This window comes from Sinohyriopsis cumingii, chromosome 6 (assembly GCF_028554795.1).
Source record: "Sinohyriopsis cumingii isolate HCF-2022 chromosome 6, ASM2855479v2, whole genome shotgun sequence".
Taxonomy (NCBI): Eukaryota; Metazoa; Mollusca; class Bivalvia; order Unionida; family Unionidae; genus Sinohyriopsis; species Sinohyriopsis cumingii.
In genome coordinates this window covers 92,482,094-92,593,752 of record NC_142966.1, presented here as the reverse complement: position 1 = coordinate 92,593,752, position 111,659 = coordinate 92,482,094, and the positions used below count along the sequence as shown (strand labels likewise).

Genomic DNA, 111,659 nt, shown 5'->3' with positions numbered 1-111,659 from the left:
TTTTTTACTTCGATAGTTTGTCTGTGTGTGTGTGTGTGTGTGTGTGATTTTTATATTTAAGATAGCTTTAACAATGGTTCAGTCATATCACTACGATGTCTGCGGTGAGGTAGTTTAGAGCGATGCCTAGCATTGGGGCATCATATCACCGACATGTAGAATGATACCCAACCAAATCACATTATCGTGACACCAGGCCGATCAGTACTAACACTAACCTTTTAATGATGTGCGCAAAGCGAGGCAGCTGTTCGTACCATTATTTGTAAGTCTTTGGTATGACTCGTCCGGGGATAGATCCCACGACCTCCCTCAACCGAGGTGGACCACTAAGCCACCCAAGCGGCCTCGATGGTTTGTAAACTATATATATTTATGGATTATGTTTTTACCAAGAATCCTGGATTTATTTCATATTGTAGAATTTCATAAAAATCACAATCACTACAGTAGCTACAAACTGTTCCAGAAATAATGGATGGCTGAGAAAATATACACGTCTGTGGAAAACTGATTACTGAAAAATGTAATTCTGCGTTTGGTTATTTTTTAGGAGGCGTGGATACCAGGGCAGATGGTAGAATGTCTATGGGATTCAGACAAATCTTACGGAGTATATACACAAGATTTACCATTTTCTAAAGGGGATATACTGACTATTGTTAGTGCAACACAGGTATGGTGTAGTAAAGCACGTCATGACCGGGTCGCACTAAATGAAAACATGTGTAGCACTCTAAAATAAATACATTTATATGAGTAACTGTGTATATCTTTAAGATGTATAAGTTTAAAGGAGCTGTAAGGGCCGCTTTTCAATTAGATATATTTTTATTTTCATGCTCTTGTACTGAGAAAGATGCCAATATATGAATGTTCTCCTTATTTTATTAAAGAAGCTGAAATCAACATAACGTTTGCTTTCCATTGCAAATCCATACAGAAGCGACTGAAACGAAATTGAAGTTAACATTTATTTATAAATGAAACATATTATTTATTAATGTGTAGTTAAACAAACTGATAAGGATTGGTTTTGTTTTCCTGGCATGAGTTCCTAATTTAAGTCGTAGATCATAACTATTTTTTCTTCCTAACAAAGCTAAATATTTGTAATGTCGTGCATTTGATACATTTGATTTGAATCTGCACGTGTCGCACATCCTCTGCAAAGCATTGCATGTGTTTCATCAGGAAACATTCGACTACTCTGTTGAAGTAACAATACTTTATAGCTATGCAACTCAAATCCGAAACCTAGTGCTTGTTTGTCAAAAGCATATTAATATTGGAGCATATGGTTTTCTCTTTCATTATTAGGATAAAAATGTGTATGTGGCCAAAAGTATCCTTGGAGAGGATGGTTTGATTAGAAAGAACTTTGTGAAAAAATATGCCAAACAGTAAGTATACTACTAATACTACAATGGATATTCCAAAATTGTAATTGGCATACGGACATAAGCACACACACACACGCACACACACACACACACACACACACACATATGACGATAATATAACTTTAGCTAATGCAATCTAAGTGAAGACATTTTATCCATATTTACAGTCATAAAGTGCAACAGTTGATCCGCAACCCTCAAAATGGATTAAATTATAGTCTGAAGTTGTACCGACTAAATGTTACATATCTGAAACAACAACACCAATAATAATAATAATAATAATAATAATAATAAATACAACTCTGTTGCTCTGTTTGACTACTGAATTTGTCTAATGTTATACAGGAGTCTAAACGCTGAACAATTCAAGCGCGTATTTTATTCGACAGTTGCTAGTGTTCTGTTAGCGTTATCCTTTGGCAAGTGGTTTACTCTCATTCAGCTAACGTCCTGCACATTGAACACAACTAATATTAGTATTGATGTTTTGTCCATCTGTTCATAAAGTTAACTGATATTGTCATTGCTAATCATTGTCTTGTTTAGTTATCCGAGTTGAAACCATCTGCGGATGACGTTTCTGCTTTGTTATGATTTGTCTATTACTAACTACCCATACATTGTAGTTTTGTTGTCCTGTGACTGTTTGCATGTTGCCTTTGATGGGGATTATTATTTTCTCATTCTCTTCGGAAAGGACCTTATCAAGAAGATGGGTAAAATTTCGTCATCAATCGCACTGATGTACATCCCTTAGTATTTGATAACAAGTTGTGGTGAATATCTGCAGATGATGTCAATATTGCTAAACATTATTATTATTATTAGTAGTAGTAGTAGTTAATTGCATATGCTTCATGGAGAAACAGTGTGTGTGTGTGTGTGTGTGTGTGTGTGTGTGATTTAGATTTTTAATGTAGCTTTAACAATTTTTCAGTCGTATCGTTACAGTGTGTTGTTGTTGTTCTGGGGTTTAACGCCATTTTTCAGCACACTTTAGGCTATACACGGCGGCCAGTATTAATGGTGGAGGAAAAACCAGGGAAAAACCCGTAAAGAACCACCGACACACGAGAAGCTACTGGTAAGCTTTCTCACATACCCACATTTGCCGAATCTGAGACTTGAACCCACGCAGACAGAGGTGAGATGGCAGTGATCTGTAACAGAGAACGCTGTAGACCACTCGGCCACTCGGGCCCCGTCTGCAGTGTGACAATTTAATGTGATGTTTAGCACTGAGGCATCATGCCGCAGACATGTAGCATGATGTCCCACCCAGTAACGTTTTCCTGACACCAGGCATACCAGTCCTAACACTAGCCTCTTAATTCTGAGCGCCAAGCGAGGCAGCTGTTAGTACCATTTTAAAAAGTCTTTGGTATGACTCGGCCGGGGTTCAAACCCGCGACCTCCCGTATCCGAGGCGGACGCTCTACCTCTAGGCCACCAAAGCGGTCATGAAGAAACATTTAATTTTGACGCTAACTCTTAGCTGATATATAATTATTCGAATTGTCATATGATATCTGATTGAGTTCCTGTTTATAAATTAATTACAGTTATGATTAAAATTAACTCAGCGACATTTGGTTAAAAACATTATGTAATGAATACACTCAGATAGTTGAGATATAACATGCTGGTCTACGTCAAAAACCTTAACTTTCTTTAATAGAATATACAATATTGTCGTTCTATTCCAGAAATGATCTATATGCAGATATGTATGATTCATATACAGAACAAAGTTTCAGGGAGGTAAGCAGCTATACTATGATTATAAATGTTTGCAATCCAATTAAATGTTAATTTTTTTCAATCAGACATTGACAAGCTCGATTAAAGAAAGTGGAACGTCTTGAGAGCACATCTTTTGTACATGATAATAGCTGATGCTTCAACATCTCTGCATGTGTGAACTTCTACCAAATTATTTTTGAATTATATGTCTATATTTACTAGCTTAAAACAGCTTCGATTGTGATCAGGATCCAGAAGACATGTATTGCTAACCAAATTTAAACATTCATATTTTAATTAAGGTGATCAGTGCAATACAGACAAAAGTGATATATCCATATGGTAGGTATATAAGGGTACATCATTTTGCAGCCGCAATTGCCACCTAGATTCCTGTGAAAGTTTTTGAAGAAAACCGCTGTCGGCGTATTATACATACCATTGCTACTGAGGCTGCCACAAAAGCACGGCAGCTCCAATCACCCGAGTTTAAGTTTCGGAAGCACAGTGGAGATTTATAAATTACGTAGCAAACATCTCACAAACGCAGACAAACCTGGCAGAAACGCTAGACAACTTTTATCACATATGATTCCTGAAATCATATTAGTGTTACAGAACTTAAGTACTTCATGAGTTAAAACATATATTATTATATTATCTACATCTGATTATGGCTCTTGAATATAAGTCATCTGAAACGGATTAGTTTAACATCTCGGAAGCTTGAATTTGCAGGGGCCATTTAAAAACTGAATCCAATTAATTCTTCAGTTACTGGAGTTCCGCTCGTGCAGAGTAACATGTTCTCTACAGACAAAGAAAACTTCGCAAAATCCATACAAGACTTTTTGAAAGTTGCAAACCATAAAACAAGTTGAAACATTTTCATCATCGTTGGGAAGTATATCCAAACTATAAATTTCAAACGTTTCTTTTCTTTTATCATGGATTACAAAGTTTCTGACTTGTCAGTGTTCTCACGTTTCCATCTTTACACTCAGTCTTAGGAGCCCTTGGTATATATCTGCACGGTGTTCCATCACATTGCTACAGCTGTATTTAGAAGTTGCAGATGTGTTGTGTAACATAGACAATTCGTACAATTTTGCTATATAATTTCCGCTACATTCGGATACTTCCAATAAGCTCTCTATATTACCAATTCGTGATGCTTTACCGATTTTACATGTACCGGTAGTATTGTCTTAAAATGTACATTGTAGAGTCCACTCCATTAAAATCAACAATGACGTTTCATTGCTTCTTTATCTGCCCTTATGTTGTGTATTACAGAAAAATAACTTACATTTACTGTATTGTTTCCGCCTTGATCGGATATGAACAATTACCATGAGCGACGCTTCGTTGATTATGCCTGCATAGGCAGTCAGTTTGCATTTCCTATAAGTAACGTTTTATTAGATTAATAGCGATGCTCTAAGTCTCTAGCTGTATAGGTGGTATCCTTCCTTTTACATGTAAATGTTATAGTGTAACTCTGCAAAGACACTACGAAGTTCACAAAGTAGGACATATGTCGTGCTACACCTGAATATTTTGGCACCTCTATTTTGTCTCACAGATTTACACCATGGGCGAACTCAGACTGACAACTACTCTACATGCGTAACTGGCTCCAGTTATAATTCTACAAATATATGTCAGATTTGCATATTATGGACAGACTGCAAAGGTCAGCAATTTTCTGGGTGCTAAAGAGAAAGGCGCAGAAGCACGCCTTGCTTCACTAAAAAGAGAAATCTTGGATCAACGACATGGAAATCTGGATATTCCGCACATGCTCAATCAACCGCGACAGCAGGTGTTTCATCTCAAATAGGAGATTGCTGAACCTGAATGTATGCATCGTATTAACATACACATTCAGGAACATAACCAGTGGTGGAGCAATTGCAAGACTGCCCTCCATCTTAGAGGCGTATATTATGAACAAATGTCGATAATACAATACAGATTAAGCATACATAAGATTGATATAGACTACTATGAAGAACTTTAAAGCACCTACAGCGATTACCCGCTGGTTCCAGTAGTGTTATCACCCCCACCACCACCACCATCACCACCACCACCCAATTGCTGTCTCCTTAACAGTGTTGAAATGTAGACGAATAAGGGCGCACGTTTACTTAATTCTCCAAGTTCGTCCCGTATATTCATACCCAAAACAACTATGCAGTACAAGAACAAAATCTAAATTTATATTTATTTGTGAAACAAAAAAGTCTAGCGGGTGCTTGGATTTCGCCAAAAAGTTTGGATGTCTCCTTGTATCCAAATGAATACAAGTCTAAGAATGGATGTTAAAAATGAGCTTGAGAAAGAATTTGTCAAACTCATACATAATTATGAATGCGTTAAAACGATGGAAAATTTGTGAAGTATAAATCGAGTCGACCTTGTTAGGAACAATGAACAAAACGTATCTCCGAAGGCTCATCGCGGATAATAGTAACTGAATCCAAGCGTTTGAATCAGGAACATCTTTGATGGTGGACGTATTGCCATCCATAGTAAAATATCAAAATTGAAGCTGAAAAGCATATCAACGTTGGGACGTTAGTGCTGGACTATCTAAACCGCTCATGTGCTAGTTTTATTTCCACCAAATATAACAAATATAATCTGCTTTATACACGGATTTGCTGATTCATAAAACCACCCACGACGTTTATTTGGATATTGAATCAGACGAACTCGCAAACAAATTCGACAACATCGAGTATCCAACATATGCGCCTGTTCTTACGTATTAGGACTGTCGGTAGGGCATTCTAACACGATTGGCACGGGTAAACATGTCGAGGAGTACGTGAGACGAGACAACGCGCCAAAACGTAATTGATTTAGGTTAGACCGCAGAGAAGTCCAACAGAGAATATCAAAAAGGCAAAAGGCGTTCTACACGTGGATGAGAAAAAATGATTTGTATAAAGCAATTTTACAATTATGAAAAACATATCATGATACAAGAGCAGTGGATGCTGCACCACTGATCCAGCCAAAAACAGAACCCACGGAACCTTTATCAGCAATGATGGGAACACAAAAAACTAGTTCGTAAGATATCCAAACAAACAAAAAGCATCAATCGGGCTCATGACAAACCGGGCAGGCCATTCAACGCTTCCAAGATTAAATCCTAGTAGGATTAGATGAAACCGTCCCTGAAATGAAAACAAACAAAGAAGGCGATGAAGAAGCAACACATGAGTTCAAGTCAGACTGGCATCTGTTTATTTACATATTTATCCAGCTACCTATGTATACACTCTATTCGGCTGTCTGTGTTTATGTCAGTAAAGGCTGGCACTGGTTATAGTTTTCAATGAATAATTCATATATTTAGACAGATAAGATAGTGTTGGCATGTAAAGTTCTCTTATTTGTACAAACATGTCTAATTTGGGAATTATAATAGACCATTATCTGAAGAATCAATATCAAACAAATTCCAGAATAGCAAATATTTGATGCGGAATGCTGTTGCTTACCTGTTGAGACAACTTGGTTTTATTTCCATTTATTTTGTCTATTCATGAAAAATTAATAAGATTAAAGCTAGTGTATTCCTTATTCATTACGAACTGGCTCCATACTATAGCATTAAGCCAGACATCCGAACCACTGAACAAGAAATAATGTATAGCAGACATTATATATATATATATATGTGTGTGTGTGTGTGTGTGTGTGTGTGTGTCTGTCTGTGTGTGTGTCTGTCTGTGTGTGTGGAAACATGTTTACTATGAAATTAAATTTGGTTTTATTTGCTCCGTTTCAGGAGATCTGGACACCGGGACAGCTGGTAGAAAGTATTTCTGATACTGGCGGACTCCATGAGAAATACTTCTCAATTTCCAAAGGGGAGATACTGACGATTGTCGAAGCAACAGCGGTAAGAGTTCGGAATGTAATTCATGACCTGCGTGTTACCGATCGAAAATGCAATTATGCATATAAAAGTAAATGGAAAACAAACAACAACACATATTAGTATGAAGAATGTATATATCCTAAAACTGATATATGGATCACTCTTGATCAAGATTTCGTTTGACAACTGTATCGTTTTTGATTTTCTTTTTCTTCTGACGTTCCTATAAATACATTATATGGTTCATTGTTTGATTTTTTTTTACGTAATATAATAAAGAATATACCTAAATGAAATTGAAAATTACATTATCCAATAATAGCTACATAATCCGATTAGGAATGATTTGTTTTGATTGCTTCACGAGAAGGCGATTTAGAATTAATATTTGTTACTTAAAGAATAATATTTAAAATACATTTATTATGATCGTGCATTTTTGCTACGTCGCATATCTGCGGTGTTACAAGTTTTCCATCAGCAGACGAAATTCCTCTAATTTAAAGTCAAAACAATTTTCTTGCATTCCATGGTTGAGTTTAGCTGTACAAATTCTGAAACCACTTGAAAGCACTTGTATTGAAACGTATCCAGATCATAGGACATGTGGTTTTATTTTTTTATATTGATAGGACAAAAACTGGTATTTGGCAAAGAATGCCCAGGGAAGGGAAGGTTGTATTCGAAAGAGCTCTGTACGAAAACATCTAGATTTGTTGGCCAATCAGTAAGTATAATACGGTAACAAATAGAAATATACCCAAATATATTCATACGTGCTCGACTGTTACAAATAACGCATTTCAGTGAAAGTACAATGCTACTATAACATCACCTAAAGCAAGCAAATCTAAAAGAAAGGAACTTAGTTATTAATTATAGACATGAGTGAAAGAGTTCTCACACAGCCTTCGAAAACTGGCAATAAAATGTGCATGCTACAACTAATAATAAAAATAATAATAATAATGATAATAATGTATGTTCATCAATAAATGAAGTCTAGAAAATGTATGAATGGCTGGATGCCGAAATACCAAAATATTTTCCTGTTGCTTTCCATCAATCTAAATGTTCAATAATAGAATTATATTTGCATGCATTCATGCCCCTTGATTCTTCATCAGTTGCTAAGTTTCCTTTATAGAAAGCTTGTGCCAAGATTTATACTCTAACCTTGCTAGAAGCATGCACATTCTGCACAATTGTTGCAACATTGATTTTTTAGTGTCACATTGTTCACCTTTAAAGTCTGAACCTTTGTTACCTTTGTTAATTCGTGTCTCCTTTATTTCTGACAATTATAGCAATATACAAATGGACAGTTCATTAACGACATCTCTAATTGTCCGTACATTGCTCATTATATGCCGATCGTCCCTCTGTTTTTCTGTATGTCCATGTCACAGGGTTTGCTTTTTCTTTGCGTGTGACGGAATCTTTTTTCACTCTCTTTGATATGGTTGTCTTCCAGAAACAAATTTACAAATACTTCATCAAAGTACCTGATGTAGATTTGGATAACATGGGATCACTGATGACAGTGAATTATCAAGGAAGACCCAGTTCATAACTTTAAATTAATACTAGAGTAGTAGTACTAGTTATATTAGTAGTAATTATCGTTGTAGAAATGTACTGGTTATACATTATGAACGCAATATACAGTTCACAAAATATTAAAATTATTTTCTGTGCTTTCAAATAATAAATTGACATAGGATGGAATTTATATTTGTCTGAAGTATGAATGCTCAAAGTTAGTTTTACCACATTTTATAAGCGGAAACTTATGTTAGTAATATAAGGAGACATCGCTGATGACATATACATTTTTATTCTAGAGCCACCGTATACGCACTGGATGGCTATGCATCTATCAGGAAGCCGTTCATGGATATAAAAAGTCTTGATAAGACAACACAGGTCTGAATTATAATTGAAATATACGTTTCTTGAAATCACGAAATATTCATAATTCAATTAAATGAAAGGGACGTTGTGTAAGTTCAGGGGGATCATCTTTATTTCTCTTTGTAATATTTCATTAGTGAACATGCATTCAGCTATTTGTAATTGGATTAATGTGTCAGAATTTTATGTGCAATTTCATTAATAATAATTACTTACTAGACTATTATTTACCAGATTAAGAGATAAGGGTCGTGTAAAGATATTAGGTTTCTTTATGTTTCTCGACAAATTTAAACAGACTCAAACTATTATTTAACGAATGCGTTGGTAGAAGACTAATATTCCAGTGTAATGTAATGACGTTTATATTTATAATATACTGTGAGATCAGTTTGGTTTTCAATTGAATACATTATATTTCCCTCAACACTTCAGCTGAGAAAACTGGGGAAATAAGAATATTTAAAACGCATACATATATGATTGTGTAGGTGTGAATACATGAATTAAATTATCAATACACGTACATAATGCGGAACAATCCATAAATTTGGAGCAAGATAAAAGATGCGATAAGACGACAAGCGTGCAACGTTTCCTAATCGAACTTCGTGGAGACGTGGTGTAGGTGGTATGCAATGAGTATTGATGATTTATTTCCATCAATATACATTATTGGTTTAATAATAAGTCGAAATTAATTAGTTTGAACGTGTCTATTCATGAAGGAATTAAGTGAAATAGTTAAGTTCGTACTAAGAAGCTTTGTACATAATATCCACATCTGTTGAATGATAATGACATATGCAGTCTATCAAAATTTTGATCTTTTTGAGATGAAAGGCAGCAAAGATTTTTTTCTTTATTTTAGCAGAAAAACGTGTACAAAAACAAAACAAAATACGTAGGCATGCATTTTATAATTTGGTCTGACGCATGATCTCTACTCAAAATACATGTAAGATACATGTATTGTAATAATCAACGCTGTTAATCCCTCTCACACCTAATACTGGATGGATAAATTTCTATATAAAGAGGTGTGTAGTTACAAAGCGTTCACCGTTACGGATCACTGCCATCTTACCTCTGCGTTGGCTACAGTCTCAGATTCGGCCAGTTTGGGTGTGTGAGAAAGCTTGCCTGTTGCTTCCATTAAATCGGTCGCTCTTAGCTTGGTTTGTCCCGGGTTCTTCCTCCACTAGTTATAATTGCCTCTATTTATATCCTTTCGTGTGCTAACAATGGTGTAAATTCCACAACAATAACGTAGATACTGAAGTACTCACGGATGGACGCATCACATTAAGTTTTTAAAAGCATGAAATATAGTAACGATATTCATGAAGCTATCTGCGATAGCTCCTATGGAACTTCTTTCTTACAATCCAATAGGTTCGACATATAAAAAAGATTCAGTGGAACTCTGTGTATATGCTTTATTCAGTTTCAAACAATACGTCAAATGGGGAAGGAGGCTTCCATCTTATTTATTTTATTTATCAGGGTGACTTTTAGGATTTGCTCTAACATCGATTATTGTGTTTGAAATTTCCTTGATTAATTTAGAGACTACATGATTATTTGAATCATATCGCCACCTCCATTTTCGGATACTGTCTCATCTAAATTATATACTGCATTCTTTCGTATTATTTTCAGGGCGCTCAACTGCCTATAGAAGATAGTGTCTGTAGAAGAACAGAATCGGGTATGTTAAGAGATGTTCTGTATTGTTTTGTTTCGGAATCTGTCAAGTAGAAATTTCGATTATGAGTGCGTACTTGTATCTTAAATTGTTTTGTCTAGAGAAGTAAATCACAATTAATCGTCTCTAGTAATACAAAATGTTCATGATTTCAAAGACGTCATATATAAACCATTGATTCTTGTCACTATCTGGTTTGAAATGTAAACAAGTTTTAACGTTATGCAGCTCTGCTTTAAAACAAATTGAGTGACCCAATATTACTTGACTCAGCAACAATGATCAATGCACTTTACCCTTTGATGTCAGTTGTATCTCCCAAGTTAACGTCTTACTTATGTTGATGTCGCGAAGCAAAAGTGAATGTTATATACGGAAAGTCTAAATAGTTACCAGGTTATTAAAAAAAAGCAATGATCACTAGGAAATGCAGTTAAATGTTTGAAAAGTTGAAAAGGTTATACAAATCCTCTCTTTGAAGAAACGTACTTAGGTTTAAGGATATCATGGTTCTTATTTGAGATTCCTGACTCATACACTCAAATGAAAAAATTAAATCAAGATAAAATATGTTGAAATTTGAAATTCGTCTCTATGAACTTTCTTTATCTTCGAAAACACTCTCGGTTACATTTTGCCGTTCTAACTATAAACTCTAGTGACCTCTGACACAGCTGAAATTTGGTATATAGTCTGGTGTAATGCTTTCATATTCCTTACCTCGCACTCCGCTATCTGGTATACTGAATGGAAATGTACCTAGATTACGTTGTCTCTCATGTCCTGCATTTACCTTGAGAATAACATAACGGTAAATTAGATAGATTATCACGTTAGGATATATGCTTAAATAATCTACTGTTTCAGTTATTAGCTAACATTGTTAAATATGTTGTCTTAGTCTTAAAGCAAATAATGCATTGATTTATCTTTGCCCCATAAAAATCCAGCCTTATTAAACTAAGGCAGAAGTTTTGCTGCCTTCTGCATTGTAGTTTCTTATCTTGGTAAAGAAAGTTGTAAAACAGCGGAGACTATCTTGATCATCTTTGGTCATATGCACCTATGAGAGGACGTTTTAGTTAATTCTCAAGATCCATTTACCTTCAAGTACCTTCATGAGGCATACACATTTCAATATTTCATCTTCAAATACGTTACCCGATCATAATAGCTCAGACAAGTTAATTCTACCTCATAAACCAAGCCCTCCTAAGCTAAAAATCTTGAACTAAACGCTAATAGTTATTTGCTCACCTGCATGGATTTTTAGAAAGAATGTTCTCCCTTTAATATGCAAATTAGCGTAAAAACCTACGAATACTTCAGTTACCAATTCGGCTCGTTCAGATCAGCAACCTTTGTACAGATATAGTGACCTGGCCTTCCAATTAAAGCATTTTTGAAGTTTTCTTCCTTACAATAAGTCGTAGAAGTGTTTCCTTTGATGGACATTCTCCTCCGTCAATAAAAGTCTCACTTTTCTTTTGTTTTTTATTCTTCTACGAGAAGATGTGTGACTTTTAAGTGTCAACACTTTGCTGTCCTTACACACTTATCCCTCTCTGGTATATTACATGTAAGGGTTGCCGTTGTGTCCCCTCACATTGCTATAGCTGTAGTTAAGAAGTGTTGGTTTGGTGTGTGACATAGAAATTTCGGATAAAACTGCTGTTTAAGTTCCGCTGAGGTCGGATACATACACTACACTAATATAACAATATACTAATCTAGTCTTACCTTCCACTTCGTAGTTAGATACGTGACGCTCTATTAACTTACGTATGAGCTCTCATTTGGTAAAATTGATATATTTACTACAGAAACTCGCTTACATTTGTATAGATAGCTACTGGTAAAATTTGTCAGATAGCTACTGGTAAAATGTATATGCATAGATTTGTCATAGCGTTCATTTTATAGTAGAATAAATGCGACAGTGTGTTGATATTACTTATATAGGAAGTCAGTTGTTAATCCTACAGCAAACGTGTATTTTAATTTATGTTTTAGCATCCACTTCATAAGTATTAGTAGCGACTCTCAAACACTCGACCTGTAGAGATAATTGGCACAGTGTGTTGCTCTATACTTACACTATGAAGTTCATAAAGCTGGATGCACCTGTATACACTGTTTGCTCTATTTCGTCGTACAGATTTAGACCAGGGACCATACCACACTGGTCACTTTATATGTGTGGCTTACTCCTGTTGCCAATCTGAGAATACATGGCAGACTTGTATAGTATGGATAAAAGCCAATGGAGGCAGTGCGGGGGATGCTAGAGGGTATGCCCAAAAGCAAACCGTAATTGATGAGGTCATCGGTTTGTATACTAGGGTTTGACACAATATCATTTCTTATGAAGTGAGATGTGGTAGCAACAAAGAAAAAGACAGTTTCAGCAAACATATCGTAAATTACAGTTACAGAGGGGTTACGTGGATCAATATCCGGTACCACGTCCTAACCTCAAGAACTCGACAATATTATACCAAACAAGATGGTTCTGTTACATTACAACCATATTTAGGCATACGCCTATGAATGTATTGGGTGGTCACAAACACATTCGATCATATAGTGCCAGTCGCCAGAAGAACGAACCTAAATTTTCAGTGTCTTGAGATATCACTTCATTTTTTTCTAATGCCTTTGCCACTCAAAGGGAGCCTTATGTAGCAACAGCCTGGAAATCACCGCTTCTATCTTAGTACGTTCTGTGAGTTTAGCAACCACTATCGTCAACAATCTTCCCCAGCTACTTCCCAGGTAGCAAAAAAGACATCGATTCAACATATTTGTCGAAAAGATACTAAACCTGCTCGCACGTTCTGTGGTCCTTTTCATATAATACTTGCTGCGGTAGACTCAGCCTTACGGACTGCGACTAAAGAAGTCTTCCACCTACTGCCACCGAGGTTCTCTCCTCCACCTCGCCTCTCTCTACAACAACGGCCTGCTTTAACTTTCATGCGACAGTTCATTATTCACCTGAAAGGAAGAACGATAATTTCACATTTTGACAGATATCCTGTCATTCTGGGCTGCTTACATCATCAATTAAAAGACTCAAGCGTCCACCGATCTTTTTGCTCACAAAGATGCCTTCCTTCAAACTTCTATCGGCTGTTCTAGATGACCCACACTAAAGTTTTCTATTTGGATCTACAGGAAAGAAAGTATTTCCATTTCAAAGCCACTCACGAAGAAATGGAGCATATTTTCCCATAGGGATATATAATATATGCCACACATACCTTAGGGGACCTTAGATGGATTCTATGCGATAAGAGGATGTATCTCCCTCACCTTTTACTTACTCTCCTAATGCATTATGATCGTGTAATGTATATGAAAAAGAGCCATTGTTTCAAGTAAAATATGTTCTGAAATAATACTTGCCAATCGTGATATACATAAACCCTCCCGGTCCACAGGCAGTGTCATCTCTATAGAGAACTTTTCTTCTGCTCCAATAATAACTGAAACGTTCAAGGTACTTGGCGCCAACTCCTGTGTCAAGGGAAGGTTACTCTATCCAAATACCTTCTAGAAGGGTAGATACAGTTTAGCTTATAGTTAAAACGTTTCAGCCTGGGAAGGCAGGATTTGCGAAACAGTAATAGTTTTCCTAAGATGTTGTGATTGGGTAAGTATTATTACGGAAACATATTTACTTGAACAAAGTTGTTCCATTGTTATATGACAATACTTCTGTCATGCTAAAACGAATAGCTGATCCTGTGCAAATTTGCCAAATTTTATCAACCTTCTTTTGTCATAGGAAATATCGATAAATCAAGTATTATTCAAACTATTATTATCATTTCCTTCCTTTTGCAATGTGTCGATTGATGACATAAATTCCTTTAAACTTGTTGACCCTATCACCAATACCTGATATCGGCATGATGTCGGCGCGTATCATGGATCGTTCTCGGGCTGCTGTACTATATTCAGAATTGTTTGTTTATCAGTTCTGTCCAAAAGATTTTGACTTTAATATTCTGTCGACGTCTTGATAGTGATACTTATAAAACTCGAGTATGTTTCATTTGTATTGTGTGTTGGATTTTTGTCTATGATTATATGGTATATAAATTTAGTTTGTGTTCTGGACACAGCCTTGATTGTTTATCTTTGAAGTTTATGTTGACAGAAGGATATTCGTCACCTTTTCATCAGTTGTATCAACCTTAAGTGTGAAAAAAGCATGACACAGTCATGCCATAAAGTGGCCTATGGTTCTGGTATCAATGGTCATTTTTGCATTTGTACAATATGCAGCTAGTAGAGATTTTAATTTGCATAAATACGCATTTTCTCGCACTGACCTTGGCATTGTGACGCGTATTTTGTGGAGAGATGGAGTGTATGGTGTGCACAACCAATCATTGTTGGCAAAGTGCAGCCTTCCACTTGAACCTGGTCATTTTATCTTGACTCTCGTGCAGCTGGTCAGATAATTATCCAAGTGCAATGATTTTACATCAAATGAATAACAAGTTCTAATGATTTATTATCATTCAATTCAATTACGTTTCTGACCAGTAACATACATATTTTTAAAGTTATTAAATGTTTCACTTTTGTTGATTGTCTTTATATTTATTTGAATTTCATATGCTTATTAGGGCAAGATTCTGAAACCTGTGTCGTTGACCTTAAGGAGAGATTTCTGACAGTCCTAAAGAAAGCTAGAGGTGAAATACATCGTAGGTATCGTTCTGAATGGTGTCAATCAACATTTGCTGTTGATTGCAGCAAACGGTTTTATAGTTATATCAAAGGGAACATGTAGTTTTAAATAGAGAGTGCTTGTTTGTTTTTAAAAAAAGGCAGTAATAATGGTTAGGAAATCAAGTTTAATCGATATTTAAACAACGGAAATCAAATGAAAATTTGATAGAAAAGTTTGATCCGGTAGACGTTAAATGCTGTGTTAAGGTTTGCAACTGTATGTCAATCCGTCGTTATGCACAGATCATCAAAGTGCAAGCCGAAAGAAACAAAAATGCCGCATTTACGCCGATACGGGTTAACTGCTATTTTGTGATTCCAATAATATCAGTAATTAAGAATTGTTAAATGCAGTAATCGTTCAGACTAACATATCAACTGCTTGTGATTTTATTTATCATTATTATTAGTAGTAGTATTAGTAGTAGTAGTAGTAGTAATAGTAGTAGTAGTAGTATTCAATCGACAGTGAGATACATAGATATCCTGGGTCATTATTTTTCCATATATGTGTGTGATTAGGAAATCAAGTTTAATCGATATTTAAACAACGGAAATCAAATGAAAATTTGATACTAAAGTTTGATCCGGTAGACGTTAAATTCTGTGTTAAGGTTTGCAACTGTATGTCAATCCGTCGTTATGCACAGATCATCAAAGTGCAAGCCGAAAGAAACAAAAATGCCGCATTTACGCCGATACGGGTTAACTGCTATTTTGTGATTCCAATAATATCAGTAATTAAGAATTGTTAAATGCAGTAATCGTTCAGACTAACATATCAACTGCTTGTGATTTTATTTATCATTATTATTATTATTAGTAGTAGTAGTAGTAGTAGTAGTAGTATTCAATCGACAGTGAGATACATAGACATCCTGGGTCATTATTTTTCCATATATGTGTGTGTGTGTGTGTGTGTGTGTGTGTGTGTGTGTGTGCTTAGCCCATTATGTAAATATGTCAAGGCGCGACATTGTTGATTGTTCACATTTGTTGATTGTTCACATTGCATGGGAAACGTGTCGTCTGATTTGGAGATCTTTCTTCACGCTCATTTTAAACAATTATTTTAAAAAAAGTGCCAATTTAGTAAGTTAAAAATTACATTTTTAGTCTATCGGATAGAGTATCTTTTCAAACATAACCAGGTCAAGTAAACTGGCAAAATGGATAATATTTTGTTGTTATTCCTGGGATCGTTAACATTTTTAATGAAATTTTATGAATTTAACCCTTGTTCAAAGTATATATTAAATAAGAAATAATGTGGTTATATTTTGTATATTAGCATTCTTGCATGCCAATGCAAATAATGAACAACATATCTGGAACATACATAAACTATAATTATATGTTAAATACTGCATTTCTTTTTAGAATGAATGCAAACAATTTTAAATTGTCATCATCAAGCGTTATCTCCATGTGCATGTTTGCTTTATGTTATTACACAATATGCTTACAGTTTGCTCACAGTTCAATGTAGGACCTGTGGATATGTTTCATTTTCTCGGTTGTCATCGTATTACTAAACCTGATGTGCTGTATTTAAAATTAAACAGTCGTCTCTTTCCACAGTTTAAATGACTTTCAAGCAGTCTGTCTTAATATAGAGGCTTATATAGTATATGTATTGGACTGATCACATACATGTTTCTTAAATGTAAATATATTTAAGAACTAAAATAACACATAAATAAATGCGCTAAGATTATTTAACACACGATAAGTTAAGACATATCGTGGATCGGCAAATATATATTTATGGCAAGATTCATGTATTTATTGGTTCCATCCGTAGGTGGGCATGTTGTAGAAAACGCAGTAGCATGTTTCCGGTACGCAGCTAGTAACGTTGATGAGTTGAGCATGAGAGAAGGAGATGTCATCAATATCTATAACAAAGAGTTAGAAGAATATGGTTGGTGGATTGGGCAAAACTTGGGTCGTATTGGTGCGTTTCCTTGCACTCATGTTAAAATCATGAAAGAGGTATGTGTATTTAATTTTTAAGTTAGATAAGAAACACAATGAGAATGCATGTCAAAAGCAAATATAATAATTTGACATCAGATGAAACACGACGCCGGAAGAAAATAACGTGTCGGCATAAAACAAGGTTGTCATAAAGGTACTATGAACACCATATACAGAAACACACAAACACACAAAGCTTTATCGCAGCCACCCCCAACCGCCGCTGTCCCATGCCCCACCTGCAACCGCCTGTGTGCATCAGAATTTGGGACTCCTGAGCACATGCATGTCCACCGTCGATGAGATCGCACAACTTGTCTTCCTCGGCTCGAGAGACTACCAAGAAAGGGAAGAGAGTAATGTATATATACCTCCATGTAATACATCTGAAGCTGGGTTTTATTACTTTTTAATTATTCATCATTCATAAATGATTTAGGAGTCCAAATTCTGATGCACACAGGCGGTTGCAGGTGGGGCATGGGACAGCGGCGGTTGGGGGTGGCTGCGATAAAGCTTTGTGACGTTTCTCATGAGCTGCAGCATGACGCTGGCGTGGAACAGGCTTTTATGATCAGGGCTCGCCAGTGGCTTCTGTCTGAGGCAGCGAGCTCGAGCTGGTGAGGTTGAAGATCTGTCCATTTCATGTGCGTCTTGAGATTGTCTTTGTAGAGCTTGCGAGGGCGGCCTTGGTTTCGGTTGCCGTGGGCTAGCTCGCCAAAGAACTGCTGCTTTTAGATTCTGTTTTGAAATGTGTGGATGACATGGCCAATCCAGTGAAGGTGGGCCTGATTAGTTTGGCTTCGATGATGGTTGTGTGGACTCTATCAAAGACTTCCTGGTTGGTGACTGGGTCCTGCCACTTGATAAGTATGAAGGATCTCAGACAGCATTGGTAGAATTATTCCTACTGACTGATTTGACTTCGGTAGACATTCCACGTTTCACAGCCATAGAAGAGAGATGTGAGGACACCTGCATTGTAAACTTTCATATTTGTTGACATGCGTATGCCCTTGTGCTGCAAGACCTTGGTTCGGAGTCGTTCGAATGTTTGGCTTTTTGGATCCTCGCAGTGATCTCTTTGTCCAGGGAGCCATCACTGGATATTGTGCTGCCTAGGTATTTGAAACTGTTCACATTCTTCAGCTGCGTGTTGCCAGTGGTGATGCAGGGTTGTGAAGGGACATTGTTTGGGGCGGTCTTGAAGAAAACTTCTGTCTTTCAAAGGCTATCTGTGAGTCCAAATAGGTTAGGTTGAAGGCTTCAGAGAACATATCCACGATTGCCTGCAGGTGAGTCTCTTCATGGGCCATGAGGGCACAGTCATCTGCAAAGAGTGTTTCAGAGATGAGTCTTTCTAGCGTCATGGTATTAGCAGCTAGGCGACGAAGATGACACACTGATCCATCCAGGCGATATCTAATGTAAATACAAAGGTCATGGTCAATGTAAATAACCCAGCTCAGATGTATTACTTGGAGGCATATATATATATATGTGTGTGTGTGTGTGTGTGTGTGTGTGTGTGTGTGTTTGATTCGCTCACTAGAGAGACTCATACGTGAAACAAGATAGATATATATATTGTTTCACCCAATAATCTCTCCAGCGACGAATCAAACACTTGCGTGGGCTGGTCTGGAAATCCCTTGTTCTCTCTTATTTCCAAGGACATCAAGTAAACTACATGCTTCCATACCGCGCAAAGGCTAAAAGTAATCAACCCTTATCAACCACTGGTGACAAATCACGAAACTATATCTTCACATTTGCATGGTTTATCCTTGTAAGCATGCCGTAGCGTAACGCTAGTTTTTCATACAATCAGATAAAAAGGACAACTGAGACACTCATGGTCAGTCAAAGCACAGCTTCGAACCGCATTTCACACTCCCCATACATATGTACTTTCATGACACTGCATTCACAACTATTTAAAGGACATCTCAAGATAAAAAAGTAACTCCTTCCCAATTAAAATATTCGTCACCGGCACAAATATTTCACGCTGACAAGCACAGCATGTCAACACCTTTAACTTAAGATTTTATGCTACTCTGACTCAATTTCTAACAGCGAAACTAACCCATGGTGTTATTATGTCTCGTGAATAATGTGCATTATAACGTATCTTCCTAAGAAACTGGCTAATTACTCGATCCAGATATATTTGCCCATCACCGACTTCCCATAATCTAACAACAAAATCGCTGAAATCTAGCACATATAGAAAAATTATAATCTGATAAGTACAAATGGGACACATCCTAGATTAATGACTATTATATATATATATATATATATATATATATATATATATATATATATATATATATATATGTGTGTGTGTGTGTGTGTGTGTGAGTACGTGAGTATGGAGAATTCAAGGTTATGTGTCTCTATATAGTTAAGATAAGCGAGACTGTATGGTCTCAAAATGTTAACGGGTCTTACAATCCTGCTTACAATCAATCATACCATCGGAGCATTGGAAGTGCCCCTTGACATCAAAACGGCAGGGTTTGATACCTTGTTGTGAACGGCCCATTCGGCCCGCAATAAACGCAGCATGTTAAAGACCGGAGATCTGGTTTGTATTTAAAAAACGAAGGATAATTGTCCAAATGGACATCAAATTGATTCGTTTCACTGGATGCAATCCTACCTTGTTATAACTCCCTATCATTCTGCGCCATGGTCTCACTAAGATCAAAATGGAAAGGATGCTTCCTTCAAGACCGCGTCTTAGACATGCAAGGGGAATATTTGACGGTCTGACAATTCATTATTGCTGCATCTTGATTTGATATAACGACTTAACACACACACACACACACACACACAAATTCACACCATTGATTTATGGGTTAAAGGGAGTTTGGAGTATCGATTTTGGATTACTTGTTTATTTTCAAACATTTCCCGCTTGGCCTAATAGTTGATGTGTGACGATTTCACAAGGCGTTTTGAATTGTCTGTGTGGTGTTGGTTTATTCTGCCAACTGAAGTTTAAAATCCTTTACCGTTGTTCTTTCCCTTTGATCACAGAAATATTTTTGACCAAATAAACCCATTTGACCCCATTAATATTTTGAGACCATAAAGTCCCCAAATGTTAACTCTATAGACAAAGTTCACATACAATTCCACATACTTATGTAGAGCGGTGCATAATGTGGTCAACTCTAACACTATTAGTAGTATATAGCCCAATGTTTGAGGCTATAGACCCTTTTGACCCACACATGTCTCTACGTGTTACTTCTTGTTTGAGCCTCAAGTGCCATTCCAATATTAATTTCTAGTTTGCCCCGAGTTGCCATTCCGATGTTAATTTCTAGTTTCGCCCACACCTCCAGTACAATTTTTACCCCCAATCGCTACATATTACTACATTGGTAAATGTTCAGGACAGTACCCATTCCGTATGACCCACGGGATACCTAGCCAAAATAACATTTACTTTGGTTGAACTATTTATTTCTCAACATTCAAAATTGAAGATCGTCTCCTTAGAACAGGTCTGAAAGAGAAAATATTTTAATTTAATATGCACATTTTAAGTTGAATTTCAATTCCTTAGTTCACATAAACTTTGGTTTTATATATCATTTCTTGCTTTCGTATTCTGAATTTTATCGCCGTTGTATATTACTGAACAAATATTATTCGCATAAAAACCTAAAATATATGATATTTACCAGTCAGTTGGAGATTTAGAGGACTTGCACAATATTTTAATTTCACCGAAAAGATTTACTGTGATATAATTTTGGACTTCCTGCTTAACCATGTGCGCATCTCTTACGGTTTCTGAATACTTCAAACATTTTAATGTTACTCCAGACCTTGTATCACTGATTATCTCAGCGCATTCAAGAAGATATAGTCATCTCGTCTGTACATCCTTGTATACGTACGAATGTACGTAGGACATGCGTACTTGTGTATTGTTATGTAACTCATCATGCGCCATTATAATTAGTCACATGCAGTGTGGACAAATGATACTCCTTGAATGTGTAAAGTATGGTAACAATTTGTGATTTTAATTTCTCCCTATGGAAAGTGATCTTGGATTAAGAGATGATTTTGCATAAATGTTAAATTACTCAACCACTGTTTGCCTCTCATTCATAGCACATATTTATGTGATTACTGATTTGAGTCCCAACACAGGAAATACTGAGACCTTTCGGTCATTCCCCTATCTTTATTTCTACACTTGAGTCATAACATAATTCTGATAATATTGTTACCCAATAACCATGTTATTATCCCTTGGGCCATAATTTTTTTAAAACTGTTGACATGACAACACTCTAACTATATATATATATATATATATATATATATATATATATATATATATATATATATATATATATATATATATATATATATATATATATATACTGCTAGGCATGAAAAGACGTTTTATTTATACAACTACTACAACTTGTCGTGACTATACTCTAGAATTATATCTTGTAAGTGTTGCAATCATAGCCGTATAAACTGGTCATTGAAAGACAGATGTATACCCTTCATTCATTCCACTGACATTGGCCTAGTCCTAGCCCCTAACGAGCGAACCCCATGCTTATAACTTGGAAACTATTGAGATTCCTCCCATTTACATGGAAACATACATTAATGACATTGACGAACAATTGCGCACACCCAGTTGACATTTGCTATTAGGAACGTTTTCACCCTAGATCAACCTGCAGGGAGAAAGTCGGATTAAGAACGTGCGGACAAGTGCTCGTCAATATATTATAGGTGTATTCTAAGACTATATTAGAAACAAATTGAATTCAAATCGCATACATCAAAAAAATAAGTTTTTGTTGCAGGTTGTTTATACACCAAACGAAAAAGTAAAGTGCCTAGTCAACTTCAACGGTATTACCGACCAACACCTCTCCTTTTCCAGACAGGAAATACTTACCATTATCTCCAGACAGAAGGTAAGATTTAATAATCAAGTACATAATAAGGTCCATCAGCAACTTTACGAGTTGCTTTGACGAAAGCTATCAAGTCGGAGGTCCTAAGAGTGGAAGCACAGAAAGATTTCATAACAGTAGGCTTTCAATACATTTTGTATCAATAACCAGAATACGACCTTTATCACTCCGGATTTATTTCGTGTTATCACGTTAGAAAGTTACTGAAAATTCATATTTTATTTCTGGTTTCACTTAGCTCATACTTGATGGTTAGAATTTGTAAAGACATATAAGGAATTAAATTGTACAAAACTTAACAACGAAATGGTTTCCAAGCAAATAGTTGTACTTATTCTTTCATAAATAGTGGAACCTGCTGTGTGGAGACAGTTTTATCGAGAACAATTTACTAAATAGTCTTAATGTGCATTGAAATTGAGAGTCTTGTTTCCATAATTCTTTTATCTTTAATATCCGGCATAAAATTGTATACGAATTATCAAAATAAAGAAATTAATGTTCGAACTACATGTTTTTTTCACATCGTTAATAAATATTTATATTACTCGCTTATGAACTAGATACACTTTGTCATCGTTCTGCATATAACTTGTACATAAGTAGATACAGGAATGATATATGCCACGTGGATAATTAGCAATATGTGACATAAAGCAATACAACTGCAATACAACTGTACTTCTCTTTTTGACAAATGGATCATGCGGAACGTTTGTTTATCTACAGAATTATGTCAACTTTTCTTGCTCGATTTTACTCCCCATTGTAAGTGGATGCTGTCAAATATTTTATAACGTATCTAACAAAATAGTGAATTGAGGACAACTAAAACACTCTTTTATTAAGCTTTAAAACTTCAAGAAAGGAACACGATATGTAAATAAAATTATCTTTCTCTAAATTAACACCTAATATAATTCATTGTTTGGTAGATTTAAGATATTATATTCATTACTTGCTACGCTACTCGTGTTATGAAGACAATATCGAAACTCGCGAAAAAATATATCCAAGTTAAGTTGGTAAGTGTATGTATTCACTGACTTTCTTTGTTTTCTTGTTGGCTTTTTAAAAATTTGTTATCAAAATAGCAACATAATAGCCAGTTGAGATTTATGTTACTAATCTAGATCAAAGCCTTTAACGCCACATAACTTTGCGAGTGCGCGATTGTAACATGCGTGAGTTTACCCCTCCGTCCCAATACAGCTTTGCCTATATCAGTAAGCAAACAAAGCACTATTATCAAGCTAGTACTTTGCTCTCGATTGTAACCATAGTGAGATCCGTAAGTGAATTTTGCATGTAGTGCCACAATGCACACCAACTGCACTACTGCTATTAATCTAGACAATATTATATGCAACAGAGATTAACCTTTGTGAGAGTATATTACACCAAAAAGCACTTCAACAATACGATTATCGACGTGGCTATATTATATTCTGCCGATATTTCACTTATGTTAAGATATTCTTTGCTGATCTCGGCTATAATGACAACTTGCACCGATTGATAAGGACAGGATTTTGAAAGGATTCATGAGCATAGCCAATGCAAAAATCACAGAACTCAAATACTAGTATGTCTATAACGTCACAGAAAACATTCCAGCATTATTTCGTCTCAATTAACCATACCGATTTGTTAAAAAAGGCTCAAAATATATTGCAAACTAGGTATAATTGTTCACATACGTATCCAGCATATCAGCAAATTTTAATTGGTCTCAAGTTATTGATGATGCTGTAACTAGAAATAGAAAAACTCAGTCAATCAAGCAATACAACTTGAAAGCATTCGCATGATATTTGTGCAAGAAATGTTTGAGGCGCTGACGTTATTTGAAGATTGCAACATGTCGGGGTATACATGGAAGACATCAAATATATTGAAACAGTCTAGGTCATCGACAATGGCAGTGAATGAAGAAATTAGAAAATCAATTAAATACTCTTCAAAATACTAGTACAATGGTATCCACACCTGAACTTGAGGAATGTAATGAACCGATGAATAACGCTTCAGAAGCGGAGCAGCGCAAATAGTGGGAGAAATTATCCGAAGCCATTTCAAAATCTAATAAAATGATAAAAATAGATCAGATACACAAACAGTACATTTAACATTGTTGGACATGAATGGATGAACCTTCGTCTTATTCAAGTTGATTTAGTAATAGGTCATTTGAGCTCATATTGGCCGAGAACGACTTGGATACTGTACCCTGGCTTGTAAGATAACTTTATGATCACATAAAGAATAAACCTGTTTAATTGCAAAGGACTGATTTACACGTTTTTATTATTACAACACAGAACCTTGACGGACTCCGTCAAATTCTAATAAATGATCTTGACAATATCAGACTGATTAATTAATCATCCCATGCCTATGAGGTAATCAAACGGCAGTGACTGGTAAAATCAAACTATAAAATAAAATAAAATACGCACATATATATTTTTTTCTTGGCATCCGTCCGTCTACGGGAGACGATGGTGTAGCTTCAGAGTAATTTGTTGTTTCGCCTTCTTCTTGGCTCTCTTTACAGTACGCTTTATGTTCCTGTCTTCCTTGGCTCTCTCAGTCATTAACGTTGATGTTGGCCGTCTTCATGTCCTTATTGCAGACATCTTTGTAACGCAGACATGGCCACCCAGTCGGTCGTGTACCTTCGGTTAGCTCCCGGTATATCAGATCCTTGGAAATGCGGCCTATGTCCATTCTTTTGACGTGGCCGAGACATCAATGGAACCTCTCGCTGAGAAAGGAGAACATGCTGTTCATATAGACGCATCCCAGAACCTCTGTGTTGGGTACTTTGTCCTGAAACTGGATGTGCAGAGTTTCCTGTCGTGTCTCGCATAGGTGGTCCATGTCTCCCTGCTGTAGAGGTGTGTGATGAGCACGCAGACCTGCCAGACCCGTAGTTTAGTCTTCTCAGTGAGATTGGGGTGTCTCCAGACACTCTGTTTCAGTCTGGCCATCAGTGCTGCTGCCTTGGCACTCCTGCCGTTTACCTCAGAATCAATGGAGAGCGAGCTGGAGATGGTGCTCGAGGTATGTGAAGTTCTCAACAACTTCCAAGTTGAACCCATCGATGGTGACGGAGGAAAGGGAGTCAGCATCCTGCGCCATGATGTTCGTTTTCTTCAAAATTATGGTCAGTCCAAACCCCTTACAGGCATGAGAAAGGCGGCATGCTAGCTACTGGGGTCCAGGCTGTGACTTTAGTCTTAGCATGGAGACGGGCGATGTTAAACAGCTTGTCGTCAGCCCTGGTATGGATGTGCACTCCGTCACTGAAGTCCTTGAAGGGGTACTGGATAAGCATGGAGAAGAAGATGGCAAAGAGCGTTGGCGCAACGAAGCAGCCTTTCTTCACTCCGCTGATAACTGGCAATGCCTCCGATGTTGCGCCATTGAAGTACACTGTGCTATTCATGTTTTCGTGGAACAACGTGACGACAGCGAGCAATCGTAGGGGTCAGCCGATCTTTTTCAAGAGCCTGAAGAGTCCGCTCTGAATGTCTGGGTCAAACACCTTCGTCAGGATTACGAAGGCGATGTAGAGGGGTATCTGCTGATTGCGACACTTCTCCTGCAACTGGCGTAGTGAGAAGATCATGTCTACAGTTGACCGGCCTGAAGCCATACATGGACTCTGAGTTGACGCGGGAGGGAAGGGTCTTCAAGCACGCCAAGGCGACATGGGCGTAAGCCTTTCCGAAGATACTTAGGAGGGATATGCCCCGGTAGTGATTTCAGTCTCTACGGTCTCCTTTGTTATTGTACAAATTGACGATGTTAGCGTCACTCATGTCCTGGGGGATGTGTCCCTGTTCCCCGCAGAGGCCGAGGAGTACGTACAGGGTCTGAAGCAGTGCTGATATCCCGCTCTTGAGGATTTCAACCCGAATGCCGTCGCTTCTAGGAGCCTTCCCACATGCGAAGCAGTCGATGACTTTCCGAGCTCTTCCAGGGTGGGTGGTGTGTCTAGTTCTAACATGACGTCCAGGGCGATGTCGGAGACGACGTTTTGGGTTGCATACAGCCCGATATAGTGCTCAACCCATTGCTTCTGCTGTTTGCCCTCGTCTTTGTTGAATTAACCCGTCTCGGACTTGTGGGGAGCGCTCTTGGAGGTTGTGGGTCTGTCGCCTTCTTGGTACCCTCGTACATGCCTCTTGCATCACCGGTGTCGGCAGCTGTCTGTATACTGGTGCAGAGGTTTAGCCAGTAGCTGTTGACGCAGCTCCGTACGTTCTGATGGGCGTTGTTCCTTGCAGTAGTGATGGCTTGTAGTAAATTAAGGCCTTTGATGCCAGAAGGGCTTTCCTCTTCGCCTCAATCACGGGCTCCATATCCTCCCAATTGGGCTCAAGTGGTATTTTCGCGCTCCTGCGTACCGTAGGCAGTGATGGCTGAATTGTACACAGCGTCAAGGAGGTGAGCCCACTTGGACTCGATGGTGTTATCAGGTGTCGTTTCTTCAGAGCTTCCTGCATGTTGCTGATGAACTGCTGTGTTTTCTATGTGTTGCATCACAGCAGGTGTTGATGCGTGGGCGACATTTCTTCATGTTGTTGTTCAGCTTCTTGGGTAATATTCGCACAGTGCTGGCCACGAGGGAATGGTCCGTGCCTCAGTCCGCACTGTGTTAGCTGCGGGTGAGGAGGACACTGGCCAGATCCGCACGATTGGTGATGACGAGGTCTATAATGTGCCAGTGGCGGAAATGTGGGTGTCTCCATGACGCCTAGTAGAACTCTTTGTATTTGAAGGTGTTGGTCACACATAGGCTGTGGGAGCATCACATCTCAGCAGTTTCTGCCCATTCTCGTTGATCTTGCCCCTTCCGTGAGAACCGAGACATGTGGATGAGGCCTCGCGGTCAGCTCCCACTCTATCATTGAGGTCTCCTAGTAGACAGAGGCCTTCAGTCTTGATGATACTGGATATCGCTTGATCCAATGAAAGCTACTAGCGTGTTCTTTACAGCGAAGCCAACACCATGCTGCCTAGATTAATCCGAAGGTTTAGTTGGCATCCCTGATGGTACCGCTGTCGGCCAGTTGGGTCTCATGGAAGCAGTCAATGTCGACGTTCAGGCGGGACAGTTCTCTGTCAATGACGGAAGTCTTTCGTGTGTCGACAATCTGCTGAAGGTCAGCGGTGAATCCAGGACACATGGTCCTGATATTCCAGCTTGAGAAACACAGAACTGGAGTCCTCTTATTTCTTCTTTGAGTCTTGCCTCGTGCAGAGATTGTATCCAACTTGAAGAGACGGTTCTCTAAGCTTCATGCACCCACTGAAGCAGGCAGGCCATAGCCGTCAGCACCTTGGTGACTGGGGGCTGCCCAGCTTGAGGCGGATGGTAGCTGTCCAGTGAAACATGGTGATCTCTTTCACCGTAGGAAGCAACCTCTGGCGTCAAACTCTACACCAATCAAGCATTGACGTAGAACCGGAAAACTGCTACTTCCCGTGTTGTGCTGACACCTTACGATGACGCTGGAATGTCCTCTCCACGAATCATACAAGGTGGTATAGAAAATTATCTGTTGAGCATTCAGCAGATACCTCCTCTCCATGAATCTGGTCGACCCAAGGGAACGATGAATGCCGATACAGCTTGGCACCAACGGCGTCGCAGGAGTTGCCAAAATGACGCTGAAGTCAATGTCAGACCGCCTTAGAGACAACGTCTCCGGATTGTATGTCGGGGTTTACTCCCAACCTTTCTCATGAGTGGGTATATCCGCAAGGCAGCGGAGGTTTGGAATCGGAGATTTCCTTCTCTTAGATGAGCTACCATCCAATGTTTACGAGTCTCATCTAGCCAAAGCGACTATTTTTAAGGCGTCAAGGGTCCGCCCTCACCCCTTGTCCTGCTAGTAGAAACATTGTCCGTCGGACTTCGAAGCTAAGCCACTCGTGAAGACCAAGAGCTGGATTTTAGATGACATAGCGGATCACAGACGAAAGCCCTACAGGGTATTTCTGGAGGAGCGGGCGCTTGTCTCCCACTCCCAGACTCCCAGCCCGGCAATGTCAATTTTGGACCATATATGCATGTCATAGAGGCGCAATGGATACTCACTTTAATAATGCACATTACTACGCATGACGTTTGCCGCGAAATAGGTAATCTATGTGCAAAAAAGGAATTTAATATTAGTGAATGTTCAGCGGATCATTCATTGTCTAGTAATCAAATTAAAGAGGATTAGTGTATTGGCATGAGTGGCGTAAACTCATTCAATATCAAACACAACAAAATCTAAACTGTAGAAAAACATCCTAGAAGTGCGTATCATTGAACCAAGGTGAGTGTATCCCCAATGGATATCAAGCAATAGATTTTTTCTGATGATGAAACTAACGCGCACGGGCACACGCATTTGTAATTCCTCTCGCACGAATAATCTACTAGGAAGCTATTCATCCTGTGATCTAATAGGACGCTATGCCTTCTGTGGACGCGCCTTGCATGGCTAGACCACAGGCCTCAAATGTTGCCATTTTGTTTGTGTTGGCAACTCAATCCGATCTGAGTACGTACATGGTAAGAAACCTGACATTGTCCAGCCGCTAACTCCCCAGGCGCATGCCAATACCTAACAAAATTGTTTCCCTAAATAAGGCTAACAAGGGTGGCAGTGACACTCTTTGTAAGTAACAGTGATGGTCTTATGATACACTGCCTCAATGGGTTTCAACTCAATAGCTCGTCTGGCTTATTAATCAACGCTTCTAGGACCAATCGGTGCCGAGTCACCAACTCCTCAGATCGTTCTTTACGATTCATTAATAGTTGGTGTGATTTCAATGTAATCCGACATGTCCAACACGAAACATCCCCTATTGTTTTATCTACAGTGCAGCAAATGGGATATTCTTTGCCCCGGTCCACCTGGATCAGCAACGAATGTACTGCCTGAGAACGTTTATATATACGTTTCAATGTAATTGCCACATTCTCAAAATCTTTAGACATCAGCATCTCTGCTTTTTTATTGCATCTGCTGATACCATCTATGAAAGTTAACGCGTACTTGTACACGTGTCTGCATACCTCATTGGGTGGAAAAAGATAATGATCCGCCTCATGAAACACGTCTTTGGGGGTCGTCATATCAAGCTATCCACGGGAAATCCTCAGCGTGTGTAGGTACATCTCCGACACGTCTTGTTTGGCAATTGAGAAATCTGATGGGCTATCTTTGCTGTACTTGTTAACCTTCAGTGGATTCCACGGTTATCCAATAAAAGTGACGTCTTTGGTATGTAGCGGACGACGTTGGCTAAGTGACCAGTTTTCTGTGTTTATTTGTTATGTTGCAGTGATACATCCACTGACGGTCTTAAGAACCATAGGAGGTTTTGCATCCCAGTGCAGTCTTGACCTTCATACATCCTTTGATGATTTATCTGGGGATTCATTCTCCTACACATGTCTCCACAATCACCTTCAGGTGATTGATGAGATCCACTTCAGCAATTATCGCGCACGGATATCACCTGATGCTTAATACACAGATCATGATAACTTGCAACATCGACTGTACCAAAATAGATTTATCAGGACCATTGTCAATTTGTCCGATATTATATGCAACCATGTCCAAGCCCCACAATAATTTTATCCAGGGAGATACGTTTCGTCATTGTTTTTACTCCACAAAAACTCTAGTAGCTTTCTTAATTCAGCGGCTATATCATCGCCGACAGCTTTTAGACCAGAGTTTTTGTCATCTGGTGGAGTTGGAAGGTGCGGTTCTCACCAATGCAAACTTCCAGTCGCAAGTTCACGAGATTACGAGTTACAAGTCGAGTTTTGCTTGCAGTATGTGCTTTGTGCTGCACCGTAATCAGTATTAAGGCGTGATTTCAGTTATGCAACAGTTGACATTTAAAATGGGACCACAAAAATGTAAAGTATTGTGTGATGTTTCCAAACTCAGTTCGTTCGTGATCATTGGCCAAGGTGAATCTTGAAAAATTCAGCTATTGTTGAATCGTATGTGATTGTAAATGTGGGATCGGCCGTATATGAGTGCTCTATCCTCTGGCGTACTCGAATATTTCAACAAAGAGATTTTTCCATCAAAGACGTTCTCGTTGTCCGCCAATGAGATTGTTTTAATCAACGAAAGCTTCGCGATTGATGATCTTGACCTGGGAAAGAATAGCTCTTGCTTCGAACCCCTCGTGGAATGAGTTATGAATATATTTACGGAGGTCTCCCAGCACTCAAGCCGATTTTCAAAATTAATTATAGTCGTGGAATGCGGCGGTATCATCGGATCTTGACGCAAGCTCTCTGACAAAAGAATTGAAATGATCATCATAAATGTAACGTGTATGCGATTTGGATTTTTAACAGACCTTTAACAATGTTTTGGTCATATGGCTATGATGTCAACCGTGTTCCAGTTTATAGTTATGTCTAGCACTGGAACGTCATGCCGCAGACATGTAGCACTATGTCCCACCCAGTCACATTATCCTGACACCAGGCCGACCAGTTCTAACACTAACCCATTAATGCTGAGCGCCAAGCGAGGCCGTTGATAGCAATATATATTATATCAAACCCTGCCTGTGATATCAAATCAGAATATGCTGACTAACCCACAATGTTACCCACGAACAGATGCAACTGATCTTTAATATAATAGCCGTGTTAAATATATTTTTCATTTGCCACAGACTGCTAGGGAATACCTCACATAATCGTTCGAACAAACGTTTGCACATATGATCAAGCCCATGTGCGAATCCGCGGAACAGTTAAAGAATGAAGCTGTAACCACACCGGCTATGATAGTAACAGAAGATAAACTGGATCATATAGATAACAGTAACATTTGAACGCATGCCGATGGTGCTTCATAAACTGCAAGAGGATAATGGAGAGAAATTTAAATGTATTCAACAGAAATAACGACCATGGTACAAGTTGAATATGGAACCAAAGCCTCAATTATTTACGGAGGAACCTCCTGAGAGGATCTATGAAAATCCTATGTCTGTCGCTCGTGTCGATGGAAATAATGGATCTTGTAATAACCAAAACAACAATGTATCGACAAATTAATGTGAAAAAGGCCCAAGTCAGTATTTAAGGAGTTCAAAAAAAGAATTGCAAGCAAAATGTTATTTGTGGGACCAGCTTCTTAGCAGGCATGGCGAATTTGCATTTGGAGACAGCGAAGAAGCCAAAGGAATTAAATAAACGATTTAGGGAAAGATTTCATACGACTAAGAAATCCCGTTTCGTCTATCTCTACAGCGCAGTCGTGGACCATTTGCTTCCACAGTTCCTTACGATTACTTTATGAGCGCTTACATGAAACCGAATAAGAACCTAGGACCTTTGAACGAACCTGAACTATGATATGAACCTGAAACCGGACCAGACGCATTTTAGAACCTCTAATGGCAGAGAAAGCTCTTATGGTGCCAAAATAAATGGGCAGAAGCGAAAAGCAGACAGTAATAGCAAGAAAAACCCGTATTTACATTCTCTTGCGAGCCTGTAAAGGAATAAATAGTACGTATATTTCGAGAAGCAGGTAAATAATTTTCGCGACCATGACTATTAGTGGCTTGGATACCATCAGAGGCGGTTACACTGCCATCGCCCACAGCACAGGCAGGCTTGGTTAGTATAATCATCAATAAAGCTGCCCAAAAATATCTGATTAAAGGCTTACACAAACGAATATGCACATCATGTACCGTGTACAATACGACTACGGACTGTAGACCATTCATATCTAACTCCTGCCCCATTCCAGGTGTAAAATATGTATCATTTACTAATCACAGTCATAATTAAGGATTTGATCATCGTCGACGAACCTTCATGGAAGACCATTGATTGTTTCGTGCGCGTTTCCTCTCATTCTAACATTTTGGATTTGCAGAAATTTATTTTCTGAGCCACACATGGCACAGCCAACGTTGTAATTGGGCACAACAATGGTGTTGCTAGTGCTTGATAGAGGTGTCAACATAAACATTGTGCATGCCTGTGCTATCTCTTTTGCTGATCATAGAACGGTTGTTGTCGTTTATGGGGTATATCCTTCTCTCGATTACCACAAGCATGCACCCAAGAGACGCTCATGGCTAATTTAAATGGCAAATAAGTACCCACCATTACCTCAGAGTACCAAAACACACGATTGTGGCGTTTAATATGCAACGTATGCAAAGGATCAAGAGCGTGGTACATTGACGTTTGACAGGATACAATATTTTATGTTGTTAAAGGGCCATAGGGAATATATTGCATATTCTCTATAATTAGGTTTTTAAAAGGTTTGAAATTTTATCGTGATAATATTGGTTCTTTTGCGATGTGATGTATTGTGAAATGACATACAACTATTGCGTATGAATGGAGAGAACTATTATAACGGTTTTGATAACTAAATCTAAACTTTTGTATAGCATCTATCAGTTCTGAACACGTGTTTGTGTATATCAAATCATGACATAATAATCACTTATTTTTTTAATATTTCAGAACCAACAGTGGTATAGTGCCAAAAACGCCTGTGGAATACGAGGCTTGATTCCTGCTCACTACATAGAGAAAATTGAGGATTTGGAGGCATATACGTAAGTAAACTAGCTTAACTTTAATACTCCTAGCAGTGCTTAGAATTCTCGCCTGGACTATAGTGTGCATTTTCTTCTGAATGTAACGTAATGCAACGAAGCACATGACAACGTAATACTGATGTTACAGAAGAGAACAATTTAATTCAAAAAATCTGTCATAAAGCTGTGGAATGTATTCCTTATTATATGTAGGAGAGTTGGTATCGATTGCGATGATTCTCCTGTAGACGATGAAAGCTATTCTGGTTGTTCTACCATGCTAAATAATGGTTGCATTTTTATTCTCATCGAAGTGAGAGGTTGTGGGTTCGAACCCCGGCCGAGTCATACCAATGACTTACAAAACTGGCACTAACAGTTGCCTCGCAAGGCGCTCAGCATTACGAAATTAGAGTTAGGACTGGTCGGCCTGGTGTCAGGATAATGTGACTGGGTGGGACTTCATGCTACATGTCTGCGGCATGATGCCCCAGATATATATACTTGTAAACAATCGCCAAGTCAAACTTTGCTTAAATCAAGAGCAAACTACTACTTATTGCTTTGCAAATGTCCTTGATCATGTTAAGGCATGTAATACCTATCGATGATCTGTTGTTCACCATCTAGTTCGAAATAGCAGGGATTTATATTGTGTATCGTCCTACCGTGATACTATTGTCCACGTCACATTGACAACAATGTATCGATTTTTATTATCACTACCATATCATGTTAGAAACATTTTTCAGCCGAATCATTAAATGGTCTGTAAACTGAAATACTCATATTATTTATGATTTATTTATTCTTTATATTAATATTTAGTCATGCTTCTTTGTAGTTTTTAATTCCGCAGTTTCGTCAGAATCAATGTCATTGTAAAATTAGTCTTTATTGTTCTTTCTATATTGGCTTCCTAAAGGATGCAATTTTTGCTGCGCATGCTGTCTTATATTCTTTGTACGCTTGAATATATATATATAGTTGTTGGTAAAGAATAAACATCTGTTTAAAGGAAGGCAAGTTCTGTTTATACTAAAATTATCAAGGTACATTAGAGCATATATTCATATTATTCACTAGTTGATGACATAAATATTACGGTTCATGTGGCATACTATTTTAGACTTAAAAAAAGTTAGCATCACAGCTCGCCATGTAGTTTATGTAGACCAACGACGATGAATAACATATACAAAATATTTTGTTGTTTTAAATATAAAATATGTTGTGTGAGTGTGATTCACACACCACATCGACAGCTACAAGTGTATCACTTTGTGGCAAACAGGTTGAGGACCACTGATTTAATATAAGAAAATATTATATATATATATATATATATATATATATATATATATATATATATATATATATATATATATATATATATATATATATATATATATATATATATATTCCAAGTATCACTTTACAACGATTGTTTAGTACAAGATCAATCGACAGTTTGTGTTTAAAAGAATAAATTGATGTAACGTAGATGAATTATAATATAGCTCATAACTGGTTCTAAGTGAAAAGGTTGAAATGAAAATATTTCAACATTGAAAAAAGCATCATTTGACTAGTTTTTACATTTAAGCACCTTCGTAAGAAATAAAATTGTATAACACATACATTATTATTTCCGACTGTGCTTCAGACAGCGCACCTATAACGCATATAAATCACTGAAGTAGTTTTCTTCGTCCGTTTCTAAAAGATACTTAATAAGTTTGAGCCACATTATGCTATATGCCTCATACGAAGATATTTGTTTCAGCAAACAATCCTATACTCTCACTTTAAATAGTGTATTTTGGCTACATTGGAGAAAGTCAATGTGTGGTATATTTACTATATCATCAATGTTTACTTTTGTGTTGTTCCCACATAATATATGGCAACATTGTACAAGGCTACAGAAGGACTCACGGTACTAATTCAGTCCCGATAGTAAACCTATGCAAACACAATGGTATTAAACATTCTATAGCTTAAAATGTATGAGTGCCCATGATCAAACCTATATTTATCAGTATAGATGAATCCTGGATGTCAGCGTCTGCTTACAGGAAAGGATATGAGCCGCGTATTTTCTGGACCGGCATGTGTTTGAAACATGTGCTTTCAATTCCGCACCAAAGAGTCTGATACTAATTTTAATAATGATTGTTCAAAACTCAAGAACGTTAAAGGAATGAAATTCCATCAATAAAACAATGTCTCTAATTTTTTCACTTACAACTAGGATAAGCTCTCTTTTTCCTACAACATCACTTACATTATTAACCAATCCTAGTCAGCCTAACCCATATATACTCTATTTTATATTCACCCATTTCCAGGCTGGTTCCCATTTTTTCATACCATTAATACCACGTGTCCAGAAATTATTATATAAATCTTTTAGTTTAAGTCCACAAAAAATGAGTGACTAATAAATTGTTGGTGGTCATTTTAGATTGAGTCACTCGGTAAAATCAAATGAATAGCTTGTATTTTAATGACTGAGTAAAGGGTCGTATCTGTGAACCTTGTATATGTGGTTTTGGATAAGTCATCAGTGTGCTGAGTAAATGTTGTTTGTCGCTGGTGAGGCTCCTGTATGGATGGTGTCTGTAGCAGTCGCATCGGGTTTATTCACAGTGGAGGTACGGTTGGTTGAGACAGGTACACCTTCCGTTAGTTCACAAGAAACGCATGCAAAAACGCAGAGTGACCATATTATAGGTTTAACGCTAACATGCATTTGGATAAATGCAGACCTTTGATCTTAAATTGTGTTAGGTCGGTATTATCATCCCTACAGTCCGTATTCTGACTGTTTGGACTGGGTAGCTGAGTTGCAGGGCAAATTTGAGCAGTGGTGGTCCAATTGTCTCGATTAGGCGTCTCTGAATTGCAGGCTGATAACGCTGTATAAAATCTGCCGTACTTTATTACGCCACTCTAGAGACATGACATTGAAGAAAGATCCTTCGGTCGAGAATAATGCAGTAATTATGCTGACGAAGTTTAATTTTGGATAATTTTCTTCAGGTTTTCATATCCGCTATCAGTAAAATACGTTCGCTGATGACTGCCTGCAGATCATTCCGGTTTACACCCACATATGTATATTTAAGCTTAAAACCATTGGAAGACATGAAATCCACAATCTAATAATTGCTGACTGCAGCAAGGAAAGTTGTGTGCGTTAGGGACCAACCATTTAATTTAAAAAGCATTGGGAGGGGGTTTATTTTCCACTGCGCCGGGATATAATTGTTTGCAGCTGAAATAATGGATTATAATATTGGTTATTGTGATACCATTCAGAGCACAACTACGTTTCCAGCTATTGAAGAGATGACATTTTTCCAAGCTATCCCATCCCCACCAACCCTTCAGCTTCCATCCGCCCTGTCCAATGGTATGATAATTTTTCCCTTATTTAATCTGTTGGAACTTGATCGATGGATTAATACTTTGATGTATGTTGACATGATCCGCTTGATTTATATGCTTGGCCCTCTGAAACAACTTCGAACTAATGAAACAATCATTTAAAAATCAAATAGTTGCAGCTAGTTTTGACTGATCTTAGTATAACATAAAATTATAAGCGTGTTACAGTTTTGTGAGTGTATATAATGTACATTGCTAAATAAACAAAATAATGATATATTTAATAGATGAACCCTGAGAAAAAAATATATGATAGTAATATATTTATAGTAATATATCTTTTAATGGTCTTCAAATTAGAAATGAACTTATACATATCGATAAACAACCTGTAAAATACTTGGTATATGACTTTGATAATCATTTAAGATAAATTTAAATGAATAGAGACTTTACAATATTAGCAGTGAACATTGAGCCACATTTTAAGAAAATCATCATTAAAATGTGAAAAAAGCAACTTATGATTTTGAAAAGATTTCTTGAAAGTAAAGAATAAGATGGAATTCTGAAAACGGTTGGAAAATAACAGCAAAAGGAGAACAGTTACAATTTGTACTGATAAAGTTAAAATTTCCCAAACGCTAGAATTGCTTTCAATTACAAGGAGAATATCTACTGGCGATGAAATAATTTTCGTCACCTTGAAAAATGAGAAATTTAGATGACTAAAACCACTTTACAGTGGATTTGCAATGTTATAATTATCCACATGTATGATTACGGCAACATTTTGATTTCCACATGAATAAGAAAATTCCATGACTGTTCAGCAAGAAGTTGAATTGTGGTCCATTATACAATGTGGTAGGTTAAGGCCAGCACTATTTATTTAGGACTAATACCTGATAAAATTAAGTTTGCAAAGGATCGAAACCTGCGCAAACGAAAGCATATAAAAACTCCAGCTGTACAAAGATATATTAATTCTTCACAATGATAATATATCAGAAAATGGTTTACCGGGGTAATGACATCATGAGAACTATAAAATCAGAATGAGCAATATATCATTGTATGCGCATCACAGCAAGCTTTGTCGGGTTGACACCGTAAGAGCATTACGTTAAAAGAAGAATGCAGGCGGGGACAATGTGTACCATCCATACAAATACGTTGTATTTAAAAGTTATTCTATTTAAGTCTTATTAATGTTTCTTTTCTATCTTGCTTTTATTTGTTTTGTTTCACTTTATATATAATCTCTCGATGCACATCACCTGTCGTGATATAGTTTTCACTTCTTTAAAATAAAACTTTATATTTCTAACAGGGTACATGTTGAATATCATAAAAAAATACATAGATATTTTAGTATGATTTTCTTCTCAGATTTTTTTTATATTATCAATTTCCATTGTTTATTTATCCATTCTAATACTTGAGGCGGTTAAACTTGTTAAATCCTTTGCTGCGTTTCATTCAGGAACAATTTCTCTTTCCTTTATTATCCTTGAAATTGTCAATGCCAGTGTACCGAAGGCGGAGTGTTCTACAGGAATAATGTTATCTTCAAATTCTGTATGTTTACACACTGAAATATTTACTGATTTTACTGCGTCCAAATGATGTCCGAGCACTACAGATCTTACGCGATGTGGTTCATCTTTGCAATTAATTGTTATAATAGTGGAGTCATGTAAATGTTGTGAAAATGTGTTATGCCTGTCGAGAACAATGCAGATGGTGTGGCGAGGTTAATAAGATTGTTGGTTCGCCTTGAGATACAATTTGTTTGCATTTATTATTAACTTCAGTGGGTTTGCAACTGTTAAATGATTCATAACATAATTCATAATAAAATTGCCATTTCACAAAGAAGGAAATGTTATCTTCCATCTTTACAATAGTGTCAACTTTATATATCTCATCTTGTTAAGAAATTTAAATCATTTCTACAGATGCCGTTTGTTTGTAAACATGTTTATGACATACAATTACTTGCCTGTTTTTAAAACTGTCCTTAGTAAAGTTAGTTAGTTAGCCCTTTTACACAATTATTAATTAATTTTAACTCAACATCTTCACCAAATTTTAATGTATGTGCTTATAATGTATCAGTTTTATGTAACTGCATAAACCGATCTATTTTTACGTGGTTTATTCCTAGCCAGCTTCAACTGATGTCATGTATATTCATCTGCGATTAGTGTTATTGTAGCCATCAATTATGTGTGGCAAAACGTTAGCCTATTCTCTAGTTTAATTTTGAACAAAATGCATCCCCATTTTATTGTTTACGGTTCTGTTAAACCTTTCCACTACGGATCATTTATTGTAGGAGTAATTTGCAAAATAAGTCACTAGTTTCCTTTTCAAACAATGCTTGATATTTAGTTGCAGAATTCTTTTATATCACTAAACCGTACCTTTCCGTGTTCACTGGATTTTGTTTTGAAGGCATCCTATATCTTTATTTGTCTATTTGACTTTATCATCATAACAGTACTTTTAAGAAAGATGTAATTCTTAAAATGTATTTGTGACCATAATTATATTTTTATGTGTATGTTGTCAGTTATGTCTGTCTGCCATTAGTTATCACTGTGAATAAGTTACATCCGTTCCTTAGTTACTTGTATAATATTTTAATGTCCCATTTGTGCCATTAAATTGTTGACAGATTCAATATATCCTCTACCCTGTTCACCCCTAAAGTTCCACACTCTACTACTAATGATGTTCACATTTTGAGATTCTAACGAAGTGATATCACACTTTTTCTATAAAAGTGGATACAAACTTTCATCAGATTATTTGATATTTGCAATACATAAATATTTCTAACGAAGAGTATTATACACTCATAAGTGCTCCATTGACTTTACATTGTTAGAACGATGCAAATTTTTTCCATATAGCACAGATTCATACTGCACGACATGTGTCTAAAAATAGTATCGCGTGTTATCAACTCTCTTTGAATGTAAACAAGCTATGTACGCTCATGTGGTAGACACGATAGATTGTGATTTATTAAATTTGTCAGAGGATGAACTAAACAAGTTGTTTGGTCCATTAGTTGGCAAAATTCACGATGTAGATGAGTTTATTGGGTACCAAAAGAAACGTTTAACCAAGCAAGTGAATGAACGTGATATCCGCAAAGTCAACAAGAAACGTTAGATGCGCAGTATTGACATGACCACTCTGATCATTTAAACGGCCATGGGAAATGTTCATAACTATTCGCTTAGAAAGACATGTTAAGGCCAAGGGCTATCCAGTGTCCCTCAGATACGTTTTACAAGCAGTCCAAAAACTAAATTCAAAAAAGAAATTCAACTGAAGAAGTGTGATTTTGGAGCCTTAGAGACAATAAAAGAAGGGTAAGAGGAGGTGTTTTTATTCCGCTGGCAAAACGCGATGTTCCACTGCAGCTGGTATATAATTTTCCCAGTTTTACTTTTCTGAGACAATGTTTTCATTTATTGTGTCAATAGAAATCATACAGGTCATGTAAATAGTTGGGGTCCCCCCAACAAAGAGCATGCAAGTGACCGGACATAAACATATGTCATCGTTAGCTAGTCATAACAATGAATATAAACATTCTTCTCTGTTTGCATCTTGCATTTTCTCAAAATGTATTTTCGTAGTTACTCCTGCTAATTAGAATTACATGCGTTCCAGAACTTGATCCCACAGTACAAATGCACTGTAATTTCAACTACATTTCCAAAAGAGATCACATTCTTCTTACTGCACTCAAAACGATGTGAATGTTACATTCCCTTGCAAACAATATTTAATCATGTGTCTTATAGAGAATTCATATGTTCCCACATTATGATTCAAAACAATCATTGATAGAACAAAACACATGCGCAGCTGCATCAAGAACAACCAGTCAAGTCACGTGTAGATCGTACGGAATTGACACAGTTAATAAATCAAGTCAATCACAAGTAGGAAAGCGAAATTGAGCTAGAATGTCAAAAAACAGAATTCTTCCACTCCCGATCAAAGGTGAAAGTTGTTAAAGTACTCATAAATGCACAATATGACACGAAATTTCAGTTATGAGTAGACCAAAAAGGACATTTATTTTTTAAACTAATGAAGACGCGCGTGACCAGGTTCAAAGCTTGTTGGGCGATGCTAATTGCGCATTAATATTAATACTGTGTATTGATGAACCTACAATAGAAAAACCACAGGATTAATGATCCAAATGTTTCCGGTCTGTCACATCCCCCTTACACATCTGAATGCAAACCAACGACGCATGTTGGTTATAGTTCTCTTACCGTAACTATTCACTCGAGTGGATATATTTATCATTTTCTTACGCTGCTTGAAACAGAGAAAAAACTAACATAATCAAATTGCAGCGAATAAGCAATGGATGGTTTGGGGATTTGTAGTCTCTATCTATAGTAGTTGATTTACATAAGTTTTAAACCAGTCTTGACCTTAGATGAACGACGTATAGTGTGTCTGTGCAACATTTTTTCAGGTCTACTAATGTCTCCTGCTTTAGGTTGTTGAAATCTTTATGTTCTTGTATTAACACTATTAGAAGTTATATCACTGATATACAACCAAATTGCTTCCTGTTCTTGTAGGTGGTTCCACGGCAAAATTGACCGTGAAGTGTGCGAAAATTTATTACAACCACCAGAAGACGGTATGTTTCTCATCGGATACAGTTCCCTGCCAGTTGCAGAGTATGTCCTTAGCGTCTGCTGTAAAGAACGAATCTTACACTATCTTATCCGAAATGACAGATACGGACTGAACATAGATGGAGGACGCAACTTCGACACATTAGCAAAATTGGTGGAGGTAATGATTTTGTGTTATATTCACATGTAAAATTAATCGGATAATAAATTTATATTTTCAAACCCAAAATTGATTCATTTTAGTACTATTTATAAAATACAAAATGTTCAAAGGGAAGAAATAATTGCATGTGCTATTACAATAAGTAAAGGTCTTCGCAGCGTTTTGTATTTGGTAACTTATACAGAATATGTTCTTTGACAATATAGATTGGGAATTCTACCAGGTAATAAATATTGAATATTTTTGAATATTCGTCACTATTTGTGAATACATAAGGCATATCATGTGAGGAAACCAATATGATTTGTGTTTAACTGTTCTCGTACCCATATCAATAATTTCGTTAGTTTGGTTATCACTTATTTAGATGTTCGAACATTACAGATCAAACTTGGAGATCAGTAGACCAGCAATAACAGAGGTTCCGTACTGATTTTGAAAGTCATTATAAATAAATGTATTTGGGTTTTGACTCCTAGTCATAATTGTCGGCGAGAAATATCATTCCTAAGTTGTATGAGAGTGATGTGAATAATAATTTCACTATATACATATTGTACAAAATAATGTAGTCAAAACAATTACCAAGGTTATAGATTCTAATATAGGTACATCTGCAGGATAGTTTTTGTGACACAAATATTTTAATATAGACTATGGCTTGAATCATTCCCAAGACTTGAAAATCACATTAGATGATAATGTAGTTTCAGACAACATACTTAAACAATACGTGTTAGTGGTGATCGCTACTACATCAGAACGCACAGATGACAAACAAAAAACATGCTTGTTGTTGGTTGGGAATCCTATTTGATTTTGACAATTAGCGAACCTTATTTATTTAAGAGTATTCATATGAGAACTCCACTACTGAGATTTATAAACGCTGTTTTTCATTCTGGTTAAGCTTTCTACTCTAACATTTCAACAGTTTAGGTTTTAGTTTGAACCCAGATGTCTTAGTTTTGGCTCTTATCACAAAATAAATTGTTTTCCTCCTATAGACTGAGAACCACTCCACAGTTCAAGAACTACATTGAAAGCAGATAAAATATTTTCAGCGATAATAATAAGCTATCACGATTAGGAAAGGGCTTAAATTATGGCATGCAAGCAAACTTATATTGTACGACTCATGCATAAAGGCCGTGTGACGCAGTAATTATGTGTACGCAATAAATTCACTTGAAAATAGCAAGCAAAAATAGATAGCCGTATGAACAAAACAACCAATCTGTACTGTGCTGCTTACGCACAAAGACGTGAGACACGCCAATATGTGAACATTTTATGCTGACAAAATAGTCCTTGAATTTTTTTAATATCGAACTTTCAACTATTAATATTGAACTGTAACCATGTCTAGGCTTCTGGCGTTGACAATGGCAATATTTGTTCATACCCTTACTACTACATAAACACAACCATGTCATGACCCCTTGCCGATTATCGTTTTATACTAAAGATAAATGTCTCTAATGCACTAGTTTCATCGAAAGCGAATAAGAGGTGATTTTAGTCCCCACATTTAATGGTGTATATATAAAGTATTTCTCATTTGGATGCCTATTAAAAAGATAGATGAGATTGTACTTAAGATTTGTACATGATGATATAAAATGGATATGCCAGTATATAGTTTTGCAACCAAACATATGCACTTGCCTTTGTATATCCTCTAAGAAATATAGTTGAGCCATAGGTCATAACGCATGACATTTCAAATCTTAAAAAAAGTTAAAACATCAATAAAAGATGCAACCTAAAACCAGTATTTTAAGTTGTGTAAACTTTAAGAACCAAATTTAATATGAGATTCTCAGAGCCAGTAATTTCACGTACCTATACGTTTTCAATCCAGGCGTACTTTGAAAAGACATTTATAACACATAGGGTATATATGTTGCCATTGTTGTACTTTTCACATATTTGCATGTCAGCCATGTCTGCCTACTCATCAAAGTAGTGAACATAAACACTTTTGTACAACAATCTCTATTATGCAGTCAATAGGCCGACTGTTCGCTTTCTAGTCATTCAGTTGCAATATATAAATTAGCATATTATCTAATGCATTGATCTATGTCTTTATACGTTTGCGATTTATTTCTAAATGTATCAAGACGTTTTGTATGACAACTAATACTGACTTAAGCACATAATGTAACCATCCAGTGTTCTGCTAAATCCGACTTTGTTTCTTTCATGCTAAATTCATATATTACCTTTCTCAATTATGTTGAATTGAATGCAATCTATATATGGGTTTACTAACATCTATACAGACTGAAAAAAGATATCAATTTCAGTAGAAGATTTTTAGGAATGTCATGCTTATAATGCATATGTCTAAACACCAAAGCATACCATTTCCTGGTGTTTTAATATTCATTATTGAGACAGAAAAAGGTAGGGACTGTTAAAGTCGGTATCATCCAGATATTAATAGTTTAGATGAAACTGCAAACATGTTTCAAAATATTTATGTCTCATACCAATGTGGCCATAAATAATAACTTTTTTACTCTTTTAATGTAAAGGTTTACATGTTTCAGTATTACACTAAAGATGCAAATGGTTTGGCGACCAGACTAATTACGCCACGTGCAAAAGCTGGAGGTAAGTGATAACTACTGTGTACGTCGAAACAGGTCCGAAATATTGTATCATGTGCTAAACATAACAGTGATTGCGGTAGTAACTTCATTTCAAAAAAACATTAAATGTGAAAAAAAAACACATTTCATATTTAAAAAATGAACATGTGTTAATGAGAGCAAAACTTTCAGTTAACTCTTTATTTTAAAATACATGATTCAGATAACGGGTAGCTGCATCCATGCAAGTAAAGGTCCATGCCTGGCTATTGAAAGACTCATACAAATAATTGGCCAATCAGGTGGCTTTTCAGTGGTCCGTATACTATTATAGTCGGAGCACAAATGACATAGCTACGTTGTCCCATCTTTTATAACATAGCCGCTCCCACAACCATCCACACCCTAAACCCAGCCCCAAATTCTGAAACATCCACATTACTTGTATTTTGCTCCAAATTGGCTGATTTGAACGAATTACCTAACATGATATAACTGTCAGTTTTGGAAATATGGTCCTTACCATTGCCAATGAGGCAGTGAAAAGATCCGATCCATGTCCATGATATTGTCATAAGATGACTCTTTTCAAACGCAAATACAAAACAGAGACAGGACCAAAAACAGAGAAAAGCGTTGAGATTGCAAAAGTTTACATGACTAATTTCAACAGGAAAAAAGAAGATCTACAGAGGTCCAGCTGCAGAACACTACTCAGCCCAAACTGGAGTTTCAAAACCAGGAAAGAAAAGGAATCTTACTGGTTCAACCAGCTTAGAATATTGTAACCAAGCGGTTTAAGCCAAAAAGACTAGAAAGTGACGACCACAAACAAATAATATAACCATCTTTTTGAAGTTAGCACATTTTCATTTAAATAGTTCTTTAATGTGTCTTATTAGTCACCAAATAACCTATAATTACTGCTAAAACAATGAAATGTCTGAGATATGATTCGCGGTTACCAAAATGTATATAAGGTACAAGTGGAGATTTGGCGCATCATTTTCTAGGACAATATAAAATATTTTTCAGCATTAGTATCCAGTTGAAATCAACTAGTTAAAACATAAAAAAATGTCAAGTTTGAATTCCTGTAGAAATATCCATGTGATATTTCAACGCGTTTTGATTTTGAGAAATACTCATATAGAGTAGAAAGCGCTTAGGCTATCTAGAAAATATTTTTCTGCTGTTCGTTGTCATTGTATTGAATTTATCTTAACCCATGGCATGTTTGATCCCTTACTAGATCCAGTGTACTTGAAAGAAATTGTATTCGCCATATGTTTGATATATATGACACAGCGTTCTTATTCATATGAGAAAGGAGACGCTTTGAACTAGAATCTTACAAGAGTCCCGCTGAGAATGTAATATATCACCAAATTTTGCAAGAAATAAAACAGTCGTTGAAGATGTAAAATAAATAAATTCAGTTTTTGTATCCATAAAAAGATCTATTCCATGAGCCACATACCTTAAGTTTTCAAAGTAAAGGCATTCGAAACTTTCACCGGGATACATATACAGATCTGAGCAATACTGTGGCAAAAGAGACTTTCTGTAAATTCCAAATTTAAATTGCAGAAGTCTTAATCTTTGTATCTTCAGGGTTACCCCCTGAAATATTGCGCATGGATGAGAATTCGCAAACGCTATATAGAGAGGCACTAGCGGCTGGAAAGGAGAAGGTGTACAACATTCGCGTGATGATAGTCGGGCACCACGGTGTTGGAAAAACTGCGCTTACTAAACGCTTGCTTGAAGAAGATATAAATGAAGAAGAAAGAGAACCAACAGAAGGCATAGACGTTCATGCCAGGTGCTGTCAGATAGATCACGATACTCAAGAATGGAAAATAGTGAAGACGGGTACTAATATTGCAAATAGAAGATATTTTCTTTTCCTAATTCTTAATTGAATATACTTCATCGAGTGGTACCAAATACATATCTTAACGAGTTGCGAAGTCATTCCTTAAAATATATAGTTTTGGTACCACAAGATGAAATTTATCCGGTATTAACGTTAGAAATAAATGTTATTTTTATCATATATCAAACTTGCTGCAATAGATATTGAGACAAATAAACTCACTTTTCAGCATAATACGCACTCCCACCTTCTTTCTTAAATTCATCTCACTTTAATAGATTTATCATATACATATACGTTACTTAGGAAAGCTGTAAGTTGACATAATCTGTCACAGTCGCAGTAAATTACACTCTTTCATTTTGTAAACTCTTCGAGCCTTATCTGAAAACAATGCAAATCCAGTTCATCAATGCATCTCAAAGATACGTTGTCATTGTCATGGAAGTAACGGAAATAATTTCAGCGAGACGCTAACGGCATATGGTCAAATTTCATAATCAGGAATTAATTTCCAAGTCTGAAATGTAACGTAGTTTCTATTAATCTGCCATAGCTCACAAAATATTCTTTCGCAGGCACACACAAATAAGATTCGTATAGCGTTATGGGATATTTTATATTTTCACATGTGAAAATATAAAGATATATTTTTTACATGTGAAAATGTAGGAATAGAAAGTATCAAATTTATTTTGCTAATAAGTCTTTATATTTTACACTTAAGTACATAATAAATGCTTATATTCAGGATGTCAAATAAGACCAATTCGTGTCTGTCATTGCATGAAGAAAGTTAAACCTTTTGAGTAAAGGCTGATTGGATTAACATCTATTTCAGGTCGACTTACCAAACCTAGCAAGTGTGTAAATTTAGAATGGATTCATACAAAACATCATGAGATCAATTTTGGCAGGACAAAATAAAAGATTTACATTCACATACATTATTTAGCCTCTGTATATCAGTTTAAACCTATGATCATGACCGTTTTAGAAAATACTGTGCTAGACCATGCATGAAAACGTTTTAGAAAATTCTGTCCTAAGACCATACATGAAAAGTGAAGACTACTCAAAGACATAAGGAAGATGGGCTTCGCTTCTGTACAGTGGTACCTGAGATTTGATTGCATCATAAAGGAACAACTGCACACAATGGCGCGCAAGTTAAACGACCGAAAAAAGCAGGAAACACTTTTTGGCCTACCTAATAATATGACAGGAATATTTTTTCTACTTACTTAAATACATTTGTGTCATTAATAATAACCTGATTTTATAATCAAAAGGGTGTAATATGTGTCTTTGGTTAACACAGTATTTAATTTTATCTTTTTATCTTTCTCTCTTTGAAAGTTCGCCTAATTAAATTAAATTATTTTACAGAGACAACTCGTATCAATGATCAGCGTATAGCTAGACTACTTCAGAACCATTGCAATCTGAAAAAAGATCTTGAAAGAAACAATACAGTCACTAGCAATACTAACGACAATGAAACATATGCAAACACAGATATACAAGATGACTACCTTCCAGCAGAATCAGCAATCTCTCATACAAAAGAGTCGGCAACATGCATGGTTACAAAAATAGCCTTGAATACAGAAGCACATCCTTCCTCATCAGAACAAATGAATTCACATTATTCAGATATTTGTGAAAAACCTATAGACTTCATAACGAAAGAACAAAGCAAAGCATTACCGTCTCCTGTAGATACTACACTGCGTTGCGCATCCCCTGACACAGATACCTATGAACTACTGGAACCCGTAGATAATGAACCGAGAAACATATCGCCTTCGCCTGCGGAAAAAAACGTCATATGTCTAGATACTTCTAACAACACCGCTGAAGAAATTAAAAAATTTGTTCAATCTGCAAGATATATGAGCTTTTCAGGAAGCACAATCTCTGATGTTACGATGTTAGATTTTGCTGGTCATTTCATGTTTTATACGACCCACCAGGCTTTCATGTCATGGAGAACGCTGTACATCCTTGTTACAGACATAGCGATGTCACTGGAGGAAGCTGTTCAAGACGACAAATGCGATATGGATATGAGTGGCGATAGAACATGCAGTCCACTGGGTGAGTTTATATATATATATATATATATATATATATATATATATATATATATATATATATATATATATACATACCTACCTATATGTGTGTCTGTGTGTCTGTGTGAATTTGAAAACTGTTAGATTGCAAAATAATATCAAATATGTTATTATTGGAATTGGGTTTCTAGATCTAGCATAGCGTATAAAGATTGGAGACCCATTTGGAAATGTTATTCTATCCTTGTTTAGCCTCCTCTTCACCCTCTTTCCATTCTATATTCTTATTACGCAAGCCAAACCTCTAATCTTACACTAGCGAGCTTATGCATGACATTATCTCTTGCAGAGTACGCTCTGTATTGGCTCAACGCTATTCATTCTCATGCATGTTTGCCATCGGAACACGAGTTATCAACAAGCAGCAGCGACAGAAATATAGCATGCGGAAACAAATCTCAGCAAGAGACATCCTGTGAAAGTCCACCAGTAATACTTGTTGCGACACATGCGGATAAAATTCCAAACGTAAGGTTATACAAATATGCGAGTATAGTATTGAGGCTCTTGTTTGTGTAACGCAATGCTACTTCAATGCGAGCGTCGATATAAAATTGTGCTCAAGAAAGACTACCTTTCTAGACTTTGCGGATTTATGTCATAGATCTTTAACATTTGGCTGTATTAAATGTGTTTGCTACAACTGACCCTCAATATATATATATATATATATATATATATATATATATATATATATATATATATATATATATATATATATATATATATATATATATATATATATATATATATGTCTGTGTGTGTGTGTACCAGGCTTCGTAAGGATAAATGTCAAGAAATCTAGTTAAGAGCATTTCAATTCAAAGTGTATACATATTCATTTTGTCTTTAAAATCAGAGATTGTTTTGGTTTATTTATATAAGTTAGTAATGTCACATTACTGCAAGCACTCTTAAGACTATATACTTATATACATGTCTTCTTTCCATGTATATGTTATTCTATACTACCAAACATTTATTGCTGTTATCTTTCAACATGATTACAAGACGAGTTTATGTCGATATAAATCTTAGCTAAAACATGATACTAGCATATAATCTTAAACCCATGTTTATATTCAATGATAAATTTGATATAAAGTAATTGGAAGGCACTGAAAGAAAAACTGATATGTCACCATACACGGCAACATAAAAATGATCCATGTAGAGCTGATCTTGATAACGACCTTACTAGCAAATGAAGGAAGTAAAAACAAGTGGTATACAACTTTGAGCAAAGTGGACAGGCTAGTGATAGTACTTTCACAAGATTATATAAATTCAAATAGCTGACACAAATTGCATTACTTATTAGTTGGTGATAATACTCTCTTTGTTTGTTATCGATGCATACACAAATGCAATAGTCTCTGGTTTAAAATATGCAACAGAACCACATTTGATGAAGTTAATATACCGAACGAACATGCAAATACATTTCCAGAAAGATAACAATAATGTAATTTCAAGTGAGACAACCATTTATAATGCGCTAAAACTATTATATTAAATAATTCAATAGCTTTTGTATCAAACATGATTTTGAAGACTGTAGAGATATGAGTGTTCTTGTCTGAGTAACATTAAATCTAATTACTTTATAGCACATTGATTCCATAATACACACCTATTGGGTACATCAACAGCGTAAGCAATAAATAATGTTATCAATAAAGTGAGTTCTAACACAAACGTTAGAGAAGCATATTTTAATGTATGATACAAAAACGACAAAGTCCATAAAATTAAAAATATCAACTGTAAATTCAAACCAAGGAAGGCAATCTGATTCTAACTATCAAGGTTATACCGTTAGTTGTGAAAGAAGATATATTATAATTCAGCGACTACTTCAGGTAAAATAAGTTTGAAGCTGATGATTTAGGAGCTGCATGAATATTAGCATGATTCAGTAAGCATTCAGAGTCTAAATGGTTCAGTAAGACAATACGAAGCTTTTTAGCTAAAACTATAAAGGATATTCAAACTAAGTTCTAAAGCACATTGAAATTATAATATATAACCTCTGTCAGTATTGATCTTAGTTTCCTTTCAACGACAAATCGAATACAACTTGAGAAAATAGGAAGTATGTGTGTGTGTGTGTGTGTGTGTGTGTGAGAGAGAGAGAGAGAGAGAGAGACAGAGACAGACAGACAGAGAGACAGAGAGACGGAGAAAGAAAGTTATTTGGATTTTTAGCCTAACTTTAACGAATTTCATATCGCTACGATGTCTGCGCTGTTGCAATGTATAGTGATGTCTAGCACTGGGACATCATGCCGCAGACATGTGACATCATATCCCACCCAGTCACATTATCCGGACAACAGGCCAAGCAGTAATAACATTATTCTCCTAATGCTGAGGGAAAAGCAAAGCTGCTGTTAGTACCGTAGTGCGTCTGCCTTAGATGTGGGAGGTCCCGGGGTTCGAGCGTCTAAGGCAGACGCACTACGAATATGACATAAATATTAGATACAGCATGTACAGGGAAACCATAAATCAATAAGCGGGATAAAATCTAGCAACTACGAAAGTCACAATATTGAATATGTATGGGGGAGTGAAAGAAGATAAAGGAGAAACAATATTATCAACACTTGAAACAAAACACAGTTCTATCATCATTGCTGAGAAGTGAGTAACAATATATCTAAAAGTAATAAAATATACCAAATAAACATAAACTCTTCACTTTCATCTGTGTAAATTTATTGTATCCAAAATCAAAAGTATATTACAATGGACAGTCACCCTATGAAGGAAATGTATTTGAATCATCCAATTGACAGCAGAAAATGTAACATATTAATGTAAGTGTAGGGGAAATATATTGTTCTTTTTATTACACTATCTCCAATTACCTTAAACAACAACATAATATATTACATCTATGACAATAATTTAACCAGAAAAATAATGTTTACATTCCAGATAGTTTTGACAGAACCTTAACATGAACACGAACATAGTCAAGATTGTGTCACTTTAAGAATACAATGAAGAGAGTGTTGTTCTCGAGTGTTTGACACAATCTTTGAAATGAAGCATATGTCATTCTAGGTAATGATTGCACGATGAATATACCCAAATACGCTCTAAATTGTCTTAATTTCAAGTGTTAGTAATCTATGCCAACACATGCCGAATTGAATGCAACTTGAATACATATTGAAAATGAAAGAAATATGTATATTTTCCTCTATCAGGTTAGTAACACCATGACTTACTTAGATGACTTTAATTCGTGTCTCTAGCTGCTACAAATATTTATAACGATGATTGTGTTTCTTACAGTTGTAATGGACATTGCAAACACTTACAAATATGTTCAATAACATATCAAACATCGGCATTAAAAACGCAGACTGAAAAGTATTAGATTTCTAAAGTACGCAGGTAATATTTTTCATATCTGCATTTTTGCGTGAAGGTTTGGATTGATTTGTCAGTTTTGTAACGCAGTGCATTGTGGTTATACATGAAGGACACACGGTACTAATCATAGGGAAGAACTGTGAACCAGTCTAGAAATGGATGAACAAATAATAGAGTATATAAGGGTTTGGTGGTCCATAACTGTTTAATAATGAAAATTAAAATTTTAGTAAAAATCTCTTATGAGATCTACTCCTATATGTAATTTTTTAAAAATGTAGACAAAATTCTATTGATGGAATTTTAGTATTTTTACAGGCTTGATTTAGGAGTACTCAATAATGAAAGTAGCACCTGATTCATTTGGTGCAGAATTAATAATATGTGTTTCATGCACATGTAGATAAACAAAATGCCACGGCTCATGTGGTGTTCTCCACACATAATCTTGCACCAAGGTTAGATGTGCATGGAAAATTATTGACCTCATCATCAGCACCTAGAAATTTTAAGTTATTGAATTTTGTATATGATAGTGTTTCCATATGTTTACTATTGGAGTTGAATTAGTACCGTGAGTCCTATATGCGACCTATACCATAATAGGGGCTTGTTGTTTCCACGGTTAGCATGTGCATCCAGAGTATCATCTTGGTGGCTGTTGCATATGACAATCATAATGTAGTCTTTCTTCATGGTTTGCGTGTGATTTTTGAGAAAAATCTATACAAAAGACAGATGGGAATGGTTTTATACACTGGACAGTGGCAGTAGATAGCCCAAACCATGAGAAAAGAGCATATTATGGCCTGATGGCAGCATTTCATATGATGGTGCCCACAGATTGGTCTGTATGGTTAAATACCATTTAACACATGCAACAATTCCCAAAAACGGGGTAGGGGAGAGATTTTAAATGTAAGCCACTTATGCCACAATCACTTATGTATCAATACTGATCATTTAACATGAGAGACACATTCAGTAGATCAAAGCAGAGAACATTGCAAAAATCAAGGACTGTGCACAAAACTGCACATGCTGCATTGCCTCAGCCTGTAAATTGCATTCTTATATGTCGAGTCACGTTGAATATCAATTATATCTGTCTTATTTCCTATCATAGAATTAAACTCCTTGACACCTTTTCTATGTTCAGCATGTTTCTCATATTGGTACATTCAATTGTTTGGCAAAAGTATTGTAACTTTTCTGCATCCTTTTTGTTGAGGGAGCAGGGAGGGACATTTTCACTTTAAAAAAAATAGTTTTTAACCCTTCATTCCCAATAGATGTCTGCAAAAGTCCTATCTGTTTTGCATTATTTACACAGGCGGTTTTTCTTCCCCAACTTCTCTTCGGCATCTCTTCATACAGTTGAAACATTCTTGATGTATAACTGCATGGTGAACATATTGCTCTCTCCCACCACACCAGACCTCTTTTTGCTTCATGTACCAAGTCCCATGATAGAAAACCTTTATAGTCCGGGTGTTGGAACTGGTACTGACGGAACACATTATTCCACATCTCAGCATTTTGTCCTGTGTGCACTAAGCAATATGTGTTTTGTTCACCATATTTGTTGTTGTGAATAGATGAAAACAAGCTTCATGTCAGAAATATGGTTTCATATTTGAAACAAAAGATATTTATAAAGCGAGCTTTGCTCTGCACTTACTATCAAGTAATAGTAAGGAATCATGTAGCTGTAAATTAGAGCTTGTTACTTGGTTTGCCAAATCAAGGTGTATTCCCTCCCCTTTTACTGTAATTGAGTGATTGCAAGATTTGCTTTGTTTCTCTTTTTTTCAATAATTTATACATTTTATTCAGCTTTATATTAAGAGGTAAGCATTATAACACTGCTTATAGTGGAAAGTAGCCACAGTAATGATTTTGATACTTTTTCTTAACTTTTTATGAGTTTTGAGTAAATGCTGGTATAGATTTATGTATTAGACAACTTTAATATGCAATTCGATTCTATTACTTAAATTTAACAAGTAGTTTATGCAGTGATAAGTTTTATCAGTGTCTAATTATTGCATAGAAACATGGACTTGTCTTGGCATCGCAAAGGTTTCCACACATTTCTCCACCTCCAGCTTAATTCTTAGCTTGGGCCGCAGCCGTATGTACATGGGATTTCTGTCTCCAACATCAATGTCAGCAATATAGGAATTTTGGATAGCTTTTTCAAATTTTTCTCTTGTTGTCCTTATATAACAGACCTCAAGTGGCTGTGTCTTTTGGGTTGATGCACATTTTTCCCCATGTTGTGGGGAACATTAACATGCTTGAAGCAATTACTCTATTCTTTGCTTCCTCACCCTTCCACATAGAATTATACTAAAATGTATTTAATTCTCCAGTATAACAAAACTTATGGAACTTTTCTTTGGCTTTTATACCTTTTTATTAAGATTTGGGGTGATGAATCGAATGTGATGATAGCTTAAATAAGTTTGGAATGTCAGCATCTCTTGATGCTTCATTGGTGTGTGTATTTGTTTTAATCACAAAAGGGCAATGGCCTCTTATCATTTTAACCTGTCATGTGGCACACTTATTTGTTTGATTTGATTGATCTGAATAGGGATGCACTGCATCTTATTTCTGTGAGAGTCAGCAAGAAAAGAAATGCAATTTTGAAATTGAAAACATTTAAAACTAGTATTATAGCCTGTGAGAGATGCAAATATAATGCGCCATGTACTTGCTGATGTCAGCATGTTTGTGTTTGTTTTGTGTAGCATGCATGCCATAGAAAAATAACATGAAGATACAAAAGCAGAAAACAGTTATTTTAATAACAAGAATAAGCCACTAATAAGTACAATACAATACAGCAACATGTAATGCGGATGCAATTTAGCTATATACAGTGGTATCACATAAAATGATATTGCACTATTATCCATGCACAACCATGGCCAATTCTTTGTTACAATTATGCTCCAATATCAATGAGTAAAACACAACTTTTTCTAAAAAAAATTAAATCTGGTTATAGGACACACGCTACTAATTATAGGGAAGAACTGTGAATCAGTCTAGAAATGGGTGAACAAGGAATAGAGTATATACCTCTTTGGTGGTCCATAATTGGTTAATAATGAAAATTAAAATTTTAGTAAAAATATCTTTTGAGAGCTTATCCTATATGTAATTTTTTTAAAATATAGACAAAATTATATTGATGCAATTTTAGTATTTTTACAGGTTTGACTTACGAGTACTCAATAATGAAAGTAGCACCTGATTCATTTGGTGCAGAATCAATAACATTTGTTTAATGCAAATGTAGATAAACCAAATGCCGCGGCTCATGTGTTCTCCACACATAAGCTTGCACCCAGACATTTTAAGTTATTGAATTTTGAATATGATAGAATTTCCATATGTTTACTATTGGAGTTGTATTAGTACCTTGAGACCTGAAGGAAAATATATATTTAAGATAACCAAGTGCGTTAACGTAAGCCTTTTTAGAGAAGACATACAAGAGCGAAGTATCACTGGCCTAACCAATTAAAGAATTACAGAACCTTTCTAACAACCATATTAAAACATTGAGTTATCTGATAAAATCATTTGTAGCTTCTAAACGTTTTGTACAAAACATGTGGTGACACCTGGATAGCTATGGCATTCCACAACAAGAATTTAAACGCAAGGAAAGAGAAAGTAGACGGCGCATCTCTAAATATTGATACGATTTGTACTGAAGGGACAATAAAATCTAAATTGTTGAAAACTATATATATGAATGAAACAATCCAAAACATTTAAAATGGTACAAAATAGGTTTACAACAGGAAACTATTTATCCAACGGTAAAGTTCAGCTAATATAAGTAAACACAAAGATGTATAACACTCAACTGAACGCGGGATTGGGTTCATATATTATTCCACTTCTTTCTTTTATTAGCGCATTGAGATATGAAAAATAACATTTAAACAGATGTTGGATGATAAACCATTTCGAGCACTTTATGCGAAAAGAAAACGGAAACAGAGATTTCGTGACCACCTCGTTATATATATATATATATGTAACATGTATCATATATAAACAGTACACAGCCCTACTTAGAGTTGATTGTAGGACCACTCTAGGGACATTTTATACAGCCAATTGTCATAGATGCAATTTAAAAGTAAGGCGGTCAAAGACAGACAAAATACCATTTCACATATTATATGCCTAGGGTGATATACTTTACACGCTGTTGTGGCTAGACCGTTATACTAATTTACATAGGTTAAGAACACAATATGGAACAAACCATTTCTAGTTTGAAAGTGTCACGTGTTTATTATATGACTTATTTCAAACGGTCTATAATCAGATATTTTGAAACTGCATTCTCATATAACTGTCCTTTCCACTGGATCCCGAAGTGACAAATGTTTCCGACCATGACTTCCGGGTAAAGCGTCTGTTAACAAATGATTAATACCTTAATACCTTAAATTCCTGTTTATCAAAACTGGACTATACCCGGGGGTATGAGAGTAATAAATCGAACTTTGAACATTACATTGTGTGTTATGGCAGGCATGTGTTCCTCGTTTATCTCCAGGCAGACGAACCAATTACTATTATGAGACAAATGAGACAATACCGTTTGAAAATCTATAAGCATGGAATATGTACTTGTTTTGATTTATGATGTAGATACAATATTGTGTGGCACTCATACTCAATAAAACAGGATACGGCATAGTTAAATTCATTAAGAATATTTCTTTTCCTAGCATATTGTCAGCTTTAAAATAAGTAATATCCAGTTGTAAGGATCATTAAGACCAATAAGTTATTCTTTACCATACATCTTCATACAGACTTATGACTTGATGCTATGCAAATATCACAAAGCGACATATATCCAGGTGCTCGAAATGGTTTATCATCTAACATCTGTTTAAATGTTATTTTTCATATCTCAATGCGCTAATAAAAGTATGGTTACATTTATTAAGAAGATTTCTTTTCCTAGCATATTGTCAAGTTTAAAATAATTAAGATCTAGTTGTAAGGATCATTAAGACAAATACCAAAACAAAAGTTATCCTTTACCATACATGCATACATACATACATACATACATACATATATATATATATATATATATATATATATATATATATATATATATATATATATATATATATATATATATATATATATATAGATAGATAGATAGATAGATAGATAGATAGATAGATAGATAGATAAATAGATATATTGATCGACAAATAAGTCAGTTTGTAAAATGATTTAAATTATCCAATGTGTAGGCTAAAAACAAAGATAGTAACAGTTTGTTTTAACTATTTTAACGTAATATTTCTTAAATTAAATAGAACCAACTAGAGCAGAAGAAGAAGACATACTTTGAGAAGGTGAGGAAAGCCATTGGAGACAGACCTTTGCGTTTTCATCTGATCGATGAAGACTTTGCCATCACTAATATCAGATCTGACCCTGGAATAGATGCACTAAAGTCAAAGATATTAGAAATAGCCAAAAGGCAGGACTACTGGGGAGAGGAAGTTCCCGCTAGATGGTTGCCTCTCGAGCAAGTACTGATGGAATTGAAAAGACAGGGAGTTGTGGTAATGCATGGGTTGTAACTTTCTATTATTATCTTGCCTAAAGTGGAATGGACTTTTTATAACAATCCGCACTTTAATAAATTCAAATAATGGTTGTTTTTCATTAAAAACCATTCAACATCAAATGTCGCTCTGTTTATCAATCAGACCAAAGGGTTGTAGCAATGCAAGCTACAGTGTAGAATTCAACCGTGATTAAACAATGATATAATTGGATGTTGATCTGTGCAATGTGAGGAAGAAAATTATAGATGATTCAAACTTAAGTATGTATTTTGGGGGTTTGGAAATATGTGTTCAAAACAAAAGTTTTGATTTTATTAATAATTGATCAAAATTATGTTGTTTTTTTTTTCTCAGTTTGATTTGATATTTGACATATATTTATTTTTATGTAATGAAAAGTATTTGAATAATATACAAAGTCAATGAATCTAACAAAATAGAAGTCCCGTAGTCATTCAATAACCTTTCACAGTCCATTGTAATTTATAGTTTATCTTGAAACAGATCATCGACTACACTGAAGTTGAAAGTCGGAACGAATCATTGCAAGTGAAAATAGAATCTTCAGAGGAGCTGCAGCTGTTTCTTAGATTTGAACACGATCTGGGCAATATTGTTTATCTAAGGTAAAGTAATTAATTTCTGCTATCTTGTAAAAGAAAACACTGAAATAGAAATTAATATTTTGGTTAGAAAAACCTGTGGAAAATAAAACCTCATTATATATTCAAATATCAGGAGATATAATTGAACAATCTTTAGTTAATTTGATATGTTAGGGTAATAATGGTTTAATATTAGGACTGTTTCTCAATGATCTATTTATGAACATTCTCAGACATTAATTATTAAATAAATGAGCAGATATTAATTCCCATCTGTTTGAGCTCAATCGTGTGTGCGTGAGTGTTTAAATTGCGAATGTTATCAACTACTTCTATCATATTTAACTCTAAGGATTAGCAACTGTTCCACGCCAAACAAATTGCACTTACACAACATATATCGTCTGAGTGGTCCAAAGTTTGCACTAAACAATCTGCCCAGGTGTTGAAAACCTATCAGTCAGTTTGATTCTGACATAATCTTTCTCGTCATCAAAGAAATAACATATTTGCATTCGTTGCTGAGGCCGTATTTGATCGTTCCTATAGTAAATGTCATACAGGTCATGAATACGCATGTACTCATCTTAAATTAAACATAAATTGTTGTTTTAAACTCTAATAAGAATTGTGTTTGACCAAAGTATATTCATTCGTGATTAGTGAATGCTCTGCACCTTAACTGTCATCAAGAATCTTCCAGACCCAACGTATCGATCCCTATGGACATTTACCATGTTAGCCAGGTACTAAACTGGTTCAGGAAACGAGCACATTGGGTCTAATGGTCATAATATTGGGTTGTACTAAATTATTTACGAACTGCTTAGCTTTCATTGTGACATCACAGCACGTGACACTCAATCTGGATTGTACTGGATCACACCTTTGGGTTCAACTCGTCCAAACTTGTCTACGTATTTGAAGATAGATTTTGCCTTATGTGCTTGCCTGGGCGTATAAATAATCACTTTTTTAAGGCATATGGATTATGTGAATCAAAATAAAATGACAATTGCCATTTAAAATTGTGTTGAATAATATTTTAAAATATGACACTTTTAGTTGACAAAATTGGTGTTAAAAGCTTACATAATCACTATGACTTTACTTTCGTAGATCACATACATCACTGAACTTTACCTGGCCCAAAAAGAGATCTGTAAATCTGATGTACACATTGGAGACGAAATGCTAGTGGATACAGGGGTTTACTTTCCTTAAATTCTTTAGCTTTGCTCAATATAAAATTCCTTAATAATGATGATGTTGAGTCTTTCTGTTGTTGCAATGCTAACCTTAGGGCCTCTTAACTAATAATCACTTAATTGTGAAACCTTTGATATGAGCCGCAAGGGTTTTTGCTATATTTCATGTCGATTGTTTTATTTATACAACAATACAACGTGAATTCCGTTCATACTATTGCATTACTTTAGCGTTTTAGTTTCATTCCGGGGGCCCTGAGTGGCCGAGTGGTCTAAAGCGCTCACCGTTCCGGATCACTGCCATCTCACCTCTATCTGCGTGGGTTCGAGTCCAAGGATTGGCTAGTCTGTGTACATGGGAAAGCCTGCCAGTAGCTTCTCGTGGGTCAGTGGTTCTTCCCTGGGTTTTCCAGGGTTCTTTCTCCAACGGTTATACGGGCCGCCATGTATAGCCTATCTTGTGCTGAAAAATGGCGTTAAACCCTAAACCATCAACAACAACAATCCTTTCATTCCGCTATAAATACGAATAATTAGTTAAATCTGCTGTCCTATGTCAACAATTTGATATTTACAACTTTTATTGGTCTTACTAGGTTTATTGAATTTCTATCTCTCTAATTTTATTTATTACATCTATAAATTATGAGCACAAATGTTCAACCGATGTAAAAGAAATCAGCGTTTTAAATTCCCTCTTATACGACATGAGAGGTTTGCTATTATCGCAAATAGGAGACTGCAGTTGTAAGTGTAGCCAACATTTCTATTTCATTCTTTGTTAGTTTTGTCAGGGCTGCTGAAATCAACTCGAAATCAATCGATCATCGTATGTGTATGTGTGTGCGTAATGGACAGAAAGAGGTAGAAAGAGAAACACAGACAATACCACAGAAACCACGGGTTGCGAGTAAGAGATATAGTTGCGTTTTCAGTGGCTAATTATCAGAGATGTGGTTTAGTAAATAAACAATATGTAAATCATGTGCTGTACCAGACTATTGGATACTTTCATGCTAATTGTTGAATAGAAGTGGATATCTCAACGAGATGATGTCAGCATTTCCGTCTTGGACATGGCATGGAACTTTCTAAATACCGTATAGAGTTTTAACTTGTCATTTTTTTTTTCTCCAAGGTAGTACCGGTGTAACATACAGATCAGTGTGAAAACACTTACACGATTTTGTTAGGCTCTAAAGATATCTGGTTCAGTTCTAAATATAACCGGTTGATGAATTAACTCTAACATAAAAGGGATCACCATAATGCTAGGAGACAGCTTACCACCCATGCTATAATTACGGCTGCAAAGCTGTTGATGATATCATATCGTTTCGACTGAACGTAGCTGGCGAACAAGCAGTGATTTGTTTTGGAGAAAGAAACTAATACAGCTTAGAATGAAATTGTACTGATGCTTCCCATGAGCTCCTCGCAGGTTCAGCTCTTCCGCGCGCTTTCAACTCATTGTGACGCTTCGTCGATTACAGTCTAAGACTATGATTTGTGTTACGCAACCCTTGTTTCCGATTTTTTCGGTATCATATTTTGTAAACCTGAACTCATCTTCGGAGATGGTGTTGTCAAGTAGCGTCTAATATGAATGGAATGAGATTTTGTCACTTTGATTCGGCCAAAACGCAGATTTTGTCGTGATTTTTAGGTTTCGTTGATAGTCACTGGTAGATAAATTCTCAAACATAGACATCATACGACACCTTAAAGCTTTAATCTCAAAGGCAATTGCAACGAAGGCAGCAATGATTGCTAACAATATTCCAATACATGGCACACACGCACCCAAAGGCACAACCCTTAATGTTGCGTAAACATCGTCCATCTTCTCTACTGCGCGTTAATACATTTTGTATAGACCGCATAGCTGTTCGTGCTCTGCTCGCAGAGAGGTCCCATCAAAATACGAGTATGTAAATACACAGCAAGTAGATATGGCACAAATGAGATGTGTCACAAAGACAGTGCATTAGTTATTAATTTATTCGCATTAGTTCGCTCAAACTTTCTTTTCCCTATGGAGCAAATACGTGCAGCCACCATAGAACGCATTCGCCACAACAAGGCTATGGAAGACCTCCAAACTGCCCAGGCCGAACGCATTGATAACTGAGAGAAAGCCAGACAAACATCATATCAAAAGAACGTTCAAAGATCTTAGCAAGTCTGCAAGTGAGTACGGACGAGGGTCCAGAGATCGGTGACGAGACAGACATTTCTAATTTATAAATGCCCTCGCTTACTGGGGATGACAAATATATCTAGCCTTTCAAATGTGACCCTGCTACGAAACAATCTAACCCTTTACCCGTTTTATTTCTTTTTAGAACTGCCGAGGCGCAAATACAGTTGTATACTTTCCTCAAGTACCTCGTCTTGTGCAGGTGCAGGCTATGTGTGTGCCAACTCAAAAAGCAAGTTGGAGCGCAAGCTGCTCATTTACAGCTCATAAGTGTCTAGCATGGTTAACTGCTGAAACCACAATACACAAAACCATAATGGAGACTAGGCTCACGGCGATATACAAGAGACCTTGAAGTTACTAAAAGGGTATGGCAAATGTCAGGCAAATGGCAGACATCACCAAGGTCTTAAAGATGGTGCCATATTCAAGATGTATATTCTATTATTTCACAAAATCCTCAACCCGCAGTTTAATATATCAACAACAAATGAGGGTTCTCCAAGCCAAACTCTTGTTTCTGCCACACGAGAAGGGTCGAAGAAACAAGCGCAAGTTTGTGATGGCCATGGCTGAGGGCTCCATTTCATAAAAGGAGCTCGATCCTTTAACCATATATGAAGCGTGCAAAGTCGCCTACTATCTGACAGATATCAACATTCAAGGGCCGATTAAGTGGCCTAATCTCTTGTATAATGACTCTGACCATGAGTTTATGGGCAACGTGTCACAACTCTTGGCCAAGCACGTCATGAGTGTTAGGCTTGGCGAGAGCGGCAAGTATCATCCTCAGAGTATTGTAGAGCGGTTAAGCTATACTCTAGCCCAACTGCTCTTGGGCACCATTATATCCAGGAGACATTGCTTTCCGTAAGTAAGATTGCAAAGTACGTAGCACTGAGAGCCACTGGTGGCTGCCTACTGCTATGGCCTCTATCAGTGGATGTGCTCACAAATTAGAAGCCATTCGTTAATAGCAGTGGGGTTAGCTACGTCTGTTTTTGGAAAAGCAAGGCCTGATCTCAAATATACCTGTGCGTTACATATATGAGGCGGTAAAGTGGCCAACGCCACAGACCCTGAGTGGTCGCTAAAGATGCTCATCGTCTTAGATAGGTTTAGAATCCATGTTCAGCGGCCGATATACCTTCTTTCTGGTAGCACGTCCTAAATGATTCTAGATTTCCCGTCTCACCAGATCGGATATAATACTCACCATTAGCTGATTCATTGTTTTGTAAAAGATGGACTGATTCATCAAATGATGAAGTCTATCAAACTGTGACTTTGCCATTGCTCCCATGCCCGCATTTATCTTTTGCGCACAGCGTCAGCAATACGCTTTGGTCAAATTGCAACACACCTCTCGTGCTCCAGATCATATTACTGGGTCACAGATATCTTATTCACATATTTCACTAATACGTTCAGTGTATTTGAATTCCGTGTTATCAAAGCATATACTGATTTTGCCTGACTTCTAGAAGGACACACGTTGATGCTCTTCGCTTATATTGCTTCAGTCTTTCGTGTACGTTTCTGACAGAATGGTCGGACTTAAGATAATATGCACCATCGGCAGACGTGCGTCTTCCCTTTACATTTGTTGCTCTGGTATACCAAGCGGATTAGGATCTTTATCTAGAGACAGCGCCCTGGTCCCTGTTCCTTTATGTTCAATCATCACAAGCTCCAATTCATTCCTAGCACATCACTCTGTTAATCCGTGCAGTGACAGAGCATTTCAGTCGTACAGTGTGGATATTATCCTAGCCATGCATCCCTCCCCACAGATCCATCAGACTTGTAGGCATTACTGTCCTTTTTCCAGAGCTGTTGCATGAGTGCCTCAAGCATTTGCAATATTGTCATCCTAATTGCTCGCCATTTTCACATTTTCTACTCAGACGAAAATATGTTTAACGTGATTTGTGCATAAATATAGTGGACCTTGTAAATATCTTGATATACGAGTAATGCGATATTTCACAATGACCATTATTTTTTTTTAAATATTACAAATATAGACTATACAAACTTGGAGTGTGGTTGAGAGTTATATAACCTCTTTTAAAGAAAGGCATCAAGAACGTGGAAATTAGGAAAATAATTTCAAAACTATGAGCTTAATCTCGATATGTTCGGAAAAGGAAAGAAGTGCAACAAAAAAACATGGATATATCATGTATTAGAACGAAATTGTCTTATTGGTCACACATGATGTTATTATATATTTCCTTTGGATCTGGTCACCATAATTGATTAAATTATGTTGAGCATTATCTGTACAATTAGCGAATTTGCAGGATAATTACTTTCGGTGAAGAGTAGTTACATTGAAAGGTTAAGTCAACACATTCCTTCTTAACTTGCTATCTCTCCAAGTCCAAGAGACTCCCAGGCAGCATATACTACGGAGCAATATATAGGTTTATACACTCAAAGAGGTCATGCATATTTCGATAATGACCTTTCCATAGAAAAACGTATAAATTTGGTAATAATAAATTAAACTGCTTCTTGCAAGATGTGATGTTCCATCCGTGGGAATGAGTCTGCATGCTTATGAACTATTTCATGGGAAAACTTGTCATTGATTTCCTAACGAGTATACAAGATAGCTAGCTTAAATGGATCTTCTCGGATTGCATACCTATATCAGTGAAACTTGTGTTTATTGTTATCCTTGCGTAGTGTTCAATATACAGCACTATGCACTTTCTTCAAACGTGTTTACACTGCAGATTAGCATTTTCACTCTTACAGACCAACATTTATTTCATTATTTCAACTTGTTGTTTCTATTTTTTGTCTGTACCTATTTTTCCCCATATTTTTCGGTGAAATATTCTGAAAGGTAATTCGCAGATGAAAGTTTCCAAGAGATTTATCGTTATTTGTTCATATATGTTATCCAGATTTGTTTTCGCTTATCGTGCGCAGTATAACAAGCGAACAATTCCAACATAGAATTTTCTACGTTGTACGATACAAACCAAATCTACCCCCAAATTACGTGAATGATGTTAAAATCTCAGGTAATAAATTATATGTGTATTTTATTGCACTTACAGCACAGAGAAACTTAGAAGCAAAATAGTACTTCACCCAGAATGGTTGATCAATGGGTTAAAAGTGTTGATAGCATCAGAACATATTGTGAAGATATATCCTGAGCTGTTGAAAGATTGGTGCAACTTTAGGGACACAGGACGCCTCGCGAAAAGGCTACTAGGTATAGTAAATATATGCCGATGTAAAATATCTTATTTTCTGAATGTCAGTATATACATTTGCACATATGTACATTCTAACCCTGTTACGTATATCTATATTTTGTGTTTTACTTTCGTACATGAGTGTAGATTGTAAGGGTCATTTATTAACAATATATTGAATAGCTAACATTTTCCATGATAGTACATGTATACCTTAAGATAAGGTAAACATCTCTACATGGGCTTTTGACCTGAGAATGAACTATAAGGTGTACCTGCATTTTGTCTTGCTTGAAAGTTATAAAAAGATGTTTATAGATATTTAGATTCTAGGTTTAGACTTTCAATGTTCCTTACAAACTTGATGGGCAAATCACCCACATCGAGGAAGTCTTATTCTGTCTTAAATTTTGTCAACGGTTCCAAAGAAAGTGAAAACAATCATTCCTGCATTAAGTTCCAACTCAAAAAGCATTTTAGATAAATATTTTCCTCATTGCAAGAAAATTGCTGAAAACCTAAAACTGCAACGATTACTTATTCGCAAATCGGTGCGTGAAGGTTATGCTTATGATGTGGTTAAGTATTGCATATTGAAGGGCTGTGTGTTGGTATCTGAGGCATATTAATAGAGGTTTAGGAATTGTAGAAATGAAACTCGGCAATAACATGTCGCATTTACTACGGAGAATACTACAACTATTTGAAAGGTGGTGCTGAAAGAAGAAGATTGATTGAAGATTGATTTAGGTTATGATAACATCAAACATCTCATATAACTTGAAGAGTTCAATAACTCCTTCCGTCGTGACATCAAGACCTACCCTAGTAAGATAATCATCTCATTCGCATGTGAGTACGTCCAACTTTCAATATTGCACAACTGTTAGGAATTAAACTTTTGATAAGGCTAATAAAAATCCTTATATCGTGCACTCGTTGACTGAATAAGAGGTAGATCATTTCTAACTGTTAAAGATTGAAAAATAAGCAACATAATAAAGACATAAATATTCCAAACATTTTTATTTCGATGAGGTCAGGGTCACGGTCTTGTATTGAACTGGGCGGTTGAAACAATCTCCAGTATGATTTTATTGCGGAGAATTATCAACCATTCATGTCGAAAGTTTATATATTACTTCTTTAAAATATATCCAGTCTGATCTAGAGCCAAATTGTATGTCTATGATTGTTCAGCAAGTTATGAGTGAATTAGGCATCCTACAGATTAGATTTTCTGCCTATCCTCTTGAATATCATAAAGCTTTGGAAAGATTTCAGCAAACTTGGAAGAATCGGTCATATTGATTTGATATAAGGTAAAAATGAGGGCGAGGATGTTCATTCAAATATAAGTTATCAATGGCTTGTGAAGTAGCTAGAACTAATCATCACTCTACTCAGTCAAAAATGAAATTAAGATATGACAACAATACAAATTAAAAAGTTTTCAGCCCGGAGATATAAGTTCTGGCTTTCTTGTCCATACCATTACATTCTATTGTGACTAAATTGTATTGTCCTTATACAACTAAAACGAAACTAAGTCGCTTCAATTAACACACCTGTGAGGCGGAAACAGAAACAACTTTGCCATATAAATCATGTTAGAGGAGTGTTTTAATGGAGATAGCCAGCTAATCATTCAAACAGTCTAAATGTACCTGTTCCATTCAGTGATGATGTAACTCATAAAATTCAATCGGACTGCAGTAACTTTCGTGTAACCATTTGGCGGATTTCATAAATGTTAAACAATCTGGACCAGACAGTTCGCATATACAGCCAGACGAAAACAGTGTACTATATATATAGAAAGCTTTATTGTATGAATCTTTTTTATGGGGGGAGTTGTTATGCATATCTGTATTGTGTGTTCAACGTTTGTCCATGATCGAATATTGTAAAGGTCAGTTGTAGCAATATATTACTAAGCTAACGCTTTTCCATGATTTAGATTATACTTTTAGACAGTGTAACCATATTGATATGGCATTTTGGCCTTAGAAAGTTCCAGAAGGTGTACAGGTTTGTGTCATGTTGTTTACTGATAATAGAGTTCAAGGTCTAGCCTTAGAATATTCTATAAGAAATCATGTTTAAAAATTGAAAGGAAAATGACCCACATTCTGGCGGTCTTACTGTGTCTTAGATTCTTATATAAAGTACTGAAGCAAACAACTATATCAATTTCTATTTGTAATTTCCCTTGCTAAAAGCATTGTTAGTTGATTTGGATTATATCATTGTGATACATGATGACTTTTGGCACAGCAGATCATTAAAGGCTATTGGCATATCAGCATTTGCCATACTTTAATTCATTTGAAACAATGTACTTTTGGACTCGTGATAGAACGTTTAGGACTATTTCAAATTTTATTCACAATATCACAATATTGTAAGATCCTTTAAATTTTCACTTTGTATTCCAGCGGAAAACGTGTTTGTCAAATTTTACTAAATTGTTTGGATTTGATTTATCTGTTACTAAGTTTAAGACCATAATGTCGTAATAACTCATTCAAATTTTCACACGCATGATGTTCACAAGATAAGCAACGGATTTTTTTTTATAATTAAAGCAGCGTAGTATCAAACTCTTCGTGAAATAAAGATCATGGAATTGAGAATGGTAATCTGGATAGACACATGGTGTCTGCTTATTGATATACTAATGTAATGTCCAGTGCAACGTTCTCATGGATTATTTAAAATAGATCCCCTAGAAGCATAATGGAAAATATGACAGCTGAAAAATACATATAAAATACCATGTGTTAATTTGATGACATTAAAGACAATGTTCCACACTCAAATATTATACGGAATTTATATTGCTACACATGTTGGATGAAAATGTCATTCTGGTAAATATTTGGAAACATGCAGTGTTCAATCACATATCCTACAACGGAAAAATCTATCCATAAATGAACATCAATTTTGTTTTGTTTTGAAAATATCCTAATGTATGCTTATAGGTATCTCATATTATTTGTATTTCTTGTAACAACATTTATTTACCTGGCAACTTGCTAGATTAATCTCTTGTTTTCATTATTACATTTAAAGATGTGCTGTGGTCACAACACTCTGATTACCGTGACAATCAACAGCATCTGTTGGACTTGATGGTAAAGCTAAACATCATTGCGAAGCCTCGTAAAACCGATGGGGGAAACCAACAGGTATAAACGCTCATACACACACAAACTCTCTCTCTCTCTCTCTCTCTCTCTCTCTCTCTCCCCAACTATCTCTCTCTCTCTCTGACAAACGGCAAGGCCTTTCAATCAATGTATTTTACGTCCTCAGCAGGGAATCAGTACCATAATATGATAAGCACCTTCATTTTAAGCCATGTGTATGATTAATAATGTCGTAAATACCCTAAGAGATAGTATAATAACACAGCGAATTGAATTGAGAAAAACAGCCCATACTATTCATGAAGTGACAGAGAAATACCGCCATTTTGGTCCACGTTTCTCCATGATTTCATGGATTAAAAATGTACCCATCAATATCCTGTTAATTTAAGAACTTTTTTCAATAGACACTGAAAACACTTTCAACTTTTGTTATGACACTCTTTTTGCAATAATGTTATGTCAAATGGACATGTGAAAAAATTTGGTTACACTACCACTACAAAACTGAAATTCTTGTTTCCATTTATTTTCATTTCTTTCATCCAAGTGAGTGCCTTCTTACATTGAATTGAAAATGATCAATATGTTACAAAATATTTTCATCGCGCGGGTAAAAATGTGACATTGCCATTATAGTGGTTTGCTAGCGAAGATAATAAAATAAAATAAACGCAAACTATTTTTTGTTGTATAATGAATTTAGTATTTTCGTCACTCTTGAAAATAGTAAATTTTTCACATTCGCAATGCAATATATTCGTTATTCACTCACAGCAAGCAAAGTGTCATGAATATGAAAAGATAATGAAGCAGGATGGATATGTTTAACAAATTACTAGAACAGAAAATCCTTTCGAGGTTGTTTACTTATATGCAACAGAGCTGAAATAATTTATTTGATTAGTTGCCAAATCCTTATCATTTACAGACACTTCAAATAATATTACCTTACATTTTAAACATTCCAGACGGACTAATGTGCTTAGCAGATATGAATGCAGATTGCTTTATGTCAAAGACAATAGCATATAGTACCTTCATATGTGTGCAATATCAACATAAATACATCTCTAACAATGTAATATCATTTCAAGTCTTTGACTGTTCTGTATTATATATATATGCAAGACAATTCTGACATAGGCTTGGGTTCTGTCTGCACTATGATTGTCCTGTGAAAGTTACATTAAACACTTAAAGTTTAAGCAGATGGCATACGTTGTTTTTGGCATTTGAGCCCAATTTGACTGATTGTGGCTTTCGCCCACATAATCTTGTTTTAGGCCCGATGTGGCCTAATTACGCCACAACAGAGGAAGCACCAAAACGGCGGGCTCAGTTATTTTACACCCACTTCGGCATCCTGGTGGAAAACTTATTTCCGTTTTTATATTTGATAGGGTCGAAAACGTCTTTTGTTTCCCTTTACCCTGTTTTCAAAACCAATTAGCCGAAAGGCCGACCATTCGGGATTTTCAACGTGATTTGGAGAATAGGTTTTCCCAGCTTGAGAGTATTAGAAACGGTAAATCCCATCAATACGAAAATTATTTTACTGCTAGTATGCGCAAAATTCTGCTCTGTAAAACGTACTACGAATAGCTGAGGGTAAGAGGAATATAAACGTAGCAGATCCTGCATGGGAGTATACTGTCATCTGCATAAAAGCTCTTTTGAAAGTCACGCAATAACTCCGCCATGAGGTATCGTTGCCAAATACATTTTCATCAGATGCGGGCAACACGTCATGTTGAGGTCTGTTTACAAGAAGAAAAAGGCAAAGAAGGTTCGCGAAGTTTGTTTGTCAAATTGAAACAACTATTTTAGAAAAATAGCAGCTAGGACTTCAAACTCTGAAACATACGTTAAATAGTATGACTACACACCGATTACGTGTGATCTTCTCTTGTCTCTCCACGCACATAGAGCCCGAAGACCTTTTGCGGTACCTTTACAAGCCTAGCAAGCTAGAACGAAAACATCAACTGATAACTGGCCCTACAGGGTCAATCAATATTTTTGGCTTTTCGTACAAGTATGATTACAATGGGCAGCAGACTAATATGTGAAAGATAGTTCATCCACAAAGAGCTCCAAATCGTCTGCACAGGTGTTCAAATGTCTGCATCCACAAGTGTGGCAACGGCTGCCGCCATGCACTTGACCTAACTCATTTGTAGTTTCGCCGTTTGGGGCAATCCAAATTTCGTGTCCAATGGTGACTGACTGTTCTATTTTGCTACATTAATTCTTCATATAAGCCCTTTATTTCGTAGGGTAGTCATTTCGCACCTGTATTCCTGGAGGCTAAGTAAGGAATCCTTGACATTGTTTTTCTTCATGATTTTTCACGACGGGCCGAGAAACTCCTTTTGCTTTATTTGACATCTTTGTCTGGCGCCTACACCGTACAACAAGGGCACAGTACACCTTTGTACGGACGACAACGAACTTCGAAACAAGCATTCCTGGTAATTCCTTGTTAATCTGTTCCATAAATATATTGGTTTTTGCGCTGTACAGGAGATGGACTTTGGGGTTGTCGGTCGTGTTTAATATATGGATGCTTCTTTCGCCATGTGCGCGTAAACGTCTGGTGTTCTAATATGGACCATCAGATTGTTAGTTCCTGTATACAGCCGGAGCGAGTTTTAGTCATATCATGGATTTATCTCCTGAAGAAAAATTTGTACAGCAAAAGATTTAAAAGATCAAGAATAGCAATTCCAGTGAAGACAGGTCTGATCCGTTTTAGGATCTTCGTGGCGCTATGGATGCGTAATGTCATAAAAATTTTCGTCAGGGGAAACTTGGATCTGTTAAAAGGTCGAAGGTATGCACCAACCTTAACCTGGTCCTCTTTCTGAGGTTTCCACTTCTTTCGACAAACTTCGCAATGGTTCATAAACTACTTAAAGTTCTCCGAAAATGGTGTTTCCAATAGGTCCGTAGGTTGATGTTTGCCTCAATTTATGTGACCGATTACATCATTTTTGCAAGGCGGTAACGCAGTAAATTCTTGTTACTTGTAGGTCCATTTCTTCGTTGCACTAAATGTTGATGTAATGTAACATGTTATGTTTTCTTTTTCTGGCGGTTGGGGACTAGTTTGCCCCCATCCTGCCCTACCACCACCACCAAATTGTTTACCATGTATTTCTTGTAGTCTCCAAGAACGTTTGCAACCACCTTCATGTTTTTTTTTGAAGAAAATGAACACTCGTTGAACATATTGTGTAACTCTGGTGGGCATTCAACGTCTATCTCGAGGTTGTGCTCCTCATAGCTGCGCAGCGAACTTCATTCTCCTCATGGAAGGCAAATAGGAAATAGTTGCATCGCTCGAGACCGCAGCAATCCTACACCACCTCGTCAAAGGCATCGAAAAGATCTGCTAGAATTAGCTGACACCCAAAGGTATTGCACAGATTTTGTGCATGCTTGTAGTTGTGTTTGGTTATTTCCTCTGTCATGAGCCTTGACAAAAGGCCTCAAACTTAGTATAGCGGCTCCTATTCTCGTAGAGGTATATAAAAAGGAATTCCTGTCATTGATGTTGCAGTCCGCTATTCTAAAGAGGTTTACCCCGGCCCCTTTCGCCAACTAATTCAGGCTCAATGATATAAACTATATTTCGTCCATGAACTGGAGCTGGCCGATTTATAAAGGTATGTGTTTATAAGCGCTTTTGTAATAACCTTGTCCTCCTCGCGCGATGCCATGTCCGTCTCCCACAAGATCGTCGTATCCCAAAATATTGAGTTTGATGACTGAAATGTTTGTTTAGTGTAGCTTCAAGTACTGTATAATCCTTACAAAGAAGTTTTAACCCATATAGATCACAGGTGGAAAAATGACTCCTTCTCTCCCGATAAAGACTCAGGAGAAACTGCAAGGCTTTCAATTGGAGTTGCTAAATATACTGCTATTAGCTGGATTGAGGATAGGACTTTCAATCGGCATGTTCAACGCCTCGAAGTCCAACAAAATCTTCGATGGCACCTGCATAAGTTTGATTAGCCTGTATTGTTCTTGGATATTGTGCAACTGTATGCCTCCTCCTTTCTGCTTGCTTCAAAGATCAACGATCCCGACTTTTAGTACTCGCTTTGTCATTGTATATCTGGCAGTAGGAGCGCTCCTTTAGAAGGTGTCCGTAAGTTAAGTGTAAATATCGTCCGATTGGAACTCTGACCGTGTAATTCTTGACCGGGCCATTGTCAGCACAAGCTCGCGGAACTTCCTCATCAGCCGCTCTGGCACTATTAAGTTGTAACCCAACATCACTAATGACAGTGAGTGTCGTTCCAGACTTCCTGCCCGAGTCAATATCGGCACTCAAGATGCTCGTTTAGAATAGTATTTTATACATTTATTAGCACACCGTCAAGCGTCAACTGCTTAAAACCTCTATGATCGCTCTGCCTCTGGCAAACGCTGGGAGAACCCTAATAGCTCATCATCGAACGGACTCACATCTACGAATTCTACACAAAATGCCGCCTAAAAGTTGGCTACAGGCGCTAAAGCCAACAAATCAAACAAACGGTATGAATAGGGCACTGTCTAAAGTTGCATATGGCATGTGTTCTTTATGTCTGTGTTGGTCACCTTGTGGAGTTTCTACAGCCTTCCCTAGTTAAAAATCCAAAACTGAGACAACGTCATGACATGATTTTGTATTACTCACAAAAAAAATGTAACAAAAAATGAAAATTATTTTAAATGAGTCACCTCGGCATAGTTCGTCAAGTACGTGAGATAAAACTGGTACAAAGGTCTTGAAACAAATACAGGCAGACACAACCCACCTATAACTACCTCGATGATGGCAAAACAAATAGTCAAGCATATCTTCTCGCCTGATCACATTGTCTATGTCACACGATTTATTTCCTGCGTATTACCAGTTCTACTCTAGACGTATTTGAAACACAGTCAAAAGTCAAAACGTTCATCTAGACACAGTGCATATTAACAGTAAAATCTCTTTATCAATGAATCTTCTTAATAATAATTTTATTATATAATACCATGGTTACTAGATATTTAATAGACCATAGAAACGATCTAGTTTATAATTAAATGAGGACATCCAATTAGACTGCTGTAAGTTATGAGAACAATATTGTCATATTAGTTAACAATTTATATACCAATTTATTGAATTGTTTTTATTTAAGTTATACTTTGTAAGAGATCGTAATTCAGTTTTAAAGGATAGTAAAATTAAACATTATTCTAAAGGTAAAAAGGCAATACAGGTTTAAGCATATAAGAGACTTAATCTAGTCTATAGCTCATATTTTGCTTTTACCTTCATTACGTAGAACAAAAGCTATCATACGATTAAAAGTATGAAAATGATACTGAGGAAGTGCAATACATCAAGACTGTTCTCTTAACGTATTTTAATACGCTTAGATTTCAATATTGAGATAGAACTATTTGGGAGAATAGGTACAAAAAGTAAAATTACCATAGAAATTGAATATACAATGAAAGAATAATTACATTATTAAAATGATTCTTATGTTTTGTTAGGATGACTATTACTGGGTTCCATGTATGGTTCACAAGACCGCAACTGAAGATGCGAAGGAACTAGGAGAACGCGATGATGTGAAAAAGACATCCACTCTTTGCTTTAAGTCCAAGACAAAGTTCATTCATGTAGGTGTGTTTCACCGCCTCCTTGCTTCCTGTATATCCAAGTGGTCACCAGCTAAGGAGGGAGACAGGTATTTTCTTTTCAGCGGGTTTTGTGTGTTCGAGCTCAATGAGTGCCACAATCTGATACTCTCCTTGAATGACTACGTCATCAACGTCATAATGATCAGATTTAGCAAGAGGGCGTACCCTGACAAATCGCTTTGCATTAAAACGAGAGACTATTTGCAAACAACACTGTCTGAAATTGCATCATGCATGTGTCCCAATTCTGAATTCGAGGTCTGCATTAAATGCGACAAATCAGCTCCGCAGAGTAATGAAGGATTGCACACTATTAGCTCTCTCTGTGACAATGAAGAGGTCAGATGTAGTGGACACAAAGGGATTCATCTGCTTGAATCAAGTGAGCTTCTTCAGTTCTGGGAGGTAACTATTGTTCTTGTGATTTCATTTCTTTAATTTTAGAACTACAATATCAGTTTCCAATCAATATTTACGAGCCCGTTCGACCCCAAAACCAAGATTAAAATTGAATATAGTTTAATCTGAGAGTTGTATGATGATTTTCACATCGTTTCAGAATTGTAAAGGATAATGTGAACGTAATGCATGATTTCTGCTTTGACACTACCCATTAAAACTAATTTTGGAATAATAGTTGTACCTCGATTGTACTATAGGAAGGTGTCATATTGTTTTGCTGGTGTGTCGTGTATCCATATGTCCTTTCTGAATCAATTTTGAGTAATATCACTAGTCCATATTGAACAAAAAATCTCAAGAATTCATCACGATCTTAAATTAATATTATTCTTCGATTTTCATTCCATTACAGATAGTCTGTAATATTTTCACACTTTTGGACAACACCTTGTAAGCACGATTTAGCAAACTACACATGTGGTAGACAACTAAAAGTATAATTTTTTAATGCCAATATATCGAATTACAAGTGAAAATGGATTGACGTTTGCTTTTATTCTACAGTGAGGAAATGCATGTTATCCAAACATAATGGACATCAGAAGTTAACTAGTCACTCATCATTTAATTTGGATTTGAACAACAATGGATTTGTTGATCTCATTTCTTTTCTTTTTAGAGCCAATAGCTGAGTAATACATTTACCATTGGATAGTTAAAAGTGGCCTACATTTTAATCTAGTGCACATATCTGGTTACATTAATGTTTAGAGGCTGTTGTTTTGTTTTTCTAGTGTGTGGAGGTAATACTGTTTACTCTTTCTAAGTATATATGCTATTAACAAACAGTAATTGGTATATCAATAATCGATCATTGACATCCAACCTAAAGTGCCTGTAAAATAAAATATGATTGTAAACTATAGTATTTCATCATATGGAATGTAATTAATCGGATAAAGTAGAAACATAGACAGATAAAGTCGGCATTGCTCTTAAATATATCATATTAGATTTTTCTGTTTACATTCTAGGCAAATGATGCCCAGCGTAAGTATATTTTACAATGATTCATTTATTTTCTATAAAGATCTAGTTCCAAATCATTGCTAAAAGGTTTAGTAGAACTTTCGAATAAAATTAGATTAACGAAAGTTTATATAAATTCATGTCAAAACCGTTGGTAATTTATCACATATCCATCAGAAAACTTAATATACTAGAGTTCTATGATAATTTCGAATTAAGATATACAATATATAGCATTTCTCCAATATTTATTTTCAGCGTACGATATCATATTAAGTTGGTGAACATGTTATAAATTATCGACCACATTGATTATAATAGATGTAAAATTAATAACACTTTCTCATTTTGGCTTTTCCTGCCGTTATTACGTCATGTAAAAGCATGTTACATCAATCATTTCTTCCTTACATGTTCATCCTCGAAACGAATTATTATTTATACCTTGTTCTGTCCTTGTGTTTAAAATCATTGTATGATCAAAATGTATGAAGGAAAGTATTGTCATGGTTCGGATACAACTTTTGAAATTGTATGTATTCACCGCTATCCTTTCAAGGCCATGAATGATTAGATCCTCCGTGTTTGATGTTAATATCACGCACACCCATAATTCTACTGGAAAGCAAGATATTTTACCCAAAACGAAAATCAAAGATGTGTGACATTTTGTAGAAAGGAAAGTATCGCTGAAAATGATGTTTTTGATATGTTTGTTCACACACATACACACGTGCGTGTGTGTGTGTGTGTGTGTGTGTGTGTGTGTGTGTGTGTGTGTGTGCGTGTGTGTGTGTGTGTGTGTGTGTGTGTGTGTGTGTTTGTGAGAGAGAGAGAGAGAAAGAGAGAGAGAGTTCTCATGGTGATACGTCTTGCTCACAAAGCCACAAATCAAATAATTTAAGACAGAACAATCGTTATAGAGTATTTTAAATGTTATCCTAACGATGAATATTTCCACAGTGCCAAAGAATGTACTAACGACGCAGTCAACTCTTGCTACGGACCGCTTCATGAGAATTTACTCCGTGGTGGTTGATGTTGGTACCAAAATTTTGCGACGGCTTCTGCATTACTACGCCGTCAATCCACATTGCTCTCTCGATCAGTACCTAAACAACTACGCACAGATCATTTCTGAGCTGAAAAAGAAGAAGGTATTGAATCAGTCTCAAATTAACATCATGTTTCCGCAGGGTGGTGATACAGACATAAGACGGTATGACATTACTTTGCTTTCTGCTCTCCTTAATAACATTGTCCCTGCCCTAGGTCAGACAGAGAAACAGCGTGTGGTCGATTTGCGAAGCGACAGAAACACAATAATGCACGCGAATTCAACAAGGCTAGGTGTCAGTGATTTCCAGTCCATGTGGGCAAGGATTACAACCACTCTGACTGATCTCAGCAAGATATGCGGGGACACAACTTTTGAAGAGGAAATAAAAACAGAAATTCAAGACATCCAGAAGTCTTCATCAAGCGACATTCTTTCAAGAATGGACAGCGTTGAAGAGGACCTGAAACAGATGCGTTCAGATGTGGCTGAAATTAAGAAGCATTGTGCTCCGGCAGATCAAGGTCTTTGATTCTCTTGATTAGTCCAAACAAACTTCATAGATCCAGGTCTTAGCGGTCTTAGCGGATATGGTCATTATCGTTTACACATGAACCTAGTTTATGGTAGAGAATATACTGTATAAAGTCAAAGCAAGCGCTGACAGTTCTTTTTTGTGGAGAGAATTATAATTTAAGAGTGAATTCACATAAGAAAACACTTCTAAAAGGTTGATCGGTATTTAAAAGGAGTTTGATTTCGAGGCTGAATCTGACGACTAATCTTGAATACTTGCTGAAGTCATGATTGCATCTCAAACAAATTTGTATTCAGGTACGAATTCGACACGATATTATACCATCATAACTGGTGCTGGTGGAAACGATGCAGAGAATGGCATGGACATTCTTGAGTTTTATGAAACGTACAGGTCTCCCATGGATACATGCAATACAAATGTCAGGTCATCATTTCAGAAATAATATCAGGAGTACATGATAATACCAGACCTTTCTCACAGAGAATTTCGATGTATGTCATACGCTGAGTATAAAATTCGTCGGCAATTTCGATTGTTGTCTTTCTGTGAAATGTATAATCCCTGACATGTATTAGTATGTAAACAAGGAGATAAAGGCACAGTAAATTCCTAAAAAATACAATCCTGCTTACCCAGTATGCCCACCACCGACACAGGGATGCAAAAGATATCGTGAACTCGTTCAGAGTTATAGGTTACTGCATTTGTATGGGAAAATATGAACGAGTTTTTCAAATGGAATACTGCACGACCTTAGAAGTACAGTATATCCATCCGACAAAACGAGTTCATATTTTCCCATACAAATGAAGTAACCTTTTTATTATATGGTCATTGTTATTATTGTACCTTAGGCTTAATTATATAAACAAATTACACTACAAGAAATAAAGTAATTCAGTTTATGCCGTATTCCAAACTAAATACACAAGCGCTGATGCATCATCGCACAACAACAAAATTAATAATGCGCACATAACTCCGTCCAGATAAATTTGAGCTTGGTCGCGCGCTAGACATAATTTGTGTAAGAAAATGGCGTTTCGGTCTACTTAAAATTGAAATATTGATTCATATTGTGAATGAGTACACATTGCAACAACTTTTCCATTTGATCTCGAAATAATAGATTTTGGTATGCTTGTTGTTTCAACAAAATTTCGTGATTATGGACTGGAATCATCTGTGCAAATTTTACAGGCAGTACATCGGATTGAAATAGCGAGGGAGAAGCTTGTAGACATCTGCAAGTGTGTTTCTGTTCTGTCATTGAATATTTGAAATCATACTTTTGGGAAAATATGAAGTCTGTCAATTGCAATTATCAAAAAGACGCAATGTTTATTTCATTTTGAGTGCATTACGGATAAAGACAAGTGACTTCTAAGCTAATACTCTACCTTCAAATATGTCTGAAACACACATGATCCAGCCAAGACTAAATAGTTGATAAATAATGATTTCCTCTGTGTGTATGTCTGTGTTCTGTTTTCTTCTATTTTGTTATACCCAAGAAATAGTGGAAGATAAGGACCTTAGAGACAGGTCTTATTTTTTACAATATTTAGAAAGTAATATATAACTTAGAGATCAACAAAAGTCTCCTCCCCTCACAATAATATCTTTGCTAAAAGTATTTATAAATTTCTTAGTTTTTAAGATGTTCCACCTATCTGGATTTATTTTTGTTGCCTAAAGCTAATGATCTCAGTAAATGCGATATCGATGAACAACTTAATGAATTATTTGTTTCTGTTTCCAATTAAGTTCTCACTGAGCCGTCTTCGAGAAACCACTGCAATAAACTGAGATCTATCGAGTGAAAGGGTACTCAATAATATCTACTCTATATAGCATGTCCAAAGACGTAATGTCAGAATGATTTCTCGATATAACTTAACTATAACGAATGAATTCAGTCCTAAAATCTTAATAACAAAATATATGCCAATGCAGTTGCTCTCTCTATCTTTGAGTTAAAATGAACATATCTCAGTTATAGACTAAAATGAAATATATACATGAAAGAGGCAACAATATTTACAAATCTGACTATATATATGCATCAGTATCTTTCCAAACTATAGATTAAAAATGCTGCAATCGGTTTTCCTACTTTTTTTAATACGTAGCACTGTTTACATCCAACCCAACCGGGTTTCGGAATCCAAAACGAATATCAGTTTGCTCCAATTAAACAAATACACTAATAAATCAACGGTATAGCTAATGGCGATATTATTGGAAAACCATATATTAATTTTAATACGCTTTTGATCTTGTAGACCACTAGATTGTACTTTAAAAGCTGTCTTTGACTAAATACTCACACTTTACACGATCTTGTTTATTTGGATCTTGTATCTTGGTAATCGATGAAATATTTATTCAGTAATAGAGAAATTACATGCGGCTTCCCACAAGGGACTAAATTAGGTTCCATTCGATTTCTTACTGACATAACTAATCCCCATTCCATGCTACTTAAGGACGTGAATGATCTTGAATGTGAAAATCAAATAATTCGATAATCATCACACTATAAACCAATTTCCTGGCAAGTGACGATTGGCTGATGAAAATGACTTGAAATTATATACTGGAGGTATTCAGCTGATACACATTTCTTCTCCAAGCATTCTTTGGGTTAAAATACAATGGAAAATTTGTATTGATCAGCTTTTAATAATTATTTCAAGTACAATTACTCTACTAAAACATGACAATATCCTCAGACATTTCGACCAATACGCAAACACTTTTTCAATGACTGTCTTGAACCTCTTATTGACTAGTGGGGAAACATTTGACGTAACAAATCGAAATAACATATATAACAACTGAACACATACATTTATTCACAATATTTTTCCCTGTTCATTTTATAATCAAATATTTCAAGCATATTTTTGTGTACAAACCTTACATATTATTTATCAAATTACACATATTCAACCTTTGATCAACAAATTGATACATTTTTCTATTAATATGCCTGTGTTTGTCAAATATTTTTTATACATTTGTTGCTATGATGTATTTGTGTGTCTGTGCATTGCATGTCCATCTATGTGTGTGTACTGTGTATTTCCTATTGTACCGCAGGCTGATAAGTCTACATAGATTCAGGCACGTGAATGAATTTTGTACGCATGTTATCGTACTTTTGATTATGAATGATGTGCATATCCGTAAGTGGTTTGTGCTATAAATGTAGGTATATGTACTTGCTTGACTGGTTTATTTACAAATGTACAGCTTCTACAAACAAAGGACAAATATATAAATAATGGCACTTAATTAAATCACTGTATACTACGTATTCCAGGACGGTGTTTTTAGTAAATATCTTAGGTGACACTCAAAGTTTGAGTTGGTCATTTATGAATATGTTTTTGTACATTGAGTTTGGAATGTAATCATAAATTGTGTACATCGGGGCGAACTGTCATGAAGCTTTCGTCAGCCAATAGTACGACCTATGAATTATTTTCATCAAATTCCTGTGATCTTTAATACCTACTAACGTGTTCATAATAAGGTGTTAAATTGTCCATCGAAGAAAGAACAAACATGCTTTTCCATGTATATATTATTGCACTCCATGTTAATCGTTGGAGAAGGTGCAATAATTACATTACAAGAAAAGTTTGGTTTTATATTCGTTACATTCTATTTAGCCCAATGGCGTGCATATGCATTTCGTTAATGTCGTATCTTGCTAATGACAACTTTGTATGATTGTAGCATTCAAAAGAGTTTAACATATGAGCTAATTATTATTCAAAATGACTAATTTTAATCTAATAGCATTTCAGATAAGATAAACATGTAAATAGTGTATAGGTACTGATCTTAGTGATATTGGTTTAAAACAATTGATGGTTTCTTTGCTCCTGTTTCAAAGTAAGATCTCATATAACCTTCTTCCCGAAACGACTAGGAAAAATTGAGGTCTTTAGAAAATGTAAGAATACACGATAATATCTCCTCCTAGCCTACATGTCCAACCATGTAATGTTAAAATGCATTCGGTTTGTGAATCATAAAATATCTGCTCTTAGTTAAAAATTAAATCCTAAGCTATTTGTCAGTGTAATGTCTGAAACTATGATTGATTTGATGAACTATATTAACTCAACTGGAGATTACTCGCAATCATTCAAACAAGCTATAAATAACCCCGTATATAAAGGTGGCAACACAATTGACATCTCTAATTACAAATATGTATTATTCCTCATAGTCTTTTTTCCAAAGGTTTTGAGAATCATGTTGCCCTCCATTGCCTTACTAAATTAACAGATATATAAAATTTTACCACCATCACAATGAAGCTTCAAAATTTGTGATTCTTATCATATACTCTTATTAAACTATTATAGTAATCATTCAACGTTATAGATTGGCGATATTATTGGAACAATATACATATGTTGATCTAAAACGCTTTTGATCGTGCTGACCGCTACATTTAAAACGTTATCCTTAAACAAATACTCACACATTACACTTTTCTAGTTGACATGATATATTGATAACCGATGACAGATTGTTTCCGTTAATAATTTGTAATTTATCCTCAAGAGAAATTACTCACGGCTTCCCATATGGATTTAAATTTGGTCCTGTACGATTTCTAATTCATATATTTAATATCCCACTCCATGCTACAAAAGGACCTGAATGATCACGAATGTGAAAATCTAATCATACGATAACTAACCCACGATAAAATATGTCCAAGAATTATTGATACTCGACATCGATTGGTTCATAAATCGGACTTGGAAATATATATCAGAGGAATTCAGCTGATAAACATTTATTCTCCAGACCTTATTTGGGTAATATACATTGCAACATTCATATTGATCAGTATAGTTCAATTATTTGAACTACACTTACTCTGATAACACGTTTATATTCATATACACTTCAACCAATATCCAAACAGCCGTATCTACTGAACAAACCTACAAGTTCGATTAGTGGCCTCCTCATTACATAGTCCAATACTGCAAATATATATTAGTGTATAAAACCGTAAATAACGGCAGTCTAAATACATATCTGACCTCATAACCCTTATTTACAACATTCATGGGCGCTCCTTACGCTCTTTCATTGGATGCCTTCTACCTATATCTAAAATTCGTGCAAATCTAGTTTTATATCAATTGTCTAAATAAGAGACAGCTCTGTGGTATATAATTCGTTATTGCGTCGGAAATTATATTCCTTTGCATTCATGTGGAATTCAGTCAGATTTTTTCTGAAGAAAAGGACATTAGTATGTGCTTAAATCAACATGATCACGCCCATGCGTATGCAACATACTCTGATTTTTATCAACAATTTTATGCAATATTTTCCATTAATGTGCTTAAATTTGTCAAATATTTTCTATATTGTGTGTTTTTGTGCACTGCATGCCTAGCTTTGTATGTACTGTGTTTGTTAGTGTAATGAAGACTGACAGGTTTATACAAATTATGTTGCATTAAAGCAGTTTGTAAGTATGTTTTGGTACATTTAATAGTGTATACTGTACATATCCATACGTGTTTTGTGTTATACAAATATATTGAGGAGTACTTGTTAGACTAGATTATTGCCCAATATTACAGCCTCTGAAACTACATGATCAAACATTAAATAATGGCACTTAGTCAAATCAAGTATACGACCTGTTCCTTGACAGTGTTATTAAACTATAGAGTAGCTGACACCCCAAGTTATACCTGATCAGCTATGAACCCATTTCTGTACACTAAATTTGGAATGTAATCCCAAACTATGTATATGGGGCGAATTGTGATAACGCTTTCGTGAGCTGATGGTATGACCCATCAATTATTCTCATCAGGTGCCTTGTATCTATAATAGCTACCCAAGTTTTGTTACTAAGATGTTCAGATATTCATCTCACAAAGACATGATTTTTCCATGTATATACTGTTGTATTCCGTGTCCATTTTTGTACAAGATTGTAAGAAAATGATTGGCTTGTCTTCCGTGGATTCAATTGACCACAATGTCTTGCATGTGCATTGCATCAGTGTTGTATGTTTTATTCAAGACAATTGTGTAGTATCGCACCTTTGAACTGACTTAAACATATGAGCTGATTATTTCTTTTATGAAAAATGACAAAATTTGACTTTAATAAACATGCAAATAGTATATAGGTACTTTTTTGCTGAAAAAGTACAAATAATTTTAATAATGCACATACGATCATAAATTAGTGTTTTTTCCTCTCTTTTTAGCACGATTAACACCTCAGATGTTTAAGCTTCAGTGTGAATTAAATGTATCATTTTTTAAACTTCTAACATGCAATGTTATTGTAACAAACCTAACGTATATGATCATTTTTTGTATTTACTTTTTCATTTATGGTTTTGTTAGATTTTAGTGATTGTTTGCATGATAATGGAGAGTCGCTGTTGAGTAGGTATTTCTCAAGCTGATTAATTAACAAATTATTAAGAGTGGGGGTGATAACATACAACATTAACTATTATAGCAAGGATTTATGTTGTACAATAGACCCTCACTAATTTCTTGACATAAGGATGTCACAGGACAGTTTCACATGTATGTGTTTAACAATTAGAGTCTCGTGAATACTTGGTTGTTAGTTGATCAAAGTAAAACTAGTCCTGGTATTTGCGCGGTTAATAACCTTTCAGTTGGCATCGACAGCTGTCTCGACTTCCTTGAAAATATGAGAAACTTATATCTCCAACCAGAATCATCAAGATGTCATCTGGTTTCAACAGTTGTAAGACCCTTTCCATTTTACACAGTTTTTGTTTTCGTGAAACCACCCATGAACAAAATCATCAAAATGGTATTACTTCTTAAAACCACTTGGAAGAAAAAATAATTTGTTAATCAGAATTGATTTGAATTCGTCTTGTTTGTTCAGCTGTTCATTATACGCGACAGTTACGTTGTATTTATTATGTATCTCAAAGATGATCGCATCTATCCTGAACTTTATGTATTAGATGCAAGAACCATTGTATCTCATGTTTGTACAAACTCTGATACATCACTTAGAGTTTGGATGAGACCAATGATTTCAAAAACAAATATTGAGCTGTTTTGTACTTTTCCAACTTGACATGTATTGATTGTTTATTTACAAATCTAGCTATTATTGTGCTTTCTAAAAAGAAATACTGCAATATTTCTGTTTAGATTAGTAATTATGTTGAAAAATATAGTTTCAACCTTCGTCACCCAGAATTTATTTGCTCGTGCTCGCCTACAAATAAGATTGAAATACTCTAGACAAATTGCCAATAACTCCGTACGAAACAAGTACTTAACATATTGTATCAGTTCATTCAGGACAATTATGACAGAGATACTATCAAATTTCGGTGTGAAGATATGAACAAAAACGAACATATAGGGAACCTAAGTCATTTCAAGTACAAAGTAAATAATCAGCATTTGATAATTCATCATCTATATTATGATTAAAACTGTGTGAAAGTATGCCATCCTTAACAGTGCTTTATTCTTATTTGTTGTTTTAACTGTCATCTTTATTGTAATTCATTGATATTGGTGGTAACAATTGCCAATTTTCTGTAAGAATTGATCTTTATCGATTTTGAAAGTGTATATGTAAATATTTGTCACGCACTTTTAGATAATATTCAGCTTAAACAAGACAGATTAAGCAATGATGCATCTAAGAAAATTATGTTGGCATGTTATTGATACTCCGTATCTAACATGTTAATTGCCCCCGATTCGGAGTAAAACAGTTTTTGGTTTGATAAATAGTCCATTCTTGTATGTTTTCCAAATAGTTTGGAAATATAATATGAACTGAATTTAAAACAAAGTCGGATACATGACAGCTTGATTACGTTTTTGTACGAATATAGATGGTCGGCATCAATGAAAATACCTCAATATTTGGAAAGGCTTGTCATTTGATAAACAGCATCTGCAGGCTTGTTCATGTAGACAGTTGGTTTTCGGGGGTGGGGGGTCGTTGAATAACACTCCAGGTTCATAAGTCCATGATTAGAATGATTTTAAATATGAGTGGATTTGGACTTTATTAAAGAACATTAGTTATCTCGGGTCCGTGAATAAATGGTTAGAAAGGTAGATCATTTTCTCAATGAAATTAATATTACATTTGAAATAACATATAGGTTTCACTTATAATAAATCAATTTAATACGAACATTTTACAGAAAGTTGTGCCACTTAAAACGTAATATTTGAGATATGCATTCGTGTTTGCAGATTCTTATTGATTTTTCCCACAGTCATACTGTAAATGGCTTGGACTGAGATACTGGTAAGCAGGCAGGGAGTGGGTAAAAAAAACTTAATGTGCAAAATATACTGCGTTGCCATCTTTCTATAGTTCATACGTGTACTTTGTCATCTATTTCTGGCTCATACATGTGCTTTGTCATCTATTTCTAGCTCATGATATACTAGCATCTATTCTTACATGTACTTTGTCATATATTTCTTTTCTAGTTCATACATGTACTTTGTCAGCTATTTCTAGTTCATACATGTACTTTGCCATATATTTCTAGTTCATACATGTACTTTGTCATCTATTTCTTTTTCGTACATGTACATTGTCACCTATTTCTAGTTCATACATGTAATTTGTCATCTATTTCTAGTTTATATTTGTACTTTGCCATTTATTTCTAGTTCATACATTAACTTTGCCATATATTTCTAGTTCATACATGTACTTTGCCATCTATTTCTAGTTCATACATGTACTTTGTCATCTATTTCTTTTTCGTACATGTACATTGTCATCTATTTCTAGTTCATACATGTACTTTGTCATCTATTTCTAGTTCATATTTGTACTTTGCCATATATTTCTAGTTCATACATGTACTTTGCCATCTATTTCTAGTTCATACATGTACTTTGTCATCTATTTCTTTTTCGTACATGTACATTGTCATCTATTTCTAGTTCATACATGTACTTTGTCATCTATTTCTAGTTCATATGTGTACTTTGCCATATATTTCTAGTTCATACATTAACTTTGCCATATATTACTAGTTCATACATGTACTTTGTCATCTATTTCTAGTCCATATTTGTACTTTGCCATATATTTCTAGTTCATACATTAACTTTGCCATCTATGTCTAGTTCATACATGTACATTGCCATCTATTTCTAGTTCATACATGTACTTTGTCATCTATTTCCAGTTCGTAAATGTACTTTGTCGCCTATTTCTAATTCATGACTTACCTTGCAAGAACGCTTGTCTTTGTAGTCTTGATATAGTTTGCTAGCTAACCTGATATAAGCAGAATCGTTTTACATTATCCATATAAACACCTATGTATCCAAGAGTAATATAAATTATTTCCGTAAAATATATAAATGCATTAATGTAACATGGTAAATTTATATGAAATTCCTGTCAGTTTTCTTGAACTCGGCTCTTACTTTTCTGGCCATAAAATGAAAACTTACTAGTAAAATTATACAGTACTACATTTTACCATGCATTTGTAAAAACAAAATTCTTTTAGACACATTGTAACTACGTTTATAATAACTAGAGCCTTTGTAGTCAAGATTACGATTGAGTTTATGATTAATAGAGTAGGAGTTATCTATCACTGTAAAATTATATCAATTACCTCCTAGCATGTGGCAGGTTTCTTTTAAGTACTGTAAATTAGTTATTAATTTTATGTTATATGTTAAATAAAAATGTTACATTTATGCACAATGTCGTTCTTGTTTTGTTTTTATTTCTTTTGGGAAATCTTCTTCTTTATTTGTTTATATGTTTTTCTCAGAGTTAGTTGTCTGTGCATTTGACCTCTGTAAAGACGGAGTAAGCTCCATTCACCAAATAACATACATATTTAATTATATTAATAGTTAATCTCATTTAAGGTCGGAGTATATAATTGGAACCTCTAAATATATTTTTATTATGACGGAATACGCTATCAAAGAAAGGTGTCACCGAAATAACGTTTGGGGGGAAGCTCGCAAAGAAATGATGCACATCAATGAGCCACTAAATAATGTAAATCCTGATATATGGTTAAAACAACAAAGCAAAATTAACAAATAATTAACGTTATTTATTCAGAAGTGTTTCTTGGTTCTAATAATGTATAACTGAGACCAGGGGCATATTAACCATTAAGCAGACTAAGCACGTGCTGAGGGCACCCGGGCCAAAGGGGGCACCACGAAGTTGAGAAAAGGGTGAAAAGAAAAAAAAACGAATGAAGATTTGTAAAAGAAATTGATAAAACTAGCGCAAATTTATCATAATGTTCTGTTTCTTGATCATGGTGCACCCTAGGGTTATCTTCCCAGGTGTACGTGGAAGTGGGGGGGGGGGGTACCAAGATTTGTCAGTGCTTAAGGCACCAGTGAGCCTTAATCCGCCCCTGGCTGAGACACAGTCACTGTTATTATGATAACATAACTACTGTTTTAACTACTATGAATGAAAGTAAATAATTATGGGTAACTTTATACCAGTATCAGCTATATGGAAATCATTTTTGTTGTTGCTGCTAGTATGAAGTCTTGAATGAGTTATGTTACGGTTCATCTAACACCATACAGATGCTAAGATTAGCGTATGTTTTCCTACACACCAGTCTCTGCTATTGAGGTTTGAAACGTTCAAGTTCCATCAAGAACGATGCGAAAATGAGTACCCTAAATGTTGTCTGGTTTCAGTCCCTTATTTACCACACGTATGATGGCGGGTAGGAGTAAATCCACTTGTTCAGTTGGAAGCAGATTTGTTTACTTTTATGTCTATCAATCAGCTATTTAATGCAATGGAACCAGTATGAAAACAATAACACTGGCAAAGATCTCAGCAGGATCAGCATACAGTTTCTAAAGTTAGTTTCGATCTTTCACACCCGATCAAAGAGTACACAATTATCTTCGATTTATATATGAAAATCGAAGGGTTTTTTTATGACTGAGTCAGTTTAATATTACGAATGGTTTAGAGTGGGCAACACCATTTTCACAGTTTTTTATATTTCTTACGAGATCGTTCCGGTGACCTTAGTGGTTAGAACGTCCACCTCGGATGAAGGAGGTCGCGGGTTCTAACCCCAGCTGAGTCACTCCAAAGACGCATAAAAATGATGCTAGCAGCTGCCTCGCTTCAAGCTGAACATTAAGAGATTTATCTTAGGGCTGGTAGGCCTGGTGTCAGAATAAAGTGACTGGGTGGAACTTGGCATGATATCCCAGTGCTAGACATCAGTATAAACTGCCACACTGTGATATGACTCAAATTGTCAAAAGTACTTTAAAATTCCAAACACACACATTTCCTACAATGACCAAATCATCTTCTTTATTTGTTTATCTGTTATAACCTGCCAGAGTAATTTGATAAACCTGTATTCGGATGGATATATATATATATATATATATATATATATATATATATATATATATATATATATATATACCTTCAGATTGTTTTCTTGTAGTGCTTCGTAATAATAAATATTTTTTTCACTGGCAAGTTGAGCAGAAAGTTTTATTTCATTATTATGTAATTTTTCAATTTCAGAAATGATAACATTAATATTTTCTGAATTCAGTATATAATAAATATCTGTTTCAACTATATGTAAAAAACTGCATTCTTTAATTATTGTCAAATGGACAGCAAAAGGAGATAGCTGTGCCCGGGTGATGTTCATTATTGGCATTTCCTAAGGTTATATACTTTAGTTATATACAGACAATCTGCTACCGTAAGCTAATAGTGCTCATATATTTTCTTACGTTCAACAGGCATATGTATTGATCAGTTCTAATTTAAGCGTAGACACAACCAACAGCGAACCCCTCCCTAGATTGCCAAACGACATTCCAGCAGGTTCAGAGGGCAATCTAGTCAACCTGATCTCACAAGAAGTATAATGTCTAGTCAGGCATTTAAAACAGATCGATCACATACACCACGATAAATTTCAACCATGTTTACACTATCTCAGCTGGTCCCTGCCGTCTACCTACCTTTTAAAAAGAAAACTATTTTCTTTTGCGTCTGTGGAGAGTAGAACATGCATTAATTTATATATATGCTAGTCCGACGAATAGCCTACGAAAAGTATCTCGAAGCCAAGTAAAGTTGCTGTTCTTTCTCTAGTGTTATTTAATCCCTACAGAGTTATCTCCCTTAACTCCTCACGGAACGCTTACTAGTCAGTTCATGTGGTTTCTTAATATTGAAATATTTTTCGCTATTTCTAATTCTTTGAAAATGCTGATCGGTATATGATCCCGTGGCCAGACATAAATCCGTTCATCTTAGCGGGTATGGTGGTTCTTGTAAAATAACGGGTGCGATTGAATTATTTCAGAATTTTGATATGGTTGTTTTGACGTCAGAGAAATAAAAGAGCGAGGAGTTAAATCTCATTCTTATCATAGCTTCTTTAGATGGAAAGAAGATGCATGTGCTCCTGAACGAATGGGAGAAAAATATTTCTCGAGTGGTAATTGACTCAAAATACTGCTGTAATAATGTTTCTGTTTCACTTCAGCAGCAATTATTTATGTTGCATGAGAACACATTTCAGATCTACCTGTACCATTATGTTATCGCCCAGCAGATACGCGTCGGAAAATATCGATATTGAAATTCCACGTGGAGGTGATAAACAAAATCTTTTGTTAAATGATATTGTTTTATTTCATGTGAGTGCTGTTAAGAGCGCAATAACGATTGATAAATCTCCATGGACGCTAGGATATGATATAACGATTAATTCGTCACAGGGATTAACCATTTCGGAAACTAATATTTGCACTGTCGTTGATCGCATAGAATGGTCAAATTTAGCTTATCTGGCAGTATCTCGAGTCAGAAGAATGTCTCTGCTGCGAAGGTTTATCAGAAACTTCACAGTCAATAATAATCAAACACTAGCAATAGCGAAGATGTAATATGAAACAAATTAGCTGGTTATTAGAGATGTGACCAAAAAATAAGCGCGACTTTGATCTTGATGCTGAATTTATCATAACACTGAAACAGCGACAGAATAATCATTGTACAAGCTGTAAGGCAGTAATGTTGGGGCAGTATTCGAATAATAATCCAAGACCGTTTACCGTGGATAGCTTTAATAGCAGCCTCTGCAAAACACGTAAAAATGTGATGCTGACCTGTCTGGAGTGAAATCGACGTCGGGGCACTGGCGCCCTGGAGCCAGTTTACAAAAGTGAAGGCGATCGTAGTGTCTGCCTGGACATTATATGTGGTTTTTCTAATGCGTGCTGTTTTGTTGATTACGACAATTAACTTGGATTAATTCATTTAGTTTGTTATTATGGAGCAAAGTAGATGTGGCCTAGGAATATGTTTTCCTTTTCCTGGTGTGAGTGGGAGTTCATAATACCGGAGGACTGAATGTACCTAGCTGTGCAGTACACTGGTAGCAGAAAACGTGAGTTGTAATAGAAATGTGAAATTAGTACGCTCTGTGGGTCAAGGAGCTTGCTACAGTTATTAAGGCTATTTACATGTTTGTGTCGATAAATCTTGTTATGTGTAAGGCCATCGTCTGTAAACTTTTGAGCAAAATGTTAAACAATAACCTACGAAATGGTAGACATTTTAAATAGACAACGCTTACAAGAATTCAAACTCAACAGAAAATATTGGTGTCTATGAAATATCTGCCTCACACTTCGATAACTAAAGGAGGCATACTATTTTGCTCAATCTAATTAAATCCCACAAGGCTGTCCCTAATCCATTTTGTCGATACCAAAACAATTATAGAACTGAGAGTTGTTTAATTTTACCCAATTGATTACGGTAATAAGTAGATGACCTTATAGGATTTTCATGCCATTCGACAGAATGTTCAAACTTTTACATATTTTTGGTAACTTCTTTGACAAAGGAATTGCTAGCACAATTAGGCAAAAAGCATGTTCATATATTTGCCTTACATAACCTGATTATTTTGAAAGTCCATTCAAGCAATTTGTCTTTATTAAAATACATCTTTCTAAACTATTTGGACTTTATACATGTGGCATGAACAGCGGTCACCATCCACGGTGATCTGTGTAGAAGAGGGAAGGTGAAGATCTAGAACATTGTACATGATATTCAATTCTGATTAAGATGTCTGATATGCTGCGTTTTATTGAATTCTCCAAAGTAATGCAGTAGCATTAGATTTAGAAAATTCTAAATAGCGTTTGATAATTGTTTATTTCAAACTCTTTGTAAGGGACTTTGAAGAAAAGAACGCATTGTTGTAGGTTCATGTTCTGAACCTTCTGTTTTCCTCACACCAAATGAAAAGACGATGAAAAAAGGTTACAGAATTACTCTGGTGTAATGGCATGTGGAGTCTAAGATCAAATTCGAGTACAGGTATTTGTTTTTGTTGTCCTCTTGCTGGTAATATCCCAGCTTGTATCTCTCATCTAAATTCAAACAGTCATTTTAGCAATGTACAATCTGCGTATCGCCCTTGCCACAGTACTGAAACTACTCTTCTAAAAGTAGTTTATGACATTCTCTCTGCGGTGGATAGCGGAAAGATTACAGTCCTCACTCTCCTTGATTTGTCTGCAGCATTTGACACAATAGACCATGATACATTACTTCACCGTCTCCAGCATGTATTTGGCATTCATGATACAGCCTTACTGTGGTTCAAGTCCTACTTTATCAACAGGACACAAATTGTCTCTGCAAATAAAATACACTCCAGCCCAGTTGATCTATGTTGTGGTGTTCCACAGGGGTCTGTTCTTGGACCTGTTCTCTTCATTCTGGACACTCAGTCGATCTAAAGTGTCATAGATCAGCATTCAGTGTCTCACCAATTGTACGCTGATGACACACAAATATACAAATCTAGCCACCCAAGCTGCAGATGAATGATGATAAAATTAAGGCCATTATGATCACAACACAGAGACTTCCTCATTCACATCCTTTACCTCAAACAATAAATATCAGCAACACCAACATTAAATTCACACAATCAGTACGAAACCTAGATTTTACTCTGGACAGTACTCTCACATTGCACCAACATGTCATGAACATATGCAAGGCTGCATGTCTTGAGCTGAGACGCGTCAGCTCAATTCGCAATTATATTTCAGTTGATGCGACTAAAACACTTGTGTGTTCATTAGTACTTTCAAGACTGGACTATTGTAACTCAATTCTCTCTGGTTCATCTCATTATCTTCTCCAGAAACTTCAAAAAGTTCAAAACACAGCTGCTCGGATCATACTTAGAGTACCACGATCAGAGCACATCTCTCCGCTGCTCTGTACCCTACACTGGCTATCCATTCGATCCAGAATCAAACACAAACGTTTTTCTCTGTGCTACGTTTCACTGTCGGACTCTAGTCCAACATACCTATCCGACTCATCCATGTGTACACACCAGCAATATACTTACTCTCCTCTTCTGACAATCGTATACTCATTACTCCAAGTATGAAAGCAAAGTCGTATGAACAGCGTTCTTTTGCATACCAGGGCACAGCAACGTGGAATGAATTACCCACTGAACTTAGAACAAAGTCACAGTGATCACATTCAAGAGAGCTCTCAAAACTCACTTATTTCGACTGCAAGAACAAACTTAAAGACCTAATAATGTTTCCTATTTTAAACATTCTCAGCATATTTTTAATGTTTTCTAATATCATGGTGTTTGTTTTTGTAATCATATCATTATATGTTTTTATCTTATAGGTGTTGTCTAATGTTGTAAAGCGCTTAGAGCTTCTAAAGATTAGGCGCTATACAAAGTTCTCATTATTGTTATTATTATTAACCTTGTTATGATATTTTAAAACTGTTGAATCTGCTCTGGAGTCACTTTTTAAAGTTTTTTTATTAGCCACCTTCAAGCAAATGACAATCACCTAAACAAATTCTCTACACACTCGTCACGCTATATCTTACGCATATGTATGTAGTGGATGAAAATGATATTAGAGGTAAGTTTATGAAAATGTATTATCTATTTTACATTTTATTTTATGTAATAAAGGAAGATTATCAGTAATTTTGTTGACTTTACATTATAAGCTGAGATGATTCATAAACGGTAGCTCGTTAGATCTTGGGGAAAATATTGTCAGAATCGCTGGCGATAACATTTGTATCGCCATTGTATCAATATCAATGTACTCCCATTTATACATTTCAATATTGCATTACAACATATATAATGAATTTTGTAACTTTCTCTCCCCAATGTATATAAAAAATAAAAAACATGTAAAAATGATGCTCATTTGAGGTAAAGTTACAAAACTATTTATTGTGTTAAGAGTTTTTTTATCGTTGATTATACCTTTCCCACAGAGAAATTGTGAAGCGATTTTTAAAACAGGGAAAAAAATGGAGAAAAAATCAAATGTCAATGCTAATGATTTGCTTGGTCTTTCTAGATTACTGCAGATGACGCTTATTGGCATGTACGTCCAAAAGTTATAAATAAACTATGTTTTAAACACTGGTCTTGAAATTCTACATTTCTTTTCTAACCAACAGGTAGGTAAACCACATGCATGTTGTCTACTACTACAGTTGCCCATTTCTCTTTCAGTTTTAGTATTTGATAAAGAACTACTTAGAGAAAGTCATCATGGTTGTTTAGTTTCTAAACCCTGCATTCCAGGAAGGAAACACATTTATTGCTCAGTTTGCCCGCGAACCTTTGTCAGTACTACGTGCTATGAACAACACTGCACTGCGCAAGGATCACATCAGAAATTGTTGAGATTGTACTATATTCAGATAACTCGTGCTCACCAATGATCTCAGAACCTACATTTGCCCAGGGAAGAAACGATGCCGATTTGTCGTAAAATCCACAGAAATGTTACACAGAAACGTACAACCCTGAACAAGCGAATGAAAAGAAAAATATACGCAAGTGGATTTCATCTTTTTAATTTCGAATGCATGAAGGAGATCGGCGTTCACATTCCTAATTTCTGCATCGCGTATCGAACTTGTCAGAAGTGCAGCCAAGAACACATCTTTTATCATTGTCCCCACTGTTGCAAGATTCCATGAGGACGTGCAAAAAAAATATGTCGAGGGTCCAAAACTCATTCCCATTTCGCCAAAGGGATCGTATACCCTTTCGATGACACGTGGAGTCAAGAGGAGATTTAACATTATGGAGACTGTCATCTCACAATTTCTCGGGATACGATAGTTTCTTCCAAACTTCTTTTCAGAACAAAGTACCGAATGCCCTCATATCACCATGAATGGAGCCAAAAACATTTACATGCAAGTTGCACAAGTACGTTTTACAGATTTCAGGAGTTATTTCGCCTTGGAGTCGAATGCCTAAAACGTATGGAATGACAGAAGTGGCCAAACGGTATGATCCACACTTTTTCAATTTCCAAGCTAATAAACACGCCCGTTGCTGAGTATTACGACCCCAACAATGAGCACCGAACAAAGAGAAGCTTTCTACGCTTGGTACCACTCGTACGCTTCTAACCCCTTCGACATTCAGGAAGAAATGCTACAGTATTGTCGATCCGATGTGGAAATTTAACACGTTGCAGTGGAAAATTTCGACTTTTGTTCATGTTTAAGGTAGCCGCTACCAGCGCCAAAGTATGTTTTTTAGTGTTCCACAATCAGTTAATGTCCGATAACACAGTGGCCATTATACACCCACAAACTTACCAATCCATCATGTCGATACTCATCCAAAGTTCTGCGTTGGTTACATTACTTTAGTAATACAGAAGAAAAAACGGATTCAACATGCCAGAAACGGAGGACGCGAAAAGACAACTGCAAATGTTTCGTTGGATGGCTTGGATTTAGAAGACTCCGAGATAGTCAACTAATTTCATGAAAATTTAGTTCACGGATGCCCTACATGTTTAAAACATTCTTAGACGACACCTATCAAGGACTTCTGAGCTTAGACCAACAAGGACACCGAGTGATATAAATTTGGAAGCACGGCTATGATCGACGTTTCAAAACCGATCCCGAGTTTATGCGCGTTGCCGAAAGTTATTACGTGGTCGGCATGGAACCTCTGAATCTCTGCGGTTATTTGGAGACGAGCGAATGACACACAAAAGCTATACGACGCGGACGCATCTCAAAGGTGTGCAAATAGTTTCACTTTCTAACAGAACACGCTCAAATGTTGACGGAGCACATCGACATGAAACACATGCGTAAATAAGAAGGCGTGATCAAATGCAAAGTCTTATCTCCCTCCGACTTGTACCATCCCGTTTTCCCCTGCAATTGCCAACGAAAGCTTGTTTCCTGTGCCGAAGCCCGTAACCAAACACCAGCCTTGTCATCATATCGAGGAAGAACGCGCTTTGACAGCAACATTTGTCTGCATGAAATTGGGCCACGTTTTGGATCTAGGATACCGCTTGTTAAAATTGTACGAAATTTACCACTTATCAACACAGAAAGTTATCACAAGGATGACGGCTTCCAGAAAGGCATATCCACGGGTTACGTCAACGCTTTATTGCAACTCAAACAGGAAGCCAGTGGCTATGAAAACCGAGAAAATTTCAAAAAAGAGTAACGTTACATCGAAAGTATCTTTTGACCACGTATAAAAGAATGAAGGAAGACGCTCGTTTTCCATAGTCATGCTGATTTCTTGCATTGTTAAATAGCAAAACGCCAGTGTTTACCCAAGATTACGTATTTTACTGATCCAGGTCGCTACTGTGCACTGGTGGACATTAAAGGAAAATGATTTAAGCAAATGGACGTCGTTGGCGACGATTTGATCTGGTAAGTTACGAACTACTAGAGTTCTGTACCTCCCGACGGGTTTGGAAATGTTATCGTTGCAGCCGGTGTGACAGCCCATGCTCGCGTAAAATTGTACGAAGCCTTATAACTTTTAGATGACCGTGTCCTCTGCTTTGATACAGACACTTGATTTTACATCCATCGCCATTATTATTATCAACAAGCAAACATCGAATGGGATCGTTTACGGACATGGACGGACGAACACCCAAATACAAGATACTTAAGTCTTGCTTCCGACTGTCTCAAAAATTACGGACACCAATACCGAGCCCCCCCCCCCCCCCCGGGAAAAATAGGTAGCAACTGCAAAGTCAAAGGATTGACGCTGAACTATCGAACGAGTCATGTGGTGACCTTAGCCGTGCTGAAAATAGCTCTACAGTCCGTTGAGGATCAACATTTTTGTGTTCAACCTTGGAGACGAATAGAATTGTACGGTTACAAAACCTCCAAAGCATCGACGTCTTACCGCGTCTGGTCAAAACTTACAATCAATCGTACCATCGGATGCGCGCCCAAAGAAGTGACCCCCGACAATGAAGTGACCGTGTTTGAGCGCTTGTTTAGAAAGTCCCCTGCTATCTCCTAGAAATGTGAACTGTTAACGATTGAAGATTTGGTGAAATTGAAAAAATCAAACTCACTTTCGCCATTTAGGAATGTAGAGAAACTTTTAACACCACTAAATTGTTTCTTGTCACCGGAAGAGTAAGTGGCCGTCAATGTCACTTCTATAAACTGGAAGACATGAAGGGTGAAGCGTTAAAAGGAACATTTTACTTGCTTGAGTTATATCGAATGACCAAACAGAAAATGGCACTTTTGACATCAAAAGCATACTCGATCGATGAACTTGTAAAATAGGCATACGCCGTGCCGAATAAGTTAAAGTGAGTTAGAAAGGATATCACCCGAGTTTGGATTCTTGGACCGCCACTTCACAAGTCATCGACAATAAAAAAAAGATGTTACCAGCATGCCGTTCAATACAACAGCTGCAACAGCTCCTTCTCGTGTGTCTAAAACGCAAATGGCCTTTTTCTACCAAATGTGTGTGGTGTATTGTGTCGTCGCTGTCGTCATTGCCAATTTGCAACAAGGACACAAACGATTGTGAACCACTTTACTTAGCAGTTTCATCTGTTACCTTCTACACAATCCTCCTTTGTAATATTCCAGTAACAACAGTTGCCGTGCAGACAACACAGTCACCCCCAAAATCACATCAGCAGTAGTCGGAAAGCAGATGCCTTGAATATGAAATAACCAATTTTATTTAACTTTACCCATTGACAGTTATATAGATGTGTTTCTCAACAACATATTGTGCTGTTTCACGGCCAAAATATATCAGGCCATTGATATGCACTGGTAAGGCGCTCTAGTAGAAATCATTAATCGCACGCAAGTCCTAAATGTCAGTAGAAATCAAACGAGGTTTACCGTCGAAATCCTGAACGAACAAGTGCAACAACACTTAGATACAAAATGATCTTTGATTTTACGAATGCAAAAGAGCAACGCCATCCATTTCTTAACTGACCATTATTACCTAAAAATTTCTGCAGGCTATTATTTAGCGCTCAGCATCTGTTGGAAGCGATGAAATGCATTTTTGACGCTCGGCTTGGCAAAACCTTAAACAAAATTAATGAAGTGTACTGATCGAGTACCATATAATAACTCATCGTCTGAATATGAAATTTTTGGATGGCAGAATGTTGTCCATCACTACTTCTCCCAGTTTGTTTGATATTATATGTTGTTTCATCAAACTTCCAGAGACACCAACAACAACAATAGCTTTTACAACTATTTTTGTTCTTTGTCTAATTGAACTAAGGACTGAGTTTGATCTTTGTGTACTCAGACGGAGTGGAGTAAAGAGTGGTGGAAAACTCAGCTGCATCGTTAGAGTCATTCCTTTTAAAATGGATTCTGCCGTCGATCATTACGAGATTGATGAAAACACGTATCCTGTTCACCGTGAATTTGTACATCCTCAGTATTTACCTGCAAGCAAGCAATATTTTTACAGTATTAACACTGATATAAAAAAAGATCTGGGACAGAATATTCCATTCTCGAAAGGAAAAGTCATGCTGAAACTACATTTTCGAAAATAAAATTCTTTAGCAACTTGGAGGTCCAAACCGTGGGCATGGTTTAGGAGATTTCCTCGAATCTGCTTTACTTTGCGTGACTCCCATCTTAAAACCGATTGTGACACGAAGATTGCGCGCTTTGAAAGGTATGGCTTTGTCGCAGGAAAACGATTTTCTCTAAAAATTTAAACATCGACAAACAAAATCCCAAAGAAGCGTTCGTGAGAACAGGCAAAAATGTGTTGCTTTGAGCTGGAAAAGACCTTTTGTCTTACCGAGCTAGTCATATAAATGCGCACGCTGATGGTCAAGGCATTCCTTCATCTTCCACGCCACAGCAGGAAAAAAGTACAAAGATACGTCGACACCACTACATCATGTCTTTGGTTAGTAGGAAAAGTATGCACCGAGATTTTTGCGAGTGTTCCAAGTTAGAACTTGATCTGTTTACCATGGCACCGACCATGATCACGACGCAAGAATCCCAATGGGTAGCATTTCACCCTGTCTCGTTTTGGTCTACATCATCCCCTACATAATTTGAAATCAAAGGATAGACCAAAGAACTGTATATCAGCTGTTTGTATTTGAAAGTCAAAGTTCTGAAAACCGACGACAACATTCAAGGTGCCAAAGCCAGAGTAGCTCCCGTCAACAATTTTACGTATTCCTTGTTTAGCGAAGTGGATTTGTACTTGAATAACAAACTGGTCAGCAGAAGCATGAATACTTACCCTTACCCAGCGTACCTAGACAAATATCTTGACGTATGAAAAAGAAGCCAAGAACACCTATCTGGATGCATCCGTGGTGTGGAAACATGACACAGCGGGCGTGGATACGTTCAACGATACAGCCCTGAAATAAGCTATCAATTTTCACATTATGGGATTGAACGAACCTCGAAACGAAATCAGACAAGGGCTCGGTTTAAAATTGATGGATCCTCTGCAAATGGGCATGTAGTTGCAAGACAAGTATTTGTTGAACATAGTGGATGTCCGTCTGAGACTGAATGGAAGAAGTATCATTTTGCATTTTATGCCTCATGCTAAAGCATTTAAAAAAACATCATCCAAGAAGCTAGACCCTACGTGCGTCTTGTGGAAGTTTTAACCAACGTGAGAAACGACATCTATCACACTTCGAGCAAAACAATAACCAAATATCCGATAGAAGTGAAAACCTTTTTACCACTGCGTTTGGACTCCTATCCAAGATCGAATATCACCTTTTCCAAGGACAGTTACCCAAACGTGTAATCATCGGTATCGTCAGCAATTTTGACTCGATTGTAGACGAATACATGATTATTGAGAATGATTGACTACAATAAGAGAACGATCGACACGCACTATGTAAAGATGACAGTTTAAATGAAATGGATATATTTTTATCAATGATATCGTCTCAATTTCCTCTTTCTCTGCGCTGGTTGTTAACAGGGTAGAAGGTATCCACCAAATTGTGAGAAACAGCTGTTTTTAAACAAAATTTGTTGATTTAAAATGAAAGCAATAATAATTTGCATCATATAATTCATTTATCTGCTACTTGATCTTCTCAAGTCGCACATGGAATTTTTTAGCGCATGTGTACAATCATCCAAGAAAGTATAGGTTTGAATGGAAATGAACAAAGGTATGGTCCACACACACAAAAAAATTGATTTGTAGAAATTTGTACTTTTAATGTTGGCAGCTAAATTTGTACTAATTACTGTATTTACATTCATCCAAAAATCAAAATCACTTTAACAATTTACTCAAAACACAATTGGTTGTGTAGATAGATCGGGCTGAATTGTATCATATCGCAAGTATAAAATTCCCACTTACCGCTGACCATTCCTATCAAGTCATAGCTAAAATGTATGTTGTACGTTGCTACTAATTATGAGCAAACACAAGGTCATTGTTACCTCATACACATTTGTATAACCTGCCATGAAATTCGAATCACATTTAAAATCGCCACAAGCAGAAAGAACATGTAAGAATATCTAGCGAGTGCCACAGTTTCGATGGGGAATACGTTTTGACCTCCCACCACAACAAATGTCAGAACAAAAGGTTGGAAAGGTTAGAGGAACAACGGACGATATTTTGTATTCATAATCATGTCTTTTAGTTTCCTTTACGCTAGTAAGTGTATGTCATGAAACACGTGCTTTCACCTTGTCACTTACCTTAGCATCCATACAAAGATAGGTTGCAACGATCTTTTTTCTTGGTAAAATGAATGCGCCAACAGTTTCAAACTTGTATAGGTGATGCATGCGAAAGTAGCATTAACAATCCAATTGATTCATTCCTAGCAGAGACATTTCATTTTGTATCAATTATGCGCGGTAAATAAATCTTTCATTTGGATCGATTTTATTTACTGGAAAGACGTTAACAATTGTTTCATTCAATTTCGCTCGAATCATCTCTTGCTACTTTTCATAAGGCGCCAGTCTTTCTTTAGATCCTTTATTTTCTTATACTGTACAAAAATACACCGTCTATACCGTAAAGTCTATCTAAACTATTACAGACGTATTTCCTAATGTTCCTTGGCGTAGTCAAATGTACAGACGTTAAAGCGAAAACATGTGTCTCTTGAATATACTGTGCCCGTAATATCTCGGTCAGACAATTTGCAAGATTGTGTTGAAGAAGCAATTGCCTATATTACAAAATATGGTGTATTGTGTGATGAAACAACATGATAGAAGAGAAATCCGTACACCATGTAATCTAAGATTTTATTAGGAACTCTGACTAACCAGTCAAATAATGTACGATTGTACGCAGAATTTAAAAAGGCCGGTTTTGATCGTTGCTACTGGCACGCCAAAAGCCTGTTTGAGCTATACTGCTGTTTTAATTGACCGCGGTTCACTGTGTACTAATAGAGAAACCTGAGCATAAATAAAATCCAGTATAATCTAAGAAGCAAAGAATGTATCAAGGCACCAGTAACCCCGATTTGAAGAACAGCCTGAGAGGTACCTCACTGAACATTAAACTGAGTGGATGACTTAAACCTGTATACACGAGGTATAATTTTGTCACTGAGCTGATTTAGTATATGTTTTTAAAATAAACTGTCATTATTTTGCATGAGGCATGGATTCATAACCAGTAAGTATATTTATAGCATATTTGTAGTTATTTAAATGGACAATTTCATCTGGTAGGGACATGTTTTACTAAACAATATTTTAGTTTTTGCTGATGTCAGCAGCATGTTGTGGTAGACTGCTTTAGTAAGTATGTCTTACTAATGTATGTTAAGATCTAGGGCTTTAAGCTACGTAACAAGAAAGAGCGACAAACAGCAAGTTTTGTAAAATTTTAAATATTAATTTATTATTTCTGAAATACAAAGTGAAATAACTAAAACTACATTCCAATGGCTAATAAATTCCTAAAAATCCTAAAAGTTCTATAAATTTCAATTCTTTTAAATACTAAGAATACTTTCCAAAGACAAGATAATTGTAATGTCCTGATGTACCGATAACTACATAAGAATCACTATATTTTAAATTCAGATGTCCTTGAATGTTTCACAGTAACTCCATACAACTATTACGCCAAATAATAATCAAATATTTCAAAGTAAATCCTTACATGGGTCCTTGAGTGACCGAGTGGTCTAAGGTATTCACCGTTACGGATCACTGCTGTCTCACTTCTGTTTGCGTGGGTTCGAGTCGCAGGCTTGGTCGAATTGGGTATGTGAGAAAGCTTACCAGTAGCTTCCAGTAGTTTGGTGGTTCTTTCCGTGGTTTTCCCGGGTTCTTCCTCCACCACTTATACTGGCCGCTATGTATAACCTAGCTTGTGCTGAGAAATGGCGAAAAGCCCCACAACAACAGCAACAACAACAACAAATCATAACACCTGCTTCTAATATATCCAAATGTCTTTCAATGTATTTTACGTCACCGAATTACAAAGAATGATATTAAATTAAATAAACGACTCCTTCTTTTCAACGTATCTCTTCATTCAAAGACGAGTAGTAATATCAAGAACAATTAATTCTGCGTAAAAATCCTTTTAAAATACCTAGCTAAAATGAAGTAATGAAGATGTAATACTGAGTTTTAAATGATTGCAGTAAACTAACGCAGCTGTTCCAGTTCTAACCAATCAGGAACTATGTCACTCTGACCTTTCTACCAGTACCAATGTCCTTGTTAGATCACTTAAGGTTCACTTGAACAGATATAGTACATCGAACTTGGAATTTTATGAATTACATCGTACTTTATACAAGGCTCATCTTTACAGTACATCCCATTCATAGGATATAAGCATTAAAATTATCCTTCACTAAATGGCCCTTTACTAAAATCACTATCATGGATATAATATAAAAAAATATAGATAAAGATAGCAAATCCAAGTGTTTGTTTTATGATTTCGATTTGAATATACTAATTTTATGAGCGTACAATCGATGCGACTTATTCTTCTTTCCGTCTTCAAATTAGTGGTGTTATAAGTACTGTGCGCGTGTTAACATTTGTATCAGTTGGTGTTGTTTTGTTTTTGGGTTTCATGTCATTTCTCAGCGCTCGACAGGCTACAAGTGATTGCCAGTATATTTGCTGAAGGAAGAAACCGGGAAAACCCCAGTAAGAACCATGACTACACGACGCTACTTGGAGCTTTCTTACATACTCACCTTAGCCGAGCCTGAGACTCAACCCCACATGGACAAAGGTGAGATATTTGTATCAGTAAATGCTAAATTACTTTAATACTAATGTTATTATCGTCATTAGTATAATTGCTAGTGTACTGGTATTGGCATATATAATTTTCCTGCGTATAATTAGTAGCATCGCTATTAGTATTAACATTGATCCTTGTCCATAAGTAATATTAGTTGTATCGATATTAGCGTTAGCATATATCCTTGTCCATAAGTAATATTAGTAGCGTCGATATTAGTATTGTTATGTATATTTGATTTAGTTATATCTGATTTAATATATATTTATTTCTATTTAATGATTTGTCAGTTTTAAAACAAATTATTTTTCATTACATGATAGTGTAATGTAAATTTATTCACTAGAGATTATACACATTTTAGAAAATATTTTACCTTGGCTGTTAGTTTATAAACACCGGGTGTTGATCTAAATCCTGACCTTGTTTCAGAATTTGTAGCAACCTTTGAAAAACAAGTTCTATTTTATTTTAAAATGATTGATTGTTTCCAAGGTCATAATGGGACCTCTTTTAAAAAGCAATTATGTCATCAATCCCCAACAGAACAAGGCAAACTGGGATTTAGTCCCAAAAATCCATCACCAGGAAAACATGGGATCCAGAAATGGACTTCAGAATCAATCCCAATTATGTTAGAAAGAATTGTTGGGTTTTTTTTAATCAAGCTGAATATCAAAAGTGAGTAAAGAGAATAGCAATGGTAGGTGGGGTATGTACTTTAATTTTCTTAAGATTTCTTGTAATTTGTTTTTATTTACTAAAGCCATTTTTTCGTGCTAATAATAATATTTAGATAACCTCAGAAAAAATGTAAGCAAAATCATTATATCCAGCACAATATGGGCAAGAGTAAAATTTCAAGAAATACCGTTTCTTCTCACAGAACAGTCTACTCAGTCCTTTTCAATTGTATGCAAAGTGTCATATATATATATATATATATATATATATATATATATATATATATATATATATATATATATATATATATATATATATATATATATATATATATATTTGTGTGTGTGTGTGTCTGTGTGTGTGTGTGTTGTTGTCAGATCAACACGGTATATAAAACCTGGGGAAAAAGCAAAGACATTTTAAGAAACGTATTTGTATTTGATTACAAAATGAAATTAGATTAAGTAACAGTTTAACAATTTCTTAAAGTGGGACATTACAAAGAACTAGCACTACCGTCACTTCAATGCTAATATCCATGACTACATGTATTGATTAGCTATAAACTAATAAAACTCCTTAATCGTTGGATTAAATTTGGATTTTCATTAAAGTTTATTCAGATCTTTAATTATTAGAACTTGTGCCTGTAATTCTAGAATTATTTGAAATTTAATTCGCAATACTGTAAGTTCTTTTCTTTACATACTCATTTTAAGTTCTAGGTAAATAAATTATTTGCTGAATTTTACAAAGTGTGTTGCTTCTTACTCTCTTCTATTAGTTGTTTTAAGACCACGAAGTCTTAATAATATACAAAATATTTAAACTGTCCAACTGTAGTGACTTTTTTATACATTGGGTTAAAACCTTTATACAGATATACAACGCTATGTAACCAGGAAAGCTACATATCACCTTTTACACACTTCAAGGTGGGGCAGACAAGTGGATACCACTCCTTCGTGCTTTGTTTGATAATACCTGGTTAGCTTTCCTATTAAATATTGCCTAACTGTAACAGAATGAACCGCGTCGAGATTATATTATAGAGGCGACACTAAGAGCTATTTCGTGACTAAGATGTATGTTTATAATGTGATTGAAGAAAATGTATGAACAGGCCACAAAACACGTGCAGATAAAATCCTACACTGGATTTAAGAAAATGATACGCAATAAGTTAAAGAAAAGATATAATGAAAATGGCATGATTCCTAACTGTAACGAATCATAACATGTACATACGAGTGAACAGCAAGAATCACCTAATGGAAATTATAAACAAATATGATCGACTTACGGATCCATCACCATGGATAATCACTGTTTCAAAACTTGAACACAGTATGAACAATGTTTAATCTATTACTAAGGATCTGCACAATTATGAATATGTTTCATATATATTAGCAAAATATAACAATATGATGTAAAGTAATGAATTAGGCTGTTTAAAGATGAGTCAATTTTTCTTTCATGTACAAGGAGTTATAACAGGTAAGGTGTAGTAAATCAAGCATTTGTTGACGAGTTTTAAGGTGTTACAGGCTGCTGCCAATTACTAACTCAAAGTTATATGGGGAACAAAATAATTCAGTTTAGTACCATTTATGACTGAATTGTAAAAGATTTAACTAGAGGAAGTCAGCTCTGATTCTATATTTTAACCTGGATAGAAAGGACGATAGTGTATTGCTGGTTGCTGCTTTGAATGATAATATGCACAAATACGTTGAATCCCCATGGTATATTTGTATTCAGCACATAATAGAAGGCACAGGTCATGGAATTCATGTTCCGAGAACCAAGCCTCCATCGGAAAGAGATCGAATTTAAGGAAATCGTATAAAGTATTGTAATAGTTTCTTAATAGTTTCTTCGACTATTTAAATACATAGGTGTTGTAGAAGGAAAACTAACTTACACTCTAAAAATAATAGATCAACTGTGTCGGTACTGCCACAGAAAGTGAATAATTTAGATTGCGATATTTTTTCAAAAACATAAGTTACTGGTGAATAAAAAATGTGAATAGTTTAAAATATACATCTCCGCTGAAGGTTCTATGAATTTAATATGCGATTTAAAAACAAAGGATACTCTCTGCTCTTTAATAGTGTATTTATAAATTTATTTAAATTTTTGTTACATTAATTATCATTGGTTAGTTCATGTCCAAAAAGTAAACCTGCCATGTTTGGGTTGCCAATTCAAGGAATGTAGAAAGGATGATAATTGCGGACACATCATTTTCCCGTGAACATACCGTTAGATTTGCTGTAACTATCTTAGCTCCAGAGGCTCGTTGATACATGTTTAACCAAAATAAATACCGTTCAATTAATGTCTTTGAAACAGAAGCCTGTACCACACCATCGACCGGATAAAGAGAGATCTTACATGCTTCTGTTGCACCTGGATTCTAACTATCGATAATTTCTACCTCATTACGAATTTTAGCTGTAAAAATGTCATACACTATTACGTTTTGTTTTTTGTTTTTTTTTGGGGGGGGGGCAAAACTACAACCCTGAAGTATTCCTCTTGAAATTGAAAAGGGTTGTAAAGTAAATTATTGAATAAAACAGAAGAGATTATATCAGAGTAAAAATGTTAAAAACACCCTTTATATAACATAATGATGAGAGCCTAAAGATTCTAAAGGTTTTAGCATACGTTTATAGTTAATTCTGTCAAAGGCTTTATCTTGATCTAAACATATAAGCACATGATCAACTGACCGTTATCGACAAATCAACAACCTTTAACTCCATTTGTTTGAATCATACACACATATATAACTTGGACACAATATTACCTAGTCCATTCGTAATAATTTGTAAACGATTGGATACGTCCGATTTTATGGTGAGATAGTTCTCCAATGTTGTATGTTGCTTGAATTTTGGTGGCCCTTACACCATTGCGTAATATAAGTTTTGGGAAACAAAGTGTTAGATTTAAAAATTTAATTATATAAACTGACGAGTGTGTCCGCTAAATATCGGAAAACGTGGCACAAAATAATATCATTACTCCGGGTGGTTATTAGCATCCTTCAGTTATGGTTTTCCAAATTTCTATTTTATAAACCCAATAAAAAGTGGTTATCCTCAGCGGATAATTGACATAAAATACATGAAAATTTTTAATAAATTCTCCTTATTTTTTTCAGCTGTTAATGATTCCACAAAAGAAAACTTTTCAAAACGGTGCTAACTTACGTTACTAGTATTGTATTTAACCTTATTATATTCAATTTCGAACGTTTTTTATTTTCTAATTAAAGAAAGAATTGACTTAGCCGTTCATTGTTATCTAACTTTTGACTTGGCCGTTAAGTGTTGTCTACAATTGTTGCCTTACTCCTAGTTACATACCCTTTGTACATATAATTTTGCAGTTTTTTATGGTCATACGTAATTCTTGTAATTGGAGGAAGAGTTCCTCATTTATATTTGTGTTATATCTCTGTCTTAATATATTACAGCTTTGTTTCAGTAATCGGATTCAAGAAAACATTGGTTTTGAAAGTTGTCAAAATAGTTAGTAACTTCTTCTTTAATTCTAGAATTTAACCCGTCTCAAAATGCTAACGAAAACTCGTGGCATTTTAGTTATCTCTGTACACATTCTGTAAACAGTGCTTTAATACGGTATAGTTTAAACTAGAGTTATTATATTTTACAGTAACCTTGTCCATATGATAATGAAGAGTTGTCTACAATAGATAGTATTACTGCGTCATGGTCTTATTGGTAATAATGAACATTTTAGTATTAAGAAAACTCACTATATGTTAGACATATAAAATATATCTATTTTGATGGCTAGCAAAGTTAAGGAACAGTCTTAAATATATATGTTACATGCATATGTTTTAAATCAAAAATTAAATTTATGAAAAGAATGAAGATATTATGATATTATAATTATTAAGGATATAAAATTTGAAGTTTAAAACAGTTGAGAATGCAATCTAAAATAATGTTTTGTTGTCCTGTTAAATAAGGGTACAACGCAATAATTCACATCTTTCTGAATAGGGGGTGCATAAATATTGAGCGATATGGTGCATTATTATAAGTTAAATCTACACAAATTAATATTCCTTCACAATCGGTGCCAAATTTAGAATGTAAAAAATGTTATTGTTAGAATTTAGCATTGCGACACCAGAAGAACGTTCTCCTAAACCACATGTTGCATTAAAACATTGCATATGTTCTTGAATTTTGGAAGCAAGAGTTCTATCTTGTAAGCATGTGTCTTGTAGAAACAGAAGATATAATTTGAAGTTACCAAGTCTCATATTGATATTTATCTGTACTGACTCCAAGATCATTGCTATTTAATGCAAGGGTAATACTTTTACACATTTAGTATTTGTTGTAGGTGAGGAGTGTCCAAACCAATTAAAATGTCGTTCATACGTATATCGAGCTCGAGAAGTGGCTACTTGGTGCAAACTAGACGCATGATGTGAGTCGGCTTGAATTCGTCATGAGCGAAAATGATTATATATTAAAATGTATGTTGATATCAGGACTGACGCATGGAAGAAAAATAAAAGCGGGGTGGGATGCATAGGAGAAAAAGTAATGTACATTAAATGAAATAAATGGATATGGTCGAGTCATTATTATAAAACTTGGCGTGTAAGAAAACGTAGTGAATAGTAACAGATTATCATGTGTAGTACAGTCACAGATTTTCAATAAATAATAAAAATGGTATGAATATGAATTTATTTGTTTGTGATCTATGTGAATTGACAGTGAGCTTGTTCATATCATACTGTGCTTATTTTACCTACTTAAATATCCTTTCACATTCCGTACTCATTCACATTTTTTCCATGAAAGACAGGAATTATGTTGTTGTTGCTGCTGTTGTTGGGTTTAACGCCATTTTTCAGCACACGATAGGCTATACATGGCTGCCATTATTAATGGTGCAGGAATTATAAATTGTCTCGATATTCCATATCAGAACATTCACTGTTGCTCCAGACACTGCGTTTGGTCCTCTTAATTGGTAATAACTTCCCACTTTCCTTGATCAATATTGAAGGTCCTCTCTTAGTTTCTCTTCTGCTGGGCTGGGGGTGGGGGTGGCGAGAGGTCATATAGTTGAGGAATTTTTATTCCGGCACTGAAGAGATTACTTGGGTGGATTCAGTACTTTCCCGGCCCACAAGACTCGCAATTCCATGATAACAAATAAACTGGAACAAACGACAAGTCAGTTTTTTAACAAGTCATTCGCTGATGAGTCATCCCATTATAAGTTAACATGGATGTGATGCCAAATAACAATGATTCGGTCCTGCGTATGTCGTGCCTCGTCCGGTTTACAATATGTGTCATGTGCCAATCCGTCACAATAGTTTGTTACCATTCTGGAGTCCATAATTCTGATTCGCTTTCAATCAGGTTTATTTTATACAGATCTCGGACCAGTTCATTAATGTGCGGGATCCACGTATCCTAATACGTGGTCTCGCGTCTAGTTGGCTGAGCTTTCTTACTACTTTGGAGTACGTATTGCTGATTCACTTTTGATCAATCTTGGATTATATGGTTATTATCATCAATATATCAGATGAGTTCGATAATGAGTGAGATTCACGCTGACTGTCTGAGCTGTCTGCCCCTCTGGAAGTCACATTTCTGATCATATTTTATTTGATGACTTATATCTTCAAGCTCTTGGATGGGTTCGATAATGAGTTATATTCACACATAAAAATGAGGTAATCTTGCATCTGAATAGCTAAGTTTGTAACCACTCTGGAGATCGTATTTCTGATCAGGTTTTGATCAAACGTGGGATATATCCTTATGTCTTCAAGACATTGGACAAGTTTGATAATGAACAGATCCCATGCATTATAAATGAGGTGATCTTATCTATTAAATAAGATTATAACCACTCTAGAAGTTCTAATCCTGATCGGAATTTAATTAAATTTAGAATAAAGCTTAGATCATCTAGTTCTTAGACACCAACGACAGTGAATATGATCCACGCATATTCATAAGGTGTTCTTGCCAGTGGGGCACTAAGGGTAAATGACGCCCTGGGCGACGATACGGGTTAAAGAGGATTGGCACCCTAAGACCTCTGGCGCCAGGCATTTTGGAGCCTCAAGACCTCTTGCACGCGGGGTAACCCCCGCCCCCTCCGCCCTTTAGTACGCTGCTGGCGGCTGTTGCATATGATTGGTTGATCTGACCTTGTTACCACTGTTACCATGTTTCAGATCAGACTTTGACCAACTTCAAATAGTAGTTACATTGATTATTTATCAAGCGTCTTTACCTCTCGAGAATTTTTCTCATCCAATTTCTATAAAACTTACTAATTGTGTTTGCATCATGAAGATCTTAGATGATTTCTTTATGAGGAAGATATTCTGTGTGTGTGTGTGTGTGTGTGTGTGTGCGTGTGTGTGTGTGTGTGTCAATTAATCCATTATCTTTAGAAGATTTTTTCAGAAGAATAGCACAAAAGGTAAACTAAACATTATACACATTTTGGGCGATTGTTTACCTAGGTTTTTTTACAGTACTTCATAACCTGCTTATTGAAATTGTCAACTATTAAGTTGTACGTGTAGGGTAAGTGGTATCAATGATATCGTGTTTAGATAATGACCGCGCATGACTGGAAAATGCTCTTCATTTTCTTGATAAATGAAGACATTTTTCCGGTTTAAAGGTAAATTTTGAAAAGAATAAAAAGTAAAAACACATGCAGTGTGGTTTGAATGTTAGTATATATTTGGTATAAAATTTATACGAGAAAAAGTTATGGTGGAATCATACGGCCAAGGTATTGTTCCTTGCAACTGTCTTTGATCTGATTGCGGTAAACGTGTAACGAAAATTATATCATAGGATTACTACCGAATAACCAGTCTTTGCTTCATCTTTTATCTATGAACAAAACTGCGTCATTAAATCCTTTGCACTTTCAAACCTGGTCCGTCCTTATTTTATTACCTAGCCTAACAAAATGTTATTACAGAAATTAAAACAATATTTTAAATTTCTCTGAAATGAATTAAGGATCGAATAAAAATATCCATCAGTATAAATCCTAATATTTGCGGGGGGGGTGGGGAGTGGCATTTCTGTACAATCCCTGTACGGGCAAATGAATTTACACCTTTCAGTGATATTTATATATTATTTCTAAGGCGTTTGATCTGATCATTGATAATCAGACCAGTGGATGTTCCGATTGATGTCATGTTTACCAGGGGAGGGGGGCGGCATTTTACACACAGGTATGAAATTACCTTCCTCGCCCGAAACAGACATGTTTCTTTTCATCTCTATTTGTTACCGTTCCCATTTGTATGTTGTCCTACGCAGCTATTTATTAAGCTATTAACAATTTGTTCCCAAAAATTACAGAAACAAATTACTTGTCTGATCTTCAAACACGTTTCATTGTCAGTTTTTAAATATTAAGAATACTCCAATAATACGCAGTCTGTTTTTATTCAATGATCCAATTTGTTGTTTATATTAATTATTGTTTGAATGAAAAGTAGCCACACCCGATTTCGACCATGTTACATGTCTGCATCATGATGCCACGGTGCTTGACATCACTATAAACTGCTACACTGCAGCTAAAATTGTTAGAGCTACGTTTTAAAAAAGATCCAAAACACACACACAGAGTAGACTAAACTAACTGTAAAGTGGACATCTTCCCAGAATAAACTGGACTGTATTGGGATAGTTTATTTTTTCATCAAAGTTGTTTCACTGAAATAATTGTACGCGATAAATTAATGCAAACGCAAGTGTTTCAAAGATATAAAAAAAGTAAGAAAGGGTTGTATAAAGAAGAACATTCATAAGGGTGTCAATATAAATTAACGGAAATACAACGAGTGGAGTACACTTAACAAAGGTCTGTACAATTAAGAACATATATATATACAAAGGTGTCAACTGTAAGCAATTATAACAGGCTATCCCTGTAGCTGGCGTGTACCCTGGCGATTTAGAATCTAGCAAAGTCCGGTAAAAAAAAACTACAACAATATGACGTAAAGTAACGGATTAGGCTGTTTAAAGATCAGTCAGTTTTTCTTCTATTTACAAAGTGATATAGCGCTAAGGTGTAGTAAAGCAAGTATGTGTTGGCGAGTTTTAATTATTTTTTACAGGATGATGTCAATTACTAACTCAAAGTTATATTGGAAGCAGAATAATCCAGTTTATTACTATTTATGAACGAATTGTAACAGATTCATATATATATATGCCTCTATATTTTAACCTGGACAGAAAAGATAATAGTTTATTGCTGGTTGCTGCTTCCGCATGATAATGTGCACAAATATGTTGAATCCATTTGGCAAATTTGTATTCAGCACATAATAGAAGGCACAGGTCATGGAATTCAGATTACTAGAACGAAGCCTCAATCGGAAAGAGATTGGGTTTAAAGGGGACCAACATGCAAAACTGAAATTCACGCAAACTTCATATATAATTTGCCATATGTATTAGGTTCATTTTCTGAAATTTTTTACCTTTTGTTCTTACTCGTTACGAAGAAATTTATGAAAAACCGATCATCTCTCCCGATCCGTCTTGAACAGAACAACGCGCTTCCCTCCCCCTGTAAAAATAGCGGGTGTGACGCCATTTGAGACACTGTGTACACACTGGCGTTTTTGATCATGAATTATGGAGAACTCGCCCTGGTTGTTAAGGCGTTATTTATTGTTGTTTTTCTTTAACTAAATAACTTATTAAATCTATAAAATTTGGAACTTTTCAACTTTTCCATTTGATCAACTCCGCTTCTGTACTTAATGAAAAAGAAGTGGCATCTATCCCTTCAAATCATTAAATGCATTTTAAGTGGAAAAATTGAGCGGGTGTAAACATGATGTGACATCGGCAGTTTTATACATGAAAGGGCTCCAACCTAATAACTAAAATCATCCTGAGACGACTTTATGCTGTGGACCTCTATAACCTGAAATCGACTGAATTCTTTCCGTCAATAATCCAAAGGGTTATAGCATTATCTCTCTAACTGAACAATTCAATCTGATTTTTCATTGAGATTTGCTAACCATTGACGAATTATACTTGAACTCGATAACAACCATCATTGACGCCTACTCAGGAAATCCGGTCGCTATTGAGTTCAACATCATGGCTAATGCACAGAATTCGGACGGTTTCTGAAAGCTATCATGTACGACGCCCATCATTTAGTTTA

General features: G+C 35.8%; 1 protein-coding gene across 1 annotated transcript; it reads left to right on the top strand.

Moving 5' to 3' along the window:
* The first annotated feature begins 17,284 nt into the window (after window positions 1–17,284).
* On the top strand, window positions 17,285–76,711 carry LOC149797451 (uncharacterized). Its single transcript, XM_089962264.1, has 15 exons — window positions 17,285–17,413; window positions 22,261–22,374; window positions 32,924–33,018; window positions 41,022–41,241; window positions 43,803–43,866; window positions 45,459–45,719; window positions 47,113–47,823; window positions 48,151–48,329; window positions 56,624–56,875; window positions 57,386–57,507; window positions 63,969–64,129; window positions 67,191–67,306; window positions 72,815–73,369; window positions 74,401–74,416; window positions 75,359–76,711. Exons 1-15 carry the CDS (start codon window positions 17,291–17,293, stop codon window positions 75,982–75,984), a joined length of 3,615 nt encoding a protein of 1,204 aa, XP_089818390.1. The 5' UTR covers window positions 17,285–17,290; the 3' UTR covers window positions 75,985–76,711.
* Window positions 76,712–111,659: the final 34,948 nt, after the last annotated feature.

Coding starts and splice junctions, on each gene's coding strand:
- LOC149797451 (XM_089962264.1), top strand. CDS start 17,291: ATGAGAGAAGGAGATGTCATCAATATCTATAACAAAGAGTTAGAAGAA. Junction 45,720..47,112: donor ATGGAAAATAGTGAAGACGG/GTACTAATATTG, acceptor ATTATTTTACAG/AGACAACTCGTATCAATGAT. Junction 48,330..56,623: donor ATGCGGATAAAATTCCAAAC/GTAAGGTTATAC, acceptor TAAATTAAATAG/AACCAACTAGAGCAGAAGAA.